Source organism: Leopardus geoffroyi, chromosome C3 (assembly GCF_018350155.1).
Source record: "Leopardus geoffroyi isolate Oge1 chromosome C3, O.geoffroyi_Oge1_pat1.0, whole genome shotgun sequence".
NCBI classification, from domain to species: domain Eukaryota; kingdom Metazoa; phylum Chordata; class Mammalia; order Carnivora; family Felidae; genus Leopardus; species Leopardus geoffroyi.
In genome coordinates, this window is record NC_059338.1 from 10,830,306 (window position 1) to 10,974,484 (window position 144,179).

General features: G+C 45.9%; 1 protein-coding gene and 1 long non-coding RNA gene across 2 annotated transcripts; one reads left to right on the forward strand and one right to left on the reverse strand.

Annotated features, from left to right (window-relative positions):
• Positions 1 to 36,520: 36,520 nt before the first annotated feature.
• On the reverse strand, positions 36,521 to 37,387 carry LOC123586169. The gene is made up of 2 exons (XR_006706645.1): positions 37,218 to 37,387; positions 36,521 to 36,761 (listed from the first exon to the last, which is right to left on the reverse strand). It is a non-coding gene; the product is annotated as an uncharacterized LOC123586169 (long non-coding RNA).
• An 18,313-nt stretch (positions 37,388 to 55,700) lies between these two features.
• On the forward strand, positions 55,701 to 96,537 carry DUSP10 (dual specificity phosphatase 10). The gene is made up of 4 exons (XM_045455705.1): positions 55,701 to 56,193; positions 58,412 to 59,250; positions 90,188 to 90,559; positions 94,138 to 96,537. The coding sequence occupies exons 2-4, from the start codon at positions 58,455 to 58,457 to the stop codon at positions 94,401 to 94,403; spliced, it is 1,434 nt and encodes a 477-aa protein (XP_045311661.1). The 5' UTR covers positions 55,701 to 56,193; positions 58,412 to 58,454; the 3' UTR covers positions 94,404 to 96,537.
• Positions 96,538 to 144,179: the final 47,642 nt, after the last annotated feature.

The window sequence follows — 144,179 nt, forward strand, 5'->3', positions numbered from 1 at the left end:
GTGTTTCTTTATTCTATAAGTCAGTGTCCCTTCTTTTTTTTTTTTTTTTAACTTATTTATTTAAATGTAAGTTAGTTAACATACGGTGTAGTATGGGTTTCAGGAATGGAACCCTGTGATTCGTCACTTACGTATGGCACCCAGTGCTCATCCCAACGAGCGCCCTCCTCAATGTCCGTCACCCACATAGCCCACCCCTCCCCACCCACCTCCCCTCTAGCCACTCTTTGCTCGTTCTCTGTATTTAAGAGTCTCTTGTGGTTTGCCTCCCTCACTGTGTTTGTCTTATTTTTCCTTCCTTTCCCCTATGTTCATCTGTTTTGTTTCTTAAATTCCACATATGGGTGAAGTCACATGGTATTTGCCTTTCTCTGACTTATTTTGCTTAGCAGAATACACTCTAGTTCCATCCACATTGTTGCAAATGGCAAGATTTTGTTCTTTTTTTTTTTTTTTCTCAAAGAAACACAGACACTGATCTTAAGTCAATGGGAAGGTTTAGACTTTTTAATAAGATTTTTTTTTTTAATGTTTGTCTGTCTTTGAGAGAGAGACAGAGAGACAGAGAGAGACAGAGAGAGAGAGGAAGACAGAGAATCCAAAGTGCTAACAGTGCCGAGCTGCGCATGGGGTTCAAACTCACGAATCATGAGATCACCACCTGAGCCTAAGTCGGATGCTTAACCAACTGAGACACCCAGACGCCCCATCATTTTTTTGACTGCCAAATAATATTCCAATGTCTCTTATTTTCTTAACTTCTGTAATAATAAGAGTAGTTCTGATATGACCGACATCTTACATAAAACACAATACAGGCGAATAAAATATCATATTTTGATCTTTGAAGCAGAGCTGATAACTGATGTAAGACAGAATGTGGAAAAGGGAAGCTGTTTCTGAGTTGCACATGGGCGAACAAAGAGTTCGTAATACTTCTGACCAAAAACTCTTACGTATTCTCATTTGCCATCAGATCATTGAAGAGTTTCCGAGAGTACAGAGCTGAGGTCACTGTGGCTATACTAAATTTCCTAGGAGGACATCGGCTGGACCCTGGTAGTTTTTGTGTGTCATATGATCTTTCATCCACACATTTATTTCTGGCATGAGTCAAAAGTCACTGGTCATTTAGTTAAAAATAAAAGGGTCTCATTGGTGCTGACTCTTCACTCTGGTGAGGATTAATTTTTCTCTGTGGTGGAGGGGGTGGGAGGGCATTGACTGGATGGATGGCAAGAGGAGGTCCACACAAATGCCAGCTTTAGCATCCCAGCTCCTTTCTCATACAAGGCTAGGGAGTGAGAATTAAGATATTAAAATAACACAGAGTTCACGAAGGGCATAGGGAGTTCCTGGAGGTCCTTCGAGTTGACAAGCCTTCTTTCCCAGGTACAATCAACCTAAGAATCTGTCATTGATATGCCTTGGAGACTGACATCACAGGGCAAATACAGTTAAACCTTGGATTGTGAGTAACCTGTTCTGTAAGTGTTCTGCAAGATGAGCGAACATTTCTAATAAATTTTAACTTGATAAACTAGTGATGTCTTGTAATACGAGTAGTATGTGATGCCGAACGTCACCTGATCACAACTGAGCCAATGGTTCTTCTCTCTTTCTGTCTCTCTATTGCTGTAGGATTGTGGGTGATTGTCTCCCATGTTTGGATGCTCCGTCTCAGGCTGTGGTGTTTGGCAGAAATCAGTGGTTTTCCAGAACGTTGGAAGGTGCCCACAACTGGTACTAGTGTATTTTTTGTCACTTCAAAGCACCTATGGACAGTCCTTTGCTTTTTCATACAACAGTGAGCTTAGGAATGCTTTGCTTCAATCTAAGTCAGGCTGCCTGCAGATATAGACCCTTTCCTCTGCTGCCTTATTGCCAGTTACATTAAATACAGAATATGACAAGAGTTTATTAATACTGTACCGTAGCCAACATCCGTGCGAGTGTATACAACGATCTCCATGCAGAAAAGGGCTTCACTGAGCCAATAGATACCAATGATTCCATTAGTGAGCGTTGTCCTACATGATAACCCTCCTCTCTTGTCTCCCTCACACCAGCTGTGGTTTCCAAAGGTAAGTGCAGGTTAATTTGTTTATTTTTCTTTATATTTTGTATTTTCTTTATTATTTTGTATTATATACAGTATTGTAATATTTTTACATGAATATTTTTGAGTTGTGGAACGAATCTTCTGAGTTTCCGTTATTTCTTACGGGGCAATTCACTTTTATATCCAAGTGCTTTGGATTACAAGCATGTTTCTGGAATGAATGATGCTCGCAAACAAGCTTTTACTGTACTACCAGCTGCTAGAGTTTATTTTTGTATTGTAGTTTTTAAATTTTTTTTAATGTTTATTTATTTTTGAGAAAGAAAGAGAGAAAGCCTGGGTGCAAGCGAGAGAGGGCCAGAAAGAGGGAGACAGAGGATCAGAAGCCTTCATCGTGGGGCTCAAACTACGAACTGTCAGATCGTGACCTGAGCCAAAATCAAGGGTCGGTCACTTAACCGACTGAGGCACTGAGGCGCCCCACTGCTAGATTTTAATGAGTAAGGTAAGCACGTAGAGCTCCTAGAAGTATGGCTGGCAAACAGAAGGTGCCCCATTAATGAAACTCTGCTAACATAATAAAATTAAGTAGAGAACAATAATAATATTAATAATAAATACTAGGGGCGCCTGGGTGGCTCAGTCGGTTAGGCGGCCGACTTCGGCTCAGGTCATGATCTCACGGTCCGTGAGTTCGAGCCCCGCGTCAGGCTCTGTGCTGACAGCTCAGAGCCTGGAGCCTGTTTCAGATTCTGTGTCTCCCTCTCTCTGACCCTCCCCCGTTCATGCTCTGTCTCTCTCTGTCTCAAAAATAAATAAACGTTAAAAAAAAAATAAAAAAAAAATACTAGTACTAAGAGTAGAAGTAGAAGTAACAAGGCTGGCATTATGTAATGCCTGATACATTACTTACTTATTTGCTGAGTTGCTTGGTGTTCAGTGTCGTAATTAGGCAGCAAACCTATCTGTTTAAAATAACTCAGGTGGTCTCTTGATGGGATTGATTTGTTATCTGACTTCATCAAATGGGCCCTTTGAAGAAAAGAGGATTCCCATATTGCACATTGACTCCTGTTTCCTTCCTACCAGCTGTGAGATTAGGAGCCATAAGTAACTTCCATGTAGACAGCGGTGAGTCAAAGATGTCCTCTTGGAGCACTCGCCTCATGACATGCACAGCCAGCCCCCAGGAAGCTCTGCCCATCTGATGGCCAGGCCTGTCTACAGGACAACCTTCTTCCCCAGGGCTTCCTGCTACACCCTTGCCCTCTGCCCTCCCGCCTTCCAGGACACAGCATCCCACAATCCAAGACTGTTCCTGGGCTCATCAGTGTCCCTCCGGAGGGCCCAGCTCTCTCGTACTGTCTGCTCTGAACAAGCACCCTGTACTGGGCTAGCTGCTGCCTACCAGAGGTCCCCCTCAGCTTCCTTCCTAGGCTGAGATCTGTGCAGCCCCTCTCCCTCCACAGGATTTCCTGGCTCTGCTCTCCCCGCCGTGGCCTCCTCTGCCCTGTAGCTGCTTTGCACCCACTGCCTTCCACCCAACTGCAGGGACCCAGTGCCCCTGACCCACCCGTGCCCCACGGGGGTAATAGAATGCCATGGAAAAGACACAGGCTTGGAACCTGGGAGGCCTTGGTCAGAGCCCCGACTCTGCCCCCTTCAAAGTTGGGTGACCTTAGGCAAATCTCTTATGTGCGATACTGGATGGTTCTAAGGATGAAATGATAATGCCAGTAAAGAGCCCAACATTTAGCACGGAATAGGTTAGTTTCCTTTCTGCCCCCGCATAATCACAATCTCACTTTGGTCTCAAAGGCTTCACCAACATGGTTGCTTTTACCTCTTTGGTTCCATCTATAAACTCCTAACAACTTCCTGGTGCCATTTTGTTTTCTGAACGAACTGTACGCTTTGGGTTGTATATGTAATTTATATGTTTTTCCTGCCATTGTGTTTTATTTCCCTGTCATAGAGTTTAACTTATGAGTTCCAGAAGCAATTGTGTTTACTTATTCTGTTTTTGCCCTATGCAAAATACGATGGGAGATAAAAGATGAATAAAATCTAAATGAGCCCTGTCTTCAATGAGCTGTTAGTTCAGGAATGAATGTATAGACCAACATGTAGATATTTAATGGCTTTCCAAGGATAAGTCCTGCCTGAGTGCTCCAGGGAGTCAGGGGAAGGCAACATCATTTGCTTCAGGGGCAAGATAACAGATGAATGTGCCTGGAAAGTTAGGTGGGCAGGAGTATCATGTCTGCAGCTGGAGGTTTTATTTTTTTTAAAGTCATGGGACTAGTTCAACATGAGACTAATTCCACATGAGACATGTTGTGAGAGGACCAGTGATCCTCTATGGCCAGGATATAGGATGGCAGACAAGAGTGGTAGGAAGTGGGTCTGAAAAGATGGGCTGAGGACAGGGGCCACGGATGCCAACAGGAGCAGAATGAGCTATTACCCGTAGGTGAGTGGAGGGGTTATAAGATGGTGTGAGATTTGTCTTTATGACAATCAACTTGCTTTTAGCAGACAAGTAAGACTGGAAAGGAAAGCTCTAGGCGGGGTGGAAACTATTTGGGATGCAATGGACCCTTGAACAACACTGGGGTTAGAGGTGCTGACACCCCACAGTCGAAAATCCATGTGTAACTTTTGACTCCCCCAAAACTTAACTACTAATAGTTTACTGTTGACCTGAAGTCTTCTTGATAACTGAAACAGTTGATTAACACATATTTTGTATGTTATGTGTATTCTTTTTTTGAAGTTTTTATTTATTTTTGAGAGAGAGAGAGAGAGACATTTTGAGAGAGTGTGAGCGGGGGGAGGGGCTGACGGGGAGGGAGAGAGAGAGAATCCCAAGCAGTCTCCATGCTGTCAGCGCAGAGCCGGACGTGGGGCTCGAACTCATGAAATCGCGAGATCATGACCTGAGCCAAAACCAAGAGTCACATGCTTAACTGACTGAGCCATCCAGGTGCCCTGTGTATTATGTGTATCTATACTGTGTTCTTACAATAAAGCAAGCTACAGAAAAGAAAATGGTAGTAAGAATTAATAAGGAAGAGAAAACACGTTTGTAGTATTGTAACCTATCGAAAAAATCTGTGCGTAGGTGGAGCTGCACAGTTCAAACTCATGTTGTTCAAAGGTTAGCCATACTGTGGAAATAGTCTCTCATTTGGGCAATGGGAGCTGAACCAGGGTACCAGCAATGACGTGGAAAGGAAGCAAAAGGGTGGATGATTTCAGACATTGCTGAGGATGGACCAACAAAATTTGGCAACTGACTTGTTGGGTAGAATGTGTGTTTGTATCATCTGTGCAAGGTGTCCATGAACTTCCAGCTCAAGTCCCTTCCCTATCCCATTATTACTGGGGCACTCCATGCAAACCGTCTCCTTCTCTCTCCACATGTGTAATTACGAGCGACAGAAACTCGATGTGACACGGTGAGCCCACAGCATACAGGCTATGCCTCTGCCTCTAGCACGACATCACACTTCTCCGAATTTGACTATGATAGTTTGGAACTCCCCGCAGAGGAATCACGTTAAACATCCTGAACCCTGGCATTGTTCCCTGGAGTCAGGAGCCTGGAGCCTAATGAGGGCTGTCAGAGGAGAGAGACTGAACTCAGGGCACGCTTTCTGTCCTTTCTGCAGCTGCTGGTGTATGTGTGTGTGTGTGTGTGTGTGTGTGTGTGTGTGTGTGAATGACCCTCCCCAAAGAAAGCCACTTTTCTCAGGCACAGGGGAGCGCCTGTACTCCAGTCTGGCACACTCAAGAACTGGTTCCTCGATGGCTCCCAGTGGAAAGCAGACTCTTCTCACTGCCTCGGAGTTCCATCCCCGAGGCACAGACCCTTTGTGGGTTCACACTGGAAAGGAGGCACAAAAAATGGGGCAACAAGAACAGAAAAAGAGAGAAGAAAAGGAGGGAGATAGAGGCTTGGGGGCCCAGGAGGAGGGATGGAAGAAGAGAGAGGGAAGGGGAGAAAAGCAGAGGAGGAAAAGGTAGAAAATGTCTGCATGACCAGCAGAGGAGCCAATCATGTTTGGAGTAGAGACAAGGTGCTTAGGAAGAGGAGAGCCTGAGACCTTAGAGATGGCGTGGGGGCCATTTCCCGTCACCTCTGCTCACTGGATGGTGTGCCTTTGCCTTCTTTTGCATTTCTCCTTTGTAACTGTTCTATTCTCTCCTTGTTTCTCCTTGTTTTCTTCACCTTCTTCTCTTCGTTCTCGTTAGTCATGATTTAGTCCTGTGAATTCCAGGCCTTTTCTGCTTGATCTATGACTTGAGATTGGAAATAAAATTATTTCTGAACAATGAACCAATGAATGTGTCCAAAGAGCATGTCCATCTGCCTAAGACACACACACACACACACACACACACACGCACACTGCTCTTCTCCAGCGCTGACTTTATTTGGTACACTTGTCCCGAGCCATGCAACTGGGAAGTAACTGCTGTCAACAGAGCTGCCTCGACCTTACCGAGCACACTCTCACCTGCCTCTGACTCCCATAGAGCCCGGGGTAATACTTCCCTCCTGCCCCCACCGACACATTCCAGTATGGTCTCTCTGTTACTTCTAGACCCACTTCTTCTGGTACAGTGACCATTCCTGACAATCTCTCAGGAAAAACATAATTCTTTTGCCATCATTACAGGTCAGGCTTAAGTAGTTATAGGCTTACATTGGTGAACTGGGGGAATGAAGAGTAGGCTTCAGGCAGAGTAATTTCAACCATTTCCATGCTCACTGTGAAGTCTGTGTTTGCCCCATGTACAAAGGACTCCTGGCAGGTGTTAGTGGAAGTGAGGAGATAGGGACGGTGATGTCAGGGAGAAATGTGCTTTACTCATGGAGACGTCAATCGATACATGCCTTTACAGCTCATTTGTCAAATAAACATCCATTGAGTACCTGCCATGTCCCAGCGTCTGTGCCACGCCTGTTGAATATAAAAAGAAATTGATATAGACCCTGCCCTCAAGAAATGTACAGCCAGGATAGGCAGAGGTGGACACAAAAAACTAAAACACAATATAGGGGAGAGTGACAAACTGTGAAGGCTAGAAATACTGGAGCTGGATCTTGAAGAAAGAGTGGCTGCTCCCCTGGTATGAAGAAGGGGACTCCAGGCAGATACAATGTACAGGTGCAATGTACTGGAGCGTAAAAGAGCCTGGGATATTTACAGATGAAGGGTATGGTCACTGCGGTTCTGTCACAAGTGTGTGTGGTGGGGGAAGAGACAAGAGCAGAGGATAGAAATATAGTTAGAGGTCAAGTTATGAAAGGCGCCGTATGACGAATTCTCCTGGGACGTACTGAAGACAAATGACTGGGCGTTACCAAAGAGTTAAGAAATCCTAGGTTGTCACATAAGCAAATCTCAAGTCTGGAAATCACAACGAAAGGAAGACTATTTCTTTACCCCAACACTCCTGACACCAAATGTGGGAGAGATTTTTTTGCCCCACATCAACCAATTTTCCGACCCTCCAGACACAGACAAGGTGTCTTATAATTGAATTCAATTCTGGTACTAACTACCCGCATTAGTGACAAGCTCCACGGACACTCGGGTCCGTAAGACTGCCCTCCCTTCAGACACCAGTCACAAGTAATGGGTCTCCAGGCTACTTGTACTTCTGTCCAACTTGGCTACAAAGTCAAGGGCTCCCACACACTCCCCACCCCCTTTAGATAATTTGCTAGAGTCGTTCACAAACTCAGGGAAACATTTGCCTTTGTTTACCAGTTTATAAAGGATATTATAAAGGATATAGATGAACATCCAGATGAAAAGGTATATAGGGTGAGATCCAGAAGGGTCTCACATGCAAGAAATCCTGTCCCCATGAAGTTGGGGTGTGCCACACTCCCAGCACATGAAAGTGTTCACCAACCTGGAAGCTCCGAACCCTGTACTTTAGGGATTTTTATGGCGGCTTCATCATGTAGACATGACCGATGAACTTAATCACCTTCTCTTAACGGAGGATGGAAGGTGGAGCTGAAAGTTGCAAGATTCTAATCATAGCTTGGTCTTTCTGGTAACCTACCCCCATCCTGAAGCTACCCACCAAACCTCTCTTCGTTAGAACAAAAAACGCTCCCGTCATTCAGAAAATTTCAAGGGTTTTAGGAGTTCTGTGTCAGGAACTGGGGAAAGGGACCAAATGTATGTGTCTCATAATGTCACAACAGCAGTTAAAGCAACGGAAATGGAAACTGTAAGCTTAGAGCTAGAGTTGATAACTTGTTTCTGTAAAGGGCCAGATCACAAAAATGTTAGGCTTTGTGGGCCATTTAGTGTCGTTAATAATTATTCATATCAGCCATCATGGCAGGAAGACAATCAGAAACGACACATTTCCAAATGAGCATGGCTGTGTTCCAATAAAACTTAATTTATAAAAGCAGACTTTCGGCTGGATTTGACCATAGTTTCCAGACCCCTGAGTTAGAGGAACATTTCAGAACAAGAATTATAAAGGCTTTTGGGTGTTCCCCTGTGTCTGAGAAGACGGCAGTACAGTGTTTAGAGCTCTTTCCCCAGCCTGGATGAGAGATTGTGCCGTTGTCCTGGTCCAGGAAAACTTTCCATGTTCCTGGCTTCTTCAGGGGTGTCTGAATGAGGCCAGCCCCACTGTTGATGGGCTCAGACTTCTGAGACTTAGTGCTGTTGATGTATACCCTCCCAAGGTTGAAACCTGAGACGCAAGTTAAGTAGTGACCCTCCCAAGGTTGGAACCTTGGAGACGCAAGTAGGTAATGATCCACCCAAGGTTGAAAGCTTGGAGATCCAAGTAGGTAGTGAACAGCCCAAACCCCTCAGTCAGAAAGCCCCTGGTTTGGATCCGATGTGAATTCAGGGGAGTTACTCAACCTTTCCAATTTTCAGGTGCCTCATTTGTAAATTGAGAATTTTTTAGGACTTTCCTCAGATGATGTAAAGATCAAACAAGGTGATATTTGAAAAGCCTTTAACACAGAATCCAGCTTATATGAAGGGCTCCGTAAACACGAGTAACTGGCATTACTTTTCACTCGTTTCGGAGATCCCTGGCTCGTGGAGGTACGTGGGGTTCCACCGCTCTCAGAAACCACGAATAAACCCAGAGAGACACTGCTTATAGTTCATAGGGCCTGATATCAATCTCAGGAAGCCATCCGATTGTGTCAGTCTGGGGGCGAGGCACTTTCTATGCCTCCCCTCATTTAATATTCAACAAAGTCCTGGGGACAGAGGTGTTTTTTTCCCTCCATTTCTGCTTATGGGAAACCAAAGCTGAAGTATGCTGGAAAACCTGCTTCAGTGAGTCTTTATGGTTACCCTGGGGCCCCAACCCAGGTCCACACAGAACAAGTTTACTCTTTGTTTCTATCTCCTCTTGTGGTTGTCATTATTTATGCACGGGGATCAGTACTGCTATGCCCCATTGGTACAAGGCACTCCCTAGAGTCTATAAAGATACTAGAAGGCAGTGAACCTTGTAAACATCTCTGTCTCTCATTGTATCCAGTGGCGCATCTTGTGCATGGTAGATTCTTGTATTTTTATTGCATGAAAATACTTGTCTTAGACTCCTAAGTCTAAGACATTCCTCCCTAGCCTCTTCCTCCCTCCACAAGCAACCTCTCCCCTGCTGTGGGATCCCAAAGAGGTCTGTAGTAAGCTGAGGCACGATAGCTGTAGCCTCAGTGAGTCTACAGGTCAGGTGGAGGGGATCCCGTATGACGAGGGATCTGGGACGGGAGTCCACATCTCAACCTCTACCTCTGCATCTGCCCTGCTGGGGAATGGCACCCAAGTATTTGTTATTTGCTCCTACATTGCTATACTTTTTGGGAGAAAGGCTTGCTGTCATTGCCAGAAATCCTTTCGCTCTAATTCTCTGGCCTGTCATGAAGTGGGTGAATGGCTATGATTGAGGCAAAATAGTATTTGTAGCCATGAGTGTCTGATACGCCGTTCTCCTGAGGTCCCCCAATTGGGTTTCTTGCGTGGGTCATCTGATAAAACTTAGATGAACTCTGAACATTTTCCCATGTTTATCCAGACCTCTGCACTGTTAAATCTTCTTTCATTGTAACTTACCACGAAGAAAGAAATACATGACTGTATAAGGAAGGTATTTTAACTCAGAAAATAAAGTTCGGTTAAATGGCCATGGTTTCCCTGAGCTCAGCTTCTATTTTAAAACAAACTGCCTTTGGTTGAATAACAAGAAAATCACACTCAGATTTAACTCACTCCCCCTTCCCCCACCTCCCTTTTGGTCACGTTGGTTCAGCTACCACCCAAGTGGCCTGGGCAGAGCGTGAAGGCCCACAAATGAATGTATCCAAATAATTCCCCTTGCGGTTTATCTGGGGCTGTAGTGAGGCCCCTTTATAGCAAAGGAGACCCACAGGGTATTTCCAGAGTAATTTAGAAGACAATGCCTTAAACTTGGTTTACACCTAGGGCCCCTTTTAGTTGGTGTTTGAAGGTGCTCTGGGGTTTCCCCTGTACACAGGTAGGAAAGCTACAAAGCAGAAGAGGGCTGTGTAGGAGTGGTGAAGGAATGAGCTTCAGCGGGGACCCCCTGCGAGCAGATGAAGAGTCAATGATCGATTATTATGGAGCTCAGAGATACACTTCTGCACAGACAGACCACCGGGGAAAGTTGTCACAGCAGTTTGACATCTTAACATGGACCAGCCAGGGTTTTCATTTCTGTTTGTGTTTTTAGTGGTGCAGGGGGATGGATGGGGTTAGAGGGGCAGTCACCAGGGAGGGTGATGGATGGGTCTGGGAGCGAAGGTAAGCTATACACGCACTGAGGTCGGCGAGGGGGTTGGGGGGTGGCGGGATCTTTAATTTTCTCAACATGTACACAATGCACAGAAATCCCATTTCACCACACTTCCTATTTTGCTGTTGTTTGTTGGCTTAGCTTTGGAGGCCCTTGGGTGGACTGGATCCTGATTTCTAGACCTCAGGGTACAGGAAAGAGAATGGCCACTCTTTCTCTCCTCTTTGTGGGCATAGATTCTCATAAATAAGTCTCAATTAACCACTATTCCTGTGACCTACAGGAAGCCCCTGCTGATCTGGCTCTGTTAATAGAGTGTGTGCCTGCGCTGAAAGTAATTAAATGGGCTGAGTGCAATTGTCAGAGCTCCAAGGGCCAAAACGCTATCTTTTTCCAGGGCAGGAGTAATAGCTCCTTTGTTGGGAACATAATGAAAGAGACAGGTGGGAAGAAATCCCATTGTCAGCAGCACAGATAACTTTGGTGTAGCTGGGATTTGTTATAAATGTATTTCAATGGCTTATTGTGTCAGGAAGAATGTTGCCTTATCTTCAGGACTATTCAGCTTAACAGCGGAAATAATCCCAGTGTGACGTTTATTTAGCCAGAAGTGGGTCCCTAATAGGAAGGATGGGAGTTCCGTGTGGACCACAGTGTTTCATTTACGCAATTTTCTTTGTTAGTTTTCTGGTCTTCCCTGAACAACCTGTACAGTTGGCTCGATGGGGCTGGGCACTGCTGGAAGTCTTTCTTGCAGAAACACAGACTTGAGGACTATCATCCAACACCGATCCCTTGCAGCCCTGAGACCTTTAAATGACATTTCACTAAAAATAAAAGGGACCTCCCTCACTTTCCACTTGAAATGCAATGGCAGGTAATGGGAAAATAATCCCCATGATAAAAGAAACTCTAGGTGTAATGAAGCTGGGAAGGCTTCTTTCCTCTCTGCCGGCTCAGAGCTTTGACATGTGATGTGTGCTGTCACTCTGCAAGAGGCCAGGGCGTGCACGTGAAGACCTTTCCCAAACTTACTTGACCATGAGCCCTTTTTAAAGATGGAGGTGTTGGCAAGACTAGTGTCCCATGGGTTATACTTTGAGAAATGACGTCAGACACCAATCTATTTTTTCCCCTTTGGTCTTTGCATGTTTTTCTCGAGGCTGAGCTTTTACCTTGGCTACTTTTCTCTAAAAGTGAATTTTAGAACTATCCAGACATGGCCATATGGGTTACATTCCTACGTCTCCAAAAGATTCCACCCTCACTGTTGCCTAAATACTAAGGATGGTTCGTATCAATCACTCATTTTGTTTTCCTGTTTCTACCGTCCTTTCAGGTTATTAGATGGCAGACCTGACTTCATGAGATTCATGTCATCCTAGTGGGGCACTGGGGTCTCAATTGGTTCCTGTCATTGCCGTCCCGAGAAGCTGAGAGGTCCTCTTTACCATGCTGCTGTGGTTTCAGTTAGGAAGATAAGACACATGGGGAACAACCCAGGAAACAATGGGTCCATCCTTCTTATTCTTTTCCATTAAAAAAAAAAGTTTATTTATTCTGAGAGAGAGAGAGAGAGAGAGAGAGTGGGGGAGGGGCAGAGAGAGGGAGAGAGAGAGAATCCTAAGCAGGCTCCACACTGCCAGTGCAGAGCCTTACGTGGGGCTCTATCCCACGAACAATGAGATCATGACCTGAGCTTAAATCTAGAGGCAGGCACTTAACTGACTCAGCCACCCAGGGGCCCTAGTTTCCAATTTTTTTTTTTTAATTTTTTTTTCAACGTTTATTTATTTTTGGGACAGAGAGAGACAGAGCATGAACGGGGGAGGGGCAGAGAGAGAGGGAGACACAGAATCGGAAACAGGCTCCAGGCTCTGAGCCATCAGCCCAGAGCCCGACGCGGGGCTCGAACTCACGGACCGCGAGATCGTGACCTGGCTGAAGTCGGACGCTTAACCGACTGCGCCACCCAGGCGCCCCTCCAATTTTTTTAAAAAAGTGTTTCTCCTGTCTTTACATCAGGCTAAGTGTCATACTTAATATACAAAACTGTGGTCTACATTTTAATTACTGCAGCTCTAGGAGAAATGTTCTCTTTAGCAATTTTGACTCCTTGAATTCTTTTCTGCTCACTACATCCATGTGGGTTACATTTACATAAAATGTAAAAGACAATGGTTTGCCCGATGAAATGAGTTCCTAGTGACGGTGTATCATAAACAATGACAACCTGGTTAGGAGAGTCTTGAAGAAGGTTCCTGTCTTCTAAACATTCCTCAGTGCAGATGCTGTGGGCACTTTCTTACTTGTGCATAAGGCTAATACTGCATGTTAATATACGTGCTGCCGAAGCAAGCACTAATACTGCATGTTAAATATCTTTGGGCATCTGATCATATTTATGGCTGCATAACAAACCACTCCAAACTTAGTGGCTTCAAATGACAAAAGGGTATTACTTCTCATGATTCTGGGGGTTGACTGGGCTCAGCAGGACAGCTCTTTTGCCCTGTGTGGTGCTGGCTGGGGCACTCATGTGGCTGTACTTAGGCATGCACTTGGCTGGGGCTAGAACATCCAAGATGACTTATCCACGTGTCTTCAGTTGATGTTGGCCATGAACCGAGATGCTTCCGTTCACCCTTTGATGGCTTACCTTCCTCCGGTAGTCTAGACTGACTTCCTAAAAGAATGAAGGATGGACTCAAAGAGAGCAAAATATTAAATTGCTTCCCCCATATTTTATTGGTCAAATGTCACGAGGTCAACCCAGATTCAAACGGAGGAGAAATATTCCGCCCCTTGATGTGAGGGGCAGTATGACCAGAGGAATCGTTGATGGCCTCTTTGAAGACTCTACCGCAATGCCCAGCCATAGATACTTGTGACAACTCAGTGACTGGTTCATCAGAAAAGTTCTCATCTACCTACTGTTCCAACTTTGCTAAATTCCAAGGAAACGAGTCCAGAGGTCAGATGTACGATTTTATTCTTTTAAGAGGTCCTATCCCGTGGGTATTTTGAATGGGGTTGGAAATGCTCCTAGTTTCGTTTCTCCAAGAATGAGATGGAAGCGGTCGGACTTAGGGCTGGGTCCACAGTACACTATCCCCAAAGTTCTGTGGCAACAGGGCTTGGTGCCCAACATCACAATGCTTTGTAACGTCGCTGTTTGACAGGTTTCCTCACTCCCCAGGTGTTTGAAGCTCAGTAAGTCCCAACACGAAGCTCTTATTTGCACCTGTGGACAGACTCAGGCATTTCTTTAGCATCTCCCTGGAGCCTCAAGATGAACCCAAGGTTAGAAGCTGTGGCTGAAGATGTTGAAAACAGACTTCCTTCCGTCAGCACCTCCCTGGCACGGGTGCCACTGTTTTTAGACCGAGCATCGTTGATTTACGAGCGACATTTTGAGTAAAAAAACATATTCCGGTATCAGCACTGCTCCCATCCCTTTTGTATATCAGACATTCAGAGGTCAAGAACAGCTGTGATCCACCATGCTGGCCCACGGACTGAATAAGGAGAAAGAAAATCTCTGCCCATTATTGGAAAGGCGATTTCAAGTAGATACCAGGAAGACTATTCTGGCTATGAAACTTCAACTGTGAGCCCGATGACAAAGGGCCATTTGGTCCATGTAGCAAAGCCTTAACAGTCTATGAAGTGATAGCTCCCTAAGTTGACGTGGTCGATAGTCCGGCAGAAGTCAGAGGGAAGTGTTTGCTGACCTTCTCAAATCACGTTCTGCTCTCTGGGATGGTTTCTGCTTACGGTTAGTACACGTTTCCTTCCCACAACTCTCCTTCGTCTGTGAGAGACAAAGATATTCGCATTTATTTGCATTGAAGTTGCTTTCCCTTTTGAATCTATGTAACACCTGGGGCTTTATTAGCGAGCTCCTTGGGGGTGGCTTACGTGTGCCCGTGCAGTGGAAATGAGAGGCAGGTCACTGTGTTCACACTCAAAGCCTGGCCAAACCCAGGCCGGGAAGAAAGGACAGGCTGGAGAGTCTGGGGTGGCTTTTTTCTTCCCAGGAGTTTTCTCTGAGGCAACCCTACATCTCCAGCAATACTTTGGTGCTTGACCATAAAGGCAGACCCAGTGCTGAACGAATATAGTCAAAAAAGAAGAACATTCTGAGTACTTGGTTCACCGGATTCACAAAGCTTGCTTGCAAATGAAAGCTTGGCCTCTACTTACTTTATTTTATTTTATTTTTGGCCAATTTAGTCAAAATGGTTCCAGTCACTTCCGCTTAATGATTTGGCTTGCAAGATGCCAGCCGTAAAGTTTGAATGGGTTTTCCAGTCCACCCCTTCTTGTCATGGTTGACGGCTGACAGAGCCTGCACGTGGCTTGATTTGGGTGACTCGTGTGTCATTGGCGTTTTAGAATACCTATCGTCACTACCTACTGGAGGACGCAGGACTCATTAGGGTCCAGTCACTCCATTCCGGATCAGATTCCTGCACGATCGGTGATGCCTCTGGGATCCTGAGCACTGTTCGTGGTCACGGCAAGCCCACGACGTTCACCAAGGAGTCTTCTCCTCAGCTTCGGTCACCTCAGTCTAAGGGAGAGTCATGGCAGCCTTGCCTCTGGTGCTCAGCATAACAGGGGGTGGAACCTATCCCTTTCCAGGTCTCAGTGAGCCAGACAGGACTACCCAGGTAGTTCTGAGTTTTCCACATCAAATACGACCACTGTCCTCTCAGACTCCTCCCTCTGCCTCTTTTTGTTCAAACCTGTGTGACCAACTTCTCGAATTCCCTTTGTTTTAAATATTCGGACTGGGTTCTGTTTTCCTGGTAGGATCCCGGCAGAGACAGGTACCCTGGAAAGCACGCTACCTAGACTCCGTTCCTGCCCTGTGCTGGTCGCCTCTCTCCCCTGGAAATAGCTTTGTGCAGAATGGGCAGGTAGAGTCTGGATGGCGGCTGTCATCCAGCCCAGGAGCAACATGACCAATTAAGCCATCTGGAACTTAGAGAGGCCGGCATTTATGTATCCTGAGTCCATTTTTCATCCTAGATTGGGTGATTCTTTCATTCATCCGTTCAGCATATTTTAGAGACTCCTCTGCCTGCAGAAAGCATTTCCAGAGACCCAATTAGGGGAAAGCAGGATGTGGGCTATGAAAAGCACAGAAGCCTCCTTGGAGTCTCATGTCAAAATTTCCCACCCCAGCTGTGTGGAGAGGCGTGCGGTCTGGAGATCAGAAGCTGGGGCTCTTCACTTCCCCTAGGCGGTTGGCTACAAGGGGTCAATTGCTCTGTTAGCGAGCCTGGGAGGTTGTTAAAACATGCACTCCGGCACAGCGTTGGGGAAAAAATAGCATTCCACATTTGTCTGCTACCGAAGGATTCTGCTCCGTTATCAACTCAGACGTGGCCTCTCAAGTCAACCGGCTGTGACCTCTCCAGCCCTCGGTATAAGATGGGCAGATGGCAAGTCAGTTGTGCCGCACGACTCAACGATGTTCGAAATCCCAATTTCTGAAAGTGAAATAGATGGGGGAGAAATGCACACGTTCCCCCTCCCCCCCCCCCCCGGAACAAGGATTCTCTTCATTTGTGATCTAGCTGCCCCTTGCTAGTACTCCGGCGGCCGTTGTGAAGCCAGGACTGCGCCAGAAGCTTTGCACGTGTGGTTTCACACACACACGTGTGCCCTTGTGACTCCACAAGGTCAACTTCTGCTGATGCCCAATTTACAGATGAGGGGTCTAAAGCAAGGTAATTTTTTATAACTTGACCCAGGACGTGTGCTTCTGCCCGGCAGAGCTCTGAGCCACACACCTAAGCCCATCAGATTCTCTAGCTTTCCTCGCGATGGTTCCACACCGGGCTGCCTTTCGGCAAATTTTGAGTTTGCGTGTTAGCGTCCTGGGTTTCCGGGTCACTTACCCACACGGTAAGTGGAGATGCCAGAGCCCAAATGAACGAGGAAAGAGAAAATCAGTGCTTGAGAAAAAACTAACGGGCAACAGGATGATGCCGTGGGGTCCTCAGTGGCATGGGGGCCACCTGACTCTGCTGCTTTCTTTGTAGGGACAGTTATGAGTTTGCGCCCTGCCGGAGGGGAGCAGCGGGAGATAGGAGTGGCCTGTGTGGCATCTCAAAGGTCTCCTTTGTGGAGCTCCACAGGCGCGGCGGGCCTGTCCTGCCGGGAATCCATGCAGCGACCAGTGGGGGCAGGGGACGGACTGGAGCTGAACGTGAACCCTGCTGCTTCCCAGGCCTGTGACGTTACATGCGCTACTAAAGTCTCTGAGCCTCTGTTTCCAGTCTGCAAATAAGGATACCAATAATTCTTCCACCAGAGACTTGTTGTGGGGATTGAATGAGGTCGTGTTTGTGCGACGCTTGTATGGTGAGTCAAGTGCTCGTACTTCGACAGCCCCCGGTGTGGACAACGTGTGGGGCTCCCAAAAATGTTGATGAATCAACGGTGAGTGATGTGGCCGAGGCACGCTCGACCTCTGGACAGCATGGCAGGATTTCGACTAACACCGGCCCCTCTGGAGAAGGTGTTCCCAAAGCTCTTCTGCAAGCAGGACAGTCTTCGGGCCAAACACAATATCGGGAGCCTGGACGCACTCAGGGCGGCTTCTGACTTTGACTCCAGAGTGACGTTCCTGGGGGCGTCTGGGTGGCTCAGGTGGTTGAGCACGTGACTCTTGATTTTGGCTCAGTGATCTCACAGGTTGTGAGATCGAGCCCCATGTTGGGCTCTGCGCTGACCCAAGGAGCCTGCTTGGGATTGTCCTTCGTCCTCTCTCTCTCTCTGCCCCTCCCCTGCTCTTTCTGTCTCTCTGTCTTGTGGAATAAATAAGTAAACATGTTTCTAAAAGCATCCTGTCCATATATGCTTGAAATTTCATGGTCTGGATGCACGTGACACCTCAAGTTTCTCATTAACCCCGTGGAGAGAGGAGAACCGGTTCCGGAGCAGAAGCGAGTGGCAGGGGTGGGGACAGCTGGGGCGACAACTCACTGTGTCCCCTCCCCCCCACACTTTCCCATCCCTCCCCTCAGGACAGGCCCCGCCACCCCCCACCCGCCCCCCCCAGGTACCTCCTAGGCTCGCTCACGTCTACTGCGAACGGTCATCTTTATTTCCTTCTCTGACTTGCCATCTTTTTGCAACGTCAGGCTGTTTCCAGACCTTTCCCTGCTTCAATTTACCTCTTGCCTTGCTGCTATTTAACGATAGATTAGAGTCAGCTCAAGAGAGCATTTGGGTGGGGGCGCGGGGGGAGGGGGGGTTGGCGCGGGAGAAGGAGCCTGAACGAGAAAAGATGCCTTGGTACAAGATCCATTTTTCCATAATGTTTGGGGCGTTGGAGCTTCCATTTCAGGCTGGTATTTTCAACTGTGCCTGTGAGGACAGCAATAAGGAAATTAATGATGACATTGCATTTCTGAAGCCCTTTCACAAGACGGCGGAGGAGACCATTTATCACATTTATTTATTCCGTTGTGGCAGGTGATGTCAGGGCCTGGGTCAGGGCACACGCTCTGGGGCTTGGCCCTGGGTTCGAGGCCTCTGCCCCCTTGCCTTCACCCCTGGCTGCTCCTCCTGCCCCAGGGCCCCCAGCCTGCATCAGGTGATGGTCCCTCCGAGACGAAGCGGCCATGACAGGCAGCTGGTCTGCAGCTGGGCAGTGGCCAGATGACATCACGCGGTTTCACTTCACTGTTGCCCCAAAGTGAACCGGGTCAAGGGTATTGAGGCAAAAAGGCCGCGTGTGGCTCAACACCAGGCTGTGGCCTTTGAAGCAGAAAGTGTGACCCAAGAGCAGGTCAGTCAGCCGAAGGGCTGAGCCCTTACACACGCCAAGCCCAGGAGGGGCTCCCGCGTGAGCCTCAGTTTCCTCATCTGTAAAATGGACTCAGGCATAACTGGAAAAGGCATCAATGTTTTTTTTAAGTTTATTCATTTATTTGTCAGAGAGAGAGAGAGAGAGAGAGAGAGCAGGGAAGGGACAGAGAGAGAGAGGGATACAGAGAATCTCAAGCAGGATCTATGCTCTCAGCACAGAGCCCAGTGCGGGGCTCGAACTCACAAAACCGGGAGATCGTGACGTGAGGCGAAACCGGGAGTCGGACGCTTAAGCGACTGCACCACCCGGGGGCCCTGGCGTTAATTTTTCTGCCTACAGAGTGAATCTGCAAAGGGACTGAAAATTAAAGCAAACCTAGGCTCTGCGGTGCTTGGGTCTCAGAAGCTCCTCCCTCGTGAGTATTCTCTTAGCGCTAGTTTGGATTGGCCAAGGCGGATCCTCCCTGGTTACGCTCCCATCTCGGAACGCGTAAGAAGGTCCTGGCTTTTTTACTCACGGCGAGACAGGGTCCTAGGAATGGTATACGAGTAGCAATGAGGCAGTCACTAGCACATGGCTGGGACGGGGTGCAGGCACAGGGGTGTGGATCGTCCATGAAACAGCAGGGACTTCACCGGGTGGCAGAGCGCTGCCTCGGGGAAACTAACGGAGGCACTGTATTTGTCATCCACAGCTGCGTAAGGAGTAGCTCCCAAACTTACCGCCTGAAAACAAAATTGTTCCTTGTCATCTCTCATGGTTCCTGCGAAACAGGAATTCAGGAGCAACCCGGCTGGTAGTTTTGGCATGACGTCAAGGTCACAATCCGATGGCAGGCGGGCCGTAGTCATAGAAAGGCTTGACGGGACCCATGGAATGTGTGTCCAAGATGGTTCACTCCCAGGCTGGCAAACCAGTCTTGGCTTTGGCGGGAAGTTCCAGCCCCTCTCCTCTGGGCCTCTCATGAGGCTGTTGGAGTGTCCTCTGCTGAGGTGGCTGGTGTCACCGAGAAGAAGAGGTTCAAGAGTGAAAACAGAAGCTGTGGGCCTGCTATGGCCGAGCCTCAGAAGTCACACACCTCCTGTCACTTCAGCTGCACTCCATTGCGGTGACACAGATTACCCTGATCCAGAGTGGGAGAAAACTATACTACCGTGTGAATCCCAGGAAGGGAGGGTCAAGCAGGCCACCTTGGAGGCGGCCGCAGCTGGGGGAGGTGCTATATGAAAATTCCAGCTGACTGGACCTGAAAACGGGAGAGGCAAGGGAAGGACAAAAAAAGAGAAGACAGGGGGCGCCTGGGTGGCTCGGTCGGTTGAGCATCCACCTCTCAGTTTTGGCTCAGGTCATGACCTCACGGTTTTGTAAGCTCAAGCCCCACATCGCTCTGGGCTGGCAGCATGGAACCTGCTTGGGATTCTCTCTTGCCCTCTCTCTCTGCCCCTCCCCTGTTCATGTTCTGTCTCTCTTAAAATAAATAAGCAAACTTAAAACTAATAACAATAAAGAGCTGACAGCAGAACAGGAACTTGGGCACCGGAGCCGAAGCCACAGGCCAGCTTCTTCCAATTGGTACACAGAGCATGAATCCACACAGAGGAGACCCATCACTGCAGGGAGCTTGAGACAAGGAAGCTGGAATGACTCAGGTCGTAGCACCGGCTGGAGCCCTGTTAGGTTAACCGTCTGTGCGTTTGTGAGCCAGTTAGGGTCCCCGTGTAGGGACCTGACTTGTACAGGGAGACGTGGTGGGATTGTGACTGTGTGTCACATCCCTCCGGAAAGAAGGGCCAGTCTGGGACCTCAAACAATGGGGAAAGACCCCAACTCTTGCAAAGCAGCCATAAGGATTTCCAACCCCAGGTGTGCACATTTTTATGATTATTTACAATGCACCTCACCGTCCCTTTCTTCGCACACGTCCCTTGCTCCTGGCTCTGAACACAAAGGATCTCTGAGTGGGTTCCCTTTGAGTCCGCCGAATGGGCCATGCCTTAGTGTCAAATTGCCTACCATCTGACTTGACTTTTTGAGCCGTCACAAATCCAGGCTGGGACTTTTATTGGATCTTAGGTGTCTTATTAGCCAAAGTCCTTGTCAGCCCGAGCTGCTCAGCAAACCAAGTCACCACCCCAGCGAGGCCCTCTGGGTTAGAGCTCGGTGTAGGCAGAAACGTTAGTAGAAGTGCATGCATTTCTGGGGCCCCTGCAAAGTAGCACCCAACTTTTCCGCCGGGTGCGAAGTTTGGGAGTAGACAGAGGAGGTAAATGCTGTCGAGTTGGGCTCGCTCCTGCACCCTTGCAGTGAGGGCTGGAGAGCAATAACCTTCTGGTATTTTCTCTTCATGCAAGGCTCTTGGGCTTCATGGCTTCCTTCTGGCTTGGTTGCAGGGGAAATCACCTCGTGGAGGAAAGAGCGAGCCTTCTTGGAATGCCTACTATGTGCCAGACAAGAAAACAGGTGCTCCCCTCAGACCACGTCTGTGGGCGGACTCTCTTAGCACCGTGTGTACAGATGAGGGGACAGAATCTCAGGGAGGCAAAGTCGTTTGCTCGGGACCCCACCACTCACCTGCTGCGGGAGCTGGGTTTTGAACACAAGCCTCTACAACAACTCACTTCACACGTTCTCCTACCGTGTTATGACTTGGGGAAGGAGATCTGCAGGCCTCAAGTGAAAGGCTGGTTTCCTCCGTGTAGAGATCAATACAACAATGTAGCAATTGAAAGTTCTGGAAAGAAAATGCTGCCTAGTCAGGTTGCTCTGATGGCCAGAGAGCAGGAGAGGAGGGAGTCTCCTGGAGGTGGTGGCCATGCAGCTACAAGGGACAATGTTTGCTTAAGGCACCAGCACCTCGGGGTGGTCTCATATTTCTCAGAGAGTGGTCTGAGAGTTGGCCTCTGCGGTGTGTGTGAATTTTTTACATTATGAAAATGTAAGTATGTCTGGTTTCAGGCTGACTTAAAAATTTGCTTATATAACCTCTGTGTCTCTTCTTGGTGGCCCAAAGGGCCCGGATTAAGAGTTTTATGAACATCCTGCTGTGTTTAGTCTGCTGTACCTGAGAGTATCTATTTCACCAACCCAGATGGTGCCGTTACCACACATATAGCCTGCAATGGCCAGGAATTGTATTCAGTATAACCAGTAAAACCACAGCACTTTGCTTTAGCAAAAGGAACTGGAACAGGAAACAGGTAAATCCCCGCCTGCCCACACACCCAACATTCTCTCTGCTCTTCTATGAAGTTAGAGTCTCAGACTTTGTGGCCACTGCATCCCTCCCTGCCTCTGGAGACCAAATTGGGCTTTGGGGGAAACCACAGGCCTCATATTTATCTCAAAATGGCCCTGGCCTATAATGGGCTCCATCAAGAAAGTGATGGATGGAAGCAGCCACAATGGTTCCCGTGTCTCCTCTCCTCATTTTTTTTCCTTCCCTTTCTCTGTTGTTTCCCCTTCTTCTTCAGAGAACTGTAGTTTCCCTGGACCACCCTTTCCAAGTGGGCTTCTGATGGCCAATTTTAGAATACATTCCTTACCAGAACTACGTTATGTTTCTGAGAGTCAATGCGATAGCTGACGAGGCCCATCGGTTTCCCCCAAAGGAAGCATACTATTTCATGGTTTTTGTACTTCTGGTCCACATCCCACCAGCCCCTATAAGCATGCAGTTCACTACTGAGCACATCACAAATGCTGAAAACTGATTAACACTTCTTATTTTAATTATTATTATTTTTTTTTAATTTTTTTTCAACGTTTATTCATTTTTGGGACAGAGAGAGACAGAGCATGAACGGGGGAGGGGCAGAGAGAGAGGGAGACACAGAATCGGAAACAGGCTCCAGGCTCTGAGCCATCAGCCCAGAGCCCGACGCGGGGCTCGAACTCACGGGCCGCGAGATCGTGACCTGGCTGAAGTCGGACGCTTAACCGACTGCGCCACCCAGGCGCCCAAATATCAGGATTTTTTAAGACATATGCCCTCAAATGTATTTTCCCTACTCTCCCTCCAATTGTTAGGTGCTAATAATGGAAGCTTATGAACAATTGTTACTGTCCAATGTGAGACATTCCTCTAACTCCTTTGGCGCACATTAATCTTTGTGGAAAGCACTGAACAGCTCGTTTGAATATCGTTTCTTTGAACTAACTGAGTTGGCCATCTGTTTTTGCATTGTAGGGAAAACTTGGGAGTTGTCCTAAGACTGTGTCTCTTTCATCAGAACTATATATTTTTAAAATACAAGATGATTTTCTATCATCAAAACACCAAGGGGGGAGCGCCTGGGTGGCTCAAGTCAGCTAAGCGTCCAACTTCGCCTTAGGTCATGATCTTGCAGCCAGTGAGTTCGAGCCCTGTGTTGGGGGCTCTGTGCTGAACAGCTGGGAGCCTGGAGCCTGCTTTGGATTCTGTGTCTCCCTCTCTCCATGCCCCTCCTACACTCACACTTTTTGTCTGTCTCTCAAAAATGAGTAAACGTTAAAAAATAAATAAAAGCCCCAAGGGAAGTTCAGAAGCCCTCTTCAGAAGGAAGTAAAAAGCCAAAGGATTGCGAATTCTCCCACAGACGGTGGTAGATTTATGCACGGAACGTAATTTTCATTTAATAAGCCTCTGTTATGTGGCTGCAACATACAACACATGATGCCTGTCCCTCAGGAAGGAGGTGTATAGAGATGAAGAGAACACAGCACCCTTAAAGGGGCCTGCATCCTAAGGGGAGACTGATAAGCTCAAGAAAAGCAAGAAAAGAAAGGGAAGGAGCGTGGCATTTGGGGCAGAGAGAACACTTTCCACCTGCTCTTGCTGTTTGATTGGTTTCCAGCCAATTTTCTCTCCAGATGTTGCTGATGTTGCTGGAATCACTCAAGAATCCTGGACACTCTCCTTAACTGAAGTAAAACTTCCATTTCCACAGGATTTGCTACAGGAAGACAATGGAAATGATAACCTTGGCACTGAGCTCAAGCAGCGATCCTCAAAAGCTCCATTCCTTCACTGCTCTCCAGCAAGCCCGGATCTTCGGCTCCAGGGCCGGTCAGTAGGCTTTTGACGAACAAAGCCGCCTGAGCTCTGAACTTCAGAAGAGCATCAACGTGATACCAAAAATTCAAGTTCAAATTCCCTTTCTGCCAAGGTCTGGATGTCCGACAGTCAGGCTTTTTACACCTGCTGGGTCTTATCTTCTTCGTCTCTGATATCAAGATGATTATTCTAAGTTCTTCACAGAAGAGTGAGGCTGGGAGAAAATGACCTGGAGTACAGAGAAGGGCTTTGTGAGTGGCACAGCACTCCGGGCTGTAAGAGCTAATGACTGTTTTTCTTGCACGTACTCCCCGGCCTCCCCTCAGATCTGTCCGTCCTCATCTGTCATCCAGCTTCAGTGCTAGCTCAGGGCACTGTGTGACCACCTAGGGTGGGGTCTTCCTGAAGACGTTGCATCGTGCTCACGGTCAGAAGGAGACTGAAGTCCAGGTCCTGGGTGAATTCTCTGGGATTCCATTTCTGCGGCTCAAAAAGCAAGTCATTGGTGACATTCTGTTTTGTTGGTTTGCTTGTTTGTTTTTAAATTTTTTAATGTTTTCTTTTATATTTGAGAGAGAGCAAGACAGAGGGTGAGCAGGGGAGGGGCAGAGAGAGAGGGAGACACAGATTCCGAAGCAGGCTCCAGGCTCGGAGCTGTCAGCACAGAGCCCGACGCAGGGCTCGAACTCACGAGCCGTGAGCTCATGACCTGAGCTGAAGTCGGATGCTTAGCCGACTCAGCCACCCAGGCGCCCTTCATTGACAACATTTTGAAATTCTCTCTCTGTCATACACATTCCCACCCTACAGCAGGCATGATTCATATTTGATCACCGTCTCTATCTACCATTTGGAGAAGAGTCGGCAGTTCAGATTTTTCTTCCCTGCATTTAAATCGTCAGTCCTTATTTCCCACTAGCGGGGAAGCCAGAAGCATAAAAACACCACGGTGACTCCTCTTGGTTAATTGTCATCCTTTTTGCCTCATCCCCATTGGGCACGGGGTTCCGAACCTACTGCAGACACTACCCCAAACCCTGCTTGCTAAAAACAGCAGGGGGTATTGTTAGGCCCAGCTTTTGAGCTTTTCAAGCTAATCAATGTCCATTTTCTAATTCCTGTTACGCTGTATAGACAATAAGCCAGACAGGAGACAAATTCGTCATAAGAAAAATATTGCTTTTAAATCTGATTAATAAAAGAATACCTGAGGGGCACCTGGGTGGCTCAGTTGGTTGAGGGTCCGGCTTTGGCTCAGGTCACGATCTCACGGTGGTTCACGAGTTCAAGCCCTGCATGGGGCTCGCTGCTGTCAGCACAGAGCCCACTTCAGATCCTCTGTCTATGCCCCTCCTCCACTTGCGCTCTCTCTAAAATAAATGAAACATTAAAAAAAAAAAAGGAATAGCTGAGGGGGCAGAACTTTTGCTGATAAAGGCTAACGAACATTTCCAGCAGGGCTGCTGTTGAGAGAGAGACAGAGTGTGTGTGTGTGTGTGTGTGTGTGTGTGTGTGTTTGCCAACTCCATCATAATTAATTCCCAAACTCTGTATATAAATTCTCACCTCCGGAAGGTTGGACAAGTGTGCATTATACAAGATGCATGCATATATATGTGCGAAGCAAATTCTTTCTAGGTCTCATTTGATATATATAGGCTATAAATCCACATTCAGAATAATGGGAGATTAATAATTACTTCTGCAATGTTGATATTTGCAGAGTGACCTGCTGTTATTTATTACCTGGTTCCTTTCCATAGAGCAGTATTTTTCCTAGCGAAGGGAGAGCAGGAAATGAATAATGGACTGTTTTAAAGGTTTAGAAAGATGTCCTTCTCATCTTCTGTTGTGTGTCCACTGTGGAGCTGTCTCTGAAAGAGACCACGGTGTAAAGCCACATTCTCTTTGGTGTCTCTGGCTAAGCACGTATGAAATAGATAAGACAAGCTGTTGCAAAGTTTTCGTTGCATAGCTATGAGGCAGGTCTTCTTTCTTGACACAATAATAAAGATTTGGAGTTGGGGAGACCTAGGTCCTGGCTCTACTGCCTTACTAACTTGATCTTAGTCAAGCCATTTTGCTATTCTTGGTCTCTGAGTTCTTTATTTATCACACTGGAGTGACAGCATCCGATGTATCAGGGTATAACAAGGTCTGTTGCGAGATTAAAATGATGGGTACGAAAGCACTTTAAAGATATTGAAAGCCCCCAAGGTGATGTTATCATCACTGTTCTTCACACAAAATCTTCTCCCTATCCCCTTCCTATCTGAAAATTGAAATTCCTTGGTCCCATCCCTGATCTAGATTTTAATTATGCACTTTGTCCTACCCCACTATTTATAGGTTTCAACTTCTTTTGCCTTATACTAAGAGGCAAAATCGTACAGGGTTGAGATGACTAATTCTGGATTCAGATGGACAAGGATTTAAACTCAAGGATTTAATTTCTTTTTGAATGTTTATTTACTTATTGAGAGAAAGAGAGAAAGCACGTACAGGTAGGGGAGGGGCAGAGTGAGGGGCAGAGAGAGAATCCCAAGCAGGCTCCCTGCCGTCAGCGCAGATCCCGACGCGGGGCTCGATCTCGTGAACTGTGAGATCACGACCGGAGCCGAAATCTAAGAGGTGGTCACTTAACTGACTGAACGACCCATGTGCCCCATAAATTCAAGGATTTCCTTTAATCAAGACATCTAACTCTGGCCATGTTAAATTAACCATTACCGGACTAGTTCTCCTCCCATAAATAAACATTCAACAGAACAAAATATGTGAGTCATTTTTTCAGCCATTGAGCAGCAGACGGCCCCAGACTATGATCCCCGAGAAGAGGGAAACTCACAAGGTCACATTTGCCCCAGCTCTCTTCTTGCGGAAAACGTCTCCAGTGCAGCACAGAGACCTGGAGTAAAAACAGACTAGGAGGAGTCTGTCAGCTAACGATCAGCCTCTGAAACTGTTAAAAGGACTAGCATCTGTGGGACAGGACACAGGAGAGGAGGGGGCTATGAAGAGAGGGTCGCAACTCTCTTCGGGGGTTTCCCATGAGTGAGGAATGGGTTGAGCCTGCACAGAAAGAGAGGAAAGGAGACTTACCAGATAGCAGCTGATGGAGGGCTGTAAACAGAACAAACATACTTGAGGTCTAGCAGTGCTGGAAGGTATTGGAGTACGAGGTGCCTTGCTGACTCCCCCACATCCCCAGCTAAGATACTAGGAAAAACAAATATTGGAGCTAAGGGGGCACAACCTAACATTTTTTAAATTTTTAAAAATATTCATTCATTTGTTTTGAGTGACAGACAGTATGAACAGGGCAGGGACAGAGAGAGAGGGAGACACAGAATCCAAAGCAGGCTCCAGCCTCTGAGCTGTCAGCACATGAGCCTGACATGGGGCTCGAACTCATGAGCCATAAGATCCCGACCTGCGCTGAAGTCAGACGCTTCACCTACGGAGCCACCCCGGTGCCCTGAGTGAGATCTATTCTATTTCATCAAATCTCAAATACAAATCTCAAAACGAAGCCTTGGCAAGATCTGCATGGGGAGCTGAGGCAGTAGTTTGAAATGCACCAAGCTAAAAAAGCTTGGGAAACAGCTTGATCTCTCCATAGACCTTCCCTAACAAAGCCTAAAATAAAGCTTAAACAAGTTCAAAGTTATTAGCTGGTGATTCAATGTCTGCCAGGAAGAAAAGCTCAACCTTCAGAGAATGACAGAATCCAGAATCTCTACAATAGATAGTTAACAGTGTATGGCATATGATACAAAATACTGAACGTGAAAGGAAATAGGAAAGTGTGATCTATGATCAATAGAAACTGAAACTGACATCAGGATTGCCCAATGTTGGCTTTGGCAGTCAGATATTTTAAAGCATTTACTTATAACGTAACCAAGAATTAAAGGAAAATATGCTCTTAATGAGTAAACAGATAGAAAATACTAGCAGAGGAAAAAAAAAACTATGACATAGAAAAAAATTAGATTCATTTAGAAGTGAAAAATAAAATAATTGAAATGACAAATTACCTGAAGATCTTAACATGAAGTTAGAGATAACAGAAAAAAGGGACTGACTTGAAGAAGTATAGATATAAAATGTTCAATTAGCATAACAAAAGGAGGGAAATGGTGAAAGAAAAAGGAACAGAGCCTAGAACCTGTAATACAATATGAAATACTATAAAAGACATGTAATGTCAGTTTCAGAATGAGAAAGGAGGGATAAAGAAGCAGAAAAAAAACATTTTAAGAAAGAGTGGCTGGAAAATGTGCAAATTTGGAGAAAAATATCACCTATAAATGTGAGAAGCTTGAGAAAACTTAAGCATAATTAACACAAAGGAAACCGCATCCAGGCACATCATAGTTACATTGTTGTAAGCTAAAACTAAAGAGAAAATCTTTAAAGCAAAGAGGAAAAGGAAAGGAAGGGAAAAGAAAGGGAAGGGAAGGGAAGGGAAGGGAAGGGAAGGGAAGGGGAGGGAAGGGAAGGGGAGGGGAAGGAAGGGGAGGGGAGGAAAGAGAGGAGAGGAAAGCAGAGGAGAGGAGAGCAGAGGAGAGGAAAGAAGAGAGCTATCAAGCCCAACAAAGATAAGGAGGAAACTTAAATTCACACTGCTTACAGAAATCAGCCTAGAAAGGCTGAATACTGTATGATTCTGCAGGGAAAGGTATAATTATGGGGATAGTAAAAAAAGATCAGCGATTGCCAAGGGTTTGAGGGGAGGTGAGAAAGGATGGGTGGGTTGAACAAGGGATTTTTAAGGCAGTGAAGCTATTCTATATAATACTGTAACAGAGGATACATGACATTGTGCATTTGTCAAAACACATAGAATATACAACAGGAAGAGTGGACCCTAATGTCGACTATGGATTTAGTTAATAATAATGTATTGGTATGGATTCACCAACTGTAATAAGTGTGTCAGGTCAATGCAAGATATCAATAATGAGGTAGGGGTGAGCAGGGAAGGGAAGGGATATACAGGAACTCTATGGACTATCTGTTCATTTCTCAGCTACTCTAAAAATTAAACTCTTAGATTTTTAAAAAGACGTGCTATATACAAGAGAAAATAAGAAATTTATACTACTCTTTAGAAACAACGGAGGCCAGAAGGCACCAGAATAATGCCTTTAAAGTGCTACAAGGAGGGGCGCCTAGGTGGCTCAGGTAAGCGTCCACCTCTTGGTTTCAGCTCAGATCACGATCTCACAGTTTGTGAATTTGAGCCCCACGTCGGGCTCTGTGCTGTCAGTGAGGAGCCTGCTTGGCTTTCTCTCTCTCCCTCCCTCTTTGCCCCTCCCCCACTTGCACTATATCTCTCTCAAAATAAATAAATACATAAATACATACATACATAGATACATAAATAAATAAATAAATAAATAAATAAATAAATAAATTGTGCTACAAGAAAAATAAAAATCCTATCAACCAAGATTTCTATATCCCAAAGAAAAATATCTTTCAAAAAAGAGAATATAAAAATGAGGATACTTTGTTCAAATAAACAAAAGGTGGCACATAGACTAAGAAGTTAACACTGGAAAGGAAATAGAGTATCAAAATTACTCAATTTAAAACAAATTAAAAAATAGGGAAGTAGAGAAACAAAAAAAACAGAAGGAAAAAAATAGAAGTCAAAGAGCAAGGTGGTAGATTAAACTCAATCATATCAATAATTTCATTCAATGTAAATGGACTGAACAGTCCAATTAAAAGAGTTATTTCCAGACTGAATAGAAAAAGTAATACCCAATTATATGCTGTCTAAATGCAACGAAGTATACAGTACAAAGAGGATGCATAAAAATTTGTGTGTCTATATTAATAACCAAAGTAGATTTCAGACGAAGTATTAATGTTAAAGATTGGACAATAAAAAAAGGGAAATTCATCAGGAAGAGATAACAATCTAAATATAAAAGTAACTAACAACAGAGCTGTTAAAGGTATAAGAAGCTAAAATGGATAGAATTAAAGGAAGAAATAGGTAAATTCATTACATTAGAGATTTTAACACACCCTGCATCAGTCAGGAATCTTCAAAGAAGCGGAACGTATGTGTGCACGTGTGCATGTGTGTAAAAAGGTTTATTTTCAACGAACTTGACCTAAATGACAGCTATAGAACACGACACCCAACATCTTCAGAGTAAGCACACTTTTCAAGTGCCAGTTGAACACGTATCAAAATGGACCATATGCTGCTGTGAGTTCGAGCCCCGTGTCGGGCTCTGTGCTGACAGCTCAGAGCCCGGAGCCTGCTTCAGATTCTGTGTCTTTCTCTCGCTGCCCCTCCCCTGTTTATGCTCTGTCTCTCTCTGTCTCAAAAATAAATAAACATTAAAAATTTTTTTTAAAAAAATAGACCATATGCTGGACCATAAAATAAGTCTCAGTAATTTGCCAGACTACATGCTTGATCGCTTAATGGTTAACCACTTACTGTGAACTTGGGCAAGTTAGTAGGCTTCTGTAACTCATTTTTCCGCATCTGTAACATGGGCACAGCAAGAGACTCTACCATACATGTTGTGCGGTTATGCAGTTGATGAGGATTAATTGAGTTAATTTATGACAAGCCCTTCTCAGAGTGTCAAGTAAATGCTCAATAAAGAGCATTGAAATGGCAACGATGATGATGATATGATGATGATGCAGATGCACCGGCCCAAAGTAAACATAGAATTCCATGGAAGCCAGCCTATAGTCGATGATGAATCGTAGTAATAATCCCTTTCATCAGCAAGTACTATTGAAGTTTTAGTACATGCCAAGATCTCTGCAAGAGAAAAAGAATGGTGGTAAAAAGCATCCACTTGCCCCTGCTTTCGTGAGGCTCAACATCTCGCCGGGGAAAGAAACACCAATCAAATAATCGCTTTGAGGTGAGTGAGGTGAAGAAAAGATTAGGACTCCAAGCAGGGCAAAGGGGACTCAACACAGTTGGGGAAGAGAGGGTTGCAGGACATAATGAGTGAAGGCTCATCTGACGCACTGAGAGAAGCCCAGCGTGGCTTCAGTGAGCAGAGGCAGGGAGGCCCGTGCGTGATGAGGTCACGATGCATGGCGACCACAGGGCACGGACCATAGACTCCATTCCCGCCACTGTGCTTGAGTCCCTCCCGTCCGCTCTGAATAAACACTTGGGTGAAACTACTGGTTTGACTGTTTTCAGAATAGGCAAGAATTTCCCTACAGCCAGGATGGATTAACCACTAGAGTTTTTGTTCTTGCTGCTCAGTAACATGTCAAGAATCACGGAGGAGGCAATGATTTTGCCAAAACACAGAAAACGAAACCAGGCAAAACTTTAACAGAAGGTTTTTCCAAGAGAAAACATCTGTTTCACTTGTTCACATTCCTCCAAGTTCAAGGCCTGCCACAAATGCTTCCACCTGAACAGCAACAGCCCAGACTGGACCAACACCCTAGCTTACCTTAGAACGTTCTTCCACTCTCCTCTCAGTACAATTTTCTTTATTTTTATCCTCATGAGCAGTGCAGAAAAAAGAAATAGAGGGGCGCCTGGGTGGCTCAGTCAGTTAAGTGTCCGACTTCAGCTCAGGTCATGATCTCATGGTTTGTGAGTTCGAGCCCTACATCAGGTTCTGCACTGACAGTGCGGAGCCTGTGTGGGATTCTCTCTCTCTCCCCACGTCCTCCCTTTCTCTCTGTCAAAATAAAGAAATAAACTTTTTTTTAAAAAGAAAAGGAAATAGACTTTTCTTTTGGGGATGATTTTGAAAACACTGTGTGTTTGCACACGCATGTGCACGCACACACACACACGCGCACACACATACATACACATTTCTACCGAATGAAATGGAACAGTGTCACTATTACTATGGAATAATAATAATAATAATAATAATAATAAAAGGACAGTAAAGCACATGCAAATCTGCACATGTGAGTGTTAAAGTGTGGAGGAAGGGATATGGGTACAAATTAGAAATAAGAGGTGATATTATCATGAAAATCTACGATCTGCTGCTTCTCCGGGTGAGGAACAGGAACATGGCTACCAGCAGATCATCACAGAAAGTTCCAGAAAGCTGTGGTGGGGACATCAACCAAGTGGTCAGAAAGTGGCTGACATCATACGCTATGAGAAGGAATGTCTATTTATTTTTGTTTCTTCAAATCTTTTAGGAGGATGAAAAAAATGACATTTAAAAGTACTTTGGAGAATGTAATTCTGTTCAGAAAAGAAGAAGATGGCTTTGGATGATATGACGGAAATTGTGTAGAAAGTAATCCTGTCATCTTACCTTTGTAATGACCTGTAAAGGAAATTCTGAGAAAATATCATGTACCGACCCTAGGTTTTTGGAAACCAATTTTCCAGAAGTTCAAAGAAAAGACAACTACGATGTTATTTCCAGAGAAACCGAAAGGGAAGTCACCAGGGAGAGAGCCTTGACTGTTGACAATACAGTAGGGTCCTGGTGACCAGGAACGGGTGCGAGACAGATGGCATTCTGAGGGTAGGACAAAGCATGACATGTTGCCTACAAGGGGACAGTGATAATGGGGGTGGGGGGATAGGGATCAAGGTGGGTGTGAATGGAAAGGAGCCTATGGAAGCCACACGGGATGCGGGTGATGTTTCATGAATGTATACATGTCCCTAAATTCATTGAGTTGTATATTTCAGACGCTTTTTTTAAAAGAATGATATAGTCAGGTATAAAAGAAGAATGCCCATGTGGTATGAGAAATACTATATAAATAGGGGTAAACAACTGTCAAAAGATAGTAAGGTAGAGATGTCAGCAGGTGGAGATGGGAGGTTCTAGAAGGCAGGGAGGCAGTTGGGAAGTGAGGGGTTTGGGCAATCCCCAAACACCTGGGCTAAGGCTCCAGACCCACTGACCCGGAATAGGGGTCAAGGGCAACAGTTCTAGAGTCACATGGGCACCTCAGGTTTGTGGGGCTTGAAGCTTATACAGTTTGGGTCTTCAATTTAAGAAAAACAGTACAAAATTACACGCACGATGTTAAATACACAAGTGACTTCATTTAGAATGAGAAACCACAACGCATTATGTAATTGGAAAAGTTGGTGTTTGACAAAATAAAGAAAAATAATTCAATTTCACAACTATATTGGCTCTCAACTCTATGATCTCTAAAACAAATGGCCTGACACATCTCTAAAATGCTTTCTTTTTATGTGTTTTGACTACACATTCTTTGATCACCTTTTCATATTACAATGACTTTGTAATATTATTTTTCTATAGAGTGAAAAGATAGTTCAGTCTTTCCTCTAACACGTCTGATCGAAATTTTTTAGAACAGATTTAGATTTGCAGAAAAACTGTGTAGGTAGTTCCCCATACACATCGTACCTAGTTTCCCCTCTTACTAGCCTCTTACTTTCATATGGTACATTTGCTACAATTAATTTACGGATATTAATACATTGTGGTTAAGTAAAGTCAATACGTTACTCAGATTTCCTTAGATCGCCGAATGTTCTTTTTCTGTTCCAGGATCCCATCCAAGACCCCACGCTGCACTCGGTTGTCCTGTCTCTTTAGGCTCCTCTTGGCTGTGACAGTTTCTCAGACTTGTCTTGTTTTTGAGGGCCGTTTTTGAGGGGGACTGGTCAGGCATTTTGTAGAATGTCCTTTAACTGAGTTCTATCTAATGTTTGTCTCATGATTAGGCTGAGGTTGTAGGTTTGGGGGAGGAAAACCACAGAGGTCAAGCGTTACCATCCTCACATCTCCTCAGAGGTACAGATGGCTCTTCCCCTTCCTCCCTCTCCTCATTTTGTCTTCTTTGAAAGAAAATCATTATTCATGGCCCACACTTAGGAAGCAGGGAGTTATGGTCCACCTTGGGGGCGGAGCGTCTCCATAAATTACTTTGAGATCCTCCACACGAAAGATTTCTCTCTTTTCCTCCGCTGATTTATTTACTCAAAAATTTATTTATATCATTATAGATACATGGACATTTACTTCATACTTTGGATGATAATCCAATACTGTTTTCTTGATTTTGTTGCTCAAATCGTTTCCACCTGAACCATTAGGTGCTGTTTCAGTTGGCTTCTGTGCCTCTTTGAAATACTCCTGTCCATGTTAGTATGAGTATTAGTGTTAAATACCTCTTTGCTTTCTAACCCTATAGGATACACCAGGATCAGCATGTGTATTTCCTTCCCCAGTTACTAAGATGCTAAGTTACTAAGATGCTACTAAGATGTAGCTGTTCTATAGAGTCTCTTGGATCATCATTCCAGCTTCTTCTCCATGCTTATCTGTAACCTTCCACCTCACCAGTGAGAAAGCGGGTGCCCACCATCCACTATCCTTTGCTTACTTATCCAATTCTAGGTATACATGTACACTACGTAAGAATTGCTAACCCTTACCCCTGTGAGACACAACTTTATCGACTAGAGTATAGTGCTTCCGTACAGCTTCTTTGGCCTCGAGTCCTATAGACTCCACCAATTTCCAAAGTTACTGAGGTCAGCACCTTTTCCCCCAGCCCCTTCAGGATGGTCATTTCATACTTCATACAGTTAGATTATTTTGTTGCATTCTGCGTTGCATCCTCAGATCCCCTGACCACCTAAATGATTTTTCAAATTCTGTGTGCGTTGGAGCTCACTCCGTGCTATAAAATGAACAGGATGATGAGTCCCTGATAACGGACTTTGTTTTTCTTAATAATAGTTCAGAGAGTTTTCTTTCAGATTTGTTACTCATTCTTAGCAATTTCAAATACAATTTTTAGGATTTACCAAAACTGGGAAAACTCTACCGAGGTCCCATCGATGAGCTGTAAGATTTGAAAGAACTTTCCACAGACTGCCAGCTGGTGCCATGCATTTCAAGCCCGGCGTCTTCCCCACACCCACCTATTTCTGATGCCACAGCCCCGCGTATTTGTGTCACAGCGCCAAGTGAGCCCGCAGAGCGAGGAGTAGAAGTATTCTTGGAAACCAATCTTGCTAGTAGTGTCTTAACTATACTTGGGAGTATTTAGAACCACATAAAACACCTCTGTGGTTGTAAATTGCTGTAGCTCCGATATCATACTTTTATGAATTTTTCAAAAAGATGTGACCATGTGGACGTGATCCTATGACCCTTAGGAAATGAGGGACCCTAACGATTAAATTTATTGGCTTCATGGCAAATCTCCGAGTCAGACAGACCATGCATTCGACAAATATTTACCGAGCACCTAACATGTAAAGAGCTGTGTGTTCTGTGATAAATGAGACAGAGTCCCTGCCCTCCTGCCCTCATCATGAGCCCATGCCGGTACAAAGAAACAGTACAGCTTATCAACGAGTAAACAAGTAATTTCAAAGCCTTATTTGCCATGAAGAAAATCAACAGGGTGATCGGAGGCAGAATAAGGCGAGTACCCGGTTTAGAAAAACTTCTAGGGAGGTGACATTTAAGCTCAGACGTGACGGAAGGAAAGGAGTCAGGAAGGCAAAGAGCTCGGGAAGAGCCTTCAGGAGGGGAAATGGCAGACTGAAATATATTACGGCCGGAAAGAGGACAGGCGCCTCCGGGAGTTGGCGGGGCCAGAATTTAATGACAGAAGAGAAAGGGCTATGATTGAGGCCGTGCCATGAGATGGGTCGGACGCCACAGCACCTTCCTGTAGACCAAGAAAGAGCGAGTTTTATTCAAAAGGCAGAGATAGCGCTGAAGCCGTTTTAACAAGGGAGTGACTGGTTGAGACTTTATTCTTTTATTTCTTTTTTAAATTTTTTAAATGTTTATTAAAACATTGAAACAAGACAGAGAGAGAGAGAGAGAGAGAGAGAGAGAGCGAGTGGGAAGGGGAAGAGAGCAAGGGAGACGCAGACTCTGAAGCAGGCTCCAGGCACTGAGCCGTCAGCCCAGAGCCCGACGCGGGGCTCGAACTCACGGACCACGAGATCGTGACCTGAGCTGAAGTCGGACACTTCACAGACTGAGCCACCCAGGCGCCCCTGAGACTCCTCTTTTAAAGAAAATGTCAGCAACGGGAATAGATGGGCAGAGGAAATTATAAAGGAAGCAGGGAGACCAGTTCCCATTCCCAGACGTTGGGGAAGTTATTTAACCTCTCTTAGACTCAGTGTCCTGATCTGTGAAATGGACAGACACGGTTCCAGTGTGTATTTTTGTGAAGACTGGATGAAGCTACGTGAGCACAGCATTTGTGTAACACCACGGCCAGCATACTGTAAATGCTCGGAAACGGTTAGCTCTAACGACCCTTGGTATCGTAATTGTTAGGAGCAAAGCAGGGTGTAGCGCTAGGGGGGTACTGGGAGCTGAAGGGGCGAGCACTGAGGGGTAAGGGGCCAGAGCCCAAGCCCAGTTGTAAGAAGGCAGCCTCCGCCGGGAAAGGACCCGTGTTCTGGGCAGCGTGGGTGATGGGGGGCCGACGTGCAGTGGGGTCGGTAACTCCTGCTCGAGGTCAGATTTATGCCAGGAACAGTGCTCACGGCATCGCAGCCGACGGCCTGGGGGCCGAGTTGGGGTGCAGCAGGAAGCCGGGTCTCTCGGCCCGCCCTCTGTCGGCCCAGGGAGTCCCCTGATGAGGCACACACCACCTGGGACACAAAAGAGTGACTGGACCTTGGGGACCCGAAGGGGACAGCGTCAGCCCTGAGTGTTCTGTCTCGCCGAGCCAGGCGCGCCGTTGAGCGGACCCACGGACAGGAGGCCAACATCCCAAATGAACTGAAGTTGAGGAAAATACACATTCGGCTTTGACTTACTTCATTTATTTCATTTGCTGTGTTTTCGGCAAGGGCAGCGAGGGAAGGAGCCTCTGGGGTTATCGTTTCTGAGTCAGGGATTTGAGGCTCCAACTTTGGCAGAAGATGGAAGGCAAGGGACCCTGGGCTGCTTCCTCCGCAGTGACACGTCCCGTCCGGAAGAGGCCAGACCCCGGGATCCACCCGTGAGCAAGACTGGAGAGTAGCTGCTGTCACAGAGTTTCCAGCCCTGGTGACAACTTAGAAAGCGACAAGACAAGAGGAAGCCTGTACGTTCTCTTAGTCCAAGGGGACAGGAACATACCCTTGTCGGGGGGATGACGAGGGCTGGCAGGGAAAGTTGCTGACGGAATGCAGAAAGTTCTGTTTCCTGGGAAGCTTGGTGCACCCCCTTCTTCTCTTATACCTCTGAGACCCCCCTCTTCTCTCTCCAATTCCTCCCTCCAAACCTGGCCAAACGCCCTCCTCCCTTTGCCTCCGCCTCATCCAGTCCCAAACCCGGCCCCACAGCCCACTTGCTTCTCATACGGAGTGTCTGACCCCCTCTCGACTTCTCCAACTCACACCTCCCTCCTCTGGAAATCATATATTTTTTTCCCCTCTCAGACAGAGAAACCATTTATTGAGCATTTCTCAGATGTACCATGCACCGAGCAACTTTTCACATTTACTTTTTCACTTCTACCTTATGAGATATGTTCCGCTATTTTCCCGATTTTACAAATAAGAAAGCTGAGTTGTAGGGAAATGAAGTCACTTGCCCAAGGCTACCCAGGAAGTAGAAGCTACCAGACTTGATCTGGGGTCGGTTGATTCCCAAGGCCACGTTCTTGACTGTTACACCATCCTGTGTCCAAGCGACTGTGATGCACCCTGTAACTCTGGATGACCTTCACGTGGGGAAAGGGCATTTATGACTTAACAGGGGTCACAAAGAGACTGAGCTGCACCCGCCCACACAGGGCAGCTCTGTCCCCTGGTGGGCTCGACAGGGTCAGGGTGCCTGCCCCCGGGAATGTGGTGCTTACACTCCTTGGTGATGGACGGGGATGTTCTTCCCAAGGTGAGGGATGGCCTTAGCATGGTGGCCTACAGCAGGAAGAACGCACTTGGAGAAGACCTAGAAGATGGTTCGAGGAGCCATGGAGCATCGGAAGCAGGCATCTGACCCACTGGGTTGGTGGACTGTTTGCTCAGGTCCGGAGAAGGAGAAGGCAAAGCCACGTTGTCTTAGGTGCCCGGGCGGGAGGGAAGGGGTCATCTGCAGTTTCATAGCCACACTTCTCACAGGCAAGGGAGCGTCTGTGAAGGTAGATATGGTGACAGAAGGGAGCCAAGGCTAGACATCCCCTTTCTGAAAATTTATTTATTTACTTCAGTCATCAAATACGCATAGCGCTCCTCCTGTGTCCCAGGCTGAGGCTAAGTACTGGGCGTCCAGGACCGAACAAGAGAGACAAATGCCCCTGCCCGCAGAGGTTTAATTTGAGAGCCTCTTGCGGCACGTGAATCAATCAGCCACCAACAGGCACCAGATCGTGCTGGTGACGTGGGATGCCGGCTCTGAAGGTGAAGCACTGTTCGAGCTGTCAAAGGAATGGATCCGACAGCAAATATTCACTGTAAGAAGCTTCTTGGCTACACAGCAGAAGTCTATTCGGAAGTCCTTTCAAAGGTGCACCCGAGAGAGATCCCTGAGAACCTGCAAAATAGAATCTAAATAATCAGAAGTGTATTTATGCCCAACGTTTCAGAACAGGATGTTCCAGTGAGCAGGTACTAATCAGGTGGCCTAATTTCCACGACCGACTCTATTAATACCTGGGGGAGTTACTAGTTCTGCAAGTCGTTTGATAGTGAGGTTATTCCAAACATTGCAATTAACGCGTATCTAGTGATGACAACCAAAAATTATAGTCTCTAATATTCACTTTGTAACTAACGTTTTTTGTGACCTTGAATAAGTCATTTAATTTAAAAAAAGTTTTAATGTTTATTTATTTTTGAGAGAGAGAGAGAGAGAGTGTGTGTGTGTGTGTGTGTGTATGTATGTGTGTGTGTGCGCGCGCGCGCGTGTGTGCGAGTGGGGGAGGGGCAGAGAGAGAGCGGGACACAGAATCCGTAGCAGGTTCCAGGCTCTGAACTGTCAGCACAGAGCCTGAGGCAGGGCTCGAACTCATAAACAGTAAGATCATGACCTGAGCCAAAGTCGGAAGCTTAACCGACGGAGCCACCCAGGTGCCCCAAGTCATTTAGTTTTTATAAATTCCATGTTCCTCTCCTGAAGGAAAGGAGGGGCGTGCATTACATAATTTGTATGTTGCCTTCCCACCTCACATAGTATCTCTGTAAGGTTTCATGAAAGAAATCATCACAGGGGATTAAGGACCGGAATGGAACCGAGCGGATGCTGGCACGTTGCATGCCAGATGCACGAGAAAAGCACCCCATCAACCAGAGAGGGGGTCAGTGCTGACAGCCTGGACCTGGGCATCCTCTTGTATCGGGAGCACTGGATGAGTGGTTATACAGACTATAGGCATCACTCACTCGGGAGATATTTTGTTCTTCTCCCCGTAGTTCACGGGCATGCTGTTCGTGACCATTTGTATAAATGCTGGAGGTGACTCAAAAGCAGCCGCACCCGGACGGGGCCCTTGGAGAAGGGGGCACTCTGCATGAGTGAAGTCCCAGAACACCCAAGCTTACTTCTGCAGGCATCCACACTCTTTTCTAGCATCTAACCTACTTCCTCAGGACCAGCACGAGGAACACCTACTCCTGTCCTGTGTTGAGCTTTTGCAACACGCTGTGGCTTTTGCACCGGGGTTAGGTCTGCCCCCCAGATCACTGGGCACTTTTTATCTTGAAAGCTTTTATGTGTCTGTTTGCTTGCTTGCTGATTTCTTTTCGTTCTTCCCTCTGCAACCCCCTCTCTTATCGCCCTTGATTTTTTTTTTTTGTTTGTTTCATTTTGCGTTTCTTTTACACGTTATCTTTATCGCTTGGATGAGGTCCCCGAAGGCACTCTTGCTTCCCGAATGTACGTTACCTGTTTCTCAGAATGAGGCTTTTTAAACTCTCTATCAGGGTGATCTACAAGGCTGATCTTCATGTGGTTACAGGGTATAAAAAAAAATGTATTTAGCAATAAAGACTTAATTCAGGAAATAAACAATCATTTGCTTTAATGAATCAGTTTTAAATGCGGAGGATGTGGGCCCTGGGGATAAGACCTGGAGGGAAAAATCAGATGTTGTCAAGCCAGGACAAGCTCTTGCTCTGTGAAATGTGAAAGACTGCCTCCTTCCTGGCCTGTTACGCTTTTTTATCTGCAAAATGAGAATAGGAACGTGCACCGCAAGAGCTGTTGCAAAGTTCATATGTGGTAAAAGTGTCTGAAATCACTTTGCAAAGGACAACAGGAAATACAGTTGTAACCATTCTTATGAGACAGCATTACACTATCCTTGTTCCTGGGCATACCTCATCCTGTAAACTGTAAGCTATTTTAGGACAGAAAGTTTGCCTTATATCCAAGGGTGACATTCAAAATATTTAACAACTGGTGGGGCATCAGCCAATTAGACGCTGGCTATAAACAGCCAGAAAGCCTAAGCCGATGCTCAGACCAGCCCTACTCGCACGCATGGGAATCCCACGAAGGAAGTGGTACAGTGCCTTAACATAAGGGATGCTCAGTGAATGAATTTAAAATATGTGAAACTTTGTGAAACTTTATTACACTAGCAAAATTTTTAGAGGAACTTCAAAATGAAAATGAGCCACGCCCTCTCCATTTCCCCCTGATTTCTTAGGGGCAGGTGATCTCCCCCTGCCCTACTTGACTCCCCAACAGAATTGTTTTTTTTTTTTTTTTTCCAAGTTCAGTTCCAGGTACTAATCCCTGAACACCTGAAGCCTCTTTTCTTTTACCTGAGTTACAGATTCATTAACCCAGACTTTTTAGAAATGTTATTATTAGAACTTTAATCACCCATGTCCTCCTTTTAAGGTCTTTCTAAAATTACTTTCTGGCAATAATAATTATGTCAATCAGGGGCCAGCCAAATATAGCTGTGGCCCTTGAGCCAAATCAAGACGGAGTTTCCAGCTATTATCTATTATTTGGCTCCGAAAGGCTGTGCTAGTTTCCCTCCACCCCTTCTCTGTCCTACTATCATTCTTTTGGCATAAAGTGACAATGTGACAGCGTAGCAAACAGAGTCCTGAAGACCAGGGTAGAATGTTCGACCTCAGCCTTTCTTACCAGCTAGTGCTACGTTGGAATCCGGGGCCAGATTCTGCAAGCCGTCTATTACAGGAATGCAAAGGAGGCCATGGGATGTTAAGCAACAGGATCTAAGTCAAGGGCAAAAGCCCAAAGGGCAGTGGTGTTGGTGGGGCTTGGGAGGAGGGTGCCACTTGGGTTGCAAGAGAAACCAGGAAGCCTAGACATGAAAAGTAGCCGATGATATGCACAGGTGGTAAGAATCTCATTGACAAAGATGGTGCTTTCCAGAGGTCCAGGAGACTTTTCGTGAATGTACCAGAGTCAGTGAGAGAAGCCACAGCCCGTGGCAGCATTGCGGGGAGAGCCCCCACCTCTACTGCTGGAGTTCTAGGACTCCATCTACAGGCTTAGTCCAGCCCCGGCTCTGAGACCACCTGGACCATAGTCAGGTAGCATTTCATGACCCCGCTTCCAGCACCTCTGCTCAGGACAAGGTCAACTAAGTTGTCCTTTTCTGCTTGATCCATTCGTTCATTCAACAAACATGTACGGGCTGTTTACTATTTTCTGGGGACCGGGCTAGGTGTTGGTATTGCAAAGATTCTAAGGGACTGAGGTCACAGACACCCACGCCGATGATCACACGTGAAGGGAGCGGCGTGCATGAAAACTTGGAGGTCAACCAAATGGCCAATGCCAGGGGTTCAGAATGCCTGGCTGAAGGGGAGGGGCCGTGAGCCACCCCAGGGTGTTCATGTGGGCTAGAAGGAGCCACTGGAGGGGTTAGCCAAGGGAGTGAAGGGTTTAGCTGTTGGTAGCGGTGCGGAGGATGCCTTGCCTAACACCTGCGGAGATATCCAGGCAAGATGTCCGTGGTCTCGACTGGATCCTTCCAACAAGGATGGAGGGAAGAGTGGATCTGAGACCTATGTGTATATGTAGGCGGAGGGGGGCGGGGGGAGCAGGTTCTACCCCGCTGATGAATGACCATGACCGGTCAAGGTTGGAGAGGGAGATGTGAGAGAAAATACCCTCCCTGACATTTCTGGCTTGGAGACCCGGTCAAGGGAGATACGGACTCACGGAGGACAATGAGGGAACAGGAGGAAGTTTGGAGCTAAAGGTGATGAATTCAGTGTGGTGAGAGGCGCCTGTGGGGCACGGAGACTGCGCTGCCAGCAGGAGACTGCACAGGTCAGTGCTACCCAGGAGCACCTTCTCCGTGCACCGTGATGAGCAAAGGAGCCCAGCCAGAAGGGATAATAATGCTCTGCTTCATCCAGACAGAGGAAAACAATTCAGCTGAACTAAACAGCGTGCTCAGCGATGCTGTTTATTTGCATCCGAACACAAGCTCCTTCTCTGAATTCAGAGCAGCAGCAAACAGTGTGTGGTCTGGCACTGGTCCTCAGACCAGACTTCTAGAAGCCTAGGTCTGGGTTGTAAGTTCAGGAAAGCCTGGGCTGGAAGTCCTCTGGGCTGGAACACCAACCTCTGATGCCCTCCTCACTCTCCCTAGAGGGTCCTGCCTCCTTCTTCACTTCATAACGGTCCTTCTCTCCCCTCAACCTAGAACTGAATATTTATCACACTCCCTTTTCATCTCAGAAGCAAAGGCGCCCCCTCACTTTCTAAGGCTACCGATCGCCCCTGTTCTGCTGACCCGCTCGTCCCTTTCCCCTCTGCCAGGACTTGGGGCTCACAGCTGCTCTCGTCCTCTCTCGTACCACCTCTGCCTCCTTTTGACAGCGGCTCAGCTCAGCTCAGCCTCCACTGTGCTCGTGTCTTCAGTTCTAAACCAAAAACAAACGGGCATCTGGGTGGCTCAGTCAGTCAAGCTGCTTGGTTTCCGTTCAGGTCATAATCCCCCAGCTTCGTGGATTCGAGCCCCACATGGAGCTCTGTGTGGGCACCGCAGAGCCTGCTTGGGATTCTCTCTCTCTCTCTCTCTCTCTCTCTCTCTTTCTCTCTTCCCCTCTCTCTGCCCTTCCCCTACTTGTGCTGTCTCAGTCTCTCTCAAAGGAAATTAATAAACTTTCAGAAACAAGCAAACAAAAAGCTCCCTGGTGCTACTGCTTCCTCGGTGAGGCTCTTGGCTCCCTCCTTTTCTTAACCACAAAACATCCTAAAAGAGGAGTCCTTGACATTGTCTCCAGTTCCTCACCTCCACTGCCTCCCGGCCTCTCTACAAGCTGCTCCCAGCTCTCCTCTGGCTCCAGGCACCTGCTGTCTTCTCCGACTGCTTTTCCACAAACTCTCCTCCTCTCCTTCCACAAGAGCCTGGCAGGTGTGACCGGGGTGTTCTCTCCCAAGAGGGATTGTTGGAACTGTGTTCCTGGATAAGCTGCATCAACTCTGGCTTCTATCACCTTCTGCAGATGAGGAGGTTTGTACCAGGACTCTGGGAAGATCTGTTCCAGGTATAGTTTGACTCAAGAAATGTTGGCTGAATGCTTCCTATGTGCAAAGAGTTGAGTTAGGAAATGTCGCCAAGAAGTTTGAGTTGCATCGGGAGTCAAGATTCACCTACCGTCTGCAATGTGACAGCAGCCTACCCAGTTCCTACCGAACGCTTCGTAGAATGAGGCATCGTCCTACTCACGGTTCTCCAGAGAGACAGAACTGACAGGATATATACAGATATCCAGAAAAGGAGATTTACGTTTGTAATTGGCTCACATGGCTATGGAAGGGAGGCCGAAAAGCCCACGCAGTGCAAGCTGGAGAACCCAGGAAAGCCGGTGATATAGGACAATTGAGTCCAAGTTCAAAAGCCTGAGAACCCACCTGGCAGCGGGGATGGCGAGGTTGGGGAATCATCACTGGTGTAGGTCCTGGAGTTCTGAGGCCAGAGATTCAGAAGCTGTGATGTCTGAGTTTTTTCACCTGTTGGGTTCTGTTTGGACCCTCACTGGATTGGATGAGGCGTACCCACGATGCTGAGGGCTATCTTCTTTCCTATCTACTGATTCAAATGCTAATGTCTTCTGGAAACAGCTCACAGACCACACCCAGACAAATGTTTATCAGCTATCTGGGCATCCCGTGTCTCAGTCGAGTTGACACATGAACTTGCCCATCACAGGCTAGCATATAAATAAGCAAACAGATAAATATGATCTGGGCTGCTCAATTTTATGTAGCCAGCCAGCAACTGTTTGCTGAGCACCTACTCTGGGTCAGACGAATGTTAGCTACGCAAATGTAATCGCTGTATCTAGTCCTCACAAAACCCTGGAAGGGGGTGCCTTATTCCCGATCCAAAAATCAAACTGAGGCTCAGAAAGGATAAGGAATGTTTCACATGAAAATGAGAGATGCTGGGATTGTATTTTGTCGTCTCTTTATTCTATGCTTTCTAGCTTAATGTCTGTTTTCTCTTTTGAACGTTCAGCTCTTTGGGGGCAGAGAAGGTGATACTTTTGCATTGAATCCCTAGCACCTAAAAGACAAGCGTAGTATAGCTTATTGGATTAACTAATTGATAAATTGATCAAATTAAACTCCAGAGTCTCTTGGTTCTAAAGCCCAGGCTCTTTTTGCTAAGAGGCTCGGTCCCTTATAAAGACAGTTTGTATGCCACAGACTTTTGGGGGAACACAAGACAGCCCCACATTAATGAATTTTTAAGAGTGTTTCCATGTCATTTTGGGCGAGGCCTTGCTAGAGAGCACTCACCCTGACTGATGGGACCCAAGATGGCCAAGCTGGCAGATGACCCAACTTTGAAAGGGGTGGGGAGCGGGGTGCCGGGGGAAACACTAGAGCAACAGTCCTGAGGCACCACAGAGACGGATCAAGAGATGAATTCAGTGCCTGGTGAAAAGGAACCAAAAGAGTAGGGGATTCACTCCCTCACACGTGTCTCCAGGGCCGGCTCTGTTGATCTGGAGCTGTTCCCTCCGAAAGACACTCAATGCAAGCCACAAATGCAAGCAATGCACGTAATTGAAAATTTTCGAGTAACTCCATTTTAAAAAAGTAATTGGTATTGGGGCGCCTGGGTGGCTGAGTCTGTTAAGCGGCCGACTTTGACTCAGGTCATGATCTCACGGTCCCTGAGATCGAGCCCCACGTCAGGCTCTGTGCTGACAGCTCGGAGCCTGGAGCCTGCTTCCGATTCTGTGTCTCCCTCTCTCTCTGGCCCTCCCCCGTTTGCGCTCTGTCTTTCAAAAATGAATAAATGTTTAAAAAAACTTTTCTTAAAAGTAACTGTTATTAAAGACAGTAAAAGTAGTTGTAATATGTTATTTAACCCCTTATTTCTAAAATGTCATGTCAACATGTAATCCAGATGAAACTATTAATTTGATATTTTGTCTCTTGGGGCACCTGGGTGGCGCAGTCGGTTAAGCGTCCGACTTCAGCCAGGTCACGATCTCGCGGTCCGTGAGTTCGAGCCCCGCGTCGGGCTCTGGGCTGATGGCTCAGAGCCTGGAGCCTGTTTCTGATTCTGTGTCTCCCTCTCTCTCTGCCCCTCCCCCGTTCATGCTCTGTCTCTCTCTGTCCCAAAAATAAATAAACGTTTAAAAAAAAAAATTTGATATTTTGTTTCTTTTTTTGCTACTGAACCTTCAAAACCTGGTATGTGTTTTATACTTAGAGTAAATGTTAATGCAGACTAGCCCCAATTCAAATGCCCAAATGGCCACACGTGGCTGGTGGCTTCTGAATTGGGTGGTCTGGGTCCAGATGTGTGATCTGTGGACCAGCTCCATCAAAATCACTGGGAAGAGTGTTAGGCAATGTAGACTCTTCAGTCCTAGCCTCGACCTGCTGAATCAGAACCAGCATTTTCACAAGATACCCTGGTGATCTGTGGGTACTCAGAGTTGGAGAAGCTCTGCTCTAGAGAACGGGCTTCCAGTCGACTCGAAACCCGGGAGGGTGAGGCGGAGTTATAGATTCACAGTCCAGTTCTTCACACATTCCTGATAAAGAGCCAGGGAAACCGACAACACGAGGCAGCTGCGAAAACAGAGTACATTTTTGTCTCCAAGGTGGTTTTGTAAACTGTGACCCCTTCGTGTTGAGAAGTCCACTCTTCAGGCCCTTGCACCGAGATCTTATAATAACCTAATTGCATGTCGATTACCTTGGAAAAGCAAAAGTAACAAGAAATAAGTAACTGCAACATTAAGTCTGCCATTTAAAGTGGTTCTTTCTTAACACATGATGGAAAATTGGGACTGCAGTCTGTATTTACTATGGAAACTCCTGACAGGCTCCAAATTCAGGATGTTTAGCTAAAAGATTAAATATGCATTTGGGGGAAAGCAAACGTATTCATATCTTTCTTCCTTCAGGCTAAATGGACACAAATAGGGGCTCAGAAACATGACTGGGGTTTATTTTTATCTTTCCAATCTCTGGATTGCTTTAGAATCCCAAAGCCAGAAGCCTCACTGGGATTTACTAGTTTTTCCTAATAAATTGTGGAGGGGGGGAGGTGAAGTGGGATATTTGTTTTCCTTCTGTATCAGTAATCCTATCTTAGCTTAGATTTAAAAAGAATTTCTGTTTTTAGATTTATCTAGTGTATCCTCATCACCCTTTCACCAGTTTTAAACTCTTGTACCTAGAGGCACTGAGACAAAGATGCTCTCAATTCAGTGTCTTGAGTAATTCAGGACAGGAATGGAGATGTGTTAACATGTGATACAATGTTTCATCTCCCAAGCTTTCCTCTGCTTTGTCCACAAAAGGAAAGAAAGATATATTGGTCAGGGTTCTCCAGAGAAACAGAACCAAAGGGTGTGTGTGTGTGTGTGTGTGTGTGTGTGTGTGTGTGTGTACCCAGAGACACAGAGCGATTTATTTTAAGGAATTGGCTCATGTAATTATGAAGGCTGGCAAGTCCAAATTCTTCAGGATGGGCAGGCAGGCTGGAGACCTAGAAAAAGCCGATGTGGCACTTCAAATGCAAAAGCCATCTGCTGGTGGCATTCTTTCTTGCCTGGGTGAGATCAATCTTTGTTCTATTGATGCCATCAACTGATTAGGTGAGGCCCACCCACGTTATGGAGAGCAATCTGCTTTACTCAAAGTCTATCAGTTTCAGGGTCAGTGTTATCCAAAAAACAACCCTCCTGGAAACATCCAGAATAATGTTTGACCAACCAGCTTGGCACCATGGCCCAGTCAAGTTGACACATGAAATTAACCAACAGAGACGAAGATCACAGTAGCTTAAACACACAGAGGGAAAAGCTCTGCGTCCTCTTAGGAGAGAGGCACCATCTACTCCTCCTACTGTGGGATCAGAGAAACTTGCCTTTGGGGTTGCCCTGGGCTTCAATAGAGTGACTCTCCATTCACTTCAACATCACGGAGCTTCCCTTCGCTCAGCTTTCCCAGAGGGCAGGGACTGGCTTCTTTCATGTTTGAGGCCCCGTGGTCCGGCACAGCAGCCGTCAGCTGCTGCCTGAGTCAGCATCTCGGAGAGATGCATCGAGACCAAAGCCCGACCGCCTCCTTGCCACCCCAGTGTCTGCTGGGGACAACCAGGCTCAGCTTTGGTGCTGCGCGTGATCTGGCTGCACAGCATCCCACAACCCCTTGCAGCAGCCAGATTCTGTTTGCGTCTGTCTTGCTTGTGAAAACAAAAATGTCTGGAACCAGCAACATTTCCTCTATTTGTCCACTCTTTGCTTTGTCTCTCTCTCCAGGTGTACCCTTCCCGACCCTGTAGTCAAAACTACAAGCAGAAAAAAAATATATATATATATGTATATATATATATATATATACATATATATACACACACACACACATACACACACACACACACATATATATATATATATATATATATATATATATATATATAATCTCTGTCTTCCTTTTGCCTTCTTTCTTTCCTTCTTTTGGTCCTTCTTTCTTTCTTCCACAACTAGGTTTGATGATTGGAGGGCAGGAAGAGGGAAGGCAAAAGTTTGACCTTTTGGAAAATAGTCACGGATGCTAGATGGGCTGGGAGCAACCCTCGGTGCAATGTGTTGGATGATCTTAGTGGGTACAATGTCTAAGTCTCTATGCATATTCTGGAGAACGCATGTAATACGTGAGGATTGGGACTGTGCATGGAAAAGGGAATCAGAGCCTGCCCGCGTTTCTGCTCTGTGAAGAATACAGAGGAAACACTTCAATGGACGAGTTGTTGTTATTCACCTAATTTAAAGTTCACAACAGCAATTTCAAGTAGTATCCATTTTCCTAGTTCCTAGGAATAGGAATTGCAAAAGGAAGCACTGCAGGAGGCTAAGAATTCCCTGCAAATTACACGTTAATGCGTTCCTTCGAAATGGGACACAGTCGCTCAGCCGTGCGCACCTGCTACGTCCCACGCTCTGGGCTCTGGCAGGTGAGTGAGATGCAGCTCCGACTCTGTGTGGCTGCCTTTGGATCCAATCCACTTATCTTCCTTGAATTCTGAATTTTTGTGAACACTGGAAGTGTATGGCATCGATAACATTTTCTTCTTCTCTGAGATTCCTACTTGAACTAAAAATGTAGTCAACTTCAATAGGGATCTTACGCTGACCCATTGAATAACTTGAAGTGACGTGACCTGACCTGACCTGCATTCATTTGGGCACCTATTATTATTATTATTATTATTTAGGGTGTTACAGTGGGCTCAGTCGTCAGCCCACAGTGGATGCTTCAATTCACCCAGAAGGGGACTTCTCCACCACATTTCTATATTCGTGGCACTCGGAAGCCAAGAGCGCAATTCTAAAGTGGTTGCTTTATCCACCACATAAATCAGGGCCAAAACTGAACACCCACCACCCGCCCCCTCTGGGCAGGTGTCTAGGGGGACATGGGCCACATTATCACAGAACACTAGAACCAGGACTTTTCAGGTTGGAATAATGCCAGAATATCTTTCTTTTCTTTCTTTCCTTTCTTTTTCTTTTCTTTTCTTTTCTTTTCTTTTCTTTCTTTCTTTCTTTCTTTCTTTCTTATTTTTATTTATTTTTTTTCTGAGCACATCACCGACTCCCAGGAGAAGGCAAAGTGAGCCTCCAGGCACCGGTCTGGATGCAATGCCTCTTTCTGAAAAAAAGCGATTCATCAGCATCAGTCACATGCTGGAAAATAAACACTGGCCGGGTGGCTGGTCCGGGAGAGAAGCACACAGAAACGGATGCCTTTGGATGCTAAAAAAGGGAAGATGTTGAAAGTGAAAAAGAACGTGCCTTCCTTCTGCTCAAACTCAAGCGAGCAGGAAGGGCGAATTTTTCCCGAGCGTGGAAGATAGCACAACACACAGGGGGCGGCCACATATGAAAGTTCGAGGATGGACCAGAGTGAGATGTGCGCTAACGAGAAAGATGCTGATGTTTGCGTGGAGGCCAGGAGAAAAAGAAACTGAAGTTAAACTACGAATGGAAGACTGAGGAGCCAACGCGGCGATCCACGAGCAACGGGGCTCCCCTGGTTAATATCTGCGTTAAGTATTTCAAAAGAGGACTGAATTTAGGGACTTCGCAGGGGCCTTGACTTCCCCCTATCGCAGAGGGCCCAGATCGGCAGCTTCAAAGGCGTCAGCCCAGCCAAGCCGCGCATCTAGGGAAAAAGAGTTCAAGGGGCTGAGTTAAGAAAAATGCGCAGTGGGGCCGTCCCCTCGCGTGGAATGTTCTGCGCTCCCGCTGCGCGCTAGCTCTGGGGCCAGGCGCTGGGATGGGAGCCTGAGCGAGACGCCGTCGGGGTAATGGAGTTGTCCTAGCCTCTTCCTGGACTCTGGCAGCATAGCCTGAAGGGGGACCAAAACACTGAGTTTAGAGCACTCTTTGGGAGGATTCTGGAAACACGGCGGAGGTTTTGATCCCGTCCCAAACGTGGAGGATCCAGCAGTGAGAGAGACCATGTGAGGACACAAGGGACTCCAAGAAGTGCAGGAGAAAGCAGGGGAAAAAACAGCGAAGTCTCACAAGCAGGCAATTAAAAGTACGCTGGCAGTCTGGAGGCTGAAGGGGATGTGATAGAAGTTTATAAAATCACAGAGAGAGTGAATTAAATCACACAGAATGGTTAAAAGCAGATGTTGTGGCGCCCGGTTGTCTGGGTTCAAATGTTGCCTCTGCTGCTTTGTAGCTGTGTGACCTGGGGCAGATGCTTGCCCGGTCTGTATTTCTGTTGCCTCCTCTTCCAATTAAGGCTAATCAAAGCCGTGCTTCCTTGTAGCTTCAGTGTGGATGGGAGGATTTCAACGAGGGGATGCGCCTAGACCGCCGACAACAGCAGTGGGCCCAGAGCAAAACGCTCCGTGCGTGTTAACCCGTTATGATTATGTTTCCAACTGCCAGATCCTGAAAGTCAGTGCGGTCAATGCTGAATTGTAAAGAAAAGCGAGGCGCATCGTGACGCGCTGGGCAAAACGGAAAGGAGTTTATTCTATCCAGGGTCTTACCGTCCTCAGCCACCAAGGGTGTTGGATTAACGCCTTCACTCCTTAGACCTGAGGCCAGCCGGGAGGGGCTCTGGGAACGCTGAGCGGGAGTGTTTGCCTTTCGTCTTTGCAGCCGGCAGTCACAGCCTCCTGGGCTTGAGCCACTGTGGGTCCAAGAGCATTTTCTAATGAGAGAATGATTGCTCAGCCTGGCAAAGGGGAAAACGGGAAGTCTTTGATGTAGCAGCTCATAATAATAACAGGCCATCCGCTGCAGAGCAAGGCATTGCTGGAAACCTACCGCCAGTGAGTTTTTGGTTTGGTATTTTCGGAAGGAAAATCGTGTCAGTGATCCACACACTCGGGCCTAGCCAGAGTTCTCTTTTGACAAAGAGCAGTAGGCATCTCTGAGGTCACCAACGGAGGGACGAGCCGAGGGGGACGAACAGCTAACTGCTCGGGAAGGGGACCGGCTTGCCTCAGTTGACACAGGGAGTTTATTAATTCCCCCAACAGGGCACTCGCTGCCTGCACTGTAGAGAACACACTGGACCTTCAAGTGAAGTTGAGGTCAAGTCCCGAGGTCAAGCATGGCTTTGACTCGGTTATCGCCATTCGCCGGACCTCAGATTGCCTTACAGGCAAAGTGACGGGCCCTGAGTAAAACACAACAAAAGAAAACAAAACACCAGCCAGAATCCTTTCTTCAAAAGCAATCTTACTTTGGAGTCTCAGGAATAAAAGAATACATCTCCAGTGTGTGAGGAAGGAGGAGTGGTCCCAGAGCTCCTTCAGCTCACCCCTCAGGACTTTTTCTCTTCTTTGTTTTTTCTTTTTAATATGTATATATTTTTTAACGTTTATTTATTATTGAGAGACAGAGGGAGATAGAGCATAAGAACGGGAGGGGCAGAGAGAGGGGGAGACACAGAATCCAAAGCAGGCTCCAGGCTCAGAGCTGTCAGCACAGAGCCCGACACGGGGCTCGAACTCACAAACCGCGAGCCGGTGACCTGAGCTGAAGCCGGAGGCTTAACCGACTGAGTCCCCCCCAGGCGCCCCCCAGGGCTCTTTCTTTAATGTTCCCCTGGCCTGGGTGGCTCATCCTCACATGGTTTGAAAAACACCAGCCTAGATAAGCTCTAAGGCCGGTTCAGATCTAACACTGAGTGGTTCTGGTCCCTTTGGCCCCAAAGTGACCTCAAATCAAAGGAGAAATTGCAGGTTCTAGAACGGCACTGCCCACAAACCTATGTCAAGTGCGTAAGTCTTTTTGAATTTTCTAATAGCTCTATTCTAAGAAGGAAAATAAACAAATACAAAAATAGGGAAAATTAATTTCATCAACATATTTTATTGAACCCAACATATCTGCACAGTTCCACATGTAGTTGATACAAAAATAATTGAGATATTTCACATTTTTACGTGAAATTTTCAAAATCCAGCATGTATTTTGTTATTTTATTTGTAAAGTGTGGGAAAGAAGAGAGAGAGAGCATGAGAGAGGGACAGGGAACGAAGAAAGAGAGGGAGAGGGAGAGAGAGAGGGAGAGAGAGAGAGAGAGAGAGAGAGAGAGAGAGAGAATCCCAAGCAGGCTCCATACTCAGCACGGAGCCTGACTTGGGCTTGATCCCATGAACCATGAGATACTGACCTGAGCCGGAATCAAGAGTTGAAAGCTTAGCCAACAGTGTCACCCAGGCACCCTCGGCATTTACTTTAAACGCACAGCACATTTTTTTTTTTTTTTTCAACGTTTATTTTTTTGGGACAGAGAGAGACAGAGCATGAACGGGGGAGGGGCAGAGAGAGAGGGAGACACAGAATCGGAAACAGGCTCCAGGCTCTGAGCCATCAGCCCAGAGCCCGACGCGGGGCTCGAACTCCCGGACCGCGAGATCGTGACCTGGCTGAAGTCGGACGCTTAACCGACTGCGCCACCCAGGCGCCCCTAAACGCACAGCACATTTTAATTCCTATTTGCCACGTCGCCAGTGTTCAGTGGTCTCATGTGGCAAATGGCTACCCTACCAGAAAGCACAGAAGCACAGAATCTTAAACGGCTCGGGCATAGGTCCATCCTACCCATGACTTTACTGGGAAACACCCACGGGCTCCCCGTTTCCACACTCATGGAGAGAGACAAGCAGATGGTCCCGCTTGTGTTTCCAGGGCCGCACCAGGCGCTGCGGGAGCCACTCTTCTTCTGGGCCTGGAAAGTGCTGCGCGACGTTTCATCAGGCTGGCCTCGGTGACCTCAGCTGCTCGACACCTTACCTTTCTGTCACTCAGCTCGTGCTCCACCTCTTGTGGATCCGCGATCACCTTTACCCTGGGATTTATTCCTTCTAAGTTTTCCTGAAGCCTTTCTCTGCCTTCATTCTAGTACCTCCAGGAATCCACCTCGACCCGGAGGAGTATTTTGAAAACCCGGCTGTCACACCCATCCCTACCTTCTGCCGTCATCATCTCACACTCATCACCGTTTGAGTGCACATTAAGGAAGTCGTTTAATTCGTACGTGTTTTTTTCCCGACGTTATCCATATTATATCTTCTGTGTCAGTCTAAGTCATCTCCATCTTTTGGCTTTAACACATAGTGCTTTGCGGTGAAACAGTATTTTCCTTATGATGTTTGTCGGAACAAAGATATGGCTCAGCATAATCACGTTAGAACACTCAAATACGGCGAAGATGTTTTGCTGTTTCTTTGGGACCAAAACTGAACCTTAAGGCTTTGCTGGTTATTTGTATACGGATCAGGTTCATAGCCATCGACTGGCTGGTATTATAGATAGCGTTCTCACATTTATGACTCAAAACAAAAAGTTAAAGGAACACAATCACCTCTGTTTGTACAAAAGAAGCTCAGAAGTATAATGACTGAAACAACATCCACCTGTAAACTGTTTCCTACCATTCTATAATTTGAACATAAGCTGTACCTTTAGAGATGCTTAGTTAAAAAAAAAAAATGACATGTTTGTGTGTGAATGATCTGGTAATTCTTCCATGTTTCAAGTTTGATAAATGAGGAGGAATGTTGCCATTTTTCCTAATTTTGCAACTTGGATGGCTTCGATTCTTAGTCAACTAAATTATAATAATCCACTAGTTTGAAACTATAATAAAATAATCATCTCATTAAATGGGTTACATTTGTTTTTGAAGTGACATTCCCCTTCTGGGCCTGTGGCAGAAGCTGTTATAAACTCCTCTGTAATTGTATAAAGCCTACTTTGTTTGGGCTTAGATCGTGAGGCATTAGCAATGAATTCATAATCTAGAGATCACAAGTGCTTTGAAACAGAGGCACCCAGTTATCAGCACAAGTGTTTTGTTCCCCGGCCCCTCCCCACCAGGACTTTTCCTTCTTCCTTCTGGGCTGGGGTATTACCGTTTTACAGATAAACAAATGAACACAGTGACTCTGGATGAACAGACACAACAGATGTGCGTCAGAATCAGGACTTCTATCCAGAACTCTCTGACCCTGAATTAGTGAATGCTTATTCAATAGTCGTCTATGGTTAGGGAAAAGCAAGCTATTAAAGCTCCAAATAGATCCAGGGTAGACCCTCTGGGAACTTCTTCTCTGAGGTCTATGGAAATTACCCAAAACCAACTTCCTCAGCCAGGACCTGCTGATCCCCCAGGTGTGAGGACGAACGGGCTTGCCCTAAGTACTCAGTTACCATGAAGGGTGTAGGTGCCTTGGTGTGTGAATGCAGAAGGGTTACACAAAAGATGATCATATGATTTTTTTTTTAATTTTTTTTTTCAACGTTTATTTATTTTTGGGACAGAGAGAGACAGAGCATGAACGGGGGAGGGGCAGAGAGAGAGGGAGACACAGAATCGGAAACAGGCTCCAGGCTCTGAGCCATCAGCCCAGAGCCCGACGCGGGGCTCGAACTCACGGACCGCGAGATCGTGACCTGGCTGAAGTCGGACGCTTAACCGACTGCGCCACCCAGGCGCCCCTCATATGATTCTTTAAGATGACTGTATTCACTTACTGCACGTTGAAACCCTGGAGTGAAAGCTGGACTGTGTATGTGGACGCACCTATGTGAAAAACTATACAGGTATTTTCCCTCCAGAGGAACCCGAAGGGGTTGCTCTTAGTAGCTCTTGGAGCACAGCCGGCCATCGTATGGCATCTTCTGATTTCCGATCTGCACTTAAAGCAATTATAAGAATATGTCACCGCCACTTAGCTTACTTAATAGGCCTGGAGCCTGAAGAATGTCTCCAAACACCTTCAAGCTCCTAAGAGAAAAATCATCGCCAAATGTCTGCAGTGCTCCTAATGCAATGTCCTCCACTGTAATTATTTCACTCCTTCGCTCCCGTCTGAGACCAGTGAGGGGAACGGAAAAAGCTCTTTTCTCTTTAGGGCTCTGTGACGCAAGGCTCTCCGCAGTCCATTTCGTCATCTCCACCCCTTTTCGCACCCCAAGAAAACCTTCCCGCAGTGGCCCTGATATTTTCCCGACCAGGCGCGAGCCGGCTTCTCGCCCCCCACTCTTTTTCTCCGGACGCGTGCCTGGGCCCGCGACTTCCGCGGGCGGCAAAAGTCTGGAAAACCCAGAGGGTCGGCGCCGCCTCCTCGACGCTCCGCGAGTTACACGCAATCTGGTTGTTTACTCTCAGCTCCAGCTCCTGCCCGCCAGCGGCGGGGTTCCAGAAGCGCCGGGCTGACTGTCCGAGGCTCGCCTGGGGCCTTGCGGGGTGGCGGGGCGGCTGCCCAGGACGCCGGGAGGAGGGCGGCAGGCACGGCGCGGGGATGCCGCGCGCCGGGCGGCAGACGGGTCCCCGGGGGTGTGGCGAGCGCACTGCGAGCCCCGTCGCGACGCCGGGCCTCGTGGGCGCGCACCCTGTAGCTTCTGGCCTGGACGCAGGCCGCCGCCACCTCTGAGCAGCCCTCCGCAGCGCCGCCTCGGCCGAGCCCCGGGACGCGGGCGGGGGGACGGCGGGGGCGTGACCGGGGCGCAGATGCAGGCGAGCCAGAGGGCGCCGCGCCACCGCCGCGCGGGGTAGCAGCAGGGCAGCCGGAGGGGCAGCGACATCTGCGGGCGGGCGGGCGGCCGACGCTTCCCGGAGACGCAGAGCCGAGTCGCGCGGCCCGAAGACGCGGGGCGCAGCTCGGCTGGGTGGGCCTCGCTCCGCGGGGCCGGCCCGCCCGCTCGCCAGCCGCGCCCGCGCCCCGGCCCCCAGCGCGCGGCGGGTGCTCGCGGGCCGCCGCCGAAGCGACGCCCCTGGCAGCGCGCTCACGTCGGTCCCACGGCTGGCGGCTCGGCGAGGTCCGTGGCTCTCGGGTTCGCGTTTGTCAAAGCACCTCGAGCGACTCGGAGAACCCGGTTCGCCCACTGGGGACGGTGATTGTTCTTGTTTCTTGCCTGGAGAAAGTTACTCCGACACTTTTGATCTTCCGTCCCGAGTGAGAAGGAAAAGGAAAGCGTGGTCTGCCCACCGGGAGCGGGGGTGCAGGGGGCGGGGGGGGGGGGATCCTGGCAAACGGACCCAGCCAGTTTTAGCCGGAGCGGCGAGTCCAGCCCACTGACACTTCAGCCCCGGAAAGGGTTAACCGCATCCAGCCGGTTCGGTTTACATGTAAATAGAGAGCAGCTGCTCCGCGCGGGCCCCGGCTGGCCCTTTTAAGTTTTTGATTGGTTGCCAATGACATCACCGCCCGTGTTCTAACTCCGAGGACCCGGAGCGGCGTCGGATAAACCCTCCTTAAAGAGACGAGGCCACGCCCCCGGCTCCTCCCCCCAGGCTGCCCATTGGCCGCGGGCCGCTGTGAGGCCGCGGTCAGCTTTCTCCGGATTTCTATTGGCCCAACGTGCCGTCGGTCGGCAGCCGGCCCGCCCCCCCAGAACCTTACATTTACAGTGTAGCAAAAGAGAAAGTAACTATGTTGCTGCTGGAGATCAATGAAGCCAAGTGAATGGGGGCTGAATGGGCGAATCCATAGCTGAAGCGGAGCGCCAGATGGTGGAGGGCTACGCTTATTTATGAAGTAAGTGGAAGTCACCGCGGCTGCTCCCGAGAGCCTGGGAGTGTAAGGCGGTGTGAGTGTGAGTGTGAGTGAGTGTGTGCGATGCGATGCTCACGGGGGAGCCACAGCAGGTGAGGTTAGAGGGTTCCGGCTGTTGGCTCACGCTGCCCTGTGCGTTTACTCTGTCTGCAGTCTAGTTGGGTTTGGAGAGAAGAAAAAATGAGGTTTGTTGGGATGCTTTGCGGCAGTTTTAAATGCCAGGGGCTTGTTCGTGCGCTCTGTTGCGAAGGGGGATAAGCGCCCAGGAGTGGGGAAGTAGCATTCTCGAACGACTTAATTTTCTTTCCAGCCCCTGCCTTGAGGTGGAAGGACGACTAGCAAGGGAGAGAGGGTAGTAGCTCCGTGTTTCGCTGGGAGGTTTCCTGGGCCAGTCTGGATGGTTTCACGGGCAATATATACGCCCGACCCTCTGCTGCAGGGATGCAGATCTCTTTATACACTCCGTGCGCGCGCGTATGTATGTGTGTGTGTGTGTGTGTGTGTGTGTGCGCGCGTGTGAGCCGCGCACTCCGTGTGGAGGTGGGGGTCCCAGCCTGTGTCTCCGTGAAACACGCTTCTGCGTCCCTCGCAAAGGAAACGGGCTGTTGATCCCGGGACGAGCCCTACCTGGTAACACAATAGCAAAGACTTTCCCAGCTTGGTCCAGCTGGGAAACAGTTATAGCTTCTGGAATAGTACTTGCTCTTCAAAAAAAAAAAAAAAAAAAAAAAATACTACGCAAGGGAGGGAGGGAGGAAGAAGAGAGGGAGGGGGGAGGGAAGGGGATGGAACCTTCTCTCCCATCCAAAGGTGGGAGAGAGAAACCCGAGTCGGTGGGGATCTGTGGACGTGTTGGGTGGGTGCCTCTGTGTGTATGCGTGTGCGCGCGCGTGTGGATTCTGCCTGTGACACTTTGGCTCTGTGTCAGAGAATGGTGACGGTCGTGTGTAGACGGATGATAGATGACATTTTTCCAGCCATCTCTTAAAGTTCCTTTAGGTGAGCGATTCTTGCATGGGGTTTGGTTTCTTTTCTCTGTGCATGTCTAATAGCAGAGGACCCAGGAGGGTCTGGTCAGAGAGTGCCCCTGTGCCCACGGGAAGGAAGGAACTGTTCCTTTGCAGGCGTCCTCTCATGAAACAGGAGGTGGACCTGGCGGGCAACCCTTCCCTGCGCCCTTTAACAGGGACCGGCTAATTGGGAAGTCCTTTCTACGGAGTTCATCCTCTTCAAGGGGCAAGGGTCTATCTGTGGGGGATTGAAATGTCCTCTATGGTGGCTGCCTGCCATTGAGAGAAGCTCTGGGATGCACAGTGTGTGCCAATAGAGAAATGAAGGAGGGAGGAGAGTCGAAGTGGTCCTTTCCTTAAAGGCAGGAGTGGGGGTGGGGGGGGGGCGATGAGGTCGGCAGCAGAGGAGCAAAGGGTGATGGGTCCGCCAGAGCTGGGGGGTTACAAGACTTGGCTCCTTGGCCCGAGGCTTTGTTTCGGGACATTTCGTTCGTAACAAAAGGGGAAATGCAGATTAATTTATAGGAGACTGACAGGAAACATGGGGGGGGGGGGTTAATGTGACCATGCTGTGCCTCTCAAAGGAGTGGGAAGCGAGACTAGCTGCTGGTTAAAGAGATTCACGAAGGGGGACACTTTCATTCTGATGTGCAGAAAGTTGCCATCCGCCCCCGATGTATATTTAGCTGCTGTATATTTTGGGGAGCCATGCCAGCGCTCTTGGTCATTGCTTTGCCTTTGCAGCGGGTGAGGGGATGAAATGGAAAGTATGTAAGGGTGGACAAGTGGCTCTTTCTCAGATGGCTGCCCGATGCTTCTGCCCAGGAGATGAGGCCCAGAACAGATGCCTCTGAAGAGCCTTCCTTTCTGTCTTCAGCTTGTCTGAGTCTTCGTGCCTTTGCTGTCTCCGAGGCCGACCTTTGCTGTGGGTCCGCGGAAGGTCGTTCGTCAGCGTTGGTGTAGATGGTCCATGCAGCCGTGGACTTGGTGACCATGTAGGCGGGGGCCCTCAGGTTGACATCCTCTTGGCAGCTCTAAGGACAAGCTCCAGGCTTGGAGAGTGGCGTGGTAGAGGGCCCTTGGGACCCCTTCCCTCAGAGGGAAGCGGAGACCTTGCCCAGGTTTTGGAGCCGACTGCCTTTTGTGTCACGTGACTTTATTCTCTCTTTCCCCCCTCCCCTTCTTTACAGACTGTCTTGAGTTCTTCTTGAATTGCCAGTTTTCAGCCTCCTCATGCCTCCGTCTCCTTTAGACGACAGGTTAGTGGTGGCATTGTCTAGGCCCGTCCGACCTCAGGACCTCAACCTTTGTTTAGACTCAGGCTACCTTGGCCCTGCCGCCCCCGGCAGTAGCAGCCGCCCTCCGGTCATTGCCACCACCGTCGTGTCCCTCAAGGCTGCGAATCTGACGTATATGCCCTCATCCAGCGGCTCTGCCCGCTCCCTGAATTGTGGATGCAGCAGTGCCAGCTGCTGCACTGTGGCAACCTACGACAAGGACAGTCAGGCCCCGACCCAGGCCGTCGCCGCTGCCATCGGAACCTCTACCGCCTGCCCTGCCAGCCAGATGGTCAACAGCAATGAGAACGCAGGCCCTTTAAGTCCGTCAGGTGGGGTGGGAAGCCCTGTGTCAGGGACCCCCAAGCAGCTAGCCAGCATCAAAATAATCTACCCCAATGACCTGGCGAAGAAGATGGCCAAAGGCAGCAAGAGCCACCTGCCGAGCCAGGGCCCCGTCATCATTGACTGCAGGCCCTTCATGGAGTACAACAAGAGTCACATCCAAGGAGCTGTCCACATTAACTGTGCCGACAAGATCAGCCGGCGGCGACTGCAGCAGGGCAAGATCACTGTCTTAGACTTGATTTCCTGTAGGGAAGGCAAGGACTCTTTCAAGAGGATCTTTTCCAAAGAAATTATAGTTTATGATGAGAATACCAATGAGCCGAGCCGAGTGATGCCCTCCCAGCCTCTTCACATAGTCCTCGAGTCCCTGAAGAGAGAAGGCAAAGAGCCTCTGGTGTTGAAAGGTAATGCCCTCCCTGCCCCCTTCCCCAGCGCAGTCCCGGTCAGCCTGGGTCCAGTGCGGGTTTGGTCTTAGAAGTTCCGGCAGCCTCCTTACCCTGGCGACCCGAGGCCAAGCCAGGCTTTCGTCTTCTCGTCTTCCCTTCTTGGCCCTTCGTTGTTCTGGTAAGAGTGAGAAAAGCCCAGTAACACAGAACTGGAAGCCAGAAGCCCTGGGTTCCAGGCTCGATTCAGCCGCTTGGTTGCGTGGTGCAAGCATCTCACCTCTCTGAGACTGTTTTCTCATCTTTCTAAAGAGGGGCTTTGTGCCACCAGATGGCTTCTCAATTCCTAACTGGGCTGGTAGCACCATTCCAGTCAATAACCAGCTGGAAAGGTATTGTCTCTCAGATTTAACCCAAGTTGATGGAACGGAGGAAGCAGCGACTATGGTGAACTACAAGTAAACCTACAGGTACCAGTTCTTTTGGTGGGGAAGCTTCTTCCTCACCTCTCTGGCCAGCTGGGCTTTTAGGTGGTTTATAAAGTGACCTTCAAGAAGGGCAGAGACCCTTATTATAAGGCCCCACAGAAAGCGTTAAGTGTAGCCAAAACATGCATTCTTCTGCCAAAGCTCCAGGGGGACAGAGACATTTTTATGAAATACCTCCCCCACCCGTTGTTCTTTCTGGCCTCACCTGGCAACCGTTGGCATCATGGCTCCTTCCAGGATGGAGTGGTGGGTCACTTGCCCATGTACCCTGGATGCGGAAGAACTGTGAGGTCAGCGTTGCTGAGCCCTGGCAGGAAGAGTTAGTTACCCGCTCTTTCCTGAGCTCCTTTTCACCCAGGGTTGCCGAACCCAGCAGGGGAGCCCTCATCTGGGATCTTTCCCGGTTGCTCCTCCTTGGCGTCCGATATTGTCCTTTGGGGCACTACGCACTGCTGTGCGTCTTCGGTGTCTTCTGTCCTTTGGTGATGGTGAGAGACAGTCATCCTCTCTCTTTTCTTCTCTTGTATTTAGAGCTAAGGTATACGGTTTCTGGGCCACGTCACCACCAAGTCTCCTGAAGAGTGTTGACCAAAGGCATTGCTGGGTTCCTTTAAATACCTTCCCTATTTCACTCGCAGCAGGCCACTGGGATGAGCAAGTCGGTTGTTCTGTCTTTGTGTGACAGTTCCGCCATTCTCCTTGTCTTCCCAATGATGCATTCTGCCTTTTCTTAAGTAGTGTTGTTGGAAATACGGTTCTGAACTGCTCTGATATTGTCCCCCGATCCTATCCTCTCCTGAGCTCCTCAAGCTTGCTGTCATTGTGCTCCCACAAAGGCACAACTTTTCTTAGGGTCGGTGGGGTCTGGTGGGAAGGAGAACGTAATGGAGGTCACATCCAGAGAGTTTCAGCAGGGCCCAGACTTTTTTGTTGTGGTTGATGGGTTTTCTCAGGGTTACAGATATATTCAGATTTCCTCTGTGGAGGAAAGTCTGTGTATTTTATCGTTTCCTCTTCTGGTTTGGTTGACTTTGAGTAATTCCCAGTAGGCTTACCCAGCTAGTGTTCTCTCACCACGGTCTTGGCTTGTCTTGTCTTTTTTCAGGTGGGAAAAAATACAACCTACGAATTTCCCATTTGTAATGGTGGGGAGCAAAGAGAGGGGCTAGCCGGTGGTCGTGCGGGGCATCTCTTTGCTCATGTAGAGGAGATGTTGTTAAGAGACAGTAGACCTTTTACGTCTGTATGATCTGAGGGCAGGCATCAAACAATAGAAATGAAGATGACCCTGACCTTGAACACGAGGGTGATTAGGAGGAGTTGTAGATCCTACCCTCTCGTTTGCAGCGGACACTGTTGTGTTTGGGGGTGGCTTGTCCATCGCTGGGAAATGAGTCTCCTGGGTGCTACTGAGGGAAGTGGGGTTCCTCTCTGGTGGATGCAGCTTGAGAGTCCAAGCAGCCTGGGCTTGCTCCTCGGTGTCACTGAGTAAGACTGCCTCAGTGGGGCGGGGCTGGACATGCTGCTGACCTCACCACTGGGCACCCTGGGCGGCCGCCCCAAGGGCTCGTCATTTTCGGGTTGGTGAGACACAGCGGCGGTCGACCTGGAAGACGCGCTGGCGGTAGAGGTTGGATTATTTGTAGTTTTGGGGGCTTTTTCTTCAAGTATCTGGGAAGTCGGTTGAAAATACATAGTCTAGGAGCAAAAGGGCCTGTAATCTAATTAATTTATTATTGTCGTCATTACCGTTTTGGTCTCTTTTGGGGGAACGGCTTAACATTGGGACCAAGATGGGAAAGAAAGGAAAGCAATCGCGATGAGAACCACTCCCCCCTCTTACCTACGCTTTCATCTGGGTAAATAAACCAAAGGTTAATCCCGTAGCACCACTGAGGTGAAGAACGGGGTGGGCCTCTCGCAGAAGCGCATGGCCAGCAACTTCTCCCAAGTTCTCGAGTGGGTCAAGCCGACCACTCTGGTCTGGGTTCTCTGCTGGGGTTCATTCTACTAACCCCTCCCTTGGTGATGTAAGATTTTATGTTAGCGAGGTGGGAGCGGTACCATTTTGGAATGAGCGATTTTCGCAGGGAAGCTATGGGGGTGAAGGTGGTTGCAAGTCTAAGGGGGAAACTTCTGGGGCCTCATTAATTTCTCTTCAGAGATTTCGGTACAATCTTGGGTAATTTATGGCTGGCCCAACTGATTCTCCGGGTTGTGTTTGTAAACACTGGTTGCTACCCTCCCTGTCCAAGTTTTATGTCCCCCTATTTCAATGCCGTGTTCTCCATTTTTGGTGCTATCAAATAGAGTGGCTGCTCAGTTACCATTTTAGTAATGCTGTGTCAGGTTGGGAAGAAACCGATCAGAGGCACAGAAGCCCCTGGGATTAAGTTACTGTTCTAATTTACAGTCCCCTCCCTGTGGTGACCTATGTCTGAATCTATGTTTTATTCTCAGCTTCCGAAGAATAAATGGCATCAGACCAGTGCTTCTGCTCATCCTGGTGAAAATGATCCCAATGAATAAATACGTAGGGATTTGCAAAGTCTCTGAAAGGGCCACAATCTGTTTCACCCCAAGTTGCTTTTTGGTTTAATTTCTAACCAAACGGAGTAAGAAGACTAGACCGTTCCGGTCCCTTCCTTAATGGGAGCTACCACCTTTGTCATGGTGTTTATAGGGTACCCTTACTTTTCAGGAAAGCTGGATTCAGGGAACTATTTTATCACCGATAGGCCTATGTCGGAAAGGATAGCCTATGGCTTTGCTCCTCTCGAAAGATGGTGTGTGCCTTTAAAACTTAAATAACGATTTTCAAACAGATAGAAAAGTAGAAAAGAGGTTAAAGAGCACCCACATGCCTATCGCCTAGAGTAAACAGTTGTCACTATTTTCCCAATTGGCTTTCTCTTCCTTTTTCGGTTGCTGAAATATTTCCTAGCATAGACCATAATGTATTCAAATATGTTTCACGTTGCAACTCTGTGTCTTAGCCTTGAGAAGGCTGGGAATATTTTATAGTCTAGCGTGGACAACATTTGCACTCCTAAAACCTTCAGGGTCGTGTGACCATTTTTGAGAGTTTTTCAAACTTAGAATTCCACTCTGGCTAGGTAGCTCTCAGGTCTGTGGAGAAGCGAGTGGGGGAGGGGGCTCTAGGCACTTCCTTGGGGGTCCGTAGGGCCCATGCCCATAATTGCTCTGTGCTGTCAGGATACAAAGACTGACCGACTGCCTCGGTCCCCCACAGGCCTGCTGCCGTGGCTAGAGGTGTTGAGTGGGGAGCAGGGGAAGAGAGGAAATCACGTCAGGAAGGCTGATCCGTAAGGAAGATTTGATAACATAGACAGTTAGATTGTTATACCATCAAACCTTCCATCGTGATTCCTGAGGAATGAACAACATAGATTGCACATTTTCCCATAATCACAAAGGATTCTGAAGTTAACACTTCTGGGCAATACTGAGTTTGACAACAAAATAAATGCCCGTGCTTGGAAATCAGGGACCCTGTGACAATAGTCTATTCCTGCTTTGTTTTGGGGGGGAACAAACAGTCTTCCTCTTGTCTCTCAGGGTGTTAGGAGGATTTTTTTTTTTAAGATATGTGAAATCAAGACATACCTACATGCACGAACTTATCGTTGTTATTCTGAACCTCCGCTTACCATCCAAACGTGCCGAACGTTTGCCTTGTAGCAAATGGTGGAGACATTCAGGCGGGATTTGGGATCCGGTCTGTCTGAAGCTAGTCTTGGTCCCCTCTTACCAGCCATGCGCCCTTGGGCAAATTGCTTAATCCCTTACTTCCTTAGTTTCTGCACTTATAAAAGAGGATATAACAGTAGCTAGCTCATAGTGTTAGATTAGGAATCGAATGAATTCATGTGTGCAAACTGTCTAGACCAGTTTTCATATGTGGTAAGCATTCAGTAAATGTGGCTTCATATTGTTATTACTATTGGTTGGGGAGAAATGGTGGTGCCAGTAAAAAGGCAATCTGTGCTCCTTTGGCAAAGGAGTACAAATAGCAAGCTAGATATAACAGAGAGGGAGAGAGAGGGAGAGGGAGAGAGAGAGAGAGAGAGAGAGAGAGAGAGAGTGTGTGTGTGTGTGTGTGTGTGGTGTTATGGCCTAAAAATAACTTGGTGACTGTTACCTAATTTAAGTAGCATACGATTGGAGTGCCAAATAATTATAAAAACATGTTAGGTCAAGAGGCCAGGGTTATTTGGGCATATCCTAGAGTTATTTATTTGTAGGGGAATCTGTAAAAATGTGATGATAAATCTGTCCAACTAGCATCCCATAACTAAATGATGAAAGTATAAAACCATTAAGCGTCGCTTTTTCTGGCCTCTTGGGCTGATTTATTTTTGGAAGAAGGATTGTAGTCTGACTATAAAAGGGTAGGTGGAAGGAGGGGGGGGAATGTGCTTCATTTTCAAAGGTTCTCAAAGCTTTGAGTTGTGAGGAGATGGCATGTGAAGGAAAGGCGGGGAATCGTGGGAAGGCCTGTTCTTGAAGCGAGACCTGGGCCTTTGCTCTCAACTGGTTCACGGTTGCCTGTATTTTGAGCTCTTGGGTATCCTGTCCTTCTTCCTAATTAACATGTAAGTGAACGGATGTAAGTGAGCTCCCCGCCCCCCATCCCTGTCCTTGCTTTATCTGTTCCCCATTCGCTGTGTGCTCAGCAAAGTGTGGTTTAGCCCACTTACACCTGAGCTCAGTTCTAGGCTTTTCTATTGACCAACTGTAGGTGTCCTTAGGGAGCTCAGGTCACCTCCCAGAGCCCTGGTTGTTTCTCTGCTGTGAAACAGGAGTAATTCCAACATCACAGGATGAACTGAGACAGCGGAAATCAAGTGCCTGGTGCATGGCTCTCAGTCAAGCAGCCCCTGGGCCCTGTTCCCTTGCAGATCCTCTGAGGTTAGACACTGGTCACTGGGGAGGGTGGCAAGTTGCTCTAAGCACGGTACTATGGGAGCATGTTAAATATCAACCACTTGTCCTTACCAATTCAGATCAGTTAAGTTAACCATCTGGCTTGTCAAGGACAAGTTCAAGAAACTCCTTTCCTGGCAGTAGTAGATCATGATTTTAGATTAGAAAAAGGAGGGTAAGGGGAGGGAGTTTTGACAGAATCACAGGCGCAGAAAAACTCTGCACAGCCTAGGTGTGAGCCGTTGACCAGGAGCAGACCCACTCCTCACTCCTTAGGCTCAGCATTGCCACCAGCCAGGCCCTCCTGCCCCAGCCCGGGGGAGCAGTTTGGGCATAAAAATGTGTCGATTTGCAGTGCTTTGGTGATTTAACTCAAGTAGGTAGGCAAGGATACACTCCACATGAGGGAGAGAAATTCTGAACCCAGGAGAGGTCTTCTCATGTTCTTTGAGCTCAAGATCCCAGTTTTTAGAACAGGAAGGGACTTTAGAGGACCCCTAGTCCCACAGTCGTCCCTGCAGGCTGCCCAGTGGAATCCACTGGGGTGATTTAAAACCTGCAATGCTCTGTTCCCACCTCTGGAGATCCTGGTTAAACTGGTTTGGGGTACAGCGTGTGCATAGCGCTTCCCTGGTGATTCTGACGTGCAGGAAAGTGTGAGAACCATTGATCTAGTCCAGTCTCATTATGCAGTTACTGAAATGGGGCCTAAAGAGATTTAACTTGCCCAAGGTCACATGCATGATTAATTTTAGAGCCTTGGTCCTCAGTGCTAAAATAGGTCTTGCCAGGTTGGTAGAGTGTGCGTGTGTGTGTGTGTGTGTGTGTGTGTGTGTGTGATTATCTAATGATAACAGGATCTACTGTATAGCTTACAAATATGAAGTAACATTTAATCAATCATTTTTCGTATTGATACCATTTTTGTTGAATTTTGAGATTTCAGTCTAGAATTATAGGGACCTAAGTCTAAGCTGTTTTGAAAACCAGCAGCTCACGGGCCCGATATTTGCCTGGGTCCTAGATTAATAGGTCAAATATTGACATTGACTTAAACCCATCTTCTCGGGAACTTAATGGTTTATGAAAGAGCTGGAAAACATGTATCAAAATGCACCCTTGTCCCAAAGTATCTCAGGTTTCTAAGGACTTTTTGATGTGTTGGTCTCCATGGATATACAGCCCGTGGGTAGAGGAGATGCATTCATTTGTTCAACAAATATTACTGAATGCCTTCTATGTGCTGGGCACTAATTTTTGAGCTGGGGAATCTGTAGCTGTAACCCTCAAAATCTAAATGCTAGCATGGGAGCATATACAGACCAGGCCAGTATATTCCAGATCCTTTCTACCTTGAAGATCATGTACCTGTTTGTTTTCTTCATCCTCTCGTGCTACACAATCTTGTTTAGGGAGCAGTTCATCTTTAGAAATGCCATTCTCTTGGGAAGTACATGTTTGTGAAGCATTTGGCATTTTTCTCCTTTATTTCTCCTTTGCAAGATAAAGTCTGGCCTTTTCTAAGCACATCTTCATGGGTCAACAGGATTTCTTTCTAAGACTTGATCCAAAAAGAAATGACTTTTTAAACAAATGTGTTGGTTTTTAATGGAAAAGGGAATATGCACTCTCTCTCTGCCTTAGGAGCTCAGGGCTGACAGGCCTTCTCCAAGCATTAGAGTGGAACTTTGTAATTTGGACCTAATTTTGGACATGTTGCTGATAGGAATGGACTGGTGTTTATTTTTTCCTGCATGCTCTCGACGAAAAGAGGGCATGCTAAGCAAACAAGCATTGTAAATGATATTTCAAAGACAAGGTTTTAGCCTGCTCAGGGAAAAAAAAAAAGAAGAAGATGATGAAGAAGAAGAAGGAGAAGGAGAAGAAGAAGTTTGCAAGTACAATTAAAAACCACTCTAAGAGACAGGGCTGGGGTAAAAACACAAGTCTCTGTCATTTCAAAGCCTGCGTTATTTCCCCTAAACCATATGGGTCCCTCTTGGGCAAATGTTCATTGGCTGCGTTTCCATATACTATTTACTCTTCATTCATATTGTATGACCTTACTAATTCAGAAAAATTGGAGGGAAGAGAAAATGATGAGTATGAATCACAGCCTGAATTTTACTGTACATTTTCGAAATGTACATTTTATATTGAAGTTGATGTGTGTTTTCTAATTATGACGTCTTTAACTCTTGAGATGTTTTCATCCATAAGCCAAGAGGAAGATAATAATATCTTTTTTTCTAGCTTGTGCCTCATCTCATCTATTACTTATAAGTGTATACACACACACATATATATATATTTATACACACACACACACACACACACATATATATATATATATTTATACACACACACATATACACACACACACACACTTTCCAATCTTTCACCCCAGCAAGATCCCTATTTTATATGTAAATGAAAGGGAAAAAACCTTGAGCCTCTGCTCTCGGAGAAGGAAATGAGCCACACAGCCTGGTACTTTCCTATAAGATAAAGGCTGTGACCCCAAGCCCTGCCTCTGGCAAAGTGGAACAGCACTAACAGGAAGAAAAGAGTTTGTGGATTCATCAGATTATCTGCATTGCCTTTGAGGTTTTATTTGCAGTGAAGGCCTACTCATATTCATATATATATATATATATATATATATATATATATATATATATTTTTTTTTTTTTTTTTTTTTTAATTCACCTTCTAAGACTCGAATTTCATGGAAAACAAAACAAGGCCGAACATCCTCAGGGCTCCACCAAAGGGTTTCATCTTCTTTGTCTCACCACCCCAACAGGACCCCCGTGGGGCATCTGTTGCCAAATTTCTCCACCAGGTAAATAGATAAAGCTGTCTGGTCCAGGGGTAACGCCCAGCTGGTGTCCCCTTTGAGGCACATCCACTCCTCAGCTCATAATGGGAGCTCAGCTCACCTTCTGTGGTGTCCCCAGGTGATGAGGCAATCACCTCTTTGCGTCAGAACATCAGTAGCTACTTCTTTAATACTTCATATTTATTCTATGGAAGGAATCATCCCGCACAGTTTGAATCACGGCCCCAAGGTCCACAACCACTGGGCTAAATATCCGCTGCTGTTGCTACTGGCAGGTGAAAAGAAAACACAGATTGGGAGGTGCATAAGGAGAGGCAGTGGAGAAAAGGGGACACGACAGTATGAGGACAGAGCATACCTTCAGGGTTATGGTGACAGGATCGTCCAGGACCTGGACTTGAGTCCTGGGTTCTAGTGTTTAAGACAGTGAATTGTTGTCATTAGTTATTAGAGCATCTGCTTCCCTCTTATGAGAGGAAGTCTAGACGCAGACTTCTAAGGGGGGGCTTCTTTGGAGGGATAGGGGACATTTTCTTGGGGCTTGTATTTCTAGTCTTATTAAAATAGCACATTTTTTTGATAAGACTTTATAAGGATGGTTTTATGGTTCCCATGAAGTGATATTTTAATCTGACCGCAGAACACCATTTAATCACATATAACCACCCTGGGTCTGGCCAACCTATCATCCCTGAAATTAAAAAAAAAAAAAAAAAAAAAAAAAAAAAGATTTTCCCGATAGTCTGGGACAAAAATTAAGAGCTCTTGAATGCTTTCTGTGTGCTGGGCATCGGGCCGTCCTTTCTGTGTCTTATTTCTTTCTCAGAGCAGCTTCATCAGAGCGGTTTCAGATCCCCAGTTTTACAGATGGAGAATCTGAGGAACGGATTCAATATTTTCTCCCATGTTATTGACCAGTGAGCTGGCGAACAAGAACAGAAACCCAGTTCTTACAAGGTTGGGGCCCAAGTTCCTTCCAAGCTGGCCACATGCTTAATTATCAGGGAGCGTGTATCTCATTCCCAATGGTCGCCTTAACTGTGTTTTATTCTCTGATGCGCCCTAAGTTATATTTTACCTCCTCATCCCCTCTATTTTCTTGTATATCCTCAATTGAAAATGCTACTGGTGAGAATATTGGCCCCCTCTGTGTCCTCAGAGAAGAGCCGTCTTCTCCGTGACCTCACCCTGGGTTCTATCTCAGCTTTTGGCAACTTTAAACTTTTTAAGCTTGAAGCTTTTTAAGGAGTAACAGATTGATTAAAGAAACTTTGCAAACCGCAACAATTATCTCTAACATTATGCGATGTTTATTGCCTACCAGACTCTGTGCTCGAAGCATTATAGCTCATGATAACACTCCAGTTTCTTTACGAGTGCCTGAGACCCAGAGAGGCCCAGGCACCTGTCCAAGGTCATTGGACTGCGAGAGCCTGGGCACAACACTGTTGGGTTTCTGTCAATGGGGAGAACCTTAGGATACCTGCGGATGTGAGGGTGATGTTCTTTCTGCAAGTATTAATCTATTCACTTTCTAGAGTGGAATTAGAGCAGGAAGAAAGACGGGGACAAAGTTAGATCTAGGAAGTAAGAAGGAATAGATGATACACTATCTGATACGAGGTGTGTATAAAATGAGATAATGTGTGATGACAGCCCAAAGACCCTAACGTATCCATTATCCATTCTGTTAGTGTGAATAATAAACATTAACTATAGACTTCCCTCCCCCCCCACCCCCCGCCCTGAATTGTGTGAAGAAGGAACTTCTAGTAGGTTCTCCTTATCCTTTGGGGAAGCTAATTCTCTGGGATAAGGGAACAGAGTTCTTACCAAACTATTTACTTTTTATTCTTTTTCCCCTCTGCTTTCTTTCTCCTTTCTTATCTTTCTTCTTCCCTTCTACAGCCTAAGTGTACAAATACAGCTCAGATAATCAGGGAGTGTGGCAGGGACGGACCCTGGAAAAGGCATAACTGACACCCTTGAAGGCTAGCAGAACGGCCCCCTGGGAACCTGGGCCGGAAGCATCATTCATTCAGGCGGTACTACTGAGCATTTGTTCCAACTATCCCATTTTACCGATGGGGACGCTGATTATTTACCCAAGAGCATCTAAGTAGCTGGTCGCAGAACTGGTATAGAATTCGTGTTTCCTAACTCTAGTTCAGTAACAAATTATTTATTATTATTTCAAGTTTATTTATTTATTTTTAGAGAGAGAGGGTAGAGGGGCAGAGAGAGAAGGAGAGACAGAATCCCAAGCAGGCTCTGCACTGTCAGCATGGACCCAACGCAGGGCTCCGTCCCACACACTGAGAGACCATGACCTGAGCTGAAATCAACAGTCAGACACTTCACCTACTGAGCCACAACCGCAGGTGCCCCGTAATTTTTTTTAACCCCAGTGGGACTGTAATCCTTTGGTTTGTATCTGAGTTGTTCTTAAATATGAAAATCTCAGGGGTCCAAGTGTTTGGCCAGATCACCCCATGTTTTCGTTCCCTTTCCCTTTGCAGTGAGCTTGGTAGCTGACTTCTCAATGAGTTGGTCCGCTGATCCGTGTTTGTAGGCACTGTTCTTTTTCCAGAATTTATATCTCTTCCAGCAGGTAGAGTGTAGAATGGAAGTTAACAGCACAGGTCCCACGGCCAGGCTGGCTGAGTTGGAAATCCGACTTGGCCACCTATTAGAAGCATGCACTTGAGCACATTAAATGCGTTCTGCCTCAGTTTTCTTATCCATGGAATGGGGAGGGCAAGGACACTTTCCTCGTGGAATTAATGGAGGATTAAATTAGATAATACATGTACAGGTGCTTTGAACAGTGCCAGACATATAATGACTAGCATTTATTAAAAAGGTGTCATGATTATAATATCAGATACCCACACAAATAATTCATCATTGGCTACTTGTGTCCAGGGGATACAGGAGTGCTATAATTCAGAAAAATGACATTGCCACTGGTACAATATAAATAGAAACAACTCTCCGTTGCTTCGTTTAAAGGTTTGAGACAACCCAGTGTCTCTGGTGGGGTGGATAGATACCTACATCGTATTTTTTTCTGAATCCGTGCCATCCTGGAAAATTATATACTATTTCTATGTAAGGAAATCTTACAAAATTAAGTCTTAGCAGAGACTCAATTGTATACCCATTGTTGGAATATCAAGGACGTTTTAGAAAGGAGAAAACAGATCATCTACTAATCCCCCTGACCGGCCTAGTTTCATTTTTATATCTTCTCTTCATTCTTTACCCATATATGTGCATATTTTGCAGCATTTCTCGTATAGAAACTGAAATTCGTTTTCCCTTTATATCGTGTGTCCTTTTGATTCCTGTGTTACCATCAGATTTTCTTTTCCTGTTGTAACATGTCTTATTTTATGGATGCCTCACGTTGTAGTTAACTAATTTGCCTATTAATGAGGTTAAGGTTATCTCCAAATTTTCGGTATTATAAGAGAAACCTCTTAGGAGGCTCCCTTGCCTGGAATCTTCTTCACCCCTGCCCCCACCTTGAGGAATGGTGGCTGGGGCCAGCTACCTTGGCTTTATGGTTCCCCCTCTACCGCGATTCCCTTCCACTTGTCTATTCCTGTTTTTCTCTTGAGGATACAAGAGCCAACTACCTATCAAAGTTACTGATTTTTAGGGAGGTCTTTGTCCTCGATCATAGGTCTCCCTGCACATTCCAGCTGCCTGTATGGCACCCGCACCCTAGAGGGATATGTTGTAAATCTTGGACTTCTGCTTTGGTGGGCAGAGCGAGGAAGTATCGAGGCACCACTCAGCACTATTAAAATAACAGAAGCGTTTGTGGACGTGAACGGTCCGGCAGGGCCAACCCTAAGTTGTGTCATAAATATGAGTCACTCCCAGTTTCATGCTGCTGATAAGACACTTTGGAAGGGACATCATTACAATAACAGCACAAAGAGTTAGACTCTGGGAGATGCCGAGTGATACGTGTTTCTGTGTTCCTCCCTCCCCCCCCCCTTTTTTTTTTCTAATTGTTTTTTTAACGTTTATTTATTTTTGAGACAGAGAGACAGCATGAACAGGGGAGGGGCAGAGAGAGAGAGGGAGACACAGAATCTGAAATGGGCTCCAGGCTCTGAGCTGTCGGCACAGAGCCCGACGTGGGGCTCGAACTCACGGACCGTGAGATCATGACCCGAGCCGAAGTCGGACGCTTAACCGACTGAGCCACCCAGGCGCCCCCCTCCCTCCCCCTTTCTTAAGCCCTGGGGTTTCAGGGCAGTGTTCAAGTCTTCTGAGCCCTGAAGCTGGTGCAGCCAAAAGAATGCATCAGAATGGAAAGACTATTCCCATTAGTTCTTTTTGCCAAATTGAGGTAAAATGCCCTTTAAATAGGAGCTAATTCTCCAACAGATAATTAGCTTGTCTTCCTTGATAAGGTATGTGAATTGGATTGCACTTATTATAATTAATCTTGCATATTATGTAAAAAGTGCATTCGCCTGCCCTTCTTAGGGGCCCTTTATTCCTACCTTGAGGGTGGCTGGCACCCCCCACCGCAACTCCAGTGAGAACTGAATGAATTGGAGGAATGCCAAAGTGACGGGCCGCTCTCCCTTATAAAAGCTGGGAGAAGCTGAATGTGGGGCACCACGATTAAGACACAGAGCTTTCATATTAATATCGGCATCGTTTCCACCCCCCCCCCCCCAAAAAAAAACCCAAACCAAAAAACAAACCATGGAGAATGTTTTGGGGCCTGAGAATCTCATGCTACAAAGCTGCCTGAATAATTGCTTGAAATTGGTCTCCTGCTAGTGATATTCTTCTGGATTTACAGGACACAGCTTTTTCTAGGAAGTGAAGGGGGTGGGGGGGGGGGGTAACTGGTTTGGTAGACTTAGCTGGTGGCTGGGCAGTGACTCTGGGAGGTGGCCTGGGGTGAGGAGGGGCTGCTCAGTGACTCAAGAAGCCAAAACTCCTCCCTATGGTTTTTCTCCCCCTGCCCCCCTTTAGTCCCCAGCCATTCACACTTGCCCCTTGCAAGTGGCACTTCTTTATCTGGCCGCGCCGTGATTTGGGGCATCTTTCCCCATTGAAAGCTGTTGCCCACAGTCCCTTGATTTTGCCGTATGAAATGTGTGTTGGGGGAACGCCTGGGTGGCTTGGTCAATTGAGCGTCCAGTTCTTGATTTCGGCTAGGTCATGATCTCACAGTCGTGGGATTGAGTCCCGCGTCACGCTTCTGGCAGAGGGTGGAGCCTGCTTGGGATTCTCTCTCTCCCTCTCTCTCTGTCCCTCCCCTGCTCTCTCTCTCTCAAAATGAATAAACATTTAAAAAACAATGAACACGTGTTGGGGAGACATGGGAGCATAGGAGTAGAAGAGCCCACTAGGGATGATCTCTCCGAAAACCTCTCTACTCCAAGTTACAGTGGTTCTTTTACTGAGAAAAGAGGGGCTCTTTCCTGTTCTGTGAAGCTGACCGACAGTGTGGCTTTTGGCATTTCAGATTTTAGTCATTTGCCACTGCCTCTACCTACGTGTGAGCATGTGCACATACATATTTGAGTTAACATTTCTAAAAGGGGTTGGGATGGCACCAAGCACTAACTCATTTAATGGAAATAACAACGGCTGTTTTCTCTGTCTCTGCTATCCACTACGGGAGCCATGAGTCCCATGTGGCTACTGAGCCTTTGAAATGGGGCTAGCCCAAACTGAGATGTGCTGCGCGTGTAAAATAACACCGGGTTTCAAAGGCGTCGTGTTAAGAAAAAAAGGAAAATATTTCATGAACTGTTTTAACATTGATTGCATGTTAAAGTGATACGATTTGAGGCATGTTGAAGTAAGCAAAATGTATTGTTACAGTTAATTTCATCAGTTCCTCTTTACTTTTTTACATGCAGCTACTAGAAAAGAATTTTGTTACATAGTAGCCAGCATTACATTTCTTTTGAGTGGTGTTGATCACTGTATAACAGTAACAGTATTATCTGGGTCTACTTCTCAGATGAGGAAACCAAGAGCCAGGTTAGGTGGATAGCCCAAAGTCACATAGCAGGAAGTCAAACTCAAGAGCCGTCTGACTCCAGGGCCCATGCTCTTCCCCACTAGTGAACTATACTATAGAGAACTTGTCTGGCTTTTGTCCTTGGTTCCTGGGTCATAACCTCTCATGGCAACCAAGCTTATGCGAATGAGATGGCTTATGCTAAGGAGACAGCTTATGCTAATGGGATAGTTTTTGCTAGTGAGATGATTCACAATAGGGGTAGGCCATTGGAAAGACAAAGAATGCCATTAGAGGATGGGGGCTTTGTATTAGTTAGACCTCCTCCTGGTAAGAAAGGGGAGCTGGCAATTGAGTTCAGTCATGTGACCAAATGGTTCAATCAGTCAGGCCTATGTGATGAAACCCCAGCAAAAACTCTGAACACAAGAGCTCAGTTCAGCTTCCCGATTAATGAATGCGCTGATGTGTTTGGAGGGTGATGGGGTCCTCGGGGCATAGAAACTCCTGTGTTTAGGACCCTCCCAGACCTTGCTCTCTGTGTCTCTTCATTTGGCTGGTTCTTCTTTGCATCCTTAGAATAAAACTGTAAGAGTAAGTATGGCATTTTTCCTGAGTCCTATGAGTCATTCTAGTGAATTATCCAACCTGGGGGGTTTGAGTGTGGGAATCCCACAACTTTTGCCTATCGGTCAGAAGTGTGAGTGGCCTGGGACTCCCAAACTTATGGCTGGCATCTGAAGTGAGGGCAGTTTTGGGGGGACTCTGCCCTTAACTTGTGGAATCTGTGCTGATTCTGTTGTTAGTGTCAGAGTTGTGCTGTAGCCTTGTAAGAATAGACACCTTTCATCCGGATATATATTTTAGGGGCACAGTGCCTGGGAAAGCAAGGTTCCGTACCTTCACTTGCTGATCTCCCTAACCCCATTTCATGGGTGATGGTGGCTAGTTCCATTCTAGACACGCAGAATGACTCAGCCTTTGAGTCATTAACCACTAGCCAATGCTCTTGACCACTAGGTTCAGCCCAGAGACGGGAGACGGGGAAGTCTCTGAGACCAGCACAACCAGTCCCCTCCAGCCTGCAACTCGTAGGGTCCCCTCTGTGTCTTCATTTCCCAGACAGCACCACTCGAGGGCTGGGGACATACGTACTGGCATCTCCTTGATGCTGGAGACTTTTAAATATTGATGTTGGGATGGAGATCCTTGTAGGAAACTGATGTAGGTTGATGCTGTAAGTAAGGAGTGTTTTCCATGGCATGTTTTTTTTTAACAGTTTGCATCGTCTAGAACCATACTTTTGTAGTCTGTGTTCTGCTACATCTCATAAATGCTGTGCTCAAATCAGCTGTTGTCTTTTCTTTGGAAACTTTTGTTTGGATCTTTAAGCCACGATCCCGTGTGTTTTATCTATTGATTTTTGTTTGGTTTCTCCTCCCCTGCCTAAAATAGACCCTGTCTCTTGCCTGTGGTCCTACTAACCATTACCCTTCTGTTCATACTCAGGCCTGGCCCCAGTCCTGCAAGGCCCTCTGAGGTCACCAGCTCCTGGAAAGTGGAATCCTGCAAGGGCATCTTGGGGCTGCCCTCAAAGGCACATTTCTAAGAAGAGACAAACTTAAACTCTGTATTGTTATATTGCAATGTATATGTATATATATATATTGCCTATATATATTTCCTGTATTTACATTCAGGCTTGAGGTTCGGGGAACAGGTTACTCTCAGGCACCTCTCCCTGCCGCTCTCAGCGACTGTGGGGGTGTCAGCCAGTCCTGGTTTCTAAAAGGGAAGTGGGTTCATCAGAAACAAGTACAGAGGTACAGAAAGTTAGGCGTTCCATTCTCACTCCCTGCCCCTGAGCCTCTCACCTTCCAGAAAACCAGAGGCCCCTTGTCTGCCTTTCGAGAGCACCCACACAATGTTATTCCTGGGAGAGATCCCCCCCCCCTTTTTTTAGGGAAGAGGAAGCTCCTATGTTTGAAGAAAAAGCTCTTGTGATGTAATCATGCTTTACAATGGCCTTAAGATTAAGTAACTTAGCCAAAAGTGCATGGTGAATGACAGGGCTAAGAGGAACCCAGAATTCCTGATTTTAGATCCAGCGTTGTCTCCCTTCAACAGGAAGCAGAAGAAATAGCCCCCAGGGGTGGTGAGAACTCTCTGTCTGCACCATCTATCTGTTCCTGCTCACTGTGCCCCAGTGGGAGGGCCAGTCTGTATGCTCAGTACCAGCCTCCAGCTCATATTCAGTGCTTAGTGAACGTGTGTAGAACTGACCTGGGGGCCCCTTCCACTGTCCCCCGATGTCCTACAGGCTGCTGTGCCCTCCTGAGCCTTTTTTCCTCCTTTCCATCAATCTCCACTTCGTCTTTCTTTTTTTTTCTTTTTTCTTTTTTTTAATGTTTGTTTCTTTTTGAGAGAGAGACAGAATGGGAGCGGGGGAGGGGCAGAGAGCGAGGCAGACACAGAATCGGAAGCAGGCTCCAGGCTCTGAGCTGTCAGCACAGAGCCCGACGCGGGGCTCAAACTCACGGACCGTGAGATCATGACTGATCGTGACCGACTGAGCCACCCAGGTGACCCCGTCCTCTCTACTTCTCATCACTCAGATAGAATGTCCAAGGGAGAGGCATGGAGAGAGGAGAAAGCGTTGGAAGCCACCAGATATAAACTGTCTTGGGTCCCAGCCCTCCCACGTCATAGCCGGTCCCCCGTAGGCTGTTCATCTCCAGGAGACTTGTTGGCCCTCCTTCCTAGCCAGAGAGTGACAAGATTTCTGTGTCCTCGTGCTGAATTCACCTGTTTGGTCCTACACTGCCTTCCATGAGTCACGGCTTGATGGTGTCATTTCAGGTTACTCTTTAGTAGGTTCTTAAAAGATTTCTGCCCGTCCCTTTGTTTTCTCTAATGTTCCTTTATCCTTCCTTCGTTGTCTCATTAGATTTATCTTCAGAGACCTATGTCTGTTTTTTAATCCCTCGAATCCCTAACATTATGCTGAACCACACATAATAGGTGCTTGCCAACTAAACGGCCTTTTCTCATCTCAAGCCAAAGGTCATGTAATCTAGAAACATTTAATGAGCGTCTATACAAATCAGGTATTGCTCCAGGTGCTAAACAGTCAACCCCTTTATAATTTCTTTTCATAACTCCCAGTATTAGCTCATTAAGAGTCGCAGTAACTCCCTTGTTCCCCGTTGGCACTATTATTAGCCCCATTTGACAAATGAGGGAACTAGGGTACAAAAAGGGTAAGGCAGCTTTGCTAAGATCATACTAGAAAGTGGTGGAGGCAGCCTGAGCCCCGGCACAGTGAACTGTTAGGCTCTGCTTCCTCAAAAACAAACGGCATGTGGACATTCTCCGGTGGGGGTGAGGGTGGGAGAAACTACATTTTACTAACAACAACCCACCGGCAAAGAAATAAGAAGCAACTTCAGATTGTGAAAAGTGTTTTGAAGACAACAAAACTTTGAAACTGGATGATGTCACGAAAGAGTGCCATCAGAGGTCGGCGGTAAATTGGAGGCCGGGACGACCCCCGTGAGGAGATCACATCTGACCTGCGTTCTGAGCCACCTACGTGAGAAACGAGGGGAAGAGGGTTCCGGGAGGAGGGAGCAGCGTGTGCTAAGGGAGGCAGACCCCCCAGGCCTGGCACACTCCGAGACCGCTGCCCTCGTCCTTGCCATCGTCCATCCATATCTGGTTTATGGAAGCTGTGTTGAAGTTACAGAGTGCCAGACCTTGGGGCACAGATTATCCACACTCCCGACTTCATAGAAGTGGCCAACAGGGGCCCCCAAGCTAGAACCCAGGATCACTTCAGCGCAGGAAGAAGGGCTGTGTTTCGAGCGCTGGCCGTTGGGACTTCTGTCGCCCTGAGCAGTGGTGGGCATTGACATCGCATTCGAGGGCGTGTCGCCGGGAAGTCCGATGGTGTCCCATGTGGGGGGCATCCCAGGCTGGCTCTCCATTGCACATGTCCCAGGTTGAACCGACCACTACTCGGCTGGCCCTCCACCGCGTCCCTATACCCTCCCAGCCCACCTCCTCAGAGATGTACTGGCCTCTTGGTTGTTTCCCCCTTAATTTCAGAAGGTGGTCCACTAGGTGGAGACGTGCTAGCTTTTGACCTGGTGTGACCCCCTGTCTCTCTCAGTGCTCCAATGAGGTCTTCCCTGGCTTCCGGCTGACCTTCCCAAGCTCAGCCCTCACTCTGTGATCTAACTGTTGGGCATGGGCGGCTGGGTGAATCCATTGCAAGTGGGGCTCACGCCCGCTCTTTCTGGCAGCTGATCGCTAATGCTCAGGCTTGCTGAGTATTCTTGCCAAATATAGAATTCGGCTCCGTGACTTGAGGAACTTGTTGCTATGCCTTTCGCGAACTGAAAACATTGGTTCTGTAAAACAATTCAGATTTTGATGTTGACATTTAATCTTTTCCCCTACCACTTCCTGAATTCCCTAAGCTAGAGCCTTTGACCTCCAGATCATATTAAAGCATCGTCATACAAGCTGTCCGGACACAGGCTTTCATTCAAAGCAAGCTAAGAGGCACACAGGATTTTTGGCCGGGCACTTCTTCCAAACACGATGATAGTGAACCCCCACCCCCACCCCCACCCCCCTGGGGCTTTATTTGTGTAACTTTGCCTTGCTTCCTGCCTTTCCTCCCCTCCTCTTGTCATGGATGTTTCCAGATGACCTTTTGTGAATGTAATTTCCAATGAGAATGTTTCACAGTAGAAATATGCTCTCCCTTGAGGCTTGCTCTCGATATTTCTAGAGATTTATTTAATTGGACTCTACCGAAATCCCATTGGGAAACATACTTTTGCTGTGAAGTTGTGATGTGTTTAATTTGGGGTCTTAGACAAATGTCGGTCCTCAGGGGAGGTGGACCGTTAAGCAGCCGTGTTCCTTATGTCCAGTGGGGTTGTTTAATGAATAGCTTCACTGGGCTTTCCTCTGTTTGTTTGTTTAGCAATGCTTCATTATTTAAACTTCTGCACTGAAAAGCAAAGAATGTTTTCCCTCTCTTCAGAGAATTAAACAATAATGGAGAGTATCTGGTTAAGCTCTTGGGAAAAATACGGCTTTGTGTTTTATAGCACTCTCCTATTAACATTCTTCCCTCTGCAGCCTTCCAGTATGATCTCATGGATTTTTTTTTTCCCCTCCCTTAATCCGTCTTGATGGATTAACGGGTATTGAGCTTTTTAGGGAACGGAGAAGGTGGAGCCCTCGCATGGTATAGAGTAGCCTCCCAAATACACGGAAATTCTCCAGCAAAAATGTTCTTTGGCCCAGGAGGATGTAGCACGGAGGGCATTGGGTCAATGCTGATCCGCAGGGAGGTCGGTGTCTTTGGGAAAGGAATGGGCTTCTCTGCTTGCAGCTGGTTCATGGAACTAAGGTTCTGGGAGGCTCCATGGACTTGCTTCTGATGGCTATGCTGGTTCTTTAGGCACCGTCTTCCTCCTGACCTTGGAACATTTCTGGCTCGATTTTAAGATCTTAAAATATGGTACCAACTTGATTTGGCTCCCAGGGGCCAGGGTCTCAGGTAATTGATAGGTTTGGGTGTGGTTCTTCAAAAGTAGGAGTTATAATTTATATTTTTAAAAAGAAAGCCTTACTGAGAATTTAAAATACTGTATTAGTCTGCAAAATACCACAGACAGAGTCACTTAAACAACAGAAGTGTATTTTCTTACGGTGCTAGAGGCTGGAGGTCTGAGATCTGGGGGCCAGGATGGTCAGGTTCTGGTGAGGGTCCTCTTTTCCTGGCTTGCAGATGCTTGCTGTGTCCTCCGTGGTCACAAGAGAGTCACCAAGCTCTCTGGTGCCCCTTCTTACAAGAGCATTAATCTCATCATGAGGACGGCACCTCCATAACCTCCTCTAAACCGAATTATCCCTCAAAGGCCCCATCTCAAAATACCACCATGCTGGGGGGTCGGGCTTCCGCATGTGAATTTGTGGGGTGGGGTAGGGGACACAATTCAAGCCACAGTAGGTGCAAAAGATGTAGTTTGGGAACGAGAAGTCATGATTTGGGCCCAGGTTTTAGAGTATAGGTAAATTGCACCATCTGGTAAATTAATTTTTTTCCCTTTCTCTTTTGATCCCTTTCTTTTCAAACACATATTAATCCCCTATTATGGACTTCTGAACATTCAAGAGCTTCCCACTGAACTTAGAATAAAATCCTCGCTGCCGAATGTCCCTAAGAGGCCCTCCGCAGACGTCTTTGACCTCCACTGGTCACTCCCTCCCCCCATCCCTCCACCTGCTCATTAGGCTTTAAACATTGGGCTCCCTTGAGTCACCGCAGACCTAGCAAATGTCCTGCCCTTGCCAATGGTGTGGTTCTCCCTGCCTCGTCTGCCCTTCTGGGCCCCCTCCCCTCTACCCCTTTCCCAAACCAGCTAATGCCTTCTCAACCCCAGAGAGGCCCTCCCTGGACCCCGTCTAATAGTTCCCTCTCCTAGCACCCGGGAACTGGAAGGCGCCCCATGCCCTCGTCATAATTAATCATTACCTTTTTCCTTGTGTGTTTTAATGTTTATCCTCCATATCTTCCCACTGGACCCTGACCTGTGGGCAGGGAGAGAGGTGGAGAGAGGGAAGGGGCATCTGTGGCACGTCTCTCCAATCCCAAAATGTTTGGGAGGGCTTGCTCTTAGATAAAAGAGATTATAAAAGTGAAACGTACGTAATATCTCTGGTGTGTCCGTTTAGAACAATCCAGAGACTTGAGCTGAGTGTTTGTGATGCGCCTTTCTCCCTGGGAACCGGTTGGTCTGTGCTGAGGCTTTGACAAAGTTCAGGGCTGGACGGTCAGAGAAACGAGAAGGGAATCTGAACTTGCAAGTTTCCGGGGACATGGGGCTCGAACTTGGCTGTCCTTCTTCCTGTGCATTTCCCTCCGTATACCCAGCCTGTATTTTGATAGGCACAATTCTTTTTTCTTTTAGGTTTAGTTATTTACTATTTTGAGAGAGAGCGCACAGGCGCGGCGATCAAGGGGGGGGAGGGGCAGAGAGAGAAGGAGAGAGAATATCCCAAGCAGGCTCCCCACCGTCAGCCCGGAGCCCAACGCGGGGCTCGAACTCACAAACCACGAGGTCGTGAACTGAGCCCATGTCGGACGGACGCTCAACAGACAGGCGCCCCGATAGGCACACTTCTCCGTGGAAAGCTATTCACTTGATTGGATTCCAAAGCCCTGTCATGAAGAGAAGACAATCACTTTCACTCTCTTTCATTGACATTTTTGTTAGTGGGAATGAAGCTCGATGCAGAGGCAGGCAAACTCCCCATGAACATGAGATTCCACAGGCTGGTCTTCCCATGGAGCCAGAGTGGGCACCCGAACCCATCAGGCATGGCTGCTCAGACCAGTCCAGACCAAGCTGAAGGGTGAACAGAAGGCTTCTCCCAGCCCCTCAGGCAAAGGGATCGACCCCTAGGAGTCAATGATGCCCACCCCTGCCTTCCAGACGGTTCTTCCAACAGAATGGGGAGAGTGAGTGTGAAGGTGGGGTTCTCCATTAACAGGGCCTCGCTATGTGGGGGTAGGGGTAAGGGGGCCTGACCACTTTTCCCACCCTTACCCTGGATTCTTTAAAAATAGGTTTCAGGGGCGCCTGGGTGGCTCAGTCGGTTGAGCGTCTGACTCTTGACTTCAGCTCAGGTCATGATCTCACGATTCATGAGTTCGAGCCCTGCATCGGGCTCTGTGCTGCCAGTGCAGACCCTGCCTGGGATTCTCTCTCTCCCTCTCTCTCTCTCTCTCTCTGCCCCTCTCCCATGGGCTTGCTCTCTTTCTCAAAAGAAATAAATAAAGTTTGAAAACATAATAAAGATAAAAATCGGTTTCAAAAATATTCTGTGGATTCATTGGCAGTCCAAGCAGAAACCAGTTCTGGGTAGAACCTCTCCCTCTCCTGTTTCCTTCCCCTGTTCTCCTGTCGGGTTTCTGAGAGAGGGAGGAGGTAGGGAGGGAGGCAGAGAGAGGGAGAGGAGAGAGAGAGGGAGAGAGAGAGCTGGCTGTGAGGGAGAGGGGCCCAAAGCTTGGTCTTCCTTCCAGTCCCAGGGACTCTGGCAGATACCTGAGGGGGGTCCCGGCTGTGGGAAGTCTGAAATCCTACACTTTGATTCCCACTCACTCAGAAAAGTCATCTGCTCACTAAAATAACACAAAGCTGTTTAATTGTTGTCTTTGTGGAAAATTACATGACTGTCATCAGCTGTTGCTTCTGGCAGTGCTTTCTGTTCTAATGTAAATAAATGAGGTAACAGATTTAAAGAAACAGGCTGTATTTACATACTTGTGAAGCGGCCTCCCAAACCAGCTGCTTGCGGTATTCGAGCACACACAAACGAGACTGGTGGTATCCTGATCTCTGGGTACCCGTGAAAGCCTTCAAGTTGGGGGTGGTAGGAAGGGGACATGAGAAGGGCGCCTCGCCTCCTGGGAGAAGGTGCCCCTTTGGTGCATTTGAGTGACTTCAGCAGTTCAGTGGAACCCCCAGCCCTTTTCTGACCAGTTCTGGAGCGAGGGCACGTGTCTACACCAGAGGCCACTTCCGAGCTGGGCGGTGTGGGGTGCTGGGGACACAGGGAGAATCTTTTCAACTTGGACAGAAACATGCGGGGATCAGCGTTTCTTGGGAGGTGTGCCACCAAAGCTTCGTCTTCAACGTTTAAAAAAAAAATTTTTTTTTTAATGTTTATATTTGAGAGAGACAAAGTGCGAGCGAGGGAGGGGCACAGAGAGAGGGCAGACACGGAATCCGAAGCGGGCTCCAGGCTCCGGGCTGCCAGCACAGAGCCCGACGCGGGGCTCGAACTCACGAACCGTGAGATCCTGACCTGAGCTGAAGTCGGACGCTTAACAGACTGAGCCACCCAGGTGCCCCTTCCTCTTCAGTTGTCGGAAGTCGCAGTTCCTCAGTCGTTGGATCTTTCCGACTCCGTTCACTTTTTTTGAGGTAAATGTTTAGGCAGGGATTTATTAAAAGTTCTTTCTGTTGAGGACATTACAAAGATTTTATCAATCAAAGAAGAGAGCAGCGTGTCTTAAAACATAAGAAAGAAGAGCCCCCAAGCCAATTATATACAGAAGTATCTAGAGATAAAAATGAAGCTAAGAGCTCGTTGCCAATTATACAAAGATTAGGAAGGAGCGAAAGTGGAATTTCGTTCTTGGTATATATTATAGTCAAGTATTAGCTTATTTGCAGAATGCTAGATTTTATAATCTACCAAGCTGTTTTGCTGGGAGCAATGGCATGTCACCTGAGGGGTACACAAATAAGTAAATTACCCAAGTTATAATGACTATACAAGCAATGTCTTGCCGGTAGATTATACATGTGTATATATGTACATGTACGTGTGTGTGTGTGTGTGTGTGTGTGTGTGTGTATATATATATATATGTATATATATATATATCTCCAGAAAATTTGCCAGAAATGCATGTATTTTATGCCTGTTTCACAACCCTATATATCTCCCCCTCCCATTCTATTGAAATCTTAGAACATGAATAACTAAATATAATGAAGTTTCCAATGGAGACCACCAACCACAAGACCCGCCCCCGTTCTGCACACCACTTCCTCCTGCGTTTGTCTAAGCTGGGACCCAACAGCACTGAAGCTGACCTTTACAAGAGTAGAGCTGCAGGCCGGCAGCCCGGTGGCATCTCCCAGCACCCTTTCCCTTGGGACTGGCGCTGGAAGATGGTCTCCGATTCCCTCCGCGGACCTTTCTTCAAGGTCCCCCCTCCAGCTAAACCTACGACAGCTCTAGGGCAAGGAAAGCCCCCCAACGTCTCCCCCCCTGAAGTGCTCCTCATCTTTGTCCCCCGCTGACAATTCTTCTCCAAATAGCCACAGGGTTTGAATACCTTCTTAAAGATACCAGGATGGATGTTTTACATACAGTTTCACTGAATCCCTACCACCCACCTGAACAGAAGTATTCCAGATTTATACTTATGGAAAACTCATCCAGGAGCACCCAGTAACGTTCACAAAGCCCCACAGCTGGCACACGACAGAGTCATTTTTCTGAATCAAGGCAAAGCTTTGCCCCTCTGCCTTATATATTACAGATGGCCTTCTAGAGCTGGGTTTTAAGATATATCTGTAGATAACGTGTATCTCCTACCAAAGAGATCAGACAATAAACAAACAGATAAAAACAAAAACCCGTGAGGCAACATGTATCTATCTTTCTGGAACACTTAACGGTACTTACCCAAATAATCAATATGTACTCAGTTGGCGTCAAGATACTGATTTGTTAAGAATTTTAAGCTTAACGTACCTCTTGTATATGTGTTGTGTTTTTTTTTTTCACACTTGGACATTTCACACGTAGGCGATGATGTGATAGGATTGTAGGGATCCTAGGGAGACTCATCTCTGACTCGTGGTCCCGGCCACCATGGCTGCTGGACCCAACCTCCTAAGTCTCTCTCTTCCCTGGGTAACAAAAGTGTTTCTTAATCCCTTTGTGTCCTCGTCTACCTAGTGACACAGTGCTCTCACTTGACTCATCCTCTCTAAGATAGCCTCCCCACGTTGCCTGGGGACAGGATCATATGACAGCTTAGGTGACACCACCTGGCATTGAACTTGAAATCATTCCTACTATGAAATCCTCAGTTGTGTCTGTGGACTATGAAGACTGTTTCATGTGAAACAAGCCAGGGACAGTAACCTCTGTGGTTCTAGCTGGCATCCCCAATATTTCCCCTGTGAGGGTGGGTAATTTTGTGCCTCGAAAAGTATGAATTGACTGCGACCCCCGCTCTGTGAGAGTTTCAGTGCTAGAAGCCCGACATCCACTCTGGTTTCTCCAAGCTTTGTTTCTTCCACAAGGATCCTTGTGTGTATAGAATATGGAGAGTCTGCTTCTATATACTGCAGTTTCCTTGGAGGACCCCCAAAATAGGATCCATTAGGGCCCATTTTACACCGATATCTTTCTCATTTGTTGTAATATCTAACTCATATAGCATCGTATCCACATGAAGAGACCTATGAGATAGATACTAGGGCTAACTACGTGGATGTGGACACCGAGGGGCAGGGACGTTACATAACTTGCCCAAGGTAACATAGCTAGCTAGTGATGGCAGCCAGAGGTTTAAACCCAAGCAGCCTGGCTCCAGAGTCTGTGTTCTTAACCACGGTCATCAGAGCACCAGTTTGCTTTAAAAGACTCATCACCCAGTAAGGAAAAGTAGACAACAAAAAGGAGTGATCAGCATGCTGTCACTCTTCGAGAGGAGTTCCATTTTCATCCCCCTCCACCTTCCTTTGGGGGTTAATTCCATTTGCTGACCTTCAGTGAGGGTTTTCCTTCAATTTCTGGAAAGTGCTCACTTTCCGGCCTAGCATGAAACGAAGAAAGCGTGTGCGCGAAAGTGCTGTCCATCCCCAGAAAAAGGAAATCTCTTGCTTGTAGATTCTGCATTTGGATGTGGTTCTTTAATTTGCCGCCCAGAGCCCTGCTTCTGAATCACATTACAGAAGGCTCCTCTGTTTCTAGGACGGCAATAGTCAACACGGCAACAGGAACTGAAACCAATCTACCAGGAGGTTTCCCACTCACACTGGGATCCATTGCTTCAGCGGGACGGTCGCCTTGCTGTTGGGGGAAACCAAGGCAACCTCTATTCCTACATATTTTTCTCTAGGGGTTGGGTATTCTTGGTTGTTGCCATTCGGAATCAAAGTGCTGACCATGCTCATTTTGGCAGAGAACCTAGTTTTGCCGATAAGGTTTGAAATGTTTGCCCCCAGCAATGGTGCTCCTGCCTAGAAAATATTTGCACGGTAACTGCAAGCAATTGTGTGTGTAAGAAGGTCAAGATCGCTCAGCCCGGTGGGGACTGGGGAGGCGTGGGGGTGGGGGCAGGGATGGGTGTAGAGCACTTTTATTTAAAACACCATCCTCCTCTGGAAAAAATAAAATAAAACAAAACAGGAAGTCAAAAACTATGCAGTCGTTATTGGGAAAGCGAGGGCCAACAAATGAAATCAGATATATTTGTTTAGGCAGGATAGGGAGCTATTTGTTTTCTTTATGATAAAAGTATATTATTTCAGCGTTAAAACTGCTCAGATATGTTTGTCCCTGGTTCTTTTTAAGTAACAATTTAAAAGGAAAAGCTCTGGAATATTAGCTTCCTGATCGTTGTTTAGGGTCTTCTTTTTTTTTTTTTTTTAATTTATTATAATTTATTGTCAAATTGGCTACCTATAACACCCAGTGCTCATCCCAGTAGGATCTTTATATTAAGAAATTGGGGGGAGGTGGTACCTGGGTGGCTGGGTCGGGTAAGAGTCCAACCTCGGCTCAGGTCATGATCTCGCAGTTCGTGGGTTCGAGCCCCACGTTGGGCTCTGTGCTGACACCTCAGAGCCTGGAGCCTGCTTCGGATTCAGTGTCCCCCTCTCTCTCTCTGCTCCCCCACCCCCCACTAGTGCTCTGTCTCTCAAAAATGAATAAACTTTTTTTTTTTTCAACGTTTATTTATTTTTGGGACAGAGAGAGACAGAGCATGAACGGGGGAGGGGCAGAGAGAGAGGGAGACACAGAATCGGAAACAGGCTCCAGGCTCTGAGCCATCAGCCCAGAGTCCGACGCGGGGCCTGAACCCACGGACCGCGAGATCGTGACCTGGCTGAAGTCGGACGCTCAACCGACTGCGCCACCCAGGCGCCCCTGAATAAACTTTTAAAAAATTTAAAAAAAAATTTTTTTTAAAGATCTTTAAAATGGTAGTTTCCCAAAGTAATAGATGTAGAAAAGTGCTTACCATGGATAGTTGTTTTCAAGTACTTTATTTTTACTACGCAGTTTAATCCTCAAAACAGTAGTGTGAGGTACTCTTATTGCCCCTGTTTTCTATCTGGGGGAAAGAAATTTGCTCGGGGTCCGGAAGCTAGTGTTGGCGGTGCTGGTGCTCAGACCCAAGGCGGCAGGCCTGAGGACCATGCACGGCACTTAGAGTTCTCGCGAAATGCAGTGTAGACGATCAAAGGGAGATAAGGACAGGGAGGGTAATGATTGTGGGGTAAGAAGACATTACGTATCAGATGCCTGGCTATATATCAACATGCTTACCTAGGCTGCTCAGACCACAGCCCTGTGGGCAGGTGACATTACGCCCACTTTACAGATCAGTAAGCCGAAACTTAATGAGGGACAGTGATTTGCATCAAGACTCACTGCTCTGATGGGGCAGAATCAACATCACACCCTGGGTCTGTCTGCCTCTATCAACTGCTCTTAACCACCAGCTACTTTGTCTCTACTTTGCTTGTCAGTTATCCTGTTGTAATGTTCTTACATAGTGAAGGACCAACAGAATGGAATCAAAGCTCCTCACTAGGTGATCAGGCAGTTCAGCCTCTAGTGATACATGGTAGCGTAGAGTCCGGGGAAGGTGGTTGGAAGAGAAAACCATATCAGCCTTAGTCTTCCCTCTCCTCCTTCCCCGGCTTCCAATTCCAATTCCCTAAGAGAAGAAAAACCATCCTCCCCGCAGACATCTCTCTGAAGAACCACCACGGTGAGATTCGACCCGTTCATTTTGCCTGAAGCTCCCTCCCAGGAGAGTTGTGTAACTGTGGATGTGCATGACCCGTAGGGGGACTGATGCTGAAGCTGGTCAGCAGACTGACGAGTGAACAGGAGGCGATTTCTTCGTACCCCTCAATGAGAATTCCCTTGTCCAACTAATGTATTTGAGCCCGTGGGATTTCCTTTTCTAGCCTCGTCATCTTCCAATATTCTATGAACGGAGTCCCCACATGGCTGCAACATACAACACACACGTAGTTTTGCACGTGAGCACCCCCTGTGAGTCGGAGCCTTCTGTGTCTGTCTGTCTCACATTCCCTCCTCCCCTCCCCCATGGGTTTTTTTCCCCCATTAGGCAAATGCAAGGCCCATGCCACCTGTTAGCATTACATCATTGGCTCTCCAGAACACAGTTGCACCAAAGGCCTTAAACAAAGTAGTTCTTCTTGTATTGTTTGTACTCAAAGAGCTGATATCATGCCAACTGATGTCATTGTATGTCTTTGTGTAACTGCTATGGCAACTGGGCAGGTGGGGAGCCTCCAGCTGATGTCATTGGGAAAGGAGGTATAGAGACAGAATTTTAAAAAGCTGTACGGTGCTTTTTTTCTGTGTGTGGGTTTTTTTTTTTTTTTTCTTTTTTGGCATGCGTTTTTTTTTTTTTTTAAACTAGCCGCTTTTAAGACAAATTACAGCTTGAGAACCCTAAATAAGAACAGAGAAAAGTCCCCTCCCCACCCCTTCGAGACTTCTTTTGAGTTTATTTGGTTCTTTCCTCTCATCTTAGATGAAAAAGTGTAACGACTGCCTTTTTCTTAAGGGGAAAAACAAAGTGAATTAGGTTCCCATCACAGAATCAGTGTAAATCATTTACTTGGATTTTATGGAGGCAAAGCTGAGCGGATTTTAAAATAACTCTTTAAAGTCTCTTTCGTGGCATTTGTGATGGTAACAGTGGGTGATTTCAAGTTGCTTTTTTTTTTTTTTTTTTAAGTTGTCACTAGTGAAGTCTTTCTGGCTTTCCATTTCCTCTGTCTAGTTGACAAATAATCTCTTAGGGCCCAAACTTTTTAATCATGATTTCGTAGCAGAGTACGCTAATAATATGTAAGGGCAGAGTTTAATTCTAGAAATCCACCAAAATGAATATATAGCTCCTGTTTTTCTTTTTGAAAAGCAAAGATAGGTTTTGACACTTACAGATGAATGAAATGACCATAATATTACCCTCTCTGAATGATCTTTGTGTCATCGCTGGGCCTTGATGAAAATATGACTTAGCCTGTTGTCACGCCTGGCTGTGTGTGTTTGGGGCAAGAACAACCTGAGACTGTCTAGGTTGTGGCCTGGAGATCCCTGCCCTAGTTGCCAAAGATGAGACTTGAAATGGAGGAGGGCATATGTTAGGTCCAGAAACTAGAGGACAGATAGACTTCCTGTGTTTATTTCAACACAACAGTATCCTGTCCACGCTTTGTGTTTCCTGCCTTATCTCCTGAAACTATCAAGACAGATGTAAGGCCTGTATCAGGAGGCATAAAAGTCATGTTCCAGAGGCTTTCAGCTTCTAGGAGGTCTCTAACTTCCCCCTCCTTTTAAAAGGAAGGCCAGGGTATCTGGTTGTTTGATTAGAATGAGAGCCCACGCGGCGGTAATCATATCAACTCAGGTTTCATAGCCCTTACACGTATATCATGTGATTCGACTGTTGTAACAATCCTTTGGGCTTAACCATGTGTGCGATGTATCTAACAAATATTAAAGGAAAAACTTAAACGATACTCTGCGATCCGTAAATTTCCTAACTCAAATTCTTTTTTGCATGGTCCTTTAGCTTTTCATCACGTGTATGGTGAATGTTTTGGATTGGATCTGTTTCGCTTAACGTTAAACAGAAACATTTTCTTTGTTTTCAGATCCCTTTCACAACTTTCAATGGCTGCGTCACATTCCCTGGGATGAATATATTAACTTTTCCTTTTTTTTTTTTTTTTTTTTTTTTTTTTGTAATTTGTTTTGGTTCTTGGCCTTTCCTATAAAACAATAATGCTGTGGTCAACGTCTTGCCACATCTAGCTGGATATGTTTGGTTAGGTGATTTTCTGAAGATACAGTCCCATAAGTGACGCTGCAGTTGTTGATGGGGACGTTTGCACACTTTGCCCGTGTGCATTCATTCCAGAACCCCAATCACGCTCAGGGGTAGATGCCGTTACCCTCAGTTTGCAGATAGGGAACCGAGGCACAGAGAGAGAAATTAACTTGCCTAAGTCACAGAGCCAAGAAGTTGTGTTACTGGGACGATAGCCAAGGGAATCCGGGCCTTCCAAGGTCCCTGTTCATAGCCACTTTGCTGTGTTGGGAGCAAACTTCTCATTCTGGGTGAGGTAAGCTTATGGAAGAGTGCAAGGCACGTGCCTCCAGTGCCAGGGGAGGTCGGCCATGCTTTCCCTGGCTCTCGAAGTACAAGCTTCTATGTAGGCCACTGAGCATATGGCTCTTTGAAGCAGATCAAATCTGCTGCTGATAAAATTGCCTGATGCTGCACGGAACTCTTTCCAGGGGAACATGCCACAGTTTGTAGAAAGAGCACATTCCCAAAGTACTGCCTGCCGTGGGATCATCTGAAGCTTGTCCTGGATCTCCAAAAGGACTCGCATTGTTGTTCTCTCTCTCTCTCTCAAGTTTATTTATTTTGAGAGAGAGAGAGAGAGAACATGGGCGGGGAAGGGACAGAGAGAGGGAGGAGAGAGAGAATCCCAAGCAGGCTCCCCACTGTCAGTGCAGAGCCCGGTGGGGGGCTTGAACCCACGAACCGTGAGATCGTGACCCAAGCCCAAATCAAGAGTCGACACCCAACCGGCTGAGCCACTGGGGACGCCCCCGGGCTGGCACTTGGGATCCGATTTTATTTTCTAAGAGGTGCCTAGGCAGCAAAGCATAGTTTATTTCCTGGGGTGGGGGGGTGGGGGGAACGGTGGCACCGTCTTTCCGCCGGCTCCGAAGTTCTAGAAGTGGTCACTCTCACCTTCTGTGTGTCTGCTCCAGGTGGACTTAGCAGTTTTAAGCAGAACCATGAAAACCTCTGTGACAACTCCCTCCAGCTCCAGGAGTGCCGGGAGGTGGGGGGCGGCGCGTCTGCAGCATCCAGCGTGCTACCTCAGTCTCTCCCCACCACCCCTGACATCGAGAACGCGGAGCTGACGCCCATCCTGCCTTTCCTGTTCCTCGGCAACGAGCAGGACGCTCAGGACCTGGACACGATGCAGCGGCTGAACATAGGCTACGTCATCAACGTCACCACTCACCTGCCCCTCTACCACTACGAGAAAGGCCTGTTCAACTACAAGCGGCTGCCGGCCACCGACAGCAATAAGCAGAACCTGCGGCAGTACTTTGAAGAGGCCTTCGAGTTCATTGGTAACTATCTTCCGCGGGGGCGGCTCATCTTCAGCCTTCCTTTCCCCCTCCAGCTTTCGCTTTGATAGCGAGTCCAAGGTTGATGCTTGGGCTGCAAAAAAAAAAAAAAAAAAAAAAAAGGCGGCTCAGAGGTGTTTCCAGGCCTCCCCCACCTGGACCAGCCAAAGGATTCTCCCAAGTCATGGCCCACGGAATGCATGGGAGCCCCTGGGATGGGTTGTAACCAATCGGTGATTCCCTTTGGTCGGGATCTGGTCAATCAGAAAGCCGCATGCTTGTGGTTCTCCAGGAAAAAGACGGTAGGGCTTCGCGTAGGTAGGTTCTGGCACGTCATTTCAAAAGAAGTAATGGGGAGGAAGGCATTGGAGGACAGAGCTGCTGCCATGGCCATCTGGTCTACCATGGCTGTGGGCGCCTTGCGGGAAATGAAGCGCGAGGAAAATGACACCGCCTCCAAACTCGCCCCCACCTCCCTTACCCCAGGTTAAATGAATTTGCAGTTGGTTTAGCTTCTCTACATGAGGTTGAGGCACAGGTAGCATTTGCTGAAAGGCCGCTTCTGAAGAATGTTCTTCAGGAAAGCGGTGCCGTAGCGAACATCCTCAGGTATCACATCGGTGCGGAGGAGAGGGAGGAGAGCGGAGGGATGAGTTGGTTTTTTTTCCCCTTCTACTTGCTTTGTCTCAGTTCGTAGACAAGGGGTAGCGGAAGCGTATGAACGTGTTAGCAAAATGGTACTAGGTTTCGTGAGACAGCTTACCCCAAACCCGCTAAAGTAGGAAAGATCAGGTTGTGTAGCCTGAGCAGTTCCCAAGGAGGGGAATTCTAACCACAGCAGACTTTAGTCTCCAGAAGGAGGTAACCGCCAGCCTCACCCTGATCCCAACGGAAACTTCTGCTGCTCCCAGAGCCTCGAACTGTTTTGAGGCTCTAATGATCATTTGGGGGAATACCTAGCCCATAACCAACAATTTTTTTTCGAGTGACTCCAGCCTTCATTAACCACAACAAGGTGATTGAGTTCTTTCCCTAAATACTGTAGCAGATTGTTACTGGCCTCTGTCCCAGGAAGAATGCACTCATGTTCGGCGATCCTTTTTCAGAAAGAAAAGCCCTGGGTCTGATAGGTTTGCTTTGGATTTGGCGGTTCTGGCCACATCACCCAGCTGTTTTCCTGGCCGATTGTGCCTTCAATGCAGGACCATGGAATATGCAGTCTGGAAGGAAATTCTGAGTGGTCCCTGAACGCAGAAAAGTAAAGTGACTTCTCTAAGATTATAAGAATTTTAGTGGCCAAGAAAGGACCAGAACGCAAGGCTCTTGACTCTGAGGCAGGAGCCTTTCTACAATATGCTGGGGCGATGTTTCCACTGCTCAATTGGTTCCCGAATGGCAACACTTGTGGATGCAAAGGTGTCTTAGATATTTTGTTCATAATATTCGAGTCAAACCTTGAGACCCGAGGAAGAAATGTATGTCACCAAGTTGACGAGGAACTTTCCGGTTGATATATGGTGTTATGACTGCAATTGTATCTGATTTAATTCCAGTTGGGGGAAGTTAAGAGATTGTTTCCCATTTAAGGAGTAGCATAAGACATGCTTGTTCCAACAGGATTTCAATCCAAGCACCTGCATTCCTTATAGGTTATTCAGGCTTATCTGATTTTTTAGAAGGAAAACAAAGCAAATAACAACTAGCATTTAACCTGAAGAACAACTCAGCATCACAGCCTGCAGAGACACAATTTCATTTTTGTCCTTGTATCATTAGATAAACTGAAATTGTGTAGTCTTGCTTTGGGGAAAACAGTAGGCTTTATAAACATAATAACATTCACTGAGAGTCTCCTATAAACTAAGCAGAGTTTAGGGTTTCACGGTGCCAATTTATTTATTCCTGAATTGGGGGATATTATTCCCAGATTCCCTGAGCCTTGTTAGTTAGTATTATTCCCATTACGCAGACAGGAGGATTGGGGCTCTCGGGAGTTAGGTGATTCACACAAGGTGCTCATCTACTGTGCAGTGAAACCAGTGGTCAAACCTGGCACTTTGCAGCTCATTTTCCTACAACCATGCTTCCCAGTCTTGGTGTGGAGGTGAATAAATAGCGTGTGCTGAGGAGCAGAAACTATAAAAGGGAGCTGCTTTCTTCAGCTACCGTCATCTAGCTGAAGTAAGCTTCATTCATAGATGTTTAAGATGGAATTTTGTGTGAGGTTTCTTTTCGCAGTTCGCCGGAGGGTAACCCATAGAAGTGGTTTAAATTAGGGGAGCCTTGGCTGGCTCAATCAGAAGACCATGCCACTCTTGGTCTAGGGGTTATGAGTTCGAGCCCTATGTCAGGTGTAGAGATTACTTACATAAATAAATAAACTTTTTAAAAAAAAAAAAGTGGTTTAAGTTAGATCACTCCTCTTTGCACCCCTCCCCTACTCCTCATCTAATTGATATCCCTTCAGAGAAACTTTCTTTGGGATGCCTTTTGGTCTACAATTGTCATTAAGAATCCATGTAGGCAGTGCCCACAAAGCGATTCTCCCGAGCTTCTAATATATCTGAAAACTTGCAAAGTATTGCTTCTTTCAATCGTTCTGGGTCCTGGACCATCACTAGAATTCCTCCATCTTGCTCCCCATCGCCATGTTGGAACAGCATACATGGATGCAGGGAGGGATTGGACAGTCACACGTAGGTGATGCCCCCTGTGCCCGAGCACTGCAACTCTTTAGCTACATTTGCAACAATAGACTTTTCTGGTAAGAAGCCACACATAGCAACTTTCTCATTGCGTTTTGTTTCTTTGGCCTCAGAGTTTAGCAGGATGGAAACCCTCATCGATTTAACACCAGTTCCTACAGATCAATCCTATAATAGAAAGAAAGAAATGCAGGGCTTTTTTTTTTTTTTTCCTCTCTGTCACAGCTGGGACGGCCATTGTTAACAACACTAGTGTTGAAAAGCGACACGACCTTGAGATCGGAATTAACATCCTTGATCCAAAGGGTCTCCTTCATCAGTGGCTTGCTTCACGGGCAAGTTAACTGTGTCGTGACTCTGGCTGTAAGTAGGTTGTCACCACCTGTGATGTGAACGGTTCCTTTAAATGATTCTTTTACCTCGTCCTCTCTTTATTTATTTATTGTTTTTTAAGTTTATGTATTTATTCCGAGAGAGAGAGCGCACAAGTGAGGGAGGGGCAGAGGGAGAGCAAGAGAGAGAATCCCAAGCAGGCTTCATACTGTCAGTGCAGAATCCAGCGTGGGGGTGGAACCCACGAACTGTGAAGTCATAACCCGACCCGGAGTCGGACCCTTAACCCGCTGAGCCATTCGTTCTCTCTTTAAGTGTAGACGTGTGGCATCTTATTCACGTTCATATTGCTGTCAGCCAGTTCTGGAGGTTGTGCCCTAAACACACACAATTAACTAGCAAATTATAACGGAGCTCTAAAACTGCTGGAATCTATTCTTTTCTCGACAAAATATAGCCTTGTCACGTCTGGATAAAAGCTAATCTCTCTTTTCCCATCTCTCCCTTCTTTCCTGCACCTGTTGCCTCCCTCCCTTTTCCCAGAGGAAGCTCACCAGTGTGGGAAGGGGCTTCTCATCCATTGCCAGGCGGGGGTGTCCCGGTCCGCCACCATCGTCATCGCGTACTTGATGAAGCACACTCGGATGACCATGACTGACGCTTATAAGTTTGTCAAAGGCAAACGGCCAATTATTTCCCCAAACCTTAACTTCATGGGGCAGTTACTGGAGTTTGAGGAAGACCTGAACAATGGTGTAACACCACGGATCCTTACGCCAAAGCTGATGGGTGTGGAAACGGTGGTGTGACAGAGGTCTGGATGGAAAGGATTACTGTTCTCCACTAGGAGACGAAGAGAAAGGAGGATGGATTCTGTCTTTTTCTCTCTTTTTCTTTCTTTCTTTCTCATTTTTTTTTTTTTTTAGATGGGGGTAACGTTTGTGAATGGAAACAAAACTTGTTTAAAAACTCTTTATTTTTAACAAGTGTGAGAAGAATTTAACTTTTGATGCCCATCGAGATTTACTTCCCGTGAACTGACAAAGCAGGGAGGCTAAAGGAGTAATTTTTTTAAGCCAACAATAAAAATATAATAAAAGCTGTTTCTTCCCCCTTTTCCTTTTAAGCTATTTGTAGAGTTTATGATTAAATAGTCTGTGCAGGTTCATAGACCGAAGATACTACTACAATTGCAACAAATTAAAAAGAACCAAAAGGAAGCGGCAGAAAAAGACATCGAATCACAAAGGCCCGACATCTGTCTGGGTCATCCACGCAGAAAACAAACACCCAATCAAACCAAGCCCAGGCGTGCTCACTGGTGCAAAGAGAAAAATCAGGGCAACTTAAGTGGTCTAAGAACCCTTCACATTCTTTAAAGAGACAAAAGATACTGTTGATTTTGTGTGTTTCATACTCTGGATTATTTTTTTCCCCCCTCTTGGGTTTAAGAGATTTTTTGAAATAGCAAGGGACTGACCATGTTACCATAAGCCTTTACTGGCTTCTCGTGCAATAATATGGGATTTTGAGTGTGCAAACCAGTGAGAGCTGGCAGCCAAATAGTAGGCAAATAGTGTAAATTTGCCAGCTTGGAGATAGAAAGGAATTCAATAAAAATCAGTTACTTTCCTCCCCACCTTTTTTCCTTTATTATTATTATTATTATTATCATTTTTTGGATTTGATTCTGGTTACAGTGCCATAAACCTTGTTACATATGTATATCAGAATGTAAAAAAAAAAAAAAAAGACAAAAATTTATTTAAAAATATTTTTCGCAAAAAACAAAACAAAACAAAACAAACTTGATGTGTTTCTGTTGATTGTGTAAAAATTTATTTTCATTATATAAATGAAACTCATTTGGGGATGTGTCTTTTTTCCTCAACTCAGGTTCAAGCATCTCTTACCTCCGGTACCTTGTGTATGTAACGTAATTTGGAAAGAAACACATGTTTTTATATGGGGAAAGAAAGATGAGGAAGGGAAAACATTCTGTGTTCTCAGGGTGAAGCGGAGAGAATGAGCAAGGAACCCAAAGAGCCCCGGTCATCAGCGTGCCCAGTCATCACCCCCTCTTCTACCAACGAAATTCTCTCCAAATTAGGGGAAATGTCAGGTGAAGTCACCTTTGAGGTTTGGCGGGGGGGGTCCCACTCCAGCCTTTGAGTTTTGATGATCAGGTCACTGCTAGATTGATTAGTTAGAATTCTGTGATCTTTTGCAGTGGCTATCTGATAAATATGTGTGAGCATCTGCCATTTAGGGGTCTTGACGGTCCCTCCCCTGCCCCATTGCCACTTTCTCACTTGGCATCTTTGGTAACATTAACCACAGAGAGTACAGAGCAGCAAAGTGCAATTTCCTGCTCTTTTGACAGCACACTGACCTCAGCTCCATGGGTACAGTGGCTTTCCCATCACACCTGGTTAATCCATAGCTGGTATCCCGGGGGTTCCCAATCCACAGAAAAGAGGGTGTCGGGGGAGGGGAAGAACACGATCTCAAGGTTTTCTGCGTTTTATTAAAATACATGTCTAGAGGGAGCTGGCCATAGGGAAGAGTCACAGCAAGTTGGAAACATGCCTGGCGTGAGTCGCCGAATTGAAGAATCCTGCCGTGTCCTGTTGTAGATGACTACGCCGGACGTATTTTTGTGAACATTGCTTAGAACTGTTGTAACAAACTATTTTTGCCAGTTATTTTTTTAAATAGCTTTTCTACTAGAAGTGAAAAAGAAAGCGAAGACTGGATTTAATGGGAATTAGCTGAGAGCTGTTTGAATTATTTTCACTCCGAAGTGTTAATCAGGTGAAAAGTAAATTTCTCTTTTGGTGTTTTCTCTTCTTCAGACTAGTACTTTTCTTGGTGTCAGAACATATTTAAGGAGTCAAGTTGTTATATAATTAGTGATTTTAAATACATGGTGATTTCCTAGGCGTTTCTTTTTGTTTACTCTAAATCCAAAAGTTAAATTTCTGATAGAGTGTAAGGCTTTTTTCCCTTTATTTCTTTATCTTCCCCCCCCCTTTTTTTTTGTAACAAAACAAGGAGAAGAATCAATACAATTTCTCTTCTTTAGCTACGTGGAAATGATTGATGGTCTTTGAACTTGATGATTTTGAGAAAAAGACTGTCCTGGGGCCCACAGGAATCCTGCCAACCCACATACCAAGAATTCTGAGAGACCCAGGACTTTTTTGCTAATCTGTTTTGAGTCACTTAGCCTCTATTTCTTCATGAGGAATGTTAACCACTTCATGAAAATAAAGTGGATTAACCCAACGATGGCTCTAAAAACCAGACTTCCCAGGTTTCTGGGCCTTGCTAGGTGCCTCAGCTGACTGGGAAATAATTGAGTGTTGTCTTCCTGTGAAAGCAGAGCTTCTGACCGACCAGTGCATGCGTCATTCTCAGCATCCAGCAAGGGTTGCTTTGTGCTGAATGGGTGTAATGATTTAATAGCAGGAGTCGGTTATGTACAGATTCGGCAGATACAGCTGCCATTGTTAACCTTTAGTTGAACAGCCCAACGGGTCTAGCCCCTCGATATCCATTCATTACAACAGTTAATACTTTTCCAATCAATGCATATTAACCAAGAGATGGAGGTTGTATTTCTTTTTTTAATTTTTTAAATGTTTATTAATTCTTAAGAGACAGAGCATCAGTGGGGGGGAGGGGCAGAGAGAGAGGGAGACACAGAATCTGAAGCAGGCTCCAGGCTCCAAGCTGTCAGCACAGAGCCCGATGCGGGGCTCAAACCCACGAACTGTGAGATCATGACCTGAGCCAAAGTCTTATGCTTAATGGACTGAGCCACCCAGGCGCCCCTGGAGCTCACATTGCAATGAACAGCTTGTGCTAACTGCTTTGGGATCAGGACAAGCAGGAGGGAGGTGGGGCATGGAAGCTGTCAGGTGGAGGAAATATGAAAGAAGAAACATACACAACCCAGCAATCACATGTTGACAGTAAATGAGCAAAGGCGACCTTCTGGAAAGGTCATAAAGCACGGGGAAGAGAAAATTGGAGGTTACAGTAAAACAAAAATGAAAAGCTATATTAAAATAAAGAACTAGGACCTGAATCACACTTGAGAAGTTGACTAAGACAGAGCACTGATAAATTGCTCTAACTAGGTCTCCTGGAAGGTAAAATGTGTGCCAGGCCAAACTGAATGGATATAAGCAATATGGCTAATGCCTTGCTTGTGAACAGGCTTTTGTAGATAAGCCACAACACGTTATATTTATGGTTTAGCCCCCAAACATACAACATCCGGTCTCAGGAAATGGGGGTTGATGTTTGCTTTCAAGCTCTAACTGGAGACAGTCATTATGTATGGTTGTGGGCAGAAAGTGAGTATTAAGCACCGGCCCCCAGAAGAATGGGCAAGAATAAGGTCTTTAGATAAAAAGTCCCAAGGTAAACCTGTCCATAGAGGACTGCCTGCCCGTGCAGAGGTGGTTGTGAATGCCGGTGTTTTCCAGGGTTCCTGATTTCCTTTCCTGTGACAACCTTGCCGATGTTTAGTGGAAGACACATGTATCAAGGTCCGATCAGAAGCCAAAGTGCGGAGAGAGAGAAAAGGAGGGGTTCGTCCTGGGGAATTAGCAGTGGGTCTAGTGAAGAAGTCAAGGGGAGTGTGTTGCCTCCAGGTCTGATAACGGGCTGAAGTCCCTGTGGGTCAGTGGAGCCAACAGCCCGGGAGAAAAGCCAGCCATGAAGTCGAGGAGGACAAAGAAGTGGAATCTGGAGGAAGAACTGGAACCCACATTTGCCTTTTATCAACCTTGATGATGTGGGTGACCTTGGAGAAGGATCTGGGGCCCTTTGCCAGGGAGCTGACCACGGACTGGTGCAGGAGTTGCAGAACCGAAGGGGGGGATCGGCAGCAATGGGGTGAGCCACCAGATCCCTGAGAACGGTGCCCTCTGCAGAGCGAGCAGGCGGCTGCTTCACTTCTGCCTCGCCAGTCTCATGTACATTTCTCTTCCGGGGAACCCTAGCCCCGTGTGAAACAGGAAGGGAGAACGCAGTTTCCGATTCAGCTAAGTTGCTACTGTAGGAAACCGCCACAGTCCATCCTTGCCAACTCCTTTTAACCCTCCTTTTAACTTCCCAGCGAAGACATTAGAAGATGATGTTTCTGTCTAATTAGATGCAACTGACACTTGTACAGTTGAAAACACATTAACTCTGTCTCCAAAAGAGGCTATGTAGCCCCCTGCGTTGTTACTGTATCCATTTTTGGGTGATGTTCATTCCTCCTGTGGTTAAGATCCACTCTCTCTTTGCTATTCTCAAATTCATTCATTCATTCATTTATTCATTCATTCACTTATAATGTTTATTTATTTTTGAGAGAGAGAGAGAGAGAGAGAGAGAGAGCACAAGCAAGGGAGGGGCAGAGAGAGAGGGAGACAGAGAATCCAAAGCAGGCTGCAGGCGCTGAGCTGTCAACACAGAGCCCAGCACGGGGCTCAAACTCACGAACCGTGAGATCATACCCGAGCCAAAGTCATGTTAACCAACTGAACCACCCAGGCTCCCCTGATATCCTCTAGTTTAAATGCTGAGATGTAAGGATGTTATAGATGGATTTATGTTTGCCAAAAAGATCTGCTTATGAAGTTTTAAATCCCAGACCTCATAAATGTGATCTTATTTGGAAATAGGGTCATTGCAGATGTAATCAGGTTTTAAGGAGGTCATACTGGATTAGGCGAATCCAATTACTGGCATCCTCATACAAAGAGGGAAATTTGGACACACACAAAGGAACAAATGTCACATGATGAGGGAGGTAGCGATTGGAGAGCTATGTCTCAAGCCAAATAATCAAAAGTTTCTGGATTCCACCGGAGAAGCTTGGGACAGATTGTCCCTCAGAGCTTCCAAAAGGGGCTAACCCTGTTGATACCTTGACTTTGGACTCCTAGCAGCCAGACTCTAAGAGAATACATTTCTGCTGTTTTAAGCCACCCAGTGTGTGGGACTTTGTTATGGCAGCCCAACAAAGCTAAAACAAAGGATAACTACCTTCCCCACGTTCTATGTTAGATGGGAGCTAGAGGCGAAAACAAGAATTGGTTAACACAGAATCAAATATATTTATAGGAAAGTAAGAAATATTTGTAACTCTTATCACCCGAATTTCTGCAACTGATCATGTGGTCTTGGCTGATGTTTACAGCCTCCTTCCTTCGCTACCCATTCCAGGTACCCTTTGCCCTCAGCAAGTACATCACCTGGTCATGCTTCTTTGCCTCTTGGGGTGAACGACATCTTCACCTTTGAAAGATCTGAGCTTTAGGCTGTCCTGTGTGCATTGGGTTGTTTTCCACTCTGGTTGCAGGACGTGAGGGTACAAAAGCTGCCCTTCATCCTGATACACTTCTGCTCCTATAGTCTAGTGGTAATCCGATTTCCCTCCGGTGGCCACAATCATCCCAGCCAGTTCGGGAACCCCATCTTCGTTGGCTGGTTCTTTCGTATGAGGAGCCCAGCGTGGCCAGCACGCAGCGTCAGCTTTCAGTGTAATGGAACTTTTGCTGGATCTCCCAGCAGAAGCATGTGCCCCTTCAGAACTAAGCCTCCTAGACCGGCAGAACCCAAAGTTGCAGGACAAGTAGGACGAATTTTACAAATGGATCATGAGGTGTAGCATCGAGAGGAGCTTTTCCCATTTCTGTCCCTTGATTTGGGGACCCACAATCCTGGATAAGGGAGAAGGAGCAACATCTATTGGTTGACAATTTAGAGAATTTGCTGCATCTTACAGAACATTACCCCTATCCTGAAGAGTGTTTTTATTCACATAGCACAGTAACTGAATTATCAAAAGGACCGTTCCACTGCTTCAGAGTGATGGATAACATGGTAAGACTAGTGAATCCCACACGCATGAGCTGGTTGCCACACTTTATTTGCTATAAAATAAGTTCCTTGGCCAGAAGCAAAGCATCATGAAATACCATGATGGTGAATAAGACATAATAATTCTATACGTTTGCAGATACTGACTTTGGCAAAAGCACTTCAGGCATTTGCCTTCAGGGAAGGCAAATCCACATAACAAGTAAGTTTCTGTGGAGTGTGAACAGGAGACTTCCCCTTCCATGATAGAAGGGATGTGATGTAATTAACTCACCATCAGAGGCTGGCCGATTCCCTAGAAATGGTGCTATTTTAGGGGCTCAGTGTGGGGCTCTGCTTTGGATGGGTTGGACACTCAGCAGTGGCTAGAGCCAGAGCAGCCATGGTGAGTAGAATTTCACGTTGCTGAGCCCAAACATACTCTCCATCTCTGCCCCCATGGCTACTTTGTTCATGATCCCATTGGTCAAAGACAATGACTAAAGAAAGGGACCGGACAGGTCCACAGAACGTGTCATCTCGACCATTATCAGGATTCTTCTGTGCTGAGTTTGAGCTTTGCTGAGTATTTGCATGTGACATTCTGTGCTCACCGAGAGAGTTCCATCACTTCTCCCCCAGACTTTCTCATCACCAGTGTTCCAGGCATGTTGAAGTCCCTGATCATCATCTAAACCATTAGCCACTGCCCATGAGGCAACGTAGATTCATACCTCTAGCTATCTCTCCTTCCAGACACAATGAATGACCAGGGACACTGCTGGACATTCTGCCCACTGGGGAAATTCTCCATTACTATTCTTCTGGGCCATGCCAGAGTGTGGCTGAAGTGATATAGCCATTTGTTTTGGATGAAAACTAGGATATCACATAAAACTTTCTATAAACAAGGTCAAATCTTTTTCTGTGAGTCTGCTGGTCACAGAGAACATCTCATGAAGCCACGAGTGAGTTCCAACAATAGAGACCATGGGTATCCGGATCACTGGCTCATTCAACCTACTTCTACCTGATCTCATAGATTCCGTGTCTACTTAATAATGACATGTTGTTCATGCCCAGCTTAGAGGTTTGGTGGGTTGACAACACTTAGTTTTTCATGGTGAGTCCATTATAACTTGATGGTCCATGATCAAGCTTCCGGTTTCAAACTGCTATTCAAAAGGAGAATAGTTTTTCTGAAGAAAGCATCACAGTTGAGCTCCAAGATCCTAAAGGTATGCTCTAGGATTTACCTAACAGGTGAATGGCTCCACACAGGATCCCTGTCTAACACACACACTTCTAACACTGTGGGATACACTGGATCTAGATAGAAAAGCAGCCTGCATGAGAGTCTTGAGCTATTGCAGAGACTTTTCTTGTTCTGTACCCCACTCAAAATTAATGATCTTTCAGGGTTCTTGTAAACGGATTGGGCTAGCATGCCCAAGGATGTAAGTGTTTCCTCCAAGATCCCCCAAAGCCCGTTAGACATTGCACCTTTTTCCTAGTGATAGGAGGGGTCAGGGGCAACAACTTCTCCTTCACCACGAGGTGATATCTTGGCATGCTCCAAACCACTAGACCTCTAGACATTTCACTTGCTGTATGCCTCTGCATTTTGTGGGATTGATTTCTTATCCCCTGGTAGGTGTGCATCTTAACATATCTAGAATAGTTATTTCATCCTCATTACCAGGTACAGTCAGCATGATATCATTAACATAATGTACCTGCATGATGCCTTGTGGAATGGATAGTCATTTATGGCTCCTGTGGACTAGATAATGACAAATTACAGTTATGATTACTATAGAATAACACTAGCTCTGAGGTGGGACAGTGAGAGTATATTACTGACTATGCCCGCTGAAAGCAAATTTCTTCTGATGGTCTTTACCAGGGCTTAGCAGCGATTTTTCTTCCACGTAAAATAAACATTTTAGACTTTGCAGGGCATATCATTTCTGTTGTAACTATTCAACTCTGTTACTATAGCACAAAAGGAGCCAGAGACAATATATATATGAATGAGCATAGCTGTGTTCTAACAAAACTTTATTTATAAAACAAAAACAAAAAAACCACCGTAGTCCCGATTTTGCCCACGGGCTGTAATTCGCCAGCTCTGGGTCTTTACTCATGGGTAGAGAGAAATACGCATCTGTCAGATCAATATTCCTAGCCTGGTGCCAGGAGCTGTGTTGGTTTCTTCCATCAGTAAAGACCACACAGGTAATAGCAGCTCTAACTGGAGCCAATACCTGACTGAGATCTTAAAACCCACTATCATTCTTCAAAAGTCATCTGCTTTCTACATAACGGCAAGTATGAGGAATAAATGGGGACACGGCAGGAATCACCATCATTGCATTGTTTTTAGTCCTTGTTGGTGGCCCTAATCTCCACAATCCCCTTGGGAGTCTAATATTGTTTTTTGTTTACTATTTTGGCATGTAGCTGATGGCTGTATGACAAAGTGCTCTAAAATTTAGTGACTTAAAACAATGGAAATATATATATTTTTTTATTCCTTAATGTGAAATTCAGTTAGGTTCGACAGAGACAACTCATCTCTGATGAACTCCTCAGGATGAGAAATGTCATCTGGGGTTGGAGAATCTACTCCCAAGATGTCGTGCTCCAGTATTTCTCATAGCTAGCTTGGACCTCAGCCGTGGTTGTCCACTGGATATCTTGGCTTCTCCTCACATGGACCTCTCCATGGGGATACTTGGGCTTCCTCAAAACATGGCAGCCCTTCTTCAAGAGGCCTGGAGGAAACCTGCAAAACATCTAAGTCACCTAGACTCAGAAGTCCCATATCACTTCTATCATATTCCATTTACCCAGTGAATCACTAATAGGAGTTCAGATTAAAGGAGAGGGGCATTATACTCCACCTCTCAATGAGAAGAATGGCAAAGAATTTGTAGCCATCTGTAATCCATCACTGTTCCTTGCACAATAAAGCCAGTATATGGAAAAGTAGTCTGCAGGAGGCAGTAATGTGGGAATGACGGTAAAGAGAGGAATGCCGTTAACTTCCTTCTTAAAGTACCTCAAATAGTGTTGGAGTTCAAGGCTAACATGTGAAATCCACTCTTGACCCAAAGATTATCTTTTTCCATCCTCCAAACCCAAACCCCAGAGGTATGGGGATAAAGGGCACCGGAGGACAGAGATCTATTTGGTGGATGTTTGTGCATCTGGTTCTGACAGGAGTATCAGTTTCCTAAGAACTAAACCACCAGATTCTTATTTCACCCAGAGCAGAACTTCTACAACATAATAGATTTTTGAAGTGACAGGTTTGAGAGGAATTTTATATTCCATAACTCATGGCTAATTCTCTGAACTGCCTTTCCTCCCTTCAGCTTGATATACTATGAAGACAAACCTGAATGTTCCTCAAGGGAAAAAAAAATCCACAGATCTGTTGTATCTCTATGTGCTATTAGAAAATGTCTAAAGAATTAGTGACCGAACTACTGGCCTGGTATTGGAACTTGGAATGACTCCTCACCCCTGGGAGAATGGACGCCCCACTTGGCTATCCACAGCATGAACTTTTAGCCTTTGTGCCTCGGTGCTTGGACTCTTATTGGCCAACTGTGGGATCTTGGAAACAGTTTCTGCTTTATCTTTGGTTTACTCAGAAGTAGACCACGAGGATGGATTCCAGACCAAGTAGTCAGTTAGGTAATCTCTGCTAAAACCAGTAAGGGAGAGGGGAATGGAGACGGGGGAGGGAAAGAAGCCAATAAAGAATGAGTTATCAATAGTTGTCATTGTGGTAGAGCTTAATTCCAGGGTAGATGAAACTCAGAATTATCCTCCCAAGGAGTGAAGGAGTGCGTGAATTTAGATGAAGGTTAGTTGGGTGGGGGAGGAGGCATCCATTACCCAGCACTTCTAGTCGTAGAAGGCAGGCAGAGGGACCTTGGGCAAAGAGTCACAGCTCCCGGCACTTAAAAGATAGGCTGGCCTCTTCTGGAAATGGTAAGTGACAAGGAATAAGGGAGAGCACTGACCGTGTGCACGTCTTACAGGCCCCATAGCTGGCAGTGCAGACGATTGGTTCCTTGGGGTTCCTTGCCCTTTTGGCCAGCTACTGAGTCCCAATGAAAATAGACATATTTAGAGAAGAGTAGGAAACCTTCCCATAATAGTTGAGAAATTCAGAATGTTTGTTTCCTATCTTATTTCATTCACTATCTATCTATCTATCGTCTATCTATTTACTAATTGGACCCTATATCCTCCATTGTATTTCTTCTCTCATTTCTCTCTCATCCTTTCTGCTAAGAGTTAAACTTGCTATATCACAGTCTACTTCCAAAGGATATTTGTTCTCTGATCAGTGGCTCTTTACGTATTCAGACCCAAGGCCCTGGACACTCTATTTTTCTCTTTCCCTGTACCTTTCATTCAGTCAGCGCATGAACCATTCAGCACCTTGTTTCCAAGGTTTCCTTGTTCACTAAAACCAGTGCTCCTTCGTGATGGAGTGTATGGGGGAGGGGGTGGTGAGGGTAAGTGGGAAGATGTGGTTGAAGAGAATTCTCTAGAAACCAGTTGTCTTGGGTGCCAGGATAAGGTTGAGGTGTTTCTCATGGGGCTTCTGACCCCTCTGCAGACATATTTGACATACAATCCCTTTACAAAATGTTTAAATTATGTTTCCTTCTGAATTATTTTATGAGTGGATAAATCCTAAGTTCAAAGGGTAAGAGTCATCTTTTTCTTCATCCCCACTGTTTTCATCTTAGAGGGTAAGTGTGTTCTCTTCAGGACAAATGCCAACTGAAACGGCCTGGAATACCAAACGCTACATTTTTTTTTTTTTTTTCTTAAAGACTCCTCTTGTGTAGTAAAAATTACTTAGGCCTAGAAGTCAGAAGTCCTGTGTGACATTGACCAACTCATTTAACATCTCTGAGTCTTAGTTTCCTACTTCATGTGGTTGTAAGAATGAAATGAATGAATGTGGGCAAAGCACCTAGTGTAGTCCTAACACAAATCTAGAAGACTGATAAATGCTACTTCTCTAGATGAGAGTTTTTTTTAAATTTTTTTTAATGTTTACTTATTTTCGAGAGAGAGAGAGAGAGAGAGAGACAGAGTGCAAGCAGGGGAAGGACAGAGAGAGAGGGAGACACAGAATCCGAAGCAGGCTCCAGGCTCTGAGCCATCAGCACAGAGCCCAACGCGGGGCTCGAACTCACAGACAGCGAGATCATGACCTGAGCTGGAGTCGGATGCTTAACTGACTGAGTCACCCAGGCGCCCCAGATGAGACTTTTTGTAAGAAAATGATTTCAGTTTTCCTACATCTGCTAAATCACTGGGGGATCCACGGACTCATACTTTCATTTATGATTTTTTTAATCGAAGTGTAATTGACACACAATGTTACATTAGTTTCAGGTGTACAACGTATTGATTGGACAATTGTATACATTACTCAACGCTGGTCCCCGAAAGTGTAGTCACTACACAACATTACAATATTAGTCACTGTATTCCCTGTGCTGTATTTTGCATCTCCATGACTTACTTATTTTCTTAACTGAGAGTCTGTACCTCTTAATCTCCTTTATCTGTTTCCCTCATTTCCTCACCCAGCCCTCTCTTCTAGCAACCACAGGTTTGCTCTCTGCATTGAAGAGTCTATTTGCTTTTTGTTTGTTTTCTCATTTGCTTTGTTTTTTAGATGCCACATATGGTGAAATTATCTGGTATAGAGAGTCCAGAAATAAAGCCACACCTATACAGCCAATTAATCTATGACAAAGGAGGCAAGAACATCCATTGAGCAATATTTTACATGACTTATGTTCTAGTACATTAAGAGGAGAAGCCAGAGAGGCAGAGGCAAAGGCCGAAAGAACAGAAGAAAACACAACTATGGATCTGTTAGCTCTTGCTTCTTACATTTCACTTCCCAAAGGGTCATCGCAGAGACCTTTCCTTTCTCCTAAAGTGGACACGAGTGGCGAGAATTCTCACGAAAGTGATCTTCTCAAGCTAAGAAGCACTGTGCCTTCACCATTTGCCCACTTATCTGTTCATTCAACAGACACTTGCTTTATTCATATCTTACAGTGGCCCAAGGTATGACAAGGGCTTATCAGTGTTATACCCGTCAGGGGGCTCAAATCCTCCCAGATGGTCTGTTCAGACTATATGTTTATGTAGGACAAACAGGCATCTGGCTTGCCCAACAGCAGCCAGTTCCGTGTCTTCCTTATAGCAAGAACTCAGAAAGAAATCAGGACATTTGCATCCTATTGGTTTTTGTCATCTGAAACAGTTGTCAGCTCACAAAATTCCAGAATATTCAAGCATCAGTGTTCAGGAGCCGGTGTGAGCCATTGTATTTATGTGAGACAGCATCCAAAAGCCATCTTCTACCTCATAAAGCTGTCATGGCAGGCAGCACCCCAAAGATCTATTGTTCTGTCTTTAGCTCACTTAAAGCTGTCTTTCCTTGTTTGGGATGGCAGGAGGAAAATTGCTGGGCGGAAGTGATAGAAGGGACAATGTCAGCATCCGTGATAGAACAGCAGCAACACAATTATTATTATAATTGTAATGTTCTGCATATAAATGATGCTTTCTTTCCCACGGTCTCACAATGCTTTTCTAAGTATCTCTTTTGAGTTCAAAAGTATTTACTGAAGAAGGCAGAGCAAAATGTAATTATAGTAGAATTTTACTCCGAAATACCATTCAATTCATATCAAGTGGACTTCTTGGAAATCGAATTATTGACACACACAGATGGACATTTTTATGGCGTGTTTTTGACAAAGGGATGGGGATGGGTCTTTGAGGAGAGCGTTAAACATGGATGCTAACACATTTCCACATCATGATGGGGTAATTGCCAGGAAGCAGATTGAGATGAAAAGGAAGAATCAGCATCTCTCTACTCTCAGCCCCACATTCTTGCTAGAGATGTTTTAAATGACATGGCTCCAGGGCTCCAATATAAGATGAAATCTTTTGTTCCAGGAATAGCAAGAGAATCTAGGAGTATTTCTGTAAGATGGCAGGCATATAAAAAGAATTCGATCCAAACAAGTACCTAAGACAGAAAGCAGGCAACAGGTGAGCAGGGTGGGGGGAGGTATAGCCTAGAAAGGTTCTTCTTTGGTCTTTGGGCCACTACAGAGATTATAAATAGACTTCAGGTGTCTGTGAACCCTTAGAAACCACATGTAAATTGTGTATGTGTATGAACACATTCATTACGATGAGGGTGTCTGTACTTTACATCAGCTTTCCCAATGGTTCTTTAACCAAAGGAGTCAAGACCTGCCAGCCTAGAGCCGTGTCTTAAGGACGCGGATTTGACATTGCTCCTCCTAGAAGTGACCTCCAAATTTCACTAGCTGCTGCATAATTTGGACCTTGCCTATCCCTCCAGCCTCAGCTGAAGGGCAGCAGAAAGAGGGCGTAATATGGCAGCTTTTAATGGATTCAACTCCATCCCCTACCACTTTGCAGTGACACGACCTTGAGCAGTTTACGTGCTTACTCATCTCGTCTGAAGCTGTTTCCTTATGTCTAAAACGGGGATAAGGAGAATAGTGTGCATTTTGTCCGGTCTGAGGGCCTACCAGGCTCTGCCACATGTCTTCTCCTGTTACTTCAAACCTCAGGGTCTTTGCCTGAGGGATTCCTTCTGCCTGGAAAGTATTTGCTCCGTTCTCTCTGTGGCTAACTACTGCTCGCCTCAGCTTAAATTCCACTTTACCGGGAAGGCCCTGACCCTTGTAACCTGGTTCCATCTCTCTCTCTTGCATTCCAGGTGACCCGGTGGTATGTTCAGGTTGGATCACACTGACTATTGCAAGTTGATTGTTAAATATTCTGGAATTTCATAAGTTGGCAACTGCTGATAGCCATGCAAGTTGGCAAATGTTACATATATTTCTTTTTTTTTGTAATTTACATCCACGTTAGTGAACATATAGTATAATACTGATTTTAGGAATAAAATTTAGTGATTCATCACTTACATATAACCCCCAGTGCTCATCCCAACAAGTGTCCTCCTTAATGCCCCATCACCCATTGAGCCCATCCCCCACCCGATACCCCTCTAGCAACCCTCAGTTTGTTCTCTGTATTTAAGAGAGTCTCTTATGGTTTGCCTCCCTCTCTGTTTTTATCTTATTTTTGCTTCCCTTCCCTTATGTTCATCTGTTTTGTATCTTAAATTCCACATATGCATGAAATCATAGGATATTTGTGTTTCTCTGACTTATTTCGCTCAGCATAATACACTCTAGTTCCATTCATGTTGTTGCAAATGGCAAGATTTCATTTTTTTTGATTGCTGAGTAGTATTCCATTGTGTATGTGTGTGTGTGTGTATTATATCTTATGTATATATATAATATCTTATGACATTATATATATATACATAAGATATATGGTATATACAGATACCATATATCTTATGTGTATATATATATATATAATATCTTATGACATTATATATATATACATTATATATATGGTATATACATATGCCATATATCTTATGTATATATATATATATAATATCTTATGACATTATATATATACATATATAATATCTTATGACATATATATATACACATATAGATACCATATATCTATTTGTGTATATATATATATATCTTATGACATTATATATATACATATGTGGTATATACATATACCATATATCTATATGTGTATATATATAATACCTTATGACATTATATATATATATATATATATACACATATATATGGTATATACATATACCATATATATGTGTATATATATATATATACATATACCATATATATGTGTATATATATATATAATATCTTATGACATTATATATATAACATATACATATATATATATGGTATATATGTATATATATATCACCCCTTCTTTATCCACTCATCCATGGATGGACATTTGGGCTCTTTCCATACCTTGGCTATTGTCCATAGTGCTGCTATAAACATTGGGGTGCATGTGTCCCTTCGAATCAGCAGTCATATCCTTTGGATAAATGCCTAGTAGTGCAATTGCTGGCTTGCGGGGTAGTTCCATTTTTAAAGCTAGTCTACTGACGACCACTGTGTAGCATCCTGTACATCTTCAATCATGCAATTATTTCTTCGGTTGTTTATTTAAGGTCTGCCTTCCTCACCCAGCTGTAGGCTCCACCAGGCAGGAAGGAAGTCACCTATTCACTGCTGTCCTTGCAGTTCCTAGTACAAAGTCTGGTGTGGGCCCTTCAGTCTGTTAAGGAAGCAGATCCTCAGAGAAGACAGTCTGGCGAATGGCACCTTAGCTGCTTCCTTGGACGAGAAGAGAATTGCTCAGGAATTAAGGGACTACTATGGTGTTGGCCCTCTTCTTGGGACACGCCCATCCGTGGGTCACGTGACAGCTGGCCGTGTCACGCACCACACGGTCATTGACGCGGGGCCGTTAGAAGCTCCCGACACCTGCAGGACTTGAATGACTACAAGGAATGAAAAGATGGCCTATGTCCACCATCCAGGTTTGGAGAAATGTAGCCTCTTTCTTACCTTATTGGAACTGCCCTGGGTAAGCTGGAGAGCTGGAGAGCCCTCAGAGATGCCTCTCCGTGTGTGCCCCTTTGCCGCCTCCCAGCCAGCGGCTTCAGATGGGTCCCAGTGGTTGCAAAATTGCCTGTGAAGACATGGTCCAGAGTGGCGCTTGGGTGTGCTACCCCTTGGTACTTTGCAGCTAAGAGAGAGTATCCCGTGGGTCGTTTGGATTTCCTGAAGCTCATTTTGTAGAAAATCTACAAAAAAGACATCTCATAATACTTATTGAAATGAAGAAACTGGGCCAGACTCACCGGCCGAGCTACAGTGGCCTTAGTGCCTTTAAGCCCTAAGAGTGAATCTCGTGGCCAGAAAGCCCCCTCAGGCACCTGCACAGTCAGCGATTTCGGTGGCCTCTGCTGAGGCCAGCTGCCACCAATAACTGACTCTTGCAGATCTGCCTGGGGTGGAGAGGTGCCTGCTACCATGCAGAGGCTTCCCAAGGCCAGGCCAGCTGGCATGAATGAAAAGTGGGTCTGGGGGGAGACGAGGCACACAGCTGCAGGAACACAGCAAGCTGCTTCTCCATCTTGAAGATGCCAGTCATTGAACCTGAGATCGGTGGAGAATGAGCCCCTCTAGTAGCCAGTAACCGCAAACACAACCGAATATCCTAAGTCAGTTAGGAATGGCCCTCCCAGTCTAGAACTATTGAATCCTTATTAGGCTTGATGGATGAGTGGGCCTTGGTCCAGAAACTCCCTTGGGACCGTCAGATGTGCGCATCTCAGGGCGGTGCCCAGAGGTCAAGTTGCAGACAAGCAAGAACTCCCAGACTGGATACTAGATGAGTTGAGTATACAGATACTATCCTGGGAGGCTGAGAAGTCCTAAAATGTTCCGATTGTCAGGCAGTGGGAAACCCAAACAAATAAGCAAAGAAACAAAGAAGCAAATGGTTAGGCAGTGCAGCAAATGACCTCACGGCCTCTCCAGACCGGCCGAACTTATCTGGAAAGCCCACTTCTATCCACTCCCCTCCCAGGTACAAGGCAGTGAGCTTTCTGGGGAAATTGCTCAAGTTTTGATGTTCTTAACAGATGTTCTGGGTACCTTGTTCAAAAGCAGGTTCGGGCTCGCTAGACGAGAGAGGAGGTGCGGGCATTCCGCATCTCTACCCTGCCCCCCAGGGCTCCAGACCTGCTGATCCAACGACCCCACTTGGGGTAGCGGACCCCAGAGGACATACCTTACAACGAGGTCATCACCACGGAGACGAGTGGTCCCAGGTGCTCCGGAGGGCCCTTGGGACCTACTGTGGGCTCTGCTGACAGGTCTAGATTTTACTCTCCACACTCCAGTTTCTGGAAAACAGAGACGATAATAAAATCTGTGAAATGGAGAGAATACTTGTTCTTTCTCGGCCCCTAGTCAGTGTCATGGGAGCGTAAGTCAGTGGTCGCTGACTGTTTCCAAATCTAGAGTACTTCCAGCTCCCACTTAAGAGTACCTTTGCACAGGGACGGAGAAGTGCTTTATAATGAATGACGCTGTGTCCACAAAACTGTTTGGAATTGGAGGGTGTCATTGCAATTACATGCCATGGCATCCTTCCTCACCCCTTATTTATTTACTTACTTACTTACTTATTTGCTTAGTCGGTTGGTTGGCTGGTTGTTTTTCAGTGGTTCTTGTTCAAATATGAGGTTCACAGACACACCGTACCCCCTCCGTGCCCTCGGTCTTTAGCTGAGCTGTCCTTCCTAATGGACCGGGAGCAAACCTGTGGCTTGGCTAATCAGGGCTCATAAATGTCAGGGTGCTTTACTGGGGCTGATGTGGTTTTTCACTCCCGAACTGGATCTGACAGCCCGTGTTCGGCTGAAAGTCCGGGGCATTTTTAACTTCAGTTAGGCAACACCCAAATCCTCCGGGTTGAAGCTAAATCCCCTTTTACTGCCCTCGGCGTGCTAGCTGAGGGCACGGTGTAGCCTCAGCTCCAGAGGCGCCAGCACAGATGGGGCCCGCTCTGGGCTGATTCTCCTATATTTAACCCGGCCCTAATTACCCACAGGTCTCTGAGTGAGGAGGGCTGATGAGCAGTTCAAGTTCCCTGCATAGAAATAGCCCCAGAATAGCTCCAGTGTTGTTTCTAATTGCAATGGATGAGCAGACCGGCTCATTAATCCTCCCCTATCAGCGTGCAAACTGGCTGCCCCAAATAGCCTTGATCTCAGCCAGCCCACAGTCAGCTTCGGGGCTGGTGGTTCTGTACATATTTGGAAAGGGAAGCATCTCCTCCCCAGGGATGGAGGTGTGTATTTGGGGGTGAGGAGCAGTCTATGGATTCTGGAACCTTAGGTTAACGTAGGAACAGGGTGTGGAAAAAGTAAATAACACCACACTGGCTCTGGGCCAGACGGGTCCAGAAAAGCTGGAAAAAGCTGAAGGACGTCCTTTAAATGTCTCCAGCGTATTCCTGTGCAGGCACCTCTCTGTTCAGTTCTCCTTGCTCTACTCTTTTGGTCTCGACTCCGTGTAAAATTTGTTATCAGTCATGTACACGTTAGTATGAATGCGTACTAATAGGTTCCCACATGTTTACAGCTTTGCAGTTTACGAAGGTTATTTTCCCTTACACGCCCGTTCGATGAGACCTGCACGGCAATCTTGGAAGGCTCACGGGGTCAGGCGTTATTTTATAATTCCCGCTACACAAAAGAGGAAATGGAGGCAAAGAACAGTGGTTGAGCACCCCAAATCACACAGTTACCAAATGACAGACCTTGGAAAAGAAATCAGGTCTCTTCTCTGATAGTTCTGGGAGATACCCGCTTCCTTGGGAGAGAAATAGAATGTCGTAGTTATTGTCGGGATGATGTATGGAAAGAGAAGCCTCTGGAATCAGACAGACTGGGATTGCAATCTCTGTGACTTTGAGCATCTTGTGAGGACTAAGTAAGACAATAAGGAGCCCCTGGTCGGCATAGTGCAAGCAAAAATCCCTTAATCGCACAATACTGAGTATTTTAGACTTTCTCTTGAGGAGAAGGAGATAAACCTTGCGGAGCATGGACTTCCTAAAGTTACATGTGGATCAGTCTTCCTTCTCTCTCTCTCTCTCTCTCTCTCTCTCTCTCTCTCCCTAACGCCCCCTCTCTCCTTCCACCTCCTGCTCTCTCCCTTCCCTCCCCAATCATTCATGAAGCCTCAGTGTGTGTTAAGATTTGTGGGAGATGACAGTAATTTGGAAGTCAAGTTGCCCTCAAGTTCCAGGCCATTAAACCCAATCAACTGTCTTTTATATCCAACTGCCCCCATGGTGTAGGGGCAAAAGAAAAAGATCTAAACAGAAAAGAGGAGGATTGTAAGTGAAATTTTGGGCAGCTATAGTCTCTAAGCACTGTTAGATGTATACATACATATATATGTTTATAGGTGTGTGTGTGTAAATTTAATTTTCACACATACACAAAAAAGGCATGAGGTATTCTTTTTTTTTTTAATTTTTTTAAATGTCTATTTATTTTTGAGAGAGAGAGACAGGGTGCGAGCAGGGGAGAGGGAGAGAGGGAGACACAGAACCGGATGCAGGCTCCAGGCTCTGAGCTGTCAGCACAGAGCCCGACGCGGGGCCCAAACTCCCAGACCCTAAGTTGGATGTTTAACCAACCTAGCCACCCAGGCGCCCCGAGGTATTCTTTACATTATAAAGGAAGAGAAGGGGCGCCTGGGTGGCTCAGTCGGTTGGGCGTCCGACTTCAGCTCAGGTCATGATCTCGCGGTCCGTGAGTTCGAGCCCCGCGTCGGGCTCTGGGCTGATGGCTCAGAGCCTGGAGCCTGCTTCCAATTCTGTGTCTCCCTCTCTCTCTGCCCCTCCCCCGTTCATGCTCTGTCTCTCTCTGTCCCGAAAATAAATAAACGTTAAAAAAAAAAATAAAATAAAAAAATAAAGGAAGAGAAAAATTCCGAAAGGTTAAAAAAATGTTAGGTTACGGTTTCAACGTCTCAGTCACTATCGCGAATGAAAACATACAGATGAAAAGCAAAAAATCACAGACTTGCCCAGTTGCTGCAAATGATGCAAATAAACGTAGCATTACTGAATACTCCTTAACAACCACCACAACCACAGACCTCAGGGACACCTGCACTTACGTTCTCTTCCACAAGATCCAATTCTTCATGGCCTTAGAGGCCCATCTTCGAAGTCACTGCCCCTTTGAAGCCTTCTCAGACCCTCCTTTTCCTCTCCCCTGCCCCTTGCCCAGGCGTTCTGGTCTTTTCCACCTGCGTGCGCCCGCGGTGCGCCATATACACAGCCATCGGGCGCTGTGTCGCTGGATGGTAATTTCACAGTTCAGATGTCCGCCGTCTACCTCTTGCGAACTCCTTCAGAGGGCTGATACCTGCAATGCCTGATAAATCAACGAAGAAATAGATGGAAAGAGTCAAGTTCTGGAGGACAGGAGGCGCTCTGTGGTAATAATTGGAAGTTACTGGGTATTCGGTGGGCCCCAAACACCGTCTCCAGTCCTTTACAGATACCACGTCGTCCAGCCCTCATCACCTCCCTGGAAGGCGGGCATCGTTATCCCTATGTTTTTGAAAAAATTTTTTTTTCAATGTTTATTTATTTTTGGGACAGAGAGAGACAGAGCATGAACGGGAGAGGGGCAGAGAGAGAGGGAGACACAGAATCAGAAACAGGCTCCAGGCTCTGAGCCATCAGCCCAGAGCCTGACGCGGGGCTCGAACTCACGGACCGCGAGATCGTGACCTGGCTGAAGTCGGACGCTTAACCGACTGCGCCACCCAGGTGCCCCCCTATGTTTTTGATAAATGGAGGCTTTGCACAGTCTAACGCCTCGCCAGGTCAGGGTCGTGGAGGGGAGCTGGGGCAAGACTGGAAGCTCCACCACCATTCCCCAAAGCCTTGCTCCTTGATCTCAGGGCTCAGCTTTCCCTCAAGTCAACAGATGTTGGCTTCCTCTGCTGCCTGGACAATTGGGTGGATGAGTAAAAGGAGCAACAAAGGGGTTGGGGTGTCGGTGAATAACGTGGTAGGTGGAGGAATTTATGAGTTACCTTTAGCTCTTCGAAGCTCCCAGGTCAAACTCCTGAGTTCCATCCACTGTGTGCTTGGTACTGATCTTCTGAGGCTTTGGACAGCCTTCCCAAGCAAGGAGGGCCCCCGGGGGACGGCGGTGAGGTCCACTTCAGTATGGCCAGCACCTGTCTGTCTCAAAACATCACCACCCTCCGTCCCCAGAGCTGCTGCGGATGCCTAAGGTTTTATTGTCAGGACTTACGAAAGTGCAGATTCCCATGGGGAGAGCTGTGTATTTATTCACTTTTTGGCCATGAATCTCAGCCTTTCACGTCCACAAATGTTTAACAAGTATTAGTTTCTTGTGGCTACTGAAACAAACTAGAAAATTGTGGTGGCTTAAAGTGACAGAAACTTATTTCCTGACGGTTCTGGAGGCTAGCAATCCAAAACCAAGGTGTCAGCAGGACCACATAGCCTCGGAAGTCCCTCAGGGAAGGACCATCCCTTGCTTTTTCTAGCTTGTGGTGGCTGCAGCCATTCCTTGGCTGGTGGCTATGTCACTCCCCGGTCTCCCCATCACCTTTTCCTCTGTGCGAATCTAATCTCCCTCTGCCTCTCTCTTATGAAAACACTTTGAAGGCATTTAGGCCTACCTGGATAATCCAGAATAATCTCCTTGTCCCCAGATCCTTGATTTAATGACCCCTAGGGACACGTTATCACATGGCGTAACATTTGCAGGTTCCAGAAGCTGGGGCTGTTTTTGGGGGGCGGGGTGCACCATTCATCTCACTGTGGGAAAAAGCTTCTGGGAGGAGACAACCACACAGTTCCTCCCCAGGAGTTCAGTCCCAGGATGATTGACAAGGATAAACAGTCCAGTGCTTTGGAAACCACAGTCTAGGTTCCCAAAGCCCCGGGAAGAATGCAAAATACTAAACACCAATGAAGGTGAAGGAATCTCTGGGCAGATTTCAAGCCCCCGTTATCCCTGAAGAGAGGAGGTGTGGACAAGAAGGCCACCAGTGGGACATCACTGAGTAGAGAATGGGATACTGGGCACAGGAGACTAAAGCGTTCTGTGGGACCGGAAGGGGTGATGAAGCAAAAGCCAGTTGCCTGCATCGAGCGGATTACCTCAAAGTTCAAATTTATGTGTTTTCATAAGATGACTGTGAACTGTAACCTAAGGTAAAATACACCCGAATTCAAATCCCACGAGTTCGTGTGGCTTCTACCAAGTGGCACGTTCTTTCTGACTTTTTCTGTTTTAAATGTTTTAAGTGTTATGTATTTTGAGAGAGAGAGAGCGTGAGCAGGGGAGGGGCAGAGAGAGACAGAGACTCAGAATCCGAAGCAGGCTCCAGGTTGTGAGCTGTCGGCACCGAGCCCGAGGCGGGGCTCGAACCCACAAACTGTGAGATCATGACCTGAGCTGAATTCGATGCTTAACCAACTGAGACACTCAGGTACCCCTCTTTCTGACTTTCTTCATTGCCAAAGTAGCGGGGAGACTGTCTACTTCAGGGAGTTCCTACAAAGACTAAGTTGGGTGTATGGAATAGCTCGTAGAGGGCAACACGTTACGTGTTATGTGATAGATACACATTGGTTTTCCCTCTGGTCTTGAAAACTGTGTCCCCATGGGGACCCTTATACTTGTGCATCTAGATTTGCAGGTTAGGAACTCTAGTCATGCTGAGGTGTGCCTTTCAACATTCTATTTTAAATGGTCTTATGCTCACCAGTAATGGGATGTGCCTTCTGATACGATGCATTGAGAAAAACATATCTGTTTGACCTACCAGAAATGTATATCCTAAATCAAACAATCAATCCCGAAAAGATCACATGAATCCAAATTCAGGGACATCTACAAAATAGTTATTCTAGGGGTGCCTGGGTGGCTCAGTCAGTTAAGCGGCTGACTTCGGCTGAGGTCATGATCTCGCGGTCCATGAGTTCGAGCCCCGCGTCGGGCTCTGTGCTGACAGCTCAGAGCCTGGAGCCTGTTTCAGATTCTGTGTCTCCCTCTCTCTGACCCTCCCCTGTTCATGCTCTGTCTCTCCCTGTCTCAAAAATAAATAAAACGTTAAAAAAAATTAAAAAAAAATAGTTATTCTACATGGTTCGAATATATCAAGTCATAAAGCCGAAAAAGGCTGAGAAACTCTTCCTGATTAAAGTAAACCTAAGAAATATGACAATTAAGTGCACTGTATAATCCCGGATTAGATCATTTATTAGGAAAAAATAGCAATGAAAGACATTTTCTGGGGTATTTGGCAAAATTTTGAATATGTATAAGCCAAGGGTTTTGTTTTGTTTTGGTTTTAGATTTTTTTACGTAATCTCTACACCCAACGTGGGACTCAAACCTACAATCCAAATATCAAGAGTTGCATGCTGTACTGAGTCAGCAATTGCCCCAAGATAAGAGTTTTGTTTTTGTTTTTGTTTTTATTTTTTTTAGAGAGAGAGAAAAAGCATGCAAGCAGGGAAGAAGGGCAGAGAGAAGGAGAGAGAGAGAGAATCTTAAGCAGACTTCACACTCAGCACAGAGCCTGACACAGGGTTTGATCCCACAACCCTGGGATCATGACCTGAGCCGAAACCAAGAGTCGATTGCTCCACCGACTGGGCAACCCAGGCACCCCAAGAATTTTTTTTTTTTAATTTTGATAATTGCACTGTGATTACGTGTGAATGTTCTGAGGAAATACACATGAAAGTATTTAGAGGTAAAGGGGCATGTAACTTACTCTCATGGTTCAGAGACTAATATATATATACATATGTGTATACATAATGATACATACAATTACATACATAAAATGAGAAGCAATTAGGGGCGCCTGGGTGGCGCAGTCGGTTGAACGTCCGACTTCAGCCAGGTCACGATCTCGCGGTCCGTGAGTTCGAGCCCCGCGTCGGGCTCTGGGCTGATGGCTCAGAGCCTGGAGCCTGTTTCCGATTCTGTGTCTCCCTCTCTCTCTGCCCCTCCCCCGTTCATGCTCTGTCTCTCTCTGTACCAAAAATAAATAAAAACGTTGAAAAAAAAATTAAAAAAAAAATGAGAAGCAATTATACACACACACACACACACACACACACACACACACATAGATACTATAAACATATATAATTTGGGGCAATAATATACTATATATATGGGCAATATATTAATAAATGGTGTATCTGGGAGAGGATATATGAAAGTACCTGCAATTTTTCTGTAGATTTGAAACTATTTCATGAGACAGTTTTAAAAAGTAAAAAAATAAAATAAAGACGTCTCATGGAAGGAAGAAATCTGCATTTCTTCAACAGCTCCAATTGGTGCTTGGGGGCTGGGGAGGGTGGTGCGCCGTCACAGGAAGGCTCTTGGTCTTTACCCCTGGGCACACCCCAGTTGACAACTGTCACCTGGGCCTGCTGCCTTCCGGTTCGGGAAGCATGCTCATTGCAGGCCCGAAGTTTCGCTCTAAGTCTGAGTTGCCGAGTCATAGCCCCATTCTACTCCCCTGAGTAGAATCCAAAATCAAAGAAACGGTATGTTCAAGAAAAGAAAACGCTTAGAAACATAGCGTTATCTCATTGTACTTGTATAGCGCCTCTAAGGTGGAGAATGTTCTTAGGGAAGGCTGGGGCCGGCCTGCAAACTTAGCTGGGTGCACAGGTGTATGTACCTGACCCTGGGTCAGTATTTGGTAAGTTTCCAAAAGGGCAGCCATTGCCGGGAACCCTGACACCAATCGTCATGATCCAGTTTCTAATTTTTCTACTAATCTTTCTTTCCAGCTACATCTCTTGTCCTCACCTGCCCGCCCCCTACCTCCTTCCGTGTTCCATCCCTATCCATCAGAGCCCACCCCACACTGGCATGAAGTTCCTTATCTTTATCCAAACTTTTCCCTCCAGTTGGAACACTCTTCTCCATTTTCTTCTGGTCTTTCAGGTTTCAATTCAGATGTCTCTTCCTCCAGGAAGCCCTCCATGGTCTTTGGAAATCTGTATTGTATACCTCTGTAATATCCTCACATTGCACTTACGTCCTCATCACTCCACTTTTTTTTTTAATTTTTTAAATTTATTTTATTTTATTTTTTGAGAGAGGGAGAGAGACAGAGCGTGAGGGAGGGAGGAGCAGAGAGAGAGGGAGACGCAAAACCCGACGCAGTCTCTGGGCTCTGAGTCAGCACAGAGCCTGATGCAGGGCTGGAACCCACAAACTGTGAGATCATGACCTGAGTTGAAGTTGACGCTTATCTGACTGAGCCACCCAGGAGCCCTGTCATCACTCTCCTTTCTAATCGTCTCTTTGCTTGTCTATGTCCCCCCCACCCCAATTCAACTGTAGGATCTGTGAGGCTTGTTCACAGGTTATCCCCAGTTCCCGGCACATTTCCTCACATAGAATACCTGACCCTTAAATATGTGTTGAATAAATCCAACGATTAACTAGATTACTATAACCTCGAAGATAAAGATATGTTGTTGTCTGTTAACTATTTCTGCTGTGGAAAAGGAAGGGACGGTGATTTGGCATTTTTCTCTACGCTGGCATTTTCTAGTTAGCGGGCCATGCAGGTGAATGCATTCTGAAAAAGTGTTGAATTCCAAAGAAGAGTTTCCCATTTTTTTCTCCATCTCTTTAGAATAACATTTAAATTTATTCTAAATTTCCCCTGCTTTAGAATGTGAGATGTATACATCACAGCTCATTTTTCTATGATTTCTGTCCTTTGGTTGTTAAACGAGGCTAACCTGGCCTCCCTAATTACTGATTGTTTGGGGGAACCTTATTCATTCATTCATTCATTCATTCATTCATCCAATAGGCACTTAACGGCCACTGTATGCCAGGACTATGAAGTCACTGGAATACATTATAGTGACACTTAACGTGATTTATTTAAATCGCTGCATTTAATTTCTTGCTTTCGATTCCTTCTTCTTGATTTTTCTCTCCCTCTGTCTCCATGTTCCCACTCAAAGACAATGTGAAAAGCACATGTAGCATGCCTGAACCCACATGCCTCATTCAAGAGAAGCCTTTAATTCAGCATGGAGCTGCCTTGTGGATTCTGTACAGGGGATGACTTAGAAAAAACAGCCTGAGCCACGTTCACTGGGGCAATTAGAGCCCACTGTCCTCAAATGGACTGTTACATTTATAGGCTAGAGTGGAGTCAATAAAGCCCTCATGCGGAAATGTACAAAGTTGCCTGTGTCTCTGAAGAGATGAGTCATGGGTGGGATCAAATTCGATCCTGGGTTTGTGTTACGTTTCTCAGGTGTTGATACCTTGAAAAGGAAGGAGAAGGCAAATGTCACCGTCACTACTATCCTTCAGTCTCTTATCAATCTCCCCCCACCCGGCCCCCGCACCAAGTGTGAATCAGCCCTGAGACATAACAAAGAACACTTCTTACCAAATAAGTCAAAGCGTTGTTGTAAATTATCTTATCATGGGGGGGGGGGGGTCCATACTCATTTTTCTTAACAACCTTCTTAATCACACAGGATAATGGAAACAAAGTAACTTTTCCTTGCAAATAAAGCCAACTTCTTCTGTAAATGTGACAGTGGACAGGCTTCATCATAGCTAACCTTGAAACACTGGTGATTTCCTAGTGCAGGGTTGGGGAGTGGGCAGCAGAATCGGGGCAGTTATTTAATAAAGAGCAGTTCACAGCTTTTTCCAACAGGAAATGAAGACGAATCCTACAGACAACCATAGGGATCCCAGACGAGGATACCACCGCGCCAAAGTTTTTCAATACAAAACTCCTTTGGCCAAAGGACCTTGAGACGTTTTGGGAGGATGTCAAAAGCTGTTTGGCACTCCAAAGGAAAACTTCCCCATCTCATTTTCCCTTTAGATTTGTGAAGGGAGGGTGGAATGTGTTGGCTAGATGTGGACAGACTGAAAAATGGGGGATTAAGAGAAGGAAAGGAAGAGACAGCTGGTCCACCATCCCTCCTTCTGGCCGGTAACTGTCCAAAGCACTATAATTGATTGGCATTCGCCTTCAACTTTATTGCCAGTGTGTTCTTCCAGCTTAATGAGGAAAAAGAATGTGCAGTAGGAGATGTAAAGATAGCCCACGTGTGAATGGACAGGAAATGGTTACAGGATAAACTGGTCTGCAAAGGGGTGTGTAAAAGAAGGATACAGGAAATTTTTAGGCATTCCTGCTTCTGCACAATGGGGGGGGACCCAGATTTTACCAATCTGAGTGTTTCTCTTCCCATTATTGGGAGTGTAATAAAGGATCTCCTCTGACACTAGAGTTTCGAAAGGTGGTTGGGGTGCCCTAGCAAGAATAGCATATCCCCGTTGCAAAGACAGAAAGCTAAATGATATTCAAATAGGAGAGAAAAGCCTTTCTCTGATTTTAAATAAGGAACTGGCAGCCCACGGTTTGCCGGATGTGCTGAAGCAAACCCCAGCCTCCTTCACCGCACCTTTGACGGGGATTCTCGTTACGTGCTCCCACAAAGTCAACTTTGGGTTTGGAACCTGAATGTGAAGATCAGATTCAGGCGATCACATATTCTGGATGGCCTGCAAAGGGCAGGGCTAGCAGGAGCACCCAGGAAAGGATTAAGAAAATCTCCGTGCAGCAACATACAGATGAGAGCAGAAAAGAACCGCCCAACTGAGCTGGCTCAAGATCTTCCCAGGTTTCTTAGCGAGATGCAATTGGAAATGTATACCAAGGTGGTATTTATAGTGTTATCGGGTGAATACAACGATACTGGAGTTTCCTGTACACCGAAGTGGCTCTAGAATTGAAATCTAGGAAGACTTCGTGTTGGCAATTTGGATGGAGGTGGGCAGCTGGGATCCTTAAGTTGAGACCGCGTATGCAGAGTAAACATAAGGCTCATACTTAGATTGCACATCTACTGGGGACCCTTGAGTAGGGCCTGAAGGCCAATATTGGGCGGCCTGTATATATTCTCTAAATCAAAATTTTTTTTTATCCACTACTCTTTTATCATAGTGTGTTTTTAGTTATTTTCATCACATCCTCCTGCTGTGGGCATCAAGCCCTGAACGTAAATAACATGTCGGGGGGATTGACAGAGGTAGATAATTGGTCCAGGTGGACCGCCTTGACCGCTGCAGTTCAGATTATAGCATCCCATGAGTGCAGGCCTGGTAAGTGACTTTCTTGGCCCCATGCTGCTCTCGCAAGATTTTTTTACACTGGGGGATGCCCTGTGTGCAAACAGTAAATTCATACTCAAAAGCAGTTGTGGTCTCTTACTGGGTTGTTTTGTTTCGGCCAGCGGTCTGCCTTGCAACACATGCGTCATTTCCTGGGTACCGTCCCTTCCCCCAGACCACGTGGTGGTAGCACCATCCGGGCCATGTAGCTCTGCTTTGGGTCACTGTTCACTGGATGGGGAGTGAGGACTAGAGCAAGACGAGAATCTGGATTCAGATCTGTGGGCGTTGAGAGGTAGGCAACAGATGAGTGGTCTGCCTCCGTCTACATAGCTGGACGTGCGCCATGAGAACTGGGGAGATGCTGGTGTCTGTGATGGGTGGGAGGAAAAGAAAATGAAAACGGAGATTCTGAAACAACAGAGCTGACAGAGTGAAGGAAAGGCCAGTCTGGAGGCCTTATACAACTTTTCAGCTCCTGGTTCTCATCACTTCCCTCAGGGCAGGCTTCTCCTTTTTTGGCGTCTCTGAGTTATGATTAAATCTTCACTGTGCTAATCTCCCCTTCTGTTGCTTACGCTTGGCCTGAGTGGTTCTTGTTACCTGTACCTTCAAGAGTCCGCACGTGGAACGTGGCTCAAAAATGTTGCTTGTAATCCCAGGACACTGGGACACATGGCCTCTGAGAAAGGGATGCATCATCCTAAGAATGTTCACTTGCTTCCCTGTTGGATGGTGGCAGCATTAGTCTTCAGGACTCTGTAGACTTTGTGGGTAATCATTATTGGTAGTTGAGTCTGCCTGTTAGAGGATAGACGTTGAAGAAGAATCACATACGTTATACTTGCCATTGCAGGTGATTGAATTTTAGGCCATGAGAATTTGTTCAGTTATTGTGCACCGGGAGAGACCAGAATGTTGAAGCATAATTGAACATGCATTACAAATGCTCAGAAGGCAGTTCCCAGTCTTTAGAGTAAACAAGAGATGGCCATAGGTGCCAATGTACTCCTCTTGATTGACTCTGATGTGCATCCAAGGACAGGTATCAAATTTCCCACATAGAGAGGATGAGGCCTAGATACCCATGCGTTCGACATCTTTTAAGAGAAGAATATATGAGTAAGCCCCTCTCTTGAGCAGCCTTTGCTCATGTACATGACCCAGCAAATGTACTGCTAGGTATATTATATATTCAAAAGAATTGAAAACTTACGTCTGCAAAAAACACTTGTTCAGAAATGTTCATAGCATCATTATTCTTAACGGCCGAAAAGTGTAACAGCCTAAGCATTCATCAAATGATAATGGATAAACAATTATGGTCTAGGCACATATAGGATATAGTCAGCCCCCCAAAAAGGAATAAAGTACGGTTAAAGAAAAAAATGATATTCTAGCTGTGAAAAAATAGCATTTTAATATTCACGACACTTGTTAAAGCAAGATAAGGAAGACTTTATTCAAGAAGGAACATTGTGCTGGGTATAGCGACCGCTGCATGTGGTCTTGCAATGGGCAGGAGAGATCGGATGCGACTGCCAGGACATCATGGGCAAGTGGGAATATATAAGTAAGGGGCAGGGTGGGGATCATTGGATTGAAAATTTCTAAGGGGAAGCATCAGAGTGAAGGGGAGATTCTGGCTAAACCGACCCATAGGATTCCTGCTGAAGGCAGGCTGGAGTGATTAGACATCACCTGGAGAATGGTAGAGAAGGAGGAGCTCAATCAGAGACTGAGGGTGATCAGATAGAGAGGGTAGATGGTTCTGGCAAAGCTGACTTAGGGATCTTGTTAAAATCAGATGATGCAGAGACAGACAGGAAGTCCAAAACCAAGGCCTGGCTAAAAAGTTCAGGGGAGCCTGAATAGAGTTTGGTCAAGGAGAGACTCTGCCAGCACCCCCGTGTGCCGCCACATGGATGGGCCTTGTAAACACTGTGCCAAGTGAAGGCAGCCTGACACAGCGGCCACAGAGCGTAGGATTCCATTTACAAGAAATATTCAGAGTAGGTGAATTCATAGCGACAGAAAGGACGGTAATGGCTGCCAGGGCCCGGTGGGGAGGAGAATACCTATGCTGACTGGTATAGGGTTTCTTTTTGTGGCGATGAGAATGTTCTGAAACTAGATAGTGGTGAGGGTTACACGAGTTTGGGTCTGCGCTGAATTTTACAACTTAAAAAAGGTGAATTTGACGGTGTGTGAATTAAATCTCAATTTTTAAAAAACTTAATAGGCATCTCTCTCCTGACCTGTGTGTAGAGAAGGCTTACTTTCTCATCTGGGGCATGTGGGAAAGCAAGATTTCTCCTTTCCTTTTCAGTGTCCCCAGTACCTCAAGGGGGAGAGTAATGAATGAAAGACACAGAGGCCGCATTTCAGCCTCCGGTCATTTGAGCCCGGCAAGAGCACGGGAGAACTTAGAAACCACTTCTGCAGTGGACATCTTACGAAATGCAGCCCACACCAAGCACCAGCCTTGTGGTCTAAAGGAAAGGCCGGGGGTCTTGCCCTTCCTGGGTCACTCAGTGAGAATACTTCGTGAATACTCCTTGAAAGTACCTCAAGAGGACTGACTCAGCTGGGGAATCTTGTTAAAAAGCAGAATCTGATTGAGCACGTCTGGGGCGGGGCCAGGATTCGGCATGTCTAACCCTAAACCCTAACCACCAACCCACCACCCCCCCAACCCGTGGATGATGCTGACCTGTTTGTTTCACAGATCACACTTTGAGTAGTCAGGACACCAGTAAGCAGGAATTCTATTTATCAAAGGAGGCTGCCTGGAGGAGGAGTTTAGACTCGGTTCTGAAGGAAGAAGGGGCAGATTATTTACCAGGGCCGACGATAATATGCCAAGAGATGGAATAAGATGGTGGAAAGGTGGGAACCTGCAAAGTTGGTATAAACAAATGAGTAGACTGGCCTGGCTCCAACCAGGGAGGCAGAGACATGTGGTGGGGAAAAAAAAAAAAAAAAATTAGAGGATCAAGGGATTGCAGGGGTCTTTTTTGACATCTCGGACGTATCACCCTCAGCCAGCAACTCCCAGGCTGTGCCCGCTGGAGCGCCACTGGTCTGCGAGCTGTTCATAGGTATTGGTGTGGTTGCACAGGTCCAACCAAAACAGGAAAGAAATACATGTCTTTAACTTTATTTTAAACATGCTTCTCTCTCTCTCTTCTCGATACAGGGCACACATTTCCTATTCCTTTAAAAACAGATCCGTGTCACCAGGTCTATGCCTTTTATTTTTGTCATTTTTTTTTAATATGAAATTTATCGTCAAATCGGTTTCCATACAACACCCAGTGCTCATCCCAACAGGTGCCCTCCTCAATGGCACCCCCCATCAACCCTCAGTTTATTCTTAGTTGTTAAGAGTCTCTTATGGTTCGGCTCCCTCCCTCTCTACCTTTTTTTTTTTTCCTTCCCCTCCCCCATGGTCTATGTCTTTTAAAGGGTGCCAAATGACGCGTCTTTCTTCTTTCACTTTGAAACGGTGATTTCCAATCCTGACCACACCTTTGAATGGTCCGAGGAGTTGTACAGAATGTCCAGGGCTCAAACCTCAGCTTTAGACATTTTGACCCTGGGGTAGGGCCTGAGGTAGGGGCTCCGAAGTGATATTTTTGGAAAACTATCCCAGTAATTCGAATGTGCGGTCACCGCTCTCTGACCCAGTACTACCTCCTTTGGCACACAGAGCGGAGTCCAGGCAACTTCCCTGGGTTATCTGGTAATAAGAGGCCGTCCAAAGATTCCGAGCTTGGGGTGGTTTCATAAACTCTTTATAAAGTACTACCTGTGCCTGACAGATTTCATGAAAATGTGTCAGGAATTATAGAGCCGCGGTCACTAGTTGTCTCTATGAGCCAGAATTAGGCTCACTCCTCGGAAAGGATATTAATTAGCTCAAGAAACTCCCATTTGTAATTTTTCAAGATGGACGTTGATGGTTTATGAGAAATGCCTAGGAAATAAATGGATCTAAAATTTTGGAAGAGTAGAGGATTCCCCTTTAAAAAAAATTGGATCAGTTGCTTGGAATCCACTTGGAGAGGAATTTCGCCTTAATAGTGATGAGCAGTTTGGCAAGAATCGGAGAAGCCGAAAAATCACAAATAGTTTTGATGGCAGAGATGCTTCATTTGGGGATTTATTTTAATTTAAAAATTTTAAAAATTCACCGATTTTCCTTTTTTTTTTTTTCTTTTACTTTGTTGAAGTATGACTTACCTGTAATAAAATAGACCCATTTTAAGAGTATAGTTCGAGCAGGCTGACAAATGTGTACAAGTGTGTAATCGTCATCCCAGCCGAGACACAGGACATTTTCCTTATCTGCTAAGGTACCTTTGTGAACTTTCCCAGCCCTGACCTGGATGACTCCACGGGTCTGATTTTATATAAATGAAACACGAAATACGTACACTTCTATTTCTTATTGTAATTTTTCCAGTTTTATTGAGATATAATTGATATATAGCACCGTGTCCGTGTAATGGGTACAGCATAACGACTTGGATACGCTGTAACCTGCTTGTCACCGTAAACCTCGTGAATATCCACTACGCCATACAGATAACAAGGAAACAGAAGCAGTGCTGTTTTTTATCCTCAACAACTTTCAAACGTACCACACAGACCGTGAACTACAGTCATCACGCAGTGCACTGCACCTCCAGGATGTACTTATCCTACAGCTGAAAGTTTGTACCTTCTGTTCCTATCCTATGTGTTCACTTTTATATCTGGCTTCTTCACCCAGCATAACGTTGTTGAGATTCATCCATGTTAATGCATGAATCAGTAGCTGATTTAAATATATGTATATATTTATATACATATATTTATATTTATATTTATACTTATATTTATATGGGCACATTATATAAATAAATATAAATATAAATGTAAATGTAAATGTAAATATAAATAAATATAAATATAAATATAAATACACACACATAAGGGGCTCCTGGGTGACTCAGTTGGTTAAGTGTCCAACTCTTGGGGCGCCTGGGTGGCTCAGTCGGTTAAGCATCCGACTTCAGCCAGGTCACGATCTCGCGGTCCATGAGTTCGAGCCCCGTGTCAGGCTCTGGGCTGATGGCTCAGAGCCTGGAGCCTGTTTCCGATTCTGTGTCTCCCGCTCTCTCTGCCCCTCCCCCGTTCATGCTCTGTCTCTCTCTGTCCCAGAAAAAAAAAAAAAAAAAAAAAAAAGTGTCCAACTCTTGATTTCAGCTCAGATCATGATCTCATGGTTCCTGAGTTCGAGCCCTGCATCAGTTTCTCTGCCATCAGCACAGAGCCTGCTTTGGATCCTCTTGTCTTTCCCTCTCCCTGATCTTCCCCTGCTTGTTCGAGCACAGTCTCTCTCTCTCTCTCTCTCTCTCTCTCAAAACTAAGTAAAAACATTTAAGTATAAGAAAAAAAATACAGTAAAGCCTTGGATTACAAATAACTTGTTCTGTGAGTGTTCCACGAGACGAACAAACATTTGTAATAAATTTTAACTTGATAAACTACCGATGTCTTGCAATATGAGTTGTACGTGGCGCTGAATGTCACATCACCACAACTGAGCCAAGGGTTCTTGAAATTCACTTTGATATACAAGTGCTTTGGATTACAACCATGAATTATGCTCGCAAACCAAGGTTTTACTCTGTGTGTGTGTGTGTGTGTGTGTGTGTGTGTGTGTGTGTGTATACACATATATATATAATTGAATAGTAGTATGGATACACTAGTTATTTTTTTTTACTAATTTTGTAATTTATTTATTTTTAATGTTTATTTTTTGAGACAGAGACAGAGACAGAGTATGAGCATGGAAGGGGCAGAGAGAGAGAGGGAGACACAGAATTTGAAACAGACTCCAGGCTCTGCGCTGTCAGCGCAGAGCCTCAGGCGGGGCTCGAACTCACAAACCGCAAGGTCATGACTTGAGCTGAAGTCGGTCGCTTACCTGCCAGAGCCACCCAGGTGCCCGAGGTTGTTTTTTAAATCCGTTCACTTGGTGATCAACACTTGGGTTAATTCCAGTTAGGCGCTATTATGAATAAAGCTGTATAAAGATTTATTTACGAGTGTTTGTGTGAGTCTCTGGTGTCATTTCTCCTGCGTAAATAATTAGAAGTAGGGTTATTGTGACACAGGGGTAAGTGGGTCACATGGCCAATTTATACAAGACTGTCAAATGGTTTTCCCGGGTGGTTATAACATTTTACATTCTCACCAATAATGTATGAGGATTCCAATCGTAAAGCATCCATGCCAACACTTAGATTGTCAGTCTCTTTGATTTGAGACATTGTTGATTTGTGGTTATATCTCATTGTGGTGTTAACTTCCATTTTCCTGATGACTAAAGATTTTAAACAGCTTATGTTACTAGCTCCTACCTCAAACCACACACAAAAATTAACTAGAAATGAATTATAGCTGTAAACATAAAAGGGAGAACTATAAAACGTTTATAAGAAACATAAGAGAAAATCTTCGTGACATTGGAGATAGGCAAATATTTCTTAGACAACTCACAGAAAGCACTTAACATGAAAGAGAAAAATTGATCATTTAAATTTTATCAATACTTAAATCTTTTATTCTTCCAATCACAGCATTCATAGATTAAAAGGCAAGACACAAACTAGGAGAAAATATTTTTAATAAACACATTTAATAAAGGATTTACATCCAGAATATATTAACAACTCTTACAATTCACAGATGAGAAAAATCAATCCACTTTTAAAAAAAGGAACAACAAACAGGAATAGACACTTTAAATTTGTTGTTTTTTACTTACTTTTACACAAGAGCTTAAATGTGATCTTATATGTTTTTGAAAGGGCAGTCTTTATTTTTTCCATTTTTTCTTTGTTTCTATTTCTTTCTCCTTATTTAAGTCACATCAGTACCCAGCCCTAATCCCCTGGGCACCCATGGTAGCAACCCAGAAGTGTTTCTCTGCTAATGTCATCATATAAAGATAGACACCCACACAAACATGCACGTGCACACACAGTCACAGATACGATTCTTGTCTTTTTTTTTTTTTTACCAAAATGTGATCATATTATTTTTATACATCTGCTTCTTGTTTTGTTACAAGTCCCTGTTATTGACACTGATCCTAGTCAACTATCTTAACTCATTTTCTTATTTTTATGACTGCCTATTATTCTGATTTTTTAAAAAAAGTTTAATTTTTGAGAACGAGACAGAGACAGAGTGCGAGCAGGGGAGGGGCAGAGAGAGAGGGAGACACAGAATCCGAAGCGGGCTCCAGGCTCTGAGCTGTCAGCACAGAGCCCAACTGGGGCTCGAACTCATGAATCACAAGATCATGACCTGAGCCGAAGTCAGATGCTTAATGGACTGAGCCACCCAGGCGCCCCCATACTATTCTGATTTTACTTTTAGGAGTGGAACTCCTGCCAGACTGCTTTCCATAGAAGGGCTGTAGTCTTTCCCCACACCCCAATCAACAATGTGGATGTGAGGAGAGGTCACGTAGCTTTGCTGTCAGTGCAGGAAATATGGCGCCAGACTGCCTGGGTTCGATTCCCAGCTCTGCTCCTTGTTCGCCACGTCACCCTGTACCTCAGATTCTGCACATCTGTAAAATGGGAATAATAGCACTTACCCCATTAGGGGTGTTACGAAGACCTGAATTACTACCTGCAGTGCTGGTGGTACCTCGCACACGGTAAGTGCCGTAGATTGTTAGCCGCGCCGTGGTTCTTTTCACAATGTTGAACAAGCACCTTGTACGTTTTCAGAATCTATTCTAGACTCCAAGGATAGGGCAGCGAATAAAACTGACAAAAATATCACTTTCCCAACGGAACTTCCACTCTAGTGGGAAAATCTGTTCGTGTTCACAGTTTTTAAACATTTTTGTTGTTCTGATAGACATAAAGAACTCCCTACTCCTTTCAATTTGCTGGTTCCTGACCAGGAACCCGGTCATCTGATCACTTCATTTAGGAATTTCACACTTCTGCTTGCATTTCTATGAATTGTCTATTCATATATCTTTGTATATATTTTTGTCTACTCTTTGTATTTTTAATCACTGTTGTTTGGTAGGCATGTTAGCACTTTTCTGTATTACAAATTCTTTTTACCCCAACCTCTAGTGTCCCTCTGGACTTTCTGTAGGGCAGCTTTTGCCATATGGTTGTTTCTACGTTTTATATAGCTAATTATTTCCATCACTATTTTATAGCTTTTAGATGAAAAGGCTGGTTAGGGTCCATTGTACCTGTAGTTTATAAAATATTCCCGACAAAAATTTTATTGTTTGATTTTTCACGTTTAAATCGTTGTCTATAATTGAGTCTTGAATATGGTGCCCTATGGGCTTCATGCTTCTCTTTAGATGAAGAACATAATATGCTGACCGGTTCTTTTTTTTTTTTTTTTTTTTAGGTTTATTTATTTATTTTGAGGGAGAGAGATTGAGAGTGCAAGAGCTTGCCCGAGCAGGGGAGGCAAAGAGAGAGAGGGAGAGAGAAAATCCCAACCACAGTACAGAGCCCCACTTGGGGCTAGATCTCAAGAGTCATGAGATCATGATCTGAGCCGAAATCAAGAGTCTGAGGCTTAACTGACTGAGCCACGTAGGCACCCCCTGACAGTTTATTAAATATAGCATCCTTTTTTTCTACTGAGTTGAAATGAAAATGTAACATCTCATGTAGACTGTATGTTCCACTTCTGAATTATTGACTCTGTTTACAAATCTATATTTGTATCTACAAATCCTATTCGTATATGGTACCTACCGATACTATAGTGATCTGCTCACACATACGTTTCGGCGTGTGTTGATCTCTAGTGAGCGAGCCTTCCCCTCGCTCTTCTTTTCAGTAGCATTGGTTCTTGGGCATTTATTCACCTATATTGACTTTAGGATGATTTTATCCGATTTTAGAAAGCAGGGATTCTAATCGGAATTGAATGAAGTAAATATGTTACTTTGAGGAGGCTTGATATTGTCTTTCCCTTCAAGAACATGGTATGCCTTTCCTTTTAACGCAGATCTTATTTTTACATCTTTAATAACATTTTGCAGTTCTTTCCAAGTGGGTCTTGTGCCTTGTTAAATTGATTCCTAAGCGTTTTATAGATTTTGCCGCCGTCTCAAGTGAACTGAATGTCCCATTTCCGCTTGGAAGTGCTACTGTCAGAGGAAAGGAAATGACTTGATGTTTTTATTTCACGTTGCATCTCATCACTTTTCCAAAACTATTCCAGTAGTTTTTATCTGAGTAACTTGGGTTGTGGTTGTAAAAAGAGATAAAGCTTTCTCCTTCCTCTGTGTTTATACCAGTAATTTCGTGTTGGCCCCTTATCATCTGTGTTAAAACCTAGGAAATGTAAAAATGAATGATGAAGCAACCATCCGTGTCGGCCTCCCCCTTTTAACTGAAACCATCTTGTAATTTTGCTTTTGTGGAGAATATATCGGTTTCTTAGAAATATCATTAAAATGTAAGCATAGTATACTAATGAAATGAAACAAAACAGTATCTGTTTTTGTTCCTATCCTATAAAATGTTATAATAATAATGGTTTGTGCATTTAAAATGCCTTTTCAGGAGCGCCTGGGTGGCTCAGTTGGTTGAGTGTCCAACTTCAGCTCGGGTCATGATCTCACGGTTTGTGGGTTCGAGCCCCACATCAGGCTCTGTGCTGACAGCTCAGAGCCCGGAGCCTGCTTTGGATTCTCTGTCTCCCTCTCTCTCTGCCCCTCCCCCACTCACTCTCTGCCTCCCTCTGTCTCAAAAATAAATAAACATTTAAAAAAATGTTTAAAAATAAAATGAAATGCCTTTTCAGAATCAATGGGTATGACTTTTCTACCTAACTACTTTGGTGAGTGGTTTACACTGATAGATTAATTGGTATTGAAACGTTCTTGTGTTCTTACTGGTAGTGATATCCTGATTCTCCAACCATACCCACAGGCAGGTGTCCACTCCAGGTGTGTTTCTCCAGATGTACCTCAAACCATTCTTGTGGTTTTTATCCCCCATATGCCCAGTCACTAACCAGCTACCATGTCATTCTGAGAGATAGGGAAAAAAAAAAAAAAGTAGATAGGGGCGCCTGGGTGGCGCAGTCGGTTAAGCATCCGACTTCAGCCAGGTCACGAACTCGCGGCCCGTGAGTTCAAGCCCCGCATCAGGCTCTGGGCTGATGGCTTAGAGCCTGGAGCCTGTTTCCGATTCTGTGTCTCCCTCTCTCTCTGCCCCTCCCCCGTTCATGCTCTGTCTCTCTCTGTCCCAAAAATAAATAAACGTTGAAAAAAAAAAAAAAAAAGTAGATAGCTATCCTTGACTTTCCTAATTTGACCACATACAACTTTTTAGTCAACCCGTGTGAGATAGTAATGATGATTTCTTGATAAGTTAAAAATCCAGTGAATCCAGCCAGTTATTCTTTTTGGGCAACTAGTTGCAAAACAAACAAACAAACAAACAAACAAAACATTCCACCTATATTAAATTCAAGTAAATGAAGCTTGTAGGCCTTGATATGTATATGCCCTGTTTATCTTCTGGGTATTTGATCTAAGTTTGGTCTCTTCAAATTTGTTGGGATTATTGGACAACATTTAGGCTGTGAATGTTGAGGGTTATTTTCAGTAGTTGAGGGACTCACTGGCGTAAAAAATTTGAAAGTCAAAAGAAAATAAAGAGACAAAAGATAATTAAAGATTGTGATATAATGTCTGCCTGCCCCCGACTCCCACAGAGAGAGGGAATTCTTACAGCGTAAGGTAAGAAAAGCAATAGTTCCCATTTATGGGGGCACCTGTTGGTTAAGCATCTGGCTCTTGATTCTGGCTCAGGACAGGTCAGGATCTCACAGTTTTTGGGATTGAGCCCTGTGTTGGGCTCTGTGCTGACAGCGTGGATTCTCTCTCTCCCTCTCTCTCTGCCCCTTTCCCACTTGTGCATTGCCTGTCTCTCTCTTTCTCTCTCTCAAACACAAAAAACCCCAATGGTTCCCATTTGCTGAGCAACTACCATGTGTCAGGTACGTTTTTTTATGTCATCTTACTTAGTGTCCCATCATCTCCATAAAGCAAAAATTGGATTCCTTGTGACTGTCCAGGAAATCCAGCCCCAGAGAATGTCAGTTTTCTGCTCAAGGTATCATAACTGCTAATTAGCAGAGTTGAGCTCCTGTCTCCTTTTGAATTTCTTATGCTAATCTCTCTTTTGTGATCCAATAATTCACCTTTAAAGATTAAAAAATCCACAAATAACTAGAAAATAACCAACTCATGAGCTATACAAAATATTCTCTTATTCAAGAATAGAGCCAAGCTAGGTTAATTATTGTTGTTTTTGATAGAATTACAAGATTCATGCGCAAGGGAGGCGGTGGCTGCAATAATCCTTATATGAAAATGATACTCCCCAACATTTGTCATGTAATGAAATTCTTTCAGTTGATCTAAATTGGCTTTTTAGCTTCTCCAGGAAGTTCATACTTTTGACAGAATGAAAATCCAATTGCCATAAGCGTCTTTTGCAGGAAGCCAGCTCGGGACTCTGCTAGCTGTTCTCTAGGTGGGTCTGGCCAGCTCCTTTGCCACTGGGCTTTGGGAAGATCATTCCAGAGCCAGGGAAGGGGTCCTGCACAGCCTCTGCCCCAGCCCAGCCGGCGCCCTCTTCACACACTCATTCCTGAGTCTTGAAATCGCCACCCTCCTTTCCTCTCAGCCTACACTGGCTTCCAGTTTCTTTTTCCTCCATAAAGCCTTGCTCAAAAGTAATCCACCCCAAATAATCCACATTGGGTTTCCTGTTTCCAAATGATTCAGGCATGTACTGCGGGAATCAGTTGGCTTGGCACTTAGTCACTTGCTACCTTCTATTATTGTCCTTCGTGTCAGAAATTTTGACTCCTTAGTGAGACTTCGAGGCCCCAAGGGTGATCTGGCTTCAGAATTATACAGAGCTTGAAGAGAGGTGTTCATAAACACTAGTCCAATAATGCACGTTGTTGACTTGACTTGAATTCCTGCCTGTTCAGAAAACCGTCAAGGCCTGATCTGACAGGGACTCTGAAAGTCTGAGGAAATCAATCGATGGCTCCTTGAGTAGCTAAAATATAGTGGAGTGTCGCAGCCAACGCACCCATGGTACTTTTTTAGGTTCTCCTGGACCCTCATCAGCATCCCAAGTAGACACTGGGTTCCAAGCCAGACCATGCGTGTCCTCTGGCCTCAGCCTTTGCTGAGGGTCTGGCTCAGGGGAAGTTGATTCTACCTCTATTGGGACCACGGTTCAGATATCCAGCAGCCCCCCAGCTCGTAAGCCTCCACGAGTAGAGCGGCCGGAATATTTCCAGGGCTGTCGCTGTAAAAGGATATGCCCTTTGAGAGAAATAGAGCGGCACAATTTCCATCATGCTGGGGTGAGGGAAGAAACGTAAGCACAGTTGGGCCACTGCCAGGAGCCGGGATGTTACCCAGCTTCCCCTCAGGGAGATACAGTGTGCCCACTGCATGCTTAACCGTGGGCTGCCATTCCACAGCCTTCTGAAGCAGCCCTTTCTCCTCCCTTCCTATCACCGGTGTCAAGGCAACTTTCTTCAGGGTGCAGGCCTTCTGCATTCTGGGGAACAGCTAGCAGGGGAGTGTTATAATTAGGTGCTCTTTCATAGAGGACCATGTGAGCCATAGCATATCATTTGGGAGATTAGCGTCTCAATGCCTTGGGAGATGAGGAGGGAAAGAAATACCATTGTGTAGGAAACACACCATGCTCTGATTTCAACCTTTGTAATAAAAGGATCCCGTGACCTTGGTCCACTTACCTGCCTTGTCTGAGAAGGGATCCTGCCCATCCCTGCGTGAATGGGGGCTTAGAAGTCAGTGAGGAAAATTATGAGCGCCTCAGAACTATGGTTTCCCCCGGGCTCATTATTTGGCTTCTCCATGTGCCAGATGCACAGTAGTTGTTCAACAAAGGGTTGTTTGCTTTGTGTTGATTCGGTGGCTTTAGAACTGACTGGAAGCCTGTGAACAGCAGGCACTCCTCTCCTCAAAGGTAAGCCTGGAAAATACCTGCTGAGTTTGGGAGTGTCCCACGGCCTGCCAGAAGTAATGGAGTGAGTCTGGCTAGAGCAAGCACAGAATTGTGGAGTCCTGGGCTTGTGGGGAGTGTTCCAGAAGGAGAGGCAGGACTTTCCGGTCCTCTGAGGAGGACAGGGACCCTGGCTGTTGACACAGTCCCCCCTCCCTCCCCTTCGGGCAGCAAGTTCAGAATCCATTCCCAGCCTCCTCCAGTCACACAAACAGGCTGGAAAAGACCAAATGAAATGAGATCATCAAATCCACTGCGCAGCCAACAAAGGAGGCCATCCAAAATGCAAGAACAAATCAAATAAAAACCTCTGGCAGAGCTAAGAGAGAAAGGACTGCAACTCAAAAGGGAACTGAAATTACTTTTAATAGATGTTGGTAAAGCTGCCGAGAGACCTCGATCTCTCAGCCCTCCATATTATTTATTGATTGGGCTGGCATCCTCGCTGATTCATGAGGGCTTTAGAGAATCGCACAAGCCTTGGGTTGCAGAAGGCGGCCCAGGAAAGAGAAACCTTTGCTCTGGAGCTGTTTCTTCTTCAGCTGTGTGGTTTTGTTGTTGTTGTTGTTGTTTTTCTCATGCCTTAATATCCTCATCAGGGAAGTGGGGAGATACATGCAGGCATTTGTCAACTCTTCCTCAGAACTCCTTGGCCAGTCAGCCGTCGTGCAGTGAGGAGACTTTTCCTCTGTCAGATTTAACTGTGAACTCTCCCAAACAACACTAACCTTGAGACTTTTTTACTGGGGGTTCATAATTCAATGAACTGCAGAGAAAGAGGGAGACCCTAAACATTCTGGAACTTTCCTGCAACACAGTCTGCGGCCGCATGCCCCACGCACATGTCTCTGACAGATACCATTTGGTGCATAACATGTCTTGAGCAGATTAGTTGCATAAAGTCAGGACTTGGGTTCGATCCTGGCTTTGTCACCAGCTTATTGTAAAGTCCGGAGCAAGTCAATTTATTTATTTTTCCCCATCTGTAAAATGAGGGGATTGGGCTAGGTACCTTGTAATGTCTCTGGCAGGTCTTACAGTCTATATTATAGTAATGAAATTTGTGACATTGCTTCTTTTTCAAGAAGAAAAAAAAAATTGGCTTTAAAGACAGAAGAAAAATGGTGTCTTTCTTGCACTCCATTAAGAATAACCCCCTGTTGCCAAATTAGTGACATGGTAAATTGGGGTTACAATATTCAGCGTCCCTTCTTGGCCGGCGTACGCTGGTAATCAATCCTAGCTCTGTGAAAGAGAACATTCTCTTTAAAACAAAACCACCACAGTAGTAGTCTTAATAATAACGGAAATCTAGAAAAGATCGAAATGGAGATTTTTTTTTTTTTTTTTTTTTTGGACTACGTTTGTTGTCAAATAAGCAAGGTTTCTGTTCGAAGCTAAAGCAAGAATACGTTTTATGAAGCGGTCAATATCTGCCCGTACGTCCACCTGTGCGTCTTTATCTCTCCACACCATCCCTCCCACATCTGGCCGTGGACCTTTGCTTTTGGCAATAGAAGTTTATCTACTCACTGCTGCACAGATCTGGGTAAAATGGCTAGGAGCAGCGACAAGCGGAGGCCAAGGCAGCAGAGAATATGGGGAAAGCACGACACCACGGAGGGAGCTGAGGGCCTGCATCGGCCTGGTGGGAAAGGCAAGCAGCACGGAGAAGAAAGCAATATGGTGTGCACACAGTAATGATGTTTGGCAGAGCTTCTTGCCAGCTCAGCTCACGAAATCTCTTGGCAAACAAAGCTACCACTGCATAGACGTATTAAGGGGGGAGCCTGGGTGGCTCAGTCGGTTAAGCGTCTGCCTTGGCTCAAGTCACGATCTCATGGTTTGTGAGGTCGAGTCCCACATCGGGCTCGATGCTGTCCAGGTGGAGCCTGCTTTGGATTTTCTGTCTCCCTCTCTCTCTCTGCCCCTCCCCTAGTTGCAGTGCTCTCTCTCTCTCTCTCTCAAAAATAAACATTTAAAAATATATGTACGTATTGAGGCCTTCTGTGTGCCCAGCACTCGGAGGACAGCATTGAAGTTATAGAAATCATACAGGCATATTTTCAGCTGAAGGATATTTCTTCAGTCTCCAATAAGCTCTGTGATGGGCACAGGGGGAGAAGAGGAATACAATTGGAAGTAGACAGCATCACCAACAGTGTGATTTGGGCTGGGCCATCCCCGAAGGGCTCCACTACCAAGACCTCTATGTGATCTGCAGTGGCTCCCCAGTTCTAGTTCAAGGGTGCAGCCAAAGGAACATGTCCCTTGCCATGTAGAAGCTCCTTTCCACCAAGAATCTTTCTTTCTCCCCATGAGTTTATGTTCTGTTGTGCACTCTGTCTGGTTTGTAATGACTTTCCCTTCTTCATTCTCCTGGAAAACTTTTACTTATCCATTATGACTCACCTGCACATCTTGTCCCATGACATTTAGCTAATTCTCCATCCGTTCAGCCATCGCTCACCCCTGTTTCTGTGCGTGCCTAGTGACTTCTTTGAGGAACATCTCATCGTCAGCTGTTGTTCCGTGGTTTACGACTACACAGTATAGCAACTTCCAGCAAATAGTGGTTACGGAGAGCATCCTAAAGAAATGTTTGCTCATGATCTGAATCTCTCTATCACCTTTTGCATTTTTGGTATAATTCAAAGGCATGACAAGGAATACTGATGTGTCATCCGTATTTGTAATTTGATCAAAACTCATATTTTTTCTCCCTCAGTTGAATCGTATGTAACTAGAGTTTAAGCAGCCTCTGTTCAAAATCAGCAGGAAGTCTCGGCCAAATTGATATTTGATGCTTTGACAATAGTTCCACGTTATGCATGTATGAAACACCCAGCTCTCGTTGCTTTGAAATTCCTTCTATATGTTCAAGGGATTTGGCAATTTCTGATTTCTTTAGCTGTTTTGCATAGTACGATGGGCAATCCTTTTCGACGCATCTCAGGAACAAAATATAACACAGGTTCATCTATTTGGGGATGTGTTCCTTTCTTAAATCCAGTAAAGTATTCAGTAGCTGCTTTGCAAGGAAATATGTAGCTGTAGTTTTTTGGTTAATATCAAAACGTATGTCGCTAATATAAATGTGTGCCCTGTCGATATATTTCCCTGCATTTCTGTGTCCACAAGAACTTTATTTCATTGTCAAATTATAGGGGGAAATTTGGGACACATTTCACCTGGCAATGACCAACAACGCTCACATCTAGGTGAAGGAGTAAAAAATATGAACACATACAGTAAAGTGGGGCAGTCACAGCCACATTCCAGCCGCTTCCAGGCCACTGATGGTTAGATGGCATCGATATTATGAGATACATTTCTATCTTGTAGATGTTCAAATGCGAAAAAAAGTGTATGTTGGAATTGATGAAATGTGGTGAAGATGTAGAATACATCTAGAACTTTTCTTCTGGGAAAATTGACAGCTCAAACAGTGACGTCACGAAATAATAAAGAAGAGAGCAAAGTGATCCACTTAAGAGAGCTGAAAAAGGTTAGAAAAAAATTGAACTTAGGAAGACCAAAAGAAGAGACTGATAAAGATATATATATAAAGATATAGATATAGATATAGATATAGATATATAAGATATAGATATAGATAAGATATATATAAGATATAGATATATAAGATATATATCTTATATATCTATATCTTTATATAGATATCTATATCTAAATAGATAGATAGATAGATAGAGATAAATATAATTAACAAGTTAGAAAACCCAAAGCAGTAGCATCTTTTCTAATAGTTTCATGTTTTCGTTTTATCATTTTGGCTTTATTTCCTGGGCACAGAATAAGAACATTGCACAAAAGTACTCTCTCTCTCCTTTCTAACCTCTATGATTTATTTAGTTTTCTCTTGTTCAAATGCATCAGCTCTCATGTCGCCGGCTGTTGGTTTGAGAGGTGTATCTTTCGACCACGTTAGTTTACTAAGATTTTTTTTTCATACTTGAAGTAGATGTGGAATTGAGTCAGATGCCCTTTCCTTTCATCATTTGCTGAAATGATCACGGGGTTCTTCCCTTTGATCTAATCATACAACGCACATCAACTTTCTAATGTTGCGACATCCTTGAATTCATGGGCTTAATTGCATTTGTGTTTACTTATCAATTGAGCAAACTACACTTGAATGTGTTATGTTATGTTATTATACTGCATTATACTATATTATTTCATAAGGCAAATAAATATTCAACTTTAAGCATATCTGAACACATTCAGTTTGCTTGTTCCTGGGGTGACTGTTGTTCTGGATTCGAGCCCCATGTCTGAGTTCTTACATTTCCTAAACATTATTAACACCTACAGTCTTACTTAGTATAAAATAGATTATAAGCTACAATAAGGAAGACAATAAGGGACTGGCAGAAGACTAAACAGAGCAATAGAACAGTCTAGAAATAGATCTAAATAAATATGAGAATTTAGTTTAATTTTTTTAAAAGACTATCCAAATCAGTGAGGTAGGGATAGATTAAATTTGAATTTGTTATCTAAGGTCATCACATTTTCTGCTCCACTGAATTTCCCCGTCGACATACCCCCTGACCTTCATCCTATGGTGTTGGCAGTATGTTAAGCAGGGGCAGGAAGGGAGCCACCCAAGGATGTGGAAATCTGCAGAAGAGAAATAAGGCAGTTTTCCCTGTCATACACATCAATCTCCGTTGTTACAGGTGACTCTTAGAAAACATCTCTTTTTAGGGGACGTTATGACAATATCATGTAATAATATTTCTTTTCTTTTCATGGGAAATTGAAAAAGATTATGGTCGTTTGTTTATTGCCCCAAGAAATTACCTATGTTCCTGCCCAGGAGGTAAATTATGTATTTTTAAGAAGGGATTCAAAATAGGTAATATCTGCAAAATCCCTTTGAAGTAGTCCTTTTGTTTAGAAGGTTTGCTTCCTGTAAAACTTTCATTAAAGAATTTTTAAAAGTCCTTACCCTTCAGAATTCCAAAGGAGAAAGGGAAGTTGTGGCTGAACATCTCCATTCCTGTATCTATTCTAAGTAAATTGGTAAAAAGTTCTGAAAGCTTCTGTCACGGTGGAAGGGGCTTGGCTGCAAATGGCAGTCACCTCTCTGTGTTACTTATCCTCAAAGATAAAATGAACTGTTCCAACTCTGGGTCCTCCACTATTCAGATAGTTGTGTCCCCATCTTCAGGCAATTACAGAAGCCAGGCAGTGACTGCCAGAGCATTTCCGGGCTCTGGAAACAAAGGCAGGACAAGAAACTTTGGGCAGATGTTTATTTGTTGGTATTTGAAATTCCCATTTCATGGAAATGAAGACCTTCAGTGTAAGTAAGGTCTGCCCAGAGAGAAGAGGCATTCTTCGATTTGGAATAATCTAAAATGCCACAGAGGTGAGAGTTAGAGCCAACCTCATGAGCACCAAGCTGGATGGTGACTAGAGAAAGACGCATTTGGCATAGCCTGAACACGGTGACTGGAACTCTTTCCAGAAGGATGGGTTGTTGGAGGCATGGGCCGCGTGTTGCCTGGTCTGATACCCTCTCACAGACGCACATGAATGAAAACCCCACCCAAGTGGAGGGGGCTTCTGTGATGGTCAAGATTAATCTTGTCTGGTACCTTCTCTGGGCCCAGATCTCTACTTTTTCCGAGAAGGTCCACTGAGACAGCTCCAAGGTGTAGTTTTCTGAGAGAGATAACGTTCACTGTTAGATGAGAGTGGAATTTTTCTGTGAGCAGATTCCCTGGAGAAAGAATAGGAAAGGGGTATAAGGTCTTTTCAGTTCTAGGTAATAGAAGAAGGGAGATTTCAAAAAGAAGATATACGGTCCAGCTTTCCAGAGGACAGTAATTCTTAAAGATCCCATTTGTCCGGGTGCCAGGGTGGCTCAGTCGGTTGAGCATCCAGCTAGGGCTCAGGTCAGGATCTCACAATCTATGAGTTTAAGCCGCGCATCAGGCTCTGTGCTGACAGCTCGGAGCCTGGAGCTGCTCCCAATTCTGTGTCTCCCTCTCTCTCTCTCTGCCCCTCCCCTGCTCACGCTCTGTCTCTTTCTCTCTCTCAAAAATAAATAAACATTAAAAAAAAATTAAAAATCCCGATCGTCAACTCAGTCTCAGAGATCCCGGGCTCTCTGTCATTGCCTTTCTCCATTATCAGATTGACTCTGGCCGAGGATTTTCTGTGTTCCCCTTTCAGGAAAAGTCTGACAGATACAGACCGTGGTGAGGGGTGAGACATCTGGGTCAGGCTGGTGCCCTGGACGGTCGATCAGAACGCATAGAATTACACTTGCTGCTCTAGTCCATTTCCGCCTGGCCACTGGCACTTGTCTAAACAGACACATAAACCTGAAAGTCAGGCTGACAGCTCAATGTTGCTATCAGTACCCTGGGTAAACATGTCTCCTGAACAATCATAAACACATCACTTCGTCCGCAACACGCAAAGCCACTGTGGTCCGAAGTTATGTAATAATATCTCTTTCTCTTCCCTCGCTTCTCCCTCTTCCAATTTCTTTCTCTCTCTCTCACACACACCTACCCTCTTTCTAATGCCCAGATAGCACCTTTTCCTGTCTAAACTGGAATAATTTCGAAATAGTTTTCATCTGGGTATAAAGCTTAAGTACTTAAATGTGCTGTCACAGACTTTTGAGTATGTGATTCTTAGTTAATAAAAGACACTTGGGGGGCACCTGGGTGGCTCAGTTGGTCAGGCGACCGACTTCGGCTCCGGTCATGATCTCGCAGTTGGTGGGTTCGAGCCCCGCGTCGGGCTCTGTGCGGACAGCTCAGAGCCTGGAGCCTGCTTCGGATTCTGTGTCTCCCCCTCTCTCTACCCCTCCCCTGCTCACCCTCTGCGGCTCTCTCTCAATAATAATAAATAAATGTTAAAAAAAAAATTAAAAAAAAAGACCCTCGGAATTACAAAAAAGCGGAGGTCATCCAAATTCCCGTGGGGTAGTTCCTGTTTTGTAGCACCTAGGATTGTTGAGACTGAAAGATAAGTACTACTCTGAGATGAGAAGAAAGACATCGAATCTTCAGGGATGGCGGTGGGGGGGGGGGGTGCACGTGAGGGGAGTGTGCCAAACCTGCCCCATCCCTATCCCCACCCCCTTAGGGGCTTTGCACTTGCTGCAGAGGAACTGTATACCCCCTTCCATACCCCATATTGGCATGGTTTGCTCTCCTATTTCATTCAGGTCCCTGCTCAAAGGCCTCCTCGCCCGGTTGGTTTCATTTGTGGTTTGTAAGAATTCTTATCCCCCGGTGCGACAGACGTATTTGTTCACCGAATGCATTCTTCATGGCCCCCGGGATGATGTGAGTCTAGGAGGGCAGGGCTCTTGGTTGTCTCATTGGCTGGTCTCTCCCTGGCAGGTCCTGGCAAGTAGTGGGGGCTCAAGACATGTCTGTTGACAGAGACAGTGAAGGATGCGGACCAAACTGCTTCACCAGTTGCTGGTTTCACCTGCCCCGCCACCTTCCCCCAGGCTGCTTCCTCTTGTCCCTCTTCCTCTCATCACCTCAAGCCACCGGCACATCTTACAAAGATGGCCCTAATGGACTCTTCCTAAGTAACTGCCTGCTTCTTTTCTTGTCCTTGACTTTTTTCCCCCACAGTGACCAGAGTGATGTTTTAGAAAAACACATCTGATCACGTCGTGGTCAAGCTCTTCCTGCAGCCTGTGCCTTGCTGTCCCATGCCCTTCTCTACCCACTCTGGCCTTCCTACGTTCTCACTGTCACTCAACTCTGTCCTGCCTCAGGGCCCTTGCAGTCATGCTCCCTGTGGCTGGGATGTTCTTCCTGTGGTTTATTGGGAGGTCAACACCATTGTTTTCATCATTCTCCATTTAAAGATTGCCTTCTCTTTGATCATACCGTCTCCCATTATTTTCTGGAACAACCCTCTGCTTATTATCTTCTTAGGTACCACTTTTATGTTTACTTGTTTCTCTATGACACTGTCAGTCCCATGGAGGTTGGGATCATGTTTATCAGAATCCCTATTGTTTCCCTGATGACTAACACTGCGTCTGGCACATAGCAGGTGTTCAGTAACAAAAACTGTTAAATGAAAAATATTGTTGAATGATTCGATCTCTTCAATTCCAATGAAAGTCAGGGTCCCAGTTAAAAAAGAGAACGCTCCAAGAGACAGTGTGGTATTGGCACAAAAACAGACACGTAGTTCAATGGGACAGAATCGAAAACCCAGAAATGAAGCCACAGCTATGTGGTCAACTAATCTTCAACAAAGCAGGAAAAAATATCCAGTGGGAAAAAGACAGTCTCTTCAACAAATGGTGCTGGGAAAACTGGATAGCAACATGAAAAAGAATGAAACTGGACAACTTTCTGACACCATACACAAAAATAAATTCAAAATGGGTGAAAGATCTAAATGTGAGACAGGACACCATCAAAATCCTGGAAGAGAACACAAGCATGGCTTCTCTGACATTGGCCATAACAACTTCTTACTAGATATGTCTCCTGAGGCAAGGGAAATAAAGGCAAAAATAAACTACCGAGACTTCATCAAAATAAAAATCTTCTGTACAGCGAAGGAAACATTCAACAAAACTAAAAGACCACTGATGGAATGGGAGAAGATATTTGCAAATGACGTATCAGGTAAAGGCTTAGTATCCAAAATATATAAAGAACTTATCAAACCGAACACCAAAAAAACAAACAGTCCAGTTAAAAAATGGGCAGAAGACATGAATAGACATTTTTCCAAAGAAGACATCCAGATGGCTA

Coding starts and splice junctions, on each gene's coding strand:
- DUSP10 (XM_045455705.1), top strand. CDS start 58,455: ATGCCTCCGTCTCCTTTAGACGACAGGTTAGTGGTGGCATTGTCTAGG. Junction 59,251..90,187: donor AGAGCCTCTGGTGTTGAAAG/GTAATGCCCTCC, acceptor TGTCTGCTCCAG/GTGGACTTAGCAGTTTTAAG. Junction 90,560..94,137: donor AGAGGCCTTCGAGTTCATTG/GTAACTATCTTC, acceptor CCCTTTTCCCAG/AGGAAGCTCACCAGTGTGGG.